This window comes from Dermochelys coriacea, chromosome 2 (assembly GCF_009764565.3).
Source record: "Dermochelys coriacea isolate rDerCor1 chromosome 2, rDerCor1.pri.v4, whole genome shotgun sequence".
NCBI lineage: Eukaryota > Metazoa > Chordata > Testudines > Dermochelyidae > Dermochelys > Dermochelys coriacea.
Genome location: NC_050069.1, coordinates 1063775 through 1185670, shown reverse-complemented (window position 1 = coordinate 1185670; position 121896 = coordinate 1063775). Strand labels below are relative to the sequence as shown.

Below are 121896 nucleotides of genomic sequence, written 5' to 3'. Positions count from 1 at the left end.
TTTTCATAAAGCATATGGAGTGCAACACAGGAGAGACATCTGGGTAGGATGGGTTTGCGTGAACCACGGGGAGGAGTAGATTTGAGAGATGGCTCAGTAGGGGAGGTTGGGGTGAGCCGTGGGGAGTTGATTGGAGAGACAGCTGGCAGGATGGGGTTTGGGTGAGCCGTGGGGAGTCGATTGGAGAGACGGCTGGTAGGATGGGGTTCGGGTGAGCCATGGGGAGTCAATTGGAGAGACAGCTGCTAGGACGGGGTTGAGGTGAGCCATGGGGAGTCGATTGGTGATACACCTGGTAGGACGGGGTTGGGGTGAGCTCTGGGGAGTTGATTGGAGAGACGGCTGGTAGGACGGGGTTGCAGTGAGCCACAGGGAGGAGTAGATTGGAGAGAGGGCTGGTAGGACATGGTTCGGGTGAACCGTGGGGAGTCGACTGGAGAGACGGCTGGTAGGACATGGTTCGGGTGAACCGTGGGGAGTCGACTGGAGAGACGGCTGGTAGGACGGGATTCGGGTGAGCTGCGGAGAGGAGTAGATTGGAGAGACGGCTGGTAGGACGGGATTCGGGTGAGCTGCGGAGAGGAGTAGATTGGAGAGACGGCTGGTAGGACAGGGTTTGGGTGAGCCGTGGGGAGTCAATTGGAAAGACGGCTGGTAGGACGGGGTTGAGGTGAGCTGCAGGGAAGAGTAGATTGGAGAGACAGCTGCTGGGATGGGGTTCGGGTGAGCTGCGGGGAAGAGTAGATTGGAATGACAGCTGCTAGGACGGGGTTCGGGTGAGCCGTGGGGAGTCGATTGGAGAGACGGCTGGTAGGACGGGGCTGAGGTGAGCCGTGGGGAGTCGATTGGAGAGACGGCTGGTAGGACGGGGCTGAGGTGAGCCATGGGGAGTCGATTGGAGAGACGGCTGGTAGGACGGGGCTGAGGTGAGCCGTGGGGAGTCGATTGGAGAGACGGCTGGTAGGACGGGGTTGAGGTGAGCCGTGGGGAGTCGATTGGAGAGACGGCTGGTTGGACGGGGTTCAGGTGAGCTGCAGGGAGGAGGAGATTGGAGAGATGGCTGGTAGGACAGGGTTGGGGTGAGCTCTGGGGAGCTGCGGGGAGGAGTAGATTGGAGAGACAGCTGCTAGGATGGGGTTTGGGTGAGCTGCGGGGAAGAGTAGGGTGGAGAGACATCTGCTAGTATGGGGTTCGGGTGAGCCATGGGGAGTGGATTGAGTGGGAGCCTGCAGAGAGGTGGGAGAAGAGCAGTGACCTGTGTAGCGTCTAGTAAGTGGGAGGCGTCGGGGGATCCTGCTCCCGGCCTGCAGCCCTGCTGAGTGATGTTGCAGCTGCAGGAATGAGTGGGGCAAGCGTGTGATTGTGCCCCAGCTCTGCGCTGGTCCCGTCTTAGGGCAGTTCTCTGTCCTCACTGGGCTTTGCAGTATCAGCCCAGTCTGTGTATGTCCCTGGCCTGCTCTCTTCTCCCCACCCAGCTGGCACGGCTCAGTCTGCAGTGCGTGCTGGCCTCTGGGTTTTCACCCCGTTCCAAGCCCTAAGGTGCAGACCTGGCTGGAGAAGAGCTGTAACCGTGTCCCTTTCCCGGCGGTATCTTTGCAGAAGCTTTTTGCTGTGGACGACACCAGTCTCTCTGGAAAGAGCCCGGAGACCCCAACGCCAGGCACAGAGGGGCTGGAGAGGTATGGATCCCTGATGGACAGACTGGGGAGAGGCAAACACAGGCCCCCAGCACTGCCAGGTGGCAGATGCGAGCCTTGTCTAGGTCCATGGGTTGGCACAGCAGAGGGCTGGGTTACTGTTCCTCCTTGCAGTGGCCTCTCTGCCAGGCTGCTTCATAAAAGGCAAATTTCATGGCGGGGAGGGGGGCATTCTGCCCTGCCCAGCACTCTCTGGGGTCACTTCGACCTGGGCCAAATGGCCGTGCAAGACTCCTGCCCTGGGTGACAGCGACCGGGGATATGCCTTGGGAGCACTTCCCACACCCGCCGCACAGCTCTAAACGGTGACACAAGGTGCAGGCAGGGAAGAGAGTGATGGGGGGCCCAGAGCCCTGGGACCTGCACCCAGGTTTACATTCCAGGTCAACACAGACCTGGAGCCATGGGCGTCAGGAATGAGGCTCCTGCGGTTGCCTTTGGAAGTGGCCCCTTCTGGCTGTGGAAGGGGTTAAATGACCATCTCACTGGCAGCTGCTCTAAGGCTGTGTTCTCAACCGGGGGTCCGCAGCCCCCTGGGGGTCCCTGAGCCCTTTCAGGGGCTGTGGAGCCCCATGGCTGAAACCTGGTTCCCCTGAGCTCCAGGGCTGCAGCCAGCAGCCCCCCAACCCCTGCCCCAGCCAGGAGCGGCACGGGGCTAAAGCTGGCAAACCTCTACCCCCAAGCCAGGAGCGGGGGGGGGGGAGCTGAAGCCAGGACCCCCAGCGCACCCCCTGCTGCAGCTGGGAGCCCCTCCCGCCCACACACAGCCCCTAACTACCCCCTCCCTGCACCCTGAGCTACCCCCTCCTTGTACTCTGAGCTACCCCCCCTGCCCGCACACTGCCCCTAGCTACCCCCTCCCTGCACCCTGAGCTACACCCCCGCCCACTCACAGCCCTTAGCTATCCTCTACTTGCACCCTGAGCTACACCCCTGCCCGCACACAGCCCCCAGCTACCCCTCCCTGCACTCTGAGCTACACCCCTGCCCACACACAGCCCCTAGCTACCCCCTGCCTGCACCCTGAGCTACCCCCTGCCTGCACCCTGAGCTACCCCCTGCCTGCACACAGCCCCTAGCTACGTCCTCCCTGCACTGTGAACTACACCCCTGCCCCCACACAACCCCTAGCTACCCCCTCATTGCCCCCTGAGCTACACCCCCACCCGCACACAGCCCCTAGCTACCCCCTCCCTACACCCTGAGTGGTTTTCACAGTTTTTGAACTGCATCCTCGCTTTGAGTTATATTTTTTGGTTGTGTCCCCCCACAGCCCAGTCCGGCTGGGTTGCCTCCTGAGTGAGTCAGGGAGTGGAGGTAGCGCTCCCTCCCTGGGCCCGCTGTGCGGAGCTGGCTTGAACCCCGCCAGCCTTTGCCTCCCCCCAAATAGAAGTAAAACTATGCCTATGTCCAAAGATCCCCCCAGGTCTGGAGCCCCATGCTCCTTTCCCCCCCACCCCCCGCCAGGCCCTGGCGTTTTTATAGCAAGTTGAAGGGGGTCCTCAGGAAGAAAAAGGTTGAGACCCCTGCCCCTCCCCCGCTCTAAGGTACGGCTATACTGCAAAAACCCAGGGCCACCAGTCTGAGCCTGAGTCCACAGGCTGGGGCTCGCAGCAGGGCGCTCAGAGTAGCCGTGCGGCTGTTCCTGCACAGGCCGGCGCGCTGGGCCTCCGAGCCCGAGCGCGGACCCTTACGGCCGGTTAGTGCTGTAGCAGGAGCCCTTTGAACCCGGCGCTGAGACGCCCTGGGTGGGGTTTAGGGCCGAGATGTTCCCTGCACGTCTGCCTCGTGCTGGGGTAACTGGGTAATTGTCCAGACACATGTTCCAGCTGCAAGTGACCCTGGGCAAGCCCCTGGACACGCACAGCTGAGTGTGCGTGAGCAGGTCCAGCAGTGCACAGCTGCCTGAGAGCCAGCACACACAGCGCTCGGCTGGGGCAGGGCACGTGGGCGCCGGAGCCAGCCCAGCTGGGGCTCTGGCAGGGCTGGGGTGCTGCAGTCTCATAGCCCACAGACCGCGGGGTGATCCCTGTCCGCTGGGAGGCTGGCTTTCCTGGGGGCTCCCGCAGGGCTGGGTGGCTAGGGAAGGCGGGATGCTGGGGTCTGGGCTCCTGTGGGCAGGTCTGTCTGTCTGCAGTCACACGCGGGGCAGAATGCAGAGCTCAGCTGAGGCCATGTGCCTGGGCCCCGGGGTGGGAGCTGGGGCCCCATGGGGCGAGCTGGGGCCCCTGGAAGTAGGGAGTGGGCAGCCAAGGCAAAGTGAGAGGACCTGCTGCAGTGGGTGCCTCTGAACATGTCTGGGCACTGGAGTCGCTGAGCCATGAGGCACCTGTTCAGCAGTGGCCATGGCAGTGCCAGCCTGTCCCCGGGGTGTGATCGATGGAGGGTCAGACTGCCCCTCGCGCCAGACTAAGGCAGTGTCAGCCTGCCCCCGGGATGTGATCGATGGAGGGTCAGACTGCCCCTCGCGCCAGACTAAGGCAGTGCCAGCCTGTCCCCGGGCGGGTGGCCAGGGTGAGGAGGCACCCTAGCTGGCCTGGTCCCAGCCCGTGTCTGGTTCCTGTGTGTTCACCTGTGCTTAATGCACCCCCCGCCCCATGACACTATCCCCCCTCCCACCACCAGCAGGGCACCCTGGGGGCCTGACATCCCCCAGTGATGCTGCCTCATCTCCCCCACCAGGAAGCAGCAGCATTCAGGGAGATTGGGGCAGGCAAGAACCCCAGGTGGGGGGGCTCTTGGAGACTCATGAGCTGAGCCCCCGGCCCTCATGATCTGAATCAGTTGGACAATCAGTTTTGTTACATTGGCAATATCATTCCACCCTAATCTGGGAGTTTGTGGCAGAGTGGGGCCAGTCCCTAGGGAGCCCCAGGGGGATGGAGTTGGGGGCCCTGGGAGTGGGGAGGGGCCGGCCCCAGGCAGCCCTGGGGGTTGTATTGAGCAGCATTAGGAAGACTGTTGCCAGCAGATCGAGGGAAGGGATCATTCCCCTCTACGCTGCACTGGTGAGGCCACACCTGGAGTACTGCGTCCAGTTTTGGGGCCCCCCCACTACAGAAAGGATGTGGATAAATTGGAGAGAATCCAGCGGAGGGCAACAAAAATGATTAGGGGCCTGAAACACATGATTTATGCGGAGAGGCTGAGGGAACTGGGATTGTTTAGTCTGCAGAAAAGAAGAATAAGGTGGGATTTGCTAGCTGCTTTCAACTACCTAAATGGGGGTTCCAAAGAGGATGGATCTAGACTGTTCTCAGTGGTGGCAGATGACAGAACGAGGAGCGATGGTCTCAAGTTGCAGTGGGGGAGGTCTAGGTTGGATATTGGGAAAAACTTTTTCGCCAGGAGGGTGGTGACGCACTGGAACGGGCTCCCTAGGGAGGTGGTAGAATCTCCTTTCTTAGAAGTTTTTAAGGTCAGGCTTGACAAAGCCCTGGCTGGGATGATTTAGTTGGGGTTGGTCCTGCTTTGAGCAGGGGGTGGGACTAGGTGACCTCCTGAGGTCCCTTCCAGCCCTGATACTCTATGATTCTATTGGGGTGGGGGCCCCAGGGGTTGGGGAGGGGCCAGTTCCTACCAAGCCCCAGGAGGATGGGGGTAGGGTGGGGGCCCCAGATTGCTCCCAGCCAGGGCACCCTGTGGCACTGCTCCCCATAGCTCTCCCTGTGCCCTGTCCTTGCGTGCAGGGACTGGAAGAGGAGCGAGTGGCAGGCTTGGAGGCTGGAAGTGCGGGAGCAGCTGCTCGCCCTGCGTCGCTGGCTGGATGCCATGGAGAAGAGGCTCCCGGCCTTGCCCGACGGAGAGCCCAGCCCAGAGGTGAGAGCCGGGGCGAGCTGGGGCCGGGTGCTGCAGCCCCCTGCCCGGAGCCCCTGGCAGCGAGCTGGGTGCCCTGCGCCTGGCTGGCTGGTGTGGGGAGGCCACAGGACTCCCACCGGATCTCCACCTGCCGGGCTCCCCTATGGCTGCCCAGCATCCAGCCGGTGCCTTGGCTCCCTGCCCCAGGGGCTCAGCCTGCCCGGCACTGTCCCCGGGCCCCGGGCCCCGGGCCCCAGCCCAGGTCCCTGCCCAGCACCACCTGCCTTCACACGTTGGGTTTGGGCTGGGTGCGTGGGCCCTACTCTACCTGCCCTAGGCAGCCCTGTGCAGGGGGCCCCTCGCACCAGGCGAGGCCCCGCCACACACACCTGGACCCATGTGTCTCTGCCCAGGACCCTCCCCTGGACCCATGTGTGTCTGCCCAGCCCCCCAGACCCATGTGACCCTGCCCAGCTGCCCTTCTGGACCCGTGTTTCCCTGTTCACCTCCCCCCACCCCAGACCCATGTGACCTTGCCAAGGTCCACCCCCCCAGACTGATGTGTCCCTGCCCAGCCTCCCCTCCGCTCCCCGCTGCCTGTGGGTCCCTGCTCAGGCTGTGCCCCAGTGTGCTCACAGCCCCCCAAGTGCCTGTGTCCGGCCCAGCCGTGCAGCTTCGTGGGCAGGAAGTTAACGTGTCCTGCACGGCGCTGGCCCCTCTGTCCCCGTCCTCTGGCCAGGCTGCAGCTCCGCTGTGTGCAGGGAGAGCAGCGGGGAGTGCCCAGCTGCCCAGAGCTGCCCTGGCCAGCCCCTCCCCGCCAGGCAGGGGGGTGAATGGAATCCCTCCCCAGCGCCTTTTGTTCCGCGCCTGGCCTCACACGGCTCCCGCTGCATCCATGACAGCACAAATTGAAAGGGCCATTCATCCCAGCCCCTGCACAGACAAAGCCCGCGGCAAAACCCACCCAACGCCCAGGATCCGAGGCCGCAGATCCCAGCCGCCTGCGCTCAGCTCGACTCTCCCCTGCCCTACGGGGGGATGGAGCCGCGGTATGCCCTGCCTCCCCCTGGGAATAACCCTGCAGGGGAAGGAGAGCAAAGGCCTGCCCCCCCCAGCAGGCAGGAGCGCCTCGCCTGGGTGGGAGCGCCCACCTGTACTGTGAGAGCCCCCTGGCACATGGGGGTCGAGGAGCACCCCGCGGCCTGCATGGCGTTCAGCCTGAGTGCCTGTGGGCCACGGGGAAGGAGCAAAGGGGTTGAGTGGGGGCTGGCAGGGTGAGAGAGGAATGGAGGCCGGGGCGGGGGGGGCAGTACGGCTGGCGTGGGCAGGGGGCGTTGAGTGGGTAAACCCAGGGGCTGGAGGAGGAGCAGCCACAGAGACTGGGAAGTGGGGGCCAGGCACAGAGGGGTCCTGCCTGCTGGCTCTGTCTGGCGCTCGGCTCTAAGCCCCTGGGAGGGTGCTCAGAGCAGGGCTGCAGCCGGGCTGCCGAGCTGCGGGAAGGGACAGAGCTGGTCAGAGAGAGCTCAGGGTCCCGCCTGCTGCCAGGGGTGCCTGAGAATATACTAATTTCCCCCCAATGCCTCCAGCAGCCGGGCAGACAAAAGCCCCCCGGTTTGGCCCTCGGCCCGCTTGTCTTTCAGGAGAAAGCCTGGTGGTGAGCCTTGAACGAGTCCCGTCCGTCTGCTCTGGGCTCCCTGGGAAGAGCCTGTCCGAAGGGCAGCCAGGCTCCCACGTGCCTGGGGCCAGGCACTCCTGGCCCCTCACTCCCTGTCATCCTGGCAGAGTCTGCTGTGGGGGCTCCCTCTTCGGCGGCTGGGTCAGCCAGCCCCTCCGCCCCCCTGCTCTCCTTCCACGCCGCGAGGCCCAACGCACCAGCCGCTCTTCTCCCCCCAGCAAGGGCACCAAGGCTGCATGGCTGCGCCCGTGGGGCGTGGGGGGCCAGCAAATCGGGGGGGGGGTTGCAGTGAGGTGTGGCGTGTGCTGCACAAAAGCCAGTGGGGTTGTGGGCTCCCACCCCAGAGCAGTGAGGATCCTGCTCCCTGTGCTGCCCCGCTCAGGGCACTGGTCCTGGCGCTGAGGGCAGCAGCTCCTGGATGACAGGTCTGGCCAGCGGCTGAGACTCAGGGGTTGCCTCCACCCAGGGCCACGCTTTGGCATCTCTGCAGGGGGAGGAGCAGCATCCGGCCCAGACTCCTGAGCCCCTGCCGGGGTCCGCGGCTCTCAGGAAGGCTTTGGCTGCAGAGCTCGGCCGCCTGCTCTAGGCCCCGGCCCGGCACAGAGCCGGGCCACACCAGAAAGTCCTTGGCATGCCAGCCCTGGGGGAGGGCGCTGTGCCCATCTGTGACTGGCAGACTTCCAGAGCCTGGGGGAGGGAGGGGGGCTGGGGGCAGCCAGGGACGAGGCAGGCGCCGATGGCTCCCCTGTAATCCTGTTAGCCAGCCAGGCCTGCAGCTGGGACATTCCCTCTGCAGGGAGCCAGAAGCCGCCCGGGGGGTGAGCCCCAGCCCCAGCAATTGAGGGGCTCCCTTCCCATGGTGCTGAGCAGGCCAAGGGCTCTGTGGGCGCCCAGCCAGAGGCCACGGCTCCTGTCATTGGAGCTGCTGGGCAGGACTCCCCAAGGGGAGCAGAAGGAAGCTGGACAGACCCTGTGCTCTAGTGAAGACCCCGTATCTGTTCCCGTTAGCACGGGCAGCCCCCTCTAGACTCTGTGCCACCGCGGCCCAGGGGACTGTGGGGAGAAAGGAGACACCCCATGCCTCCTCACTGTGACCTGGGTCCCAGCCAAGCCTCAGCCCCACAAGTGCCGCCAACCCCACCCCCCCATGAGTCTGGGCCCGGGGCTGGAGCTGGGGCGCTGGCACTGGTTGCACTGGGGGCAGGCCGGCCCCGGGGGTCCCTGCAGCAATCCTATGGGAAAGCTGCTGCTCCACCATGGGCTGTTAGTGGGAAGCCCTGCCCCCCTCCCCCTCCGAGGATGGCTGAGAGTCCCCGGAGGGTTTCCCCGGTAACAGGGCCAGTTGTGAATTAGTGAGCAAAGAGTTAACGGGAGCAGGCTTATTGTATTAGTGCGAGTGTGCAGAGGGGTCAGAGGGGGAGGGGAGGTGGCGAGGGGTGAGGGTGGGTCTTCCCTGCTGCAGAGAGAGGCCACCCTCTCCTCCGGCCCTCCCAGCACCTTGCAACCTGCCCCGGCACAGGGTGGGCGCTGAGGCCTGACCTGCTGGACTGGCGCCTGGCACCAGGGATTTCTGCAGGCCCAGCCCTGGGCAGAGGGAGGGTGGAGGCTCGGGAAAGTTGGTTTCCCAGCAGCCCGTCCTGGCCAGCACCTCTCCCCGCCCCGTCCCCCGGCGAGCCGGGTGGCTGCAGCGTGACAGCTCCAAGCCACCAGCAAGCGGGTGAAGCGAGGAGCAGAGCCGGCTGGCCTCAGGGGCCTGCTTGGCCCTTCTCAGCAGCCTGCGCCGAGCCTGGCTGAGAAGACCCCACTTGAGGACCGTGGCCGGCGTGGGACGCAGAAGCCAGCCAAGTGCCTTGGAAGTGGCACCAAAGGCCCCCCTGGCACCACCAGGTTTGCATGAGGCCAGTTCAGGCAGCCCAGACGATGTCGCTGCCTCTGTAACTTCAGCCAAAGTCTCTGCTGGCGTCGGTGCGCACGCTTCCACCCTGCACCGCGGGCCCGGCACTGCCAGCCTCACGGGCCGCAGGAGCCCTGGCGGGCGCCCGGACAGCCAGACGCTGCAGAGGGAGCCGCGACTGACTCCCAGGCCAGAGGCTGCCCATGCGTCTGTCACACCCTGGCGTGGGTCTGTCTGGATGAGCAGTTTTACTCTCTCCCTGTACCCGCCTTTGGCCCGCGGAGCTCAGGGCACGTTACCGAGGGGTAAGTGTCATTCTCCTCCCCCCCAGCTGGAGAACCTGTGGCCAGCGCAGGGAATGACTGACCCAAGCTGGGCGAGAGACACAGAACCCAGGCGTCCTGGGTCCCAAGCCACCTGCTCTAACCACTGAGACAGCACCTCCCTCCTCTGCCCCCGGACACAGCTCAGGTGCCTGGTGGCTCCTGCTGGGGCGGCAGGGTGTGGCTGGCTGAGTGTCCGGGGGTGGTGGGTGGGCAGCTCCTTTGGGAGGTGACTAGAGTCCGGTAGGTAGTTCCTGTGTGTGTGTGTCAGTGCACGTGTCAGTGTGGCAGTCGCAGGGTGCTGGTGGCTCCTGTATGACTCCCAGGGGGACATGCTTTCCATGGGGAGGGGTCTAGTGCAGGGTGCTGATGTACTCCACGGTGGTTGTTGGTTGCAGGGTTTGGGGGCTCCCGTGTGTGTGTGGGAGAGTAGGATATGTGGGCTCCCACTCGCAAGGATGTGTGTTGCAGGGGGTAGGGACTCCTCTGTGTGTGTCTGTGTGTGTGTGTGTTCCAGGGTGTAAGGGCTCGTGTGTGTGTGTGTCTGTGTTGCAGGGTATAGGGACTCGTGTGTGTGTTGCAGGGTGTAAGGACTCGTGTGTGTGGTGCAGGGTGTAGGGACTCGTGTGTGTGTGTCTGTGTTGCAGGGTGTAGGGAATCGTGTGTGTGTTGCAGGGTGTAAGGACTCGTGTGTGTGTGTTGCAGGGTGTAGGGACTCGTGTGTGTGTCTGTGTTGCAGGGTGTAAGGACTCGTGTGTGTGTGTGTGTCTGTGTTGCAGGGTGTAAGGACACGTGTGTGTGTGTGTTGCAGGGTGTAGGGACTCGTGTGTGTGTGTGCGTGTATGTGTGTGTGTTGCAGGGTGTAGGGACTTGTGTGTGTGTGTTACAGGGTGTAGGGACTCGTGTGTGTGTGTGTGTGTCTGTGTTGCAGGGTATAGGGACTCGTGTGTGTGTTGCAGGGTGTAGGGACTCGTGTGTGTGTGTGTGTGTCTGTGTTGCAGGGTGTAAGGACACATGTGTGTGTGTTGCAGGGTGTAGGGACTCGTGTGTGTGTGTGTGTCTGTGTTGCAGGGTGTAAGGACACGTGTGTGTGTGTTGCAGGGTGTAGGGACTCGTGTGTGTGTGTGTGTGTGTGTGTTGAAGGGTGTAGGGACTCGTGTGTGTGTGTTGCAGGGTGTACTGATTCCTGCCAGGGGGTAGGGACTCTGCCGGCATGTGTGTGTGTTGTGGCCCATGGGGTGGCTGCTGGGGAAGGTGGGGATGTTTCAAGCAGCAAGCTGGTGTCTGGTGGCAGGTGCTCCGTGGTGGGGATGGGGGTCCGGCGATCCGTCTCTGGGGGGCGTTGAGCCTTGGTGTCCGAGTGATGGATGCACGGTGCAGATGGCAAGGCTGGGGGGTTGCTCAGGGATGATGGGGCCGTGTCCGGGTGATGCTGGGATTTATGGGCTGTGGCTGGCTGAAAGCGGAATGGGGCCGGCTGTCTGACTCCTGTCTGCAGTGTGGGTGTTTCAATGACTGATGGTTCGCCAGCCCCACAGTCTGTAGCAGCTCGCCCCTTTCAGACCCCCCGGTGCTCCCTTTGTCAGGGCGCTGCAGACAGATGGCTCTTTTCTCCCGGCTCCAGCTTGGCCAGGAGTTAATCCAATGGTACAAAGCGATGCCGGTTGGAAGCAGCTGCCCGTCTGCCTGGTGCCCTGTGCTGCCTCCCTCATGCCCCTTCATCTACATTCCTGTTAGCCCTAAGCGCTGGCATCGCCCGCCACACAGGTTCCGGGAACGTCCTGCCAGCCCAGAGGTGGCCTGGGGCAGCAGCCTGGAGTCGGCAGCCCCGGAAGTCCCTCTGTGCCCTGTTGTCCCCTCTCCTTAAGCCCGTCTCCTCACCCTGCTCCCCGCTCCAGTCCCCATCCCGAGCCCAGCCCTGCTCTGCCCCGGGCCCCTTAGGGCTGCAGCCTCTCTCCTGGCTGGCGGCTGCAGGTGCCTTGTCCCTTCCTCTCACCCGGAGCTCAGCCCTTCGCAGCCCTGTGCTCAGATCCGGGCTCTGGGAGCTGCACTGCCCACAGGGCAGGAACTTGGGCAGCTGGTCAGGAAACGAAGAGACCTGCTGGAAGGGCTGAAATCCCCGGGTCGGGGGCTGGTGCCTGGGATGGCAGGATGGGCCTCAGCCCAGGGCCCTCTCGCACCAGGCAGCCTCAGTGCCATCCCTCGGGGGAGGCAGCGCATCTTGCGTGGGCAGCCGCAGGTGGCTCCTGGGCGGGTTCCCAGAGGGGGTGGGAATGGCCCACGCTCCCGGGGGGACCTGGGGCCTGCAGGTCCCCAGGGCCTGCTGACCTGTGTCCCGAGTGGCCTGCTGGTGTCTGTCCCACGCCAGTAATGTGGCTGCCCCTCGTTTGTTCTAGGCTGGCTCTGAGCAGCAGGGCTAACGGGCCGGCCCGCCGGCTCGGGCCACCCTCTGGCCATGGGGAACGTGCCAGGCAGACCCAGCTGCCTGGGAGACAAGAACCAGGCGCCGGAGGAGTTCCTGAAGGACGTGGGGCTTGGCCCCGAGCACCCGGCAGGGAGGAACAACTGTGACGCCAGAGCTGGGGCCCCCGAAAAGTCTCCCCTGAACCCGGTGGTGATCGAGAACGGCTGGAGCCTGAGCCCAGGCCCGCCTAAGAGCCAGGCGAGCAGCCCCCTGCCCAAGGTGCAGAACGGGAGCAGGGGCTGCAACCCCCTCAAAGCCCAGCTGGAAGCGGCTGGGGCAGCCTGGACCCCCCCAAGAGATGCCCCCCACAGGAACTCGGGCAGCAGCTGGGCCTGGAAGCCCGTCAGCACCAGGGAGGTGACCGAGGTGACCGAGGTGACGGAGACCATCGTGACGGAGATTGTGGAAGTGACCGAGTACCCGGGCGGGGAGCCCGTCGTCACCAGGACGGTGAAGGTGCTGACGGAGTGTGCCGGGGAGCGGACGGAGGTTAATAATCTGTGCCAGCCTCTCAGACCCCTCGGAGGCCAGCAGCCAGGCCAGGGATGCTGCATCGGCCCCCAGGCCACACACAGGGCTCTGCAGGGGGCTCGCTGCCCTGGAGCTGTTTGTTTGTGGGGTTCCCCCCGGCAGGCCAGGAGTCCTGGCCTTTATCCTCTGGGGCGGGGTGGGGAGCACACCAATGTGAGGGGAGCGCGCTGCAGGCTCTGGTGACACCCATGGCCCCACTGCCTGCACAGGGCCAGAGTCTTTGGCGGGTGGGGGCAGGTGTCCCGCGGTGTCCCAGCGATCTCCAGCGGCAGGACCATTTCAGAGCGTCTCTGACAGCCAGGCCTGGCTGGCTCTGGGCAGGTTCTGCTCTGATGGCTGGGCTGGGGTGCCAGGAGGGTGCGACTCAGGGGCACCAGGCCAGGCCGGGCTGCAGTGCTGGGCCGTCGGGCAGGTGCGTTAGGAGGGCCAGGCTGTGGTGCTGGGAGGTTCATTAGGGGACCATGCCCGGCCTGCTCTGGTGCTGGGCGGGTGCGTTAGGAGGGCCAGGTGCGCTCCGGTCCTGAGTGTCTTGAATAAGGGGGCCGGGCAGGCTCTGGTGTGGAGTGGGTGCGTTGGGGGCCTGGATAGAGACTGGTGCTTCCCCATACTGGTGGGGCACAATCTCAAGGGGCGGACATGTGGCGCCCCGTGAGCTCCCACCATGCTCCACCCCACTGCCACCGTCCTCTCCCCCCCAAGCCCTGCCCTCCCTCCGCCTCTGCCCGTCCCCCTCCACCTGCAGGGGGGCCTTGGGGGAGGAGGCCAGGCGGGGTCAGGGGTGCAGCATGGGTGCAGCTTTCAGGGGAGTGGGCCTCGGGGCGGGGCCGGGGGTCAGGCGTACCCAGGCTCCCCAATGGAGAAGTCACATGCTAAGGGTGACTAGGAGTGATGGGCCAGGCAGGTCCTGGTGCCAGGCAGGCGTGTTAGGGGCCTGGGCCGGGCAGGTGCTTTGGGGAGGCCGGGCTGGGGGGTTCCAGTGCTGGGCGGGTGCGTTAAGGGGGCCAGGCCAGTGCGTTGGGGGGCCGGGTTGGTGCGTTAGGGGGGCTGGGCCAGGCGGGTGCCTTGGGGGAGGCCGGGCTGGGTGATTTCCAGAGCCGGGTGGGTGCGTCGGGGGGCCTGGCTGGTGCGTTACTGGGGGCCGGGTTGGGCGGGTGCTTTGGGGGGGCCAGGCTGGCTTGGCCGGACGGGTGCATTAGGGGGCCTGGGCTTGGCGGATACTTTGGGGGTGCTGGGCTGGGTGGGTTCCCATTCTGGCCAGGTGCGTTACGGGATCCCAGGCCGGGCGGATGCTTTCTGGGGGCCAGGCTGGGTGGGTTGCAGTTCTGGGCTGGTGCGTTAAGGGGGCCAGGCCAGTGCGTTGGGGGGCCGGGCTGGTGCATTAGGGGGGCTTGGCTGGGCGGGTGCTTTGGGGGGGCCGGGCTGGGTGAGTTCCATAGCCGGGTGGGTGTGTTGAGGGGCCGGGCTGGTGCGTTAGGGGCCTGGGCCGGGCAGGTGCTTTGGGGAGGCTGGGCTGGGGGGTTCCAGAGCCAGGTGGGTGCGTTGGGGGGCCGGGTTGGTGCGTTAGGGGGGCTGGGCCAGGCGGGTGCCTTGGGGGAGGCCGGGCTGGGTGATTTCCAGAGCCGGGTGGGTGCGTCGGGGGGCCTGGCTGGTGCGTTACTGGGGGCCGGGCTGGGCGGGTGCTTTGGGGGGGCCAGGCTGGCTGGGCCGGACGGGTGCATTAGGGGGCCTGGGCTTGGCGGATACTTTGGGGGTGCTGGGCTGGGTGGGTTCCCATTCTGGCCAGGTGCGTTACGGGATCCCAGGCCGGGCGGATGCTTTCTGGGGGCCAGGCTGGGTGGGTTGCAGTTCTGGGCTGGTGCGTTAAGGGGGCCAGGCCAGTGCGTTGGGGGGCCGGGCTGGTGCATTAGGGGGGCTTGGCTGGGCGGGTGCTTTGGGGGGGCCGGGCTGGGTGAGTTCCATAGCCAGGTGGGTGTGTTGAGGGGCCGGGCTGGTGCGTTAGGGGCCTGGGCCGGGCAGGTGCTTTGGGGAGGCTGGGCTGGGGGGTTCCAGAGCCAGGTGGGTGCGTTGGGGGGCCGGGTTGGTGCGTTAGGGGGGCTGGGCCGGGCGGGTGCTTTGGGGGGGCCGGGCTAGGTGATTTCCAGAGCTGGGTGGGTGCGTCTGGGGGCCGGGCTGGTACATTAGGGGGGCTGGGCTGGGTGGGTGCTTTGGGGGGGGGACCAGGCTGACTGGGCCGGACAGGTGCATTAGGGGGCCCGGGCTGGGTGGATGCTTTGGGGGTGCTGGGCTGGGTGGGTTTCAGTGCTGGGCAGGTGCGTTACGGGATCCCAGGCTGGGTGGATGCTTTGTGGGGGCCGGGCTAGGTGGGTTGCAGTTCTGGGCGGATATGTTAAGGGGGCCAGGCCAGTGCGTTGGGGGGCCGGGCTGGGTGGGTTCCAGTGCCGGGAGGATGCTTTGGAGGACCGGGCTGGGGGGGTTCCAGTGTTGGGTGGGTGTGTTACAGGGGCCAGGCCAGTGCGTTGGGGAGCCGGGCTGGGTGGGTTCCAGTGCCGGGCGGATGTTTTGGAGGGGCCGGACTGGGGGGTTCCTTGTTCCTTTCACAGGAGACATCGTCACCCCCAGGGCTCGGGGGGTTACACGTATCCTGGCTCCGGCCCGTCTCAGGCCCAGCCCCTGAGCCCCCGAGCCCCCTGCACCGTAGCTGGGAACGGGCTTGTGGCACCCTGGTTTCGGTCCGAGTCTCATTGCTCCTGCATTTCACTGGGGTGGGCCAGCAAACTCCTCCTGCCTCGTGCCCATGCCGTGCAGTGGCCCCTGGCCAAATGGTCGAGAGCCTCCCCTGGGTGCAGCCTGTAGGGAGAGCTCCCAGGGACGTGGCACCCAGCTCCGGCTGGGCTGTGGAGCCTCCTCTGCGCGCTCAGGGTGCTCAGTTCTGGGCCGCGGCTGCGGCTGCCAGCGAGAAGCTGGAAGGGGGAGACAGCCTTGCGCCCCCGCTTTGCCCTTGAAGCCGACGGCTCTCTCAGCAGAGGCAACAGCGAGGTGCGGGAGGTCTCTGCCTCGCTCTCCCACCTGGCTGGGAGCGGAGGGTCTGAGTCCCTGGCGCCTGGTCCAGGGGGTGTAAAGCAGCTGTTTTGTGACTGACTCTCCACCAGCTCCAGAGCAAAGGGGCCCTGCCTACTGACTGGGACAACTCGCGGGAGCAGTGGGACGTGCTCAGCAGCAAGGTAACAGTTGCCCCAAGGATGGGCAATGATAAGGGGCTGGTCCAGGAGGGGGGCGAGGGGAGGGCTGGCTTCACATGGGCCTGGCACTGCGGTTACCGTGGGGCAGCAGGGTAGGATGCTGCTGAAAGTGGCGGGGTGCCCAGGATTGGGACTGGGCTGTTAACAGGGGCCGTTGGTGCTGCCCATGGGGTGCTAGGCGCCTCCTGTCATGATTGCAGACCCCTGGGGTGGCATGTCCATGATAACCAGCCGGCAGCCCATCTGCCCTGAGGCGTCGCAGGGAGCTCTGGCTGCTGCTTTGTCAACTGAGTCTTGCGCCCCTCTGATCTCGGGGGGGAAGGGGATCCCAGGTCCTCACGGGCGCATCTTCCTCTCCCTGCAGGGTGCCCTGCGGGCCATCGTGCTCCCGGAGGGCTCCCCGAGCATGGAGCAGGCCCAGGACACACTGGAGACGCTGCTGATCTGGGTGGCTGACATGGAGGACCTGGTTGGCAACCAGAAGCCTCCTTCTTCTGAAGTGAAGGTGGTGAAAGCCCAGCTGCAGGAGCAGAAGGTGAGTGAGCCCTTGGGGTCCCTCCCTCCCTCCCCGGGCTTTCCACCTTAGCCAGCACCATGGGCTGTAGGTGCCGGGGAAGGAGGGGCTCTGTGCTTGCGGTGTCCGGGGCGGAGCTGCCAGGACAAGGCATCCCTGCTGTGTGTGGCTGAGCACGGACACGCCTGCACCCAGGGTGCTGCCCGCTCCCTGGGGGGTGACGTCTCGCTAGGCAGGGCATGAAAAGGAGGCACAGCGTACAGCCCACGGCCCGTGCCGGGCAGCGCATCAGGAGCGAGCCCTGCTCTGGCCACGCTCTGGCTCCATGGCAGGCCTCGGCAGCTGCTCCTGCTGGGGCTAATGCCTGATGGATGCTGAACAGCCTCTCACCTCCAGGACATGCTGCTGCGCTTGCCTGGCCTCCTGCTCACTGCCCCTGCCTTGCCTGCAGTCTGGAGGGGGTCTGTCTGCCACCCCGCAGCCCCGGGGCTGGGGATAATTGACTGCTGCTTGCGGCTGGCCCTTCTGGGGTGGGGGGGTGCAGTGGGTTGGTCCCCTGGTTGCATGGTGCTGTGCAAGGTGCTCAGATCACTGCCCTGGAGCTGAGGGCCACGACGTGCCTAGACTGTGGGGGAGATTCCCTTGGGTTCGCCATGAGGACAGCGCTGCCATCACCTCGTGCTCTGATTCCCTAACAGCTCCTGAGACGGCTTCTGGAGGAGCGGAGACCCCGAGTGGAGTGTGTCTTGCAGGACAGACAGCTGCCTCGTGAGCATAATGCTAGGACAAATGAACAGGAGGCGAGCGGAGACCTCTCAGACCTGCAGGAGAAGTGGGGAAAACTGATCCAGAAGGCAAACGCCAGGTGAGTTAGCAGAGCTGCAATCTATGCAGCAAGGCTCTGTGGAGGCCAGAGGGGCTGCAATGGGTGAGGGGGGCACGCTGGGCCCAGGGGGTGCTGTAGGCTCTAGCCTCCCATGCTCACCACTTTCCTCCCTCCTGGTGCTGGGTTTGTGGTGCGGGTTCTGGACCTCATAGCAGTTCCCTTTGGGTCAGTCAGTCGCTGTTTGTGCTGGGACAGTGCCTGGTCAGACTCGGGGCCACGGTGCGAGGCACTGCCCATGCTGGGAGCTGTGGTCCCTCTCCCCACAGGCTGCCCCAAACCACTGGTGAGGGGGATCAGGGCAGAGGGCACAGCTAGGCACTGGCCACAGCCATGTCAATCCCCTGCCCAGTGCTGCCATGTGGATTCCTGTCACTACCTTGTCCTGGGAGCTGAGGGCGGGTGGTGTTACCCGCATACTCCAGGGCACCCACCCTTACCTAGTTCCTAGGGCTCAAAGCGTAACCTGTTTGATTTAGGCACCCCCACCCTTACCCAGTTCCCAGGGCTCAGGGCGTACTCTTTTGTGGGTTTGCAGGATCTTTTTATCAGCGAACGAGCCTTACACAGTAATATCCTTGTCCTCTATTTATTAACAATTGCCAGGCAAAATACACACACTAAGCATACAATGCTCTGCTCACCAATCCCAATCAGGCAGGCGGCCTTTCCCTGTTGGCCAGGCAAGGTCGGTCTCGTCTGGGTTCTGGCTGCTGCACGTCACAGTCGTGCAGAGGTTTCTTAGCAGCTCTGATTTCAGGCTGTGCCTTGGGGGTGAGTTCTTCTTTTCAGGTCTTTCCTTCTTCTTCTTTTCCCTTTTCCTTTCTCTTTCCTTCCCAGCTGGTCGTCTTCATAGAATCATAGAATACCAGGGTTGGAAGGGAGCTTAGGAGGTCATCTGGTCCAAACCCCTGCTCAAAGCAGGACCAATCCCCAACTAAATCATCCCAGCCAGGGCTTTGTCAAGCCAGGCCTTAAAAACCTCTAAGGATGGAGATTCCACCACCTCCCTCGGTAACGCATTCCAGTGTTTCACCACCCTGCTAGTGAAAAAGTTTTTCCTAATATCCAACCTAAACCTCCCCCACTGCAACTTGAGACCATTACTCCTTATTCTGTCATCTGCTACCACTGAGAACAGTCTAGATCCATCCTCTTTGGAACCCCCTTTTAGATAGTTGAAAACAGCTATCAAATCCCCCCTCTTCTCTTCCGTAGACTAAACAATCCCAGTTCCCTCAGCCTCTCCTCATAAGTCATGTGTTCTGGTCCCCTAATCATTTTTGTTGCCCTCCGCTGGACACTTTCCAATTTATCCACATCCTTCTTGTAGTGGGGGGCCCAAAACTGGACACAGTACTCCAGATGAGGCCTCACCAATGCCGAATAGAGGGGAATGATCACGTCCCTCGATCTGCTGGCAATGCCATTAGCATTCTTGGCAACAAGGGCACACTGTTGACTCATATCCAGCTTCTCGTCCACTGGAACCCCTAGGTCCTTTTCTGCAGAACTGCTGCCGAGCCATTCGGTCCCTAGTCTGTAGCAGTGCATGGGATTCTTCCGTCCTAAGTGCAAGACTCTGCACTTGTCCTTGTTGAACTTCATCGGATTTCTTTTGGCCCAATCCTCTAATTAGTCTAGGTCCCTCTGTATCCTATCCCTACCCTCCGGCGTATCTACCTCTCCTCCCAGTTTAGTATCATCTGCAAACTTGCTGAGGGTGCAATCCACACCATCCTCCAGATCATTAATGAAGATATTGAACAAAACCTGCCCCAGGACCTACCCTTGGGGCACTCCACTTGATACCGGCTGCCAACTGGACCTGGAGCCATTGATCACTACCCGTTGAGCCCGATGATCTAGCCAGCTTTCTATCCACCTTATCGTCCATTCATCCAGCCCATACTTCTTTAACTTGCTGGCAAGAATACTGTGGGAGACCATGTCAAAAGCTTTGCTAAAGTCAAGGAACAACACGTCCACTGTTTTCCCCTCATCCACAGAGCCAGTTATCTCATCATAGAAGGCAATTAGGTAAGTCAGGCATGACTTGTCCTTGGTGAATCCATGCTGACTGTTCCTGATCACTTTCCTCTCCTCTAAGTGCTTCAAAATTGATTCCTTGAGGACCTGCTCCATGATTTTTCCAGGGACTGAGGTGAGGCTGATTGGCCTGTAGTTCCCAGGATCCTCCTTCCTCCCTTTTTTAAAGATGGGCACTACATTAGCCTTTTTCCAGTTGTCTGGGACCTCCCCCGATCACCATGAGTTTTCAAAGATAATGGCCAATGGCTCTGCAATCACATCCGCCAACTCCTTTAGCACCCTGGGTTGCAGCGCATCCGGCCCCATGGACTTGTGCTCATCCAGCTTTTCTAAATAGTCGCGAACCACTTCTTTCTCCACAGAGGGCTGGTCACCTCCTCCCCACGCTTTCAGTGCGTCCAGTGCAGTAGTCTGGGAGCTGACCTTGAGCCTAAGTTTATATAGTGAAACTTGAGTCCCGCTTAGCTATACCTTAAGCAATGATTTTACTAAGATATTACAAAATAATTCTTTGACAAATCCTAACATATTGTGAAATCATTCTTTACCTGGTCATGCCCACACCTTAGTTGATTTACACCTTGTAAAATTAATTATGCAACAGACAGAAACAATCAACCAGACAGAGATCATACAGATAAACAATAGAGAGGTGGGGACCATCAAGGCAAAACAATATAGAAGTAGGGATTTCACACCCACAATTGTTGATAAGAATCAGACAGAAAGCATCCAAAGAAGTTTTTTAAAACATCTTAAGAGGTTCCTTGCTTATCTGGAGATGGTGGGGACTGTTAGGAGAGGCGCCTTCTGAACAGCCCAATATGACATTGTTTTGATACCATTTAGAAGGAATGTGGGGAGGTGACTTCCTGCTTCTTGGCTCATGGTTGCTGGTCTCCTAATATGGCTGCAGAAAAATACCTTATAGTCCCCTCCTTAACGATGCTTTTACCAAACCCGTCGTTACTACCACAGGAGTCCAATACTCTGACCTGCTGAGCTTGGCCTTGCCTCCTGGGTATAATTACCAAGGGCCTTATTTGACTTTGCAGGCCAGCTTCCTGCATTCTTCGAACTGTTCTCTTCATCCATCTAGCCAAAACTACTAAGCTCACTCATAAAGCCAGTTGGATTCCAGTGATCACCACAGTGGGATGAACCATGATATTTAGCACACCAGTTGCAGAAGGCGACCACCCTAATAGTGATGTCCTGCATCTGCAATAGTTTTCAGTACACGATTTCTGTATTATTGTGTTGGACTTCAATACGTGTTTGTTCTCCTGTCTATGCAATATCTTGTAAATGGGAATGTAACTTAGGATGGATCAACACTTGTCTTATCATGGTCATATTCATGCCTAAAGTTATAGACATTACGTTGTCATTAACTGTGGGTTAAACTTCAAGTAGTTTACAGTCCATACAGGTACACAGTATTCAAAATCCCAACTTTTAATCTTTATAATATTGGAAAAACATCTATTAACTAAATACGTCAAAAAATACAATTCATTGTAGTCTACTACTGCCATTGGACAATGACTCCTAACACAACACATCCCCTTCCTGCATATACAACAGCTGACTTTTGTTCAGTGACTATATCAAACATGCACCATTGGGTTCCTTTGTCTTTAACATGGAAACATTTATCTCATTTTTGTAAATTTTGATTCTCACACACATATTCCAAATTTTGATGAGCCACATACTGAAACATGTCAATGGTTTTCCAGTGTTGGTTTTATTTATATGTCCAGGAATGAGGATCAGTGGAATACATAACCGAATGTTTTGTTAGCTGGATTCCCACAGGTACCGCTGGATATATATCAATAGTTAGACTGGGGTATACCATTACTACATATGCTCCTAGAACTATTTGATCTTTATTTAGTGTAAAGTTTACCAATTTCCACCATATCATTAATTGTCTCGTCCCTTCTGTATCATTTTCCCACAACTATTTTTTTATTTCCAAAGGGAAATTCCCTCACATGCCTTCCCTGTTTGAATGACCAATTGCTGACTATTTCCTGGGCCAGTGTGCAGGCGAAAGCTAAGGACACATTTTCTTGTCTTGATTCCATAGTCCCTGCTAACAATAACAAATCCTTTCCCCCTTGCTGTTGCCACACTGGCAGCATTTTAGAAAATAATTGTTATCCCATTCCTAATTTGACAAGGATGCACTGATGGGTTTTCCCAATTCTTGTGTTTCAGCTGTAACATAACTTAGTTTGTTTGCCAATACCGCTAAGTTAGCAGCATCCAGTATCCCAACTCCTAATCCAGATGCACCCAAAACAGTTTCCAATACACCCTTTGGGGTCCTTTCCTTATGATTTTTCAATATACCATAATTTTAACCATGCTGCTCACCTCTTATGGAATGTTTGTACATATGGGGCACATAGAGGTATGACCTTGGACACATTTAACCTGGTAAGGTCAATGTCCCCTTCTGGCTGCCAAGCAAACCTTCAGAATGCCACATTTTGGGGTGAATATAGGGATCCTAAAAGGACTGATCCCTTCTTGTTTCCATGCAAGCTTAAAGCAGTCAATATTATATATTGTGGCTTTAGGTCCTGTACAATTTCCCAACATAGGGTTCGAGTATCCAGTCATTAAGGACAGATTGGGATGGGGCTTTTGGTGATAGCCCGCCGGCCGTTCTGGTATAGTAATGGGCAAACCCCTTTTCCCAACACAAGCAACAGCTGGTGTGATTGAATACTGATGGATCAATCCAACACTGGACATCATCCAGAAATCATTTCTCCATACATTTACTGCATGGATGTCGACAGGGTTCACTACTGGACAAACAACATGTAACATAAACCACACACATACACATAGTTGAAACAGCAGCTTCTTTATCATGGTGCCCAGGTCACTGGTGTTCTTCTGCTGGTTCCAGCCTTTCCTTGGAACTCCAAAAGACAAAATAAGCATTTTTCTGAGCCCCCTTGGTGGGGCTAATTAGAGGTTACTGCTTGAAATCCCCTTTCCATGGTTTAAGGAAACTGTGACAGGGCCTTGCCAGATGGCTGTAGGAGAGTAATAGAAGGCAGATATATTAGCCCCAGGCTAAGTAGGTTCCTTTTCCCTGGGTAAGGTAACAGGGAAAGTTCCAGAACAATCAGGAACCTTCTGGAGACAATTAAGACAGGCTGATTAGAACACCTGCAGCCAATCAAGAAGCTGCTAGAATCAATTAAGGCAGGCTAATCAGGGCACCTGGGTTTTAAAAAGGAGCTCACTTCAGTTTGTGGTGTGCGTGTGAGGAGCTGGGAGCAAGAGACATTAGGAGCTGAGAGTGAGAACGTGGACTGTTGGAGGACTGAGGTGTACAAGCATCATCAGACACCAGGAGGAAGGTCATGGGGTGAGGATAAAGAAAGTGTTGGGAGGAGGCCATGGAGAAGTAGCCCAGGGAGTTGTAGCTGTCGCACAGCTGTTCCCGGAGGCTCTCTAGACAGCTGCCTTCCACAGATCCCTGGGCTGGAACCTGGAGTAGAGGGCGGGCCCGGGTTCCCCCCAAACCTCCCAATTCCTGGTCAGACACAGGTGGAGTCGACCTGGACTGTGGGTTCAGAAAAACGGCCAAGCTGAGGGCTGCCGTGAAGCTCCAAGGCGAGCAAATCCGCCAATAAGCGCAAGACCCACCAAGGTAGAGCAGGAACTTTGTTGCAATACTTCACATGGGGAAATAGAGTCAATATGTGAAATGACCCTGCCACTCCCAGTCTCTATTCAAACCCAAGTTAATGGTATCTAGTTTGCATATTAATTCAAGCTCAGCAGTTTCTCCTTGGAGTCTGTTTTTGAAGATTTTCTGTTGCAAAATTGCCACCCTTAAGTCTTTTACTGAATGGCCAGAGAAGTTGAAGTGTTCTCCTACCAATTTTTGAATGTTATAATTCCTGATGTCAGATTTGTGTCCATTTATTCTTTTGCATAGAGACTGTCCGATTTGGCCAATGTACATGGCAGAGGGGCATTGCTGGCACATGATGGCATATATCAAATTGGTAGATGTGCAGGTGAACGAGCCCCTGATGGCGTAGCTAATGTGATTAGGTCCTATGATGGTGTCACTTGAATAAATATGTGGACAAAGTTGGCATCAGGCTTTGTTGCAAGGATAGGTTCCTGGGTTAGTGTTTTTGTTGTGTGGTGTGTGGTTGCTGGTGAGTATTTGCTAAAAGGGACTGGATCCACTGGTCATTTAGCACTTTGGGTAGCCAACCACCTGGAATATCTACATCTAGCCCCCACTGTTGGAGTGTTCTCATGTGCCTTCCCGTCATTGCTACAAAGGGAGTATAACCATGACTTGCTGGGACCGACCTTAAGGCCATTAGAATCCTAGGCAGTTTTTCATCCCAATCTTTTCCATTTTCTTTTACCATTTTTCTTAGAGTCTCCTTTAGAGTGCGGTGAGTTCGTTCCACTGGTCCTGAGCATTGGGGGTGTCCCACAATGTGGAACCTTTGCTTAATGCCAAGTATTTTACACAGTTCCTGCAGAGTTCCCCAATGAGGTGTGGGCCTTGGTCTGAATCGATTTCCTTGGGCAGCACTGGCTAAACACCACATTAAACGATTGCCGGGCTGCAGTCAAAGCTGGGTTAGTCTTTGCTGGAATGGCTTCTATCCATTTTGTAAAGGGATCTACACGTACCAAACAATACTTGGTATTTCGCAGGATGACTGGTAGGGGTCCAATCTCGTCTATCTGTAACCGGGCCCACAGACCTTCATCCTTTGGTGAGTAATGGGACCGTTTTGTACCTGAGGGTTTGCACATTGCAAACAATAATTACACTGCCGCTTTACATCTTCCCTTATGCTGGGACACCGCCCTGTATCTTTGACCCTTTCTAGAGTTTTGTTCAAGAATGCCCTTGCTCGTGCACATATTGAACCAGTTCAGTCCTGACTTAGGCACTAACCACCTTTTAGGCTGTTCCCCAAGATCCAAGTCATGCTCGGTGACCCACACTACGCCATCGGGGTCTTTGTATACTTACTATTTTCCTCGGATTGTTCCTTGCTTAAGGAATTGTTCAATTTCTTCATCCCCTTCTTTAGGGCTTTCAGCTCCAGCGTCTCTTGGCTTGTCACCTGTTTTCGTGCTCTGGTTACTAAACTGATTACCTCCTCTTCCTCACCTTGTGTTAACAGGGCCTCTTGTTTGGCTAAAACATCCGCCTTGTTATTCCAAAGTCCCTGGTTTCTGATGTGCTTTCACATGTCTTACGTAAGTGTCTCGCGTTGGACCCTTTATTACTACTTGCTCCCAGTATTGTTTATGAGCGACTGGCTTTCCATCTCCTGTACAGCACCCCTACCTGCCCAACTGGGTAGCTACACCACTACAGCTCTGCACACCCAGTCCGAATCGGTAAATATTTCCAGGGTGGCTTCCTGATCCTCCACCCGTAACACCTTTAGTACCGCCACCACTTCTGTAATGTGTGTGGCTTTACTGGTCCCTTTAGTTCCTGGTTGGTATTTACCTTTACAGCTCCACATCCTGTCTTAGCTCCTCCAGCACTAAAATAGCTCGATACAACCACGAACCAGATTTGTGCATTTTTCTCCTGAGCTTTCTGTAGGGTGAGTCCTGATTTCACTGGCCACTCTGGCAGGGGACACTCATGCTCCTGTCCTTGCACTGCAAGGCCAGATGATACAGGGGTTAGAACCTTTCCCTTTTCTAAAGTTATCCCTTGATATACAAGGGCCAGAGGCCATTGTGCCAACCTAGGATTAGATACCTGCCTTTCCTGATATTATGTATTTCAATGGGGAATGTATTGTCTGTACTATAACTTTGGATCCTCCAGTTATATACTCCCAATGCTGCAAGGCCCACACTAAGGCCCAGCACTCTTTCTCTTTCTCACAGGGGGTAACATTTTGCTCAGTGTAATTCAGTGTTTTGGACCCATAGGCCACAGTTTGTAATTTCCCGGTGCTTTGCTGCTGTAACAGCGCTGCTCCCAGCACCACGGCAGTACTGGGCACTTGCAGGATGAATGGTTCTCCCACCTCTGGATATGTGGGGCTGGGCCTGGGCCAAATCCTGTTTCAGGGTGAGTGATGCCTTTGCCTAATCAGACCCCCGCTCCCATTGCCGCCCTTTCTTTAGGAGAAAACCCAGTGGGCGACATTTCAGTAACATGTCTCGAGAGATTCAGGGTTCCCGAAAGGGCTCTTAAGGACGCCACATCAGTGGGGGCAGGAAGTTTTCCGATCAGTTCCCCCCGTTGTGTATCTGGGGTTCGTCCTTCCTTTCTCAGTATGACCCCTAAGTGTTTTACCTCTTGCTGTACCAGCTGGGCCTTGGCTCTGCTAGCCTGGAATCCGGTATCTTGGATGATCTGTAACATCCGCTCAGTGATCCTACCAACCTCCTCGTTGTGGTCCCCATGCACCCAGATAGCATCAACTTAGGAAATTACCCCTTTTGGGCTTCAGCTGTCAATTTTTCCCACATCTTAACCACATGAGAGGGACAAATTGTGGGTGCATTATGAAAACCCCAGGGGACCCTTGTGTGACGGGTTGGATCACAGAATCCCCCTTGGGAACTGCCAACTGACGTGCCAAGACTACTTCTACCCCTGCTTTCCCTGTCAGCTTGGGACTCCAGCACCCTGTCTTGTGGAGCCAGACACGGCAGTCTGCTCCAACACAGACCCAGGGTCTGAACCACGGGCCCCAAAGCTGCAGACTTAACTGAAAGCGACTTAAGAAGCATTCCTGTCTTTAACACTCAGATGCCCAACTCCCAACTGGGTACAAACCCCAAATAAATCCATTTTACCCTGTATAAAGCTTATACAGGGTAAACTCATAGGTTGTCCACCCTTTATAACACTGATAGAGAGATATGCACAGCTGTTCCCCCTCCCCCCCAGGTATTAATACATGCTCTGGGTTAATTAATAAGTAAAAAGTGATTTTATTAAATACAGAAAGTAGGATTCAAGTGGTTCCAGGTAGTGACAGACAGAACAAAGTGAATTACCAAGCAAAATAAAATAGAACATGCAAGTCTCTGTCTAAGAAAACTGAATACTGATAAAACCTCACCCTTACAGGGAATTCCAGTAAGCTTCCTTTTACAGACTAGTCTCCTTCTAGTCTGAGTCCAGCAATCACTCACACCCCCTGTGGTGGTTACTGTCCTTTGTTCCAGTTTCTTTCAGGTAGCCTTTTGGGTGGAGAGGCTCTCTCTTTAGCCAGCTGAAGACAGAATTGAGGGGTCTCTCACGGGCTTAAATAGACTCTTGTGGTTGGAGAGCCCCTCCACTCACCTATGCAAAGTCCAGCTCCAAGATGGAGTTTTGGAGTCACTTGGGCAAGTCACATGTCCATGTATGAATCAGTTTTTACAGGCAGCAGCCATTGCCCACATGGTATCTTGAATGTCTCCAGGAAGACTTCTTATGTGGATTGGGACCTTCCAACATCCATTGTTCATTAAATGTTTCTTGATTGGGCACTTAACTTGCACATTCCTTTCTCAAGAAGCTGACCAAATGCTTTACAAAGGCTACTTAAAAATCAAGCAAGTACACAGCCAATATTCATAACTTTGAATACAAAAATGATACATGCATACAAATAGGAGGAATAGATTCAGTAGATCATAACGTCTACAGAGATATGTTATATGGCATATGTAGCATAAAACATATTCCAGTTATGTCATATATACATTCATAAGCATATTTCCATAAAGCCTTATGGGGGGCACCCCGTAGGAAATTACCCCTTTTGAGCTTCAGTTGTCAATTTTTCCCACATCTTAACCACATGGGGGGGACAAATTGCAGGTGTGTTATGAAAACCCTGGGGGACCTTTGTGTTGTCCCCTGTAAGTGAACCCAAATTTGTACCAGGACTCAGGGCATGAGGGAGTGGCAGAGAAGGCATTTGCTGAATCTGTTACTGAGAACCACTATCTCCCTGCTGCTGCTGCAGTGATTACTTTTCGGTACTTGGCCACGACCAGAGCAGTGGCAGGGTTACTGCATTTAATGCTCTAAAACCCACTGACCTTCTTCAGGTCTTCCCCTCCCCTTTCAGTACAGGCCAATGGGGCAGCGTTAGTACTCGCCATGTGCCAATAACACCCTGTTCTAACAAACTTTCAGTGGTGGATATTATCCCGTCCGTTGCTTCCTGAGGATACTTGTTTTGACGCTGTGGAGGGGGGTCAGGCCCTTGGATTAAAACCTCAGCATCAGTTTTCCCACACTTCAATTTATTTTCAGCTCATACCCCAGGAAATTTGTCCATTCGTGGGTCCCCTTCTTCCGCTTTCCCTCCTTCCGGGGCCTTTACAGCCACACAGCTATGTACTGCATTAATGGAGGGGTGGATGTTTCTGCTGGCCCTTCACTATTTAGGAACCCGTAAACTAAATCCATGATGAGTCTCCCCTCATTAAGATAAGACATTCTCAATATTCCATCCTCCTTACCCCCATTCCCAGTTTGATTCTGCTTCTGAACACATATTACCCATAACTCCCAATACCCTATGTGGGTCAGGATTGGTCTCGTGATAAATGCTTTCATTGTCTCCCCTGTGTATACTAGTTGTGTTGAATTTTCTGTTTCCATAGTGTCCCCAGGAAGCCACTGCTCTCCAAGAACACCTATTGATGCACCGGTGTCAGTTAACATAGTGGGGCATGTTTGTTCCCCTAATCTCCCCATTATTGCCCCTACAATGGGATGCTCCCATTTGTCATACTGTAGTTGGGCCACTACCTTAGGTGGAGTCCAGGGAGGTGGGCACCCCTATTGGGGTGGTGCCAATGGTTCAGGGTCTGTTCTGGGAGTTCCCCGCCAGTCAGTTCCTCTTGCCTCTGTAACTGGGCAGCCCTCTGCAGTAACTCACTTGTGGGCTTCCCATCCCATTTCTCTTTTGGTTCCCCTGCCATCATGAGCTTCCTCCATGCCTCCCCTCTCAGTGTATCTTTTCTACCTTCAGCCAGACATCCTCTAGTCTGCATCTGATACCCACATCCAGATCCATTTCTTCTTCTTGCTCCTCTGCTGTCCCTGGCACCTCCCCGTCCTCTTCCTCTAATGTGCCATAGTGCATCTGGCCCATTTCCCCCAGCTCCCCTTGGAGATCTGGGGGCCTGTTTTTGTCACAAGTTATCACCTGTACAGGCTTCATTCTCCTGTCCTTATTTCCTTTTCCTGCTTGTCCCTGCGTGTCTCAAAAAACTACAGCTTCTTGAAAAATGTCCTGTTTTAACCTGGGGTATCTGTCCCCTAGCTGGATCTATGGGCCCTAAAATCACCTTCATTTTTTAGTTCAAATGGTCTAACAATTCATTCTTAAAAGTTAATACATTGAAATTGGGGGGGGTGGGGGGGAGTTCCCAAATACTATTGGCACAACCGGTAGCAAGAATGCTGCTCGCACCTAATCGCCCATCAGCACTGCGTATTACTGCCCAGTCAGAAGCATTAGTACAGGCCTGGGCTAGGACCTCTTAATCTGCCGGCCTCCACCCAGTTCGTGCCAACACCGTCGCCATTCAGTCCAGACACGCGTCCCTTTCTAGGGGTCCTCATAACTGAGCAGCCACCTGTGCCTGGTCTGGGGTAAAATCAGAAATCTCTGTACTATTTTGCCTTGTTTCCCTTTGTTGCTGTGGGTCATCTGGGACAGGTTCTGTTCTTGTTACCGCCCTCGTGGGAACTGGAGCCACAGGATTGAATTGTTGAGCCTTTAACTTCAAATCCTGCAATTCCCTTTGCACGGGGAGATAGGGCCCTTCAGGAAAGGCATCAGGGAGGGTCTGACCATCCAGGATCTCTCTGTTCGGGATCCATCCAACTATCCCCACTCCAAGTGTCATTCCAGGTGCCTGTATCCCCGGTGCCCACACTCACGCCTCCCCTTACGGCTGGTACTCTGCCCCTCTGGGCTCCCAGCATGGTTTCTGGTTTCTCTAGTCGCTGCCTGCAGACTGTGTGGTCACTGCCTGCCTGAGTCTGATCCTTATTTTCACCGTTCTGACAGCTGCCTGAGCACCCCCCAGCTTCATCTGCAATGTAGATTCCTCCCCGTTCAGGTTTTCTACTTCCAGTCTCAGTTGCTCACTCTCCTGTATTACAATGCTGACGCTGCACTGGTGCCCTTGGATGCCTTATACTGAGCCAGATTCGCCTTAACTGTGTCCAACTCCAATTTATAACCCTCCGATTGTCTTTTCTGGAGTGCTCCCAGGCTGGAGAGATTAGTGACAGCTTTCCACAATGCCCCACACTGCTGCTGCTTTGATAACCTTCTTCTTTGGCTTGGGTTACATGCACTCACAGAATGCTTCAAACCCCTTACATGCGGATTCCAGGGCATCCCTCCCCTGGAAGGAATCTTGACCCCCCCCGGGCATGGACCCTGCTGGCTACCCATTTAGCAAGGGGGGTGGGTTAGAATCATAGACTATCAGGGTTGGAAGGGACCTCAGGAGGTCATCTAGTCCAACCCCCTGCTCAAAGCAGGACCAATCCCCAACTAAATCATCCCTTAATTAATCCCTAGCCCTCCTGGTCTCTTTGCTTTGTTCCCTCCTGATGCTTCAGAGGGGTCATTCTGTCAAGCAGGGAGCGACCCTTTCTGACAAAATGGCACAGGGATTTGGCTGCTATAATCCACTGTTATTCACTGTGTGAGGCCCTATCAGTTCAGTCCAAACAACCTTAGCCAGCCTGCATTCTCTCCATCAAATGTGTTACCCGCACACCTTGGGGCACCCACCGTTACCCAGTTCCTCAGGCTCTGGGTGAAAGGCACCCACCCGTACCCAGTTCCCAGGGCTCAGGGCGTACACTTTTGCGGGTTTGCAGGATCTTTTTACCAGTGAAAGAGCCCTAATATCCTTGTCCTCTATTTATTAACACTCACCAAGCAAAATACACACGCTAAGCATACAATGCTCTGCTCACCAATCCTGATCTGGCAGGTGGCCTTTCCCAGTTGGCCAGGCAAGGTCGGTCTCGTCTGGGTTCTGGCTGCTGCACGTCAGAGTCGTGCAGAGGTTTCTTAGCAGCTCTGATTTCAGGCTGTGCCTTGGGGGTGAGTTCTTCTTTTCAGGTCTTTCCTTCTTCTTTTCCCTTTTCCTTTCTCTTTCCTTCCCAGCTGGTCTCCTTCTTGGACCTCAGTTTATATAGAAACTTGAGTCCTGCTTAGCTGTGCCTTAACCAGTGATTTTACTAAGATATTACAAAATAATTCTTTGACCAATCTTAATGCATTGCGAATACAGACTAACACGGCTGCTACTCTGAAACCCATCTTTATCTGGTGGTGGTGGGTGCTATTGGGACAGGAGCCTTCTGAACAGCCTGATAGGACATTGTTTTCATGTAATTTAGAAGGAATGGGGGGGATGTGACTTTCTGCTTCTTGGCTCCTGGCTGCAGAAGAAGGCCTCAGGCCTTGTGAGGGCGGAAGGGCTTTGTGGCCGGGTGGGGGAGGGAATTCTATGGGGAGAGGCTCATGGACATTTGGGGTGGGGGCACACAAACAGGCGGTGGAGTGGGGCAGGGAAGGGAGGAGCCCAAACTGTCAGTCTTCCTACGGCCCTATCAGCTTCACACAACCTGCCAGCCCGGGCAAGGGGGATGGACACGGGATGCACCTGCCTCAGGATCAGTGGCACAGGCCAGAGGGGACACCAGTGGAACAGCTTGCCTGGCAGTGGCTCAGCCACATGGACACAGCAGCCCACAAGGTTTCATACAGTTCAGTGTAACCTGCATTCTGCCCCACTGCATGGCACTGGGTGCACTGGCCCGGCCAGACCCTTCCCGGCGCTCTGAGGGCCTTATACCCCCCCACAGCCAGGGCACCCTGTGGTGCGGTGCAGTCTGGGGTGCAGGGCCTGTGGACTTGGGGGTGAAAGGGCCTTCGTGCTTTCTGGCTGAGCGTGCTGCTATTTGCATCAGGACACAAAGTGTGCCTGGGCGAGGCTCAGGCCATCCTAGACAGACCAGAGCCGCTGCAGCAGTGAGGCAAGTGGTGAGGGAGCTGCAGGGGGTCCAGAGCCTCTGACCTCCTTGCTAGGGGGTGGATCCCAGCTGCATCCTGCACGCTCTCCCCAACGGCCCCCTAATGCCTGATAGCCATTCCTGAGCGGTTCCCGGTCACCATGGTACAGAGGTAAACTGAGGCACAGAGTGAGGACGTGAGTTGCCCATGAGCATGCATGAGCAGGACTGGAACTGGAACTGGGGGGGGGGGGCTTGGCGCCAGGGCCCCTGCCATGACTCGAGCTCCCATGCTATAGGATGAAGGGACCAATCAGAGGAGCTTTTTGTCCCTTGCCTGCCCCAGCGCCCATGGCGCATATGGGTGGGTGTTGGCCATTACTCACTGTCCCAAGCCTCAGTAGAACACAGAGCCTGGGGCACTTTATTTATGGAGCTGCTCATGTCTCCTTCCTTGGCGTCTCCTGCAGTATCATGTGTCCTGGGGAACTCCCTGCCACTAGGTAGCAATGAGGCCAGGAGCAGGTTTTAGCAGAGGACCAGGTGCTTACCTGGAGGAAGAGCCCAACGGCTGTAACAGTGAGGGCTACAAACAGGGCGCTAGTCCTGCCTGCCCCTGGCAGGTACCAGCCCCTTGCTGTCTGGTTAGGAGGGACCATCCCAATGGGGTCTCGTCTCTCAGAGCCTGGCCTGGCTAGCTCCTGGCCTGCTCTGCCAGGCAATTCCTGGACTCCTGTGTCCACCAAGTCAGGGCTGCCTGGGGAAGAGCTCTGAGCTGGGCTGGGCCCCCCACCTGCTGCTCCCAGCGTGGGCCAGCTCTGCTGCAGAGACATGCAGGGTATCATGTTGCCCTCTGGGCTGCACTGCCTGGGCCAGGGTATGTCTGGGAACCAGAGGAGCATTGCTCATGCCTCTCTATGGGGCAGCGGCATAGGCCCTGGGGAGTTCGGGGGTGTCAGGCAGCACAGGGAGGGTGGGGCACAGTGTGGAAGGGGCAGGTGGCCCCTGGAGGCTGGTGGAGGAGAGGGGGTAGGGGAAGCAGGGGGTGCTTGAGGAGAGGGGCAGAAGGGTCACTGGGAAGTGGGGGAGAGGAGCCCATTGAGCAAAGCAAAGATGCTCTAACCTGTAGCCTCCTGGCACCAGGGGCTCCCCTGGGTGAAACACCAGTGGGGCAGTAGCTCTTTGGGGACCCTGGGGTCCTTCAGCCCCATTGCTGGGGGACACATGGCACCGCCCCCGCCTGGCTCTCCCCAGCCTCCTTTCCCCACAGACACAGCTGCTTGGAGCGGATCCTGCCGGCTGCTCAGCGCTTCCAGGAGTCTGTGGATTCCTTCCAGGAGTGGCTGAGCGCGACGGAGAGGGGCCTGGCCCAGCTCTGGCACGCCAATGGCTGCATGAGTCACCTGCAGGCTGCCCACCAGCAAAGCCAGGTGAGGGCGGGAGGGTGGGTGGGCCAGGCTGGCCTGGCTGGGACCTGTAGCCGGCCCTGCAGCATGGCCAAGGGGAGGGACCGGTACCAGGGCAGGGGCCCCTAGAGCATGGAGCAGCTCCGAACTCCAGAGCCCCCCAGCCGTCCCTGCGCACGAGGGGGAGGAGTTGGGGGGTGGGCACTGAGGGTAGGGGCAGTGGGCACATGGGGGGCGGTGCAGGGGCCAGGCTGTGGGGCTGGGCTGAGCAGGCCTGGTGAGTCTCACCTGTCGCTTTCCCTCAGGGGCTCTGCGAGGAGATTCGCTCCAGGCTGGGCGACCTGGAGCAAGCCCTGGAGCGGGGGCAGCAGGTGCTGGAGCTGGTGACCGGTAAGTGGCAGAGCAGCTGGCTGCTGAGAATTGGGAACTGCAGCCCTCAGGCCCAGACTGCCCAGTGGTGAATCCCTGCCCCCCATTCCCCGCCGGGGGGCGCTCGGATCCTACTGCCCCCCATTCCCCGCCGGGGGGCGCTCGGATCCTACTGCCCCCCATTCCCCACCGGGGGGCGCTCAGATCCTATTGCCCCCATGTACCAGCAGGGGTGCTCGGATCCCCCTTCCACACATTCCCCATCAGGGGGCGCTCGGATCCTACTGCCCCTCATTCCCCACCAGGGGGCACTCAGATCCTATTGCCCCCCCCATTCTCCAGCAGGGGGTGCTTGGAACCTACTGCCACCCATTCCCCACTGGGGGGCACTCGGATCCCCCTTCTCCACATACTGCCCTCATTCCCCACCAGCGGGGGCTCAGATCCTATTGCCCCCCCCATTCTCCAGCAGGGCAACTCAGATCCTACTGCCCCCCATGTATCAGCAGGGGTGCTCAGATCCCCCATCCCCACATTCCCCACCAGGGGGCGCTTGGATCCTACTGCCCCCTATTCTCCAGTGGGGGGGTGCTTGGATCCCACAGCCAACCCCCCATTCTCCAGCAGTGGTTGCTCGCATCCTCTCTCCCCACATTTCCCACCAGGGGGCGCTCAGATCCTATTGCCCCCCATGTACCAGCAGGGGTGCTCAGAACCCCCAACCAACCTCCCATTCCCCACCAGGGGGCGCTTGGATCCTACCGCCCCCCATTTCCCAGTGGGACGTGCTTGGATCCTCCAACCAAACTGCTGGGGGCTCCTGCCCAGGGGCTCACCCTCTCACCCTCTCTTCCCCGGCGCACTCTCTACAATCCATTTCTGCTTGGCAGTGTGCTGAAATTTGCTTTTCCCAAACTGCTCACCTCAGTTTCACTTCTCCACCACAGGCCAACCTGATCCCTTCCTTCCCTGTTTGCTCCACAATCTCGTCTGGATTGACTCACCCCCGGTGCCCCTTGTCCCATTCCTGTCCCACTGCTCACCCTGAACCTCTCCTCCCCACGTGCCGTTCTCAGCCTGTTCCTCCCTGAGTGTTCGCTCAAATCAGCCCCTTTGGGGCTCATTTAAATATCTAACAATTCTAGGTATTAACTTTCTAGGCTAGAGATCTGACAGCCACTCGGGGCATTTGTGTCTAGACAGACACAGGAGACCTCACCGTGACAAAGATTAATTGATCACAGGAAAAACTGAGCGTTGTCTAGGTGCAGGGGATCATGATCTGGACCAGTAATACACAGAGTGGGCACTTGGAAATGGGCAAGCTTCCAAAGTGTAAAACAATTCTAAGCAAAATTGAATCTCAGGAAGTATTTAAAGAAGCAGTAACAATTATTTCTGTATTAATTTAGGTGATTTAGTATCAAATGCAAGGAAAAGCTGCGAAGCTGACAGCCGCGAGGACAAATCAGCAGTTAGGAAAGGCAGATAATTGACAAGAGAAGCTAACGATATCAGTGAAAAGTCTTGGGCCATGTGTGTATCAGGAAGAATGAAATCCCAGCAATGGTCTAGGTCCTAGCCCAGGCAAGGAGGGCAATGCTGCAGGCATGATACAGAAGAGACAGACGTATTCGATAACTATTTCTGTTCCATTCAGAAAGATGCAGGGGGAGGTATTCGCATCTTACAGTGACCGGGGAATAGTGTCTCCCATCTGTAACTAGGATGGATGGTAAATAGTAACTACTTACCCTGTATAACTCTGCCCCAGGGGTATCATCAACTTGGCAGAGGTGCTCACTGACCCACTAATGCTGATTTCTAGTAAATCTTGAACTGGGGACTTCCCAGAGCGCTGGAGAAAGCTAAGGCAGTGCATGGATTTTGAAAGCAGAAGTGACCTGATTAGCCTGAACTTGAGCTGGGCAGGTCATGGCAAGGCTGGAACGATCCAGAGACTCAGAAGATGGATGCATAAGAAATATCAGTTCTCCGTGATTTCGACTGTGATTGACAGTAATAATAGATTCATAGATACTAAGAAGGGACCACTATGATCATCTAGTCCAACCTCCTGCACAATTCAGGCCACAGAATCTCAGCCACCCACTCCTACAAAAAACCTCACCTATGTCTGAGCTACTGAAGTCCTCAAATCGTGGTTTAAAGACTTCAAGGAGCCGAGAGTCCTCCAGCAAGTGACTTGTGCCCCATGCTACAGAGGAAGGCGAAAAACCTCCAGGGCCTCTTCCAATCTGCCCTGGAGGAAAATTCTTTCCTGACCCCAAATATGGCGATCAGCTAAACCCTGAGCATGTGGGCAAGACTCTAAGATACCTGCATCTGCTCTAGCCCCTTCATCAGGGCTCCGAGTGTTTCACAGAGCAGGTCGTTATCATAGAATATCAGGGTTGGAAGGGACCTTAGGAGGTCATCTAGTCCAACCCCCTGCTCAAAGCAGGACCAGTCCCCAACTAAATCATCCCAGCCAGGGCTTTGTCAAGCCTGACCTTAAAAACCTCAAAGGAAGAAGATTCCACCACCTCCCTAGGGAACCCATTCCAGTGCTTCACCACCCTCCTAGTGAAAAAGTTTTTCCTAGTATCCAACCTAAACCTCTCCCACTGCAACTTGAGACCATTACTCCTTGTTCTGTCATCTGCTACCACTGAGAACAGTCTAGATCCATCCTCTTTGAAACCCCCTTTCAGGTAGTTGAAAGCAGCTATCAAATCCCCCCTCATTCTTCTCTTCTGCAGACTAAACAATCCCAGTTCCCTCAGCCTCTCCGCATAAGTCATGTGTTCCAGTCTCTTATCATTTTTGTTGCCCTCCGCTGGACACTTTCCAATTTTTTCACATCCTTCTTGTGGTGTGGGGCCCAAAACTGGACACAGTACTCCAGATGAGGCCTCACCAATGTCGAATAGAGGGGAACGATCACGTCCCTCGATCTGCTGGCAATGCCCCTACTTATACAGCCCAAAATGCCATTGGCCTTCTTGGCAACAAGGGCACACTGTTGACTCATATCCAGCTTCTCGTCCACTGTAACCCCTAGGTCCTTTTCTGCAGAACTGCTGCCGAGACATTCGGTCCCTAGTCTGTAGCGGTGCATGGGATTCTTCCGTCCTAAGTGCAGGACTCTGCGCTTGTCCTTGTTGAACCTCATCAGATTTCTTTTGGCCCAATCCTCTCATTTGTCTAGGTCCCTCTGTATCCTATCCCTACCCTCCAGCGTATCTACCTCTCCTCCCAGTTTAGTGTCATCTGCAAACTTGCTGAGGGTGCAATCCACACCATCCTCCAGATCATTAATGAAGATATTGAACAAAATCGGCCCCAGGACCGACCCTTGGGGCACTCCACTTGATACCGGCTGCCAACTAGACCTGGAGCCATTGATCACTACTCATTGAGCCTGACAATCTAGCCAGCTTTCTATCCACCTTATCGTCCCATTCATCCAGCCCATACTTCTTTAACTTGCTGGCAAGAATACTGTGGGAGACCGTGTCAAAAGCTTTGCTAAAGTCAAGGAACAACACATTCACTGCTTTCCCCTCATCCACAGAGCCAGTTATCTCGTTGTAGAAGGCAATTAGATTAGTCAGGCCTGACTTGCCCTTGGTGAATCCATGCTGACTGTTCCTGATCACTTTCCTCTCCTCTAAGTGCTTCAGAATTGATTCCTTGTGGATCTGCTCCATGATTTTTTCCAGGGACTGAGGTGAGGCTGACTGGCCTGTAGTTTCCCCGGATCCTCCTCCTTCCCTTTTTTAAAGATGGGCACTACATTAGCCTTTTTCCAGTCGTCCGGGACCTCCCCCGATCGCCATGAGTTTTCAAAGATAATGGCCAATGGCTCCGCAATCACATCCGTCAACTCCTTTAGCACTCTCGGATGCAGCGCATCCAGCCCCATGGACTTGTGCTTATCCAGCTTTTCTAAATAGTCCCAAACCACTTCTTTCTCCGCAGAGGGCTGGTCACCTCCTCCCCATGCTGTGCTGCCCAGTGCAGTCGTCTGGGAGCTGACCTTGTTCGTGAAGACAGATGCTAAAAAAGCATTGAGTACTTTAGCTTTTTCCACATCCTCTGTCACCTAGCTTGCTTCCCTCATTCAATAAGGGGCCCACACTTTCCTTGACTTTCTTCTTGTTGCTAACATACCTGAAGAAACCCTTCTTGTTACTCTTAACATCTCTTGCTAGCTGCAACTCCAGGGGTGATTTGGCCTTCCTGATTTCACTCCTGCATGCCTGAGCAATATTTTTATACTCTTCCCTGGGCATTTGTCCAATCTTCCACTTCTTGTAAGCTTCTTTTTTGTGTTTAAGATCAGCAAGGATTTCACTGTTAAGCCAAGCTGGTCGCCTGCCATATTTACTATTCTTTCTACACATTGGGATGGTTTGTCCCTGTAACCTCAATAAGGATTCTTTAAAATACAGCCAGCTCTCCTGGACTCCTTTCCAGCTCATGTTATTCTCCTGCCCATCCGATCCCTGAGGTTTGTCAAAGTCTGCTTTTCTGAAGTCCAGGGTCTATATTCTGCTGCTCTCCTTTCTTCCCTGTGTCAGGATCCTGAACTCGACCATCTCATGATCACTGCCTCCCAGGTTCCCATCCACTTTTGCTTCCCCTACTAATTCTTCCCAGTTTGTGAGCAGCAAGTCAAGAAGAGCTCTGCCCCTAGTTGGTTTCTCCAGCACTTGCACCAGGAAATTGTCCCCTCCACTTTCCAAAAACTTCCTGGGTTGTCTGAGCACCGCTGTATTGCTCTCCCAGCAGGTATCAGGCTGATTGAAGTCTCCCATGAGAACCAGGGCCTGCAATCTAGAAACTTCTGTGAGTTGCCGGAAGAAAGCCTCGTCCACCTCATCCCCCTGGTCCGGTGGTCTACAGCAGACTCCCACCACGACATCACCCTTGTTGCTCACACTTTTAAACTCAATCCAGAGACTCTCCAGTTTTTCTGCAGTTTCATACCGGAGCTCTGAGCAGTCGTACTGCTCCCTTACATACAATGCAACTCCCCCACCTTTTCTGCCCTGCCTGTCCTTCCTGAACAGTTTATATCCATCCATGACAGTACTCCAGTCATGTGAGTTATCCCACCAAGTCTCTGTTATTCCAATCACATCATAATTCCTTCACTGTGCCAAGACTTCCAGTTCTCCCTGCTTGTTTCCCAGGCTTCTTGCATTTGTGTATAGGCATTTGAGATAACTTGCTGTTTGTCCTGCATTTTTACTATGAGGCAGGAGCCCTCCCCTTTCACGTTTTTCATAGATTCATAGATTCATAGATACTAAGGTCAGAAGGGACCATTCTGATCATCTAGTCCGACCTCCTGCACAGCGCAGGCCACAGAATCTCACCCACCCACTCCTATGAAAAACCTCACCCATGTCTGAGCTATTGAAGTCCTTAAATCATGGTTCAAAGACTTCAAGGAGCAGAGAAGCCTCCCTCAAGTCAACCATGCCCCATGCTACAGAGGAAGGCGAAAAACCTCCAGGGCCTCTCCAATCTGCCCTGGAGGAAAATTCCTTCCCGACCCCAAATACGGTGATCAGCTAAACCCTGAGCATATGGGCAAGATTCACCAGCCAGATACCCAGGAAAGAATTTTCTATAGTAACTCAGATCCCATCCATCTAATATCCCATCTCAGGGGATTTGGCCTATTTACCCTGAATATTTAAAGATCAATTACTTACCAAAATCCCATTATCCCATCATACCATCTCCTCCATAAACTTATCGAGTAGAATCTTAAAACCAGATAGATCTTTTGCCCCCACTGCTTCCCTTGGCAGGTTATTCCAAAACTTCACTCCTCTGATGGTTAAAAACCTTCGTCTGATTTCAAGTCTAAACTTCCTGGTGGCCAGTTTATACCCATTTGTTCTTGTGTCCACATTGGTGCTGAGCTTAAATAATTCCTCTCCCTCTCCTATATTTATCCCTCTGATATATTTATCGAGAGCAATCATATCTCCCCTCAGCCTTCTTTTAGTTAGGCTAAACAAGCCAAGCTCCTTAAGTCTCCTTTCATAAGACAAGTTTTCCATTCCTCGGATCATCCTAGTAGCCCTTCTCTGTACCTGCTCCAGTTTGAATTCATCCTTTTTAAACAAACGTTCTCCTGCTCGTGCTTCCTCCCGGTATCCCTCGTCCCCACTTACCTCAGGGCTTTGGTCTCCTTCCCCCCGGTGAACCAAGTTTAAAACCCTCCTCACTAGGTTAGCCAGCCTGCTTGTGAAGATGCTCTTCCCTCTCTTCGTTAGGTGGAGAGCACCTGCCTAGCACTCCTCCTTGGAACATCATCTCATGGTCAAAGAATCCAAAGCCTTCTCTCAGATACCACCTGCGTAGCCATTCGTTGACTTCCACGATTCGACGGTCTCTACCGAGGCCTTTTCCTTCCACGGGGAGGATGGACGAGAACACCATTTGCGCCTCAAACTCCTTTATCCTTCTTCCCAGAGCCATGTAGTCTGCAGTGGTCCACTCAAGGTCATTCTTATCATTACCCTCAAGGTACAGGTGAGCAAACTGAGGCACAGAGAGGGAAAGGGACTTGGCCAAGGTCACCCAGAAAGCCAGGGGCACAGCCAGGACAAGAACCCAGGTCTCCTTAGCCCCAGTGCAGTGCCTGGTTGATGTAATGTGCTGAACCTTCTGTAAGATGGGTGACTTAGTCATGCTGGACACATTAGCACTGTCCAAACACATTAGCACTGTACAACATGAATGTGGCACCAATCTATTAGAATTCTCTGAGAGGGTCAACAAGTATGTGGACAAGGGGGATCCAGTGGATATAGTGTACTTAGGTTTTCAGAAAGCCTTTGACAAGGTCCCTCACCAAAGGCTCTTAAGCAAAGTAAGATGTCATGGGATAAGAGAGAAGGCCCTCTCAGGGATCGGTAACTGGTTAAAAGATAGGAAACAAAGGGTGGGAATAAATGGTCAGTTTTCAGACTGGAGAGAGGTAAATAGTGGTGTCCCCCAGAGGTCTGTACTGGGACCAGTCCTATTCAACATATTCATAAATGATCTGGAAAAAGGGGTGAACAGTGAGGTGGCAAAATTTGCAGACGATATAAAATTACTCAGAATACTTAAGTCCAAAGCTTACTGCAAAGAGTTACAAAGGGATCTCGCAAAACTGGCAACAAAATGGCAGATGAAATTCAATGTTGATAAACACGAAGTAATGTACATTGGAAAACATAATCTCAACTATACGTATAAATTGATGGGGTCTAAATTAGATGTTACCACTCAAGAAAGAGATCTTGGAGTCATTGTGGATAGTTCTCTGAAAACATCCACTCAACGTGCAGCGGCCGTCAAAAAAGCAAACAGAATGTCGGGAATCATTAGGACCAAGGGATAGATAATAAGACAGAAAATATCATGTTGCCTCTATATAAATCCATGGTACTCCCACATCTTGAATACTGCATGCAGATCTGGTTGCCCCATCTCAAAAAAGATATATTGGAATTGGAAAAGGTTCAGAGAAGGGCAATAAAAATGATTCGGGTCTGGAACAGCTTCATATGAGGAAAGATTAATAAGACGGGGACTTTTCCCCTTGGAAAAGAGACAACTAAGAGGGGATATGATTGAGGTCTATAAAATCATGACTGGGGTGGAGAAAGTAAATAAGGAAGTGTTATTTACTCCTTCTCATAACACAAGAACCAGGGGTCACTCAATGAAATGAATAGGCAGCAGGATTAAAACAAACCAAAGGAAGTATTTTTTCACACAACACACAGTCAACCTGTGGAACTCCTTGCCAGGGGATGTTGTGAAGGCCCAAAGTATAGCTGGGTTCGAAAAAGAACTAGATAAGTTCTTGGAGGATAGGGCCATGAATGGCTAGTAGCCAAGATGGGCAGGGACACAGTCCACTGCTCTGGGTGTCCCTAAACCTCTGACTGCCAGAAGCTGGGACTGAACGATGGGATGGATCACTTGATAATTACCCGGTTCTGTTCATTCCCTCTGAAGCACCTGGCTTTGGCCACTGTCAGAAGTGGGCTAGATGGACCACTGCTCTGACCCAGTATGGCCGGTCTTATGTTCTTATGTCCCATATTAGTTGAATTACAAATTAGTTAATTGACAGAGTGCAAAAAATAATTGTACATGGGGAGATGTCATCCACTGGGGATGTTTCTAGTAGGGTCCCACCTGGACCTGTTCTCAGCCCAGGGTGGTTCAGTGTCTTTATCAGTCATCTGGAAGAAAATATAAACTCTTTGCTGGTGACATCTGCAGGTGGCACAGAAGTGGTCAGTAATGCTGGGGACAGGTCAGCTGGATGGCTTGGTGAGATGGGCTCGAGAACAATAGCTGTTTACTACCGCGGAGCAAAGGCTGGAGCTCAGGCTGGGGGCTGTACCGGGGATGCAGGTCACGCCCGGGGAGGAGACCACCGCTCTTTGAGCTAGCCGACAAAGGCAGAATGAGCTCTGAGGGCTGCAAGCTGAAGCGAGAGAAATGCAGCCTAGAACTAAGGGGCAGTGGTTAGCAGCGATGGGACGAGCCCGCCCAGAGCCCTGGTGGCTTCTCCATCACCTGGCGTGTGTGAACCCGGACTGATCTTTCAGAAGCTCTGCTCTAGCTCAGCCAGGAGTTGTGGGCACAGTGCAGGGACGATGGGGCTCTCCCGTGCGGCGGAGGGGATCAGATCAGATGGCCTTGTGCTCCTGCCTGACTTTCGAATCCCTCGGCAGGGGAGGAAGCCCAGCTGGCCCAGGAGAAGATGGAGTCCCTGAGGATGAGGTATCTGATCATGGGGCAGAGCAGCGGCGACATCCAGCACCGGCTGGCGCAGACCCTGGAAGCCTCATCTCATGTAGACTCTACCCAGGAGGACCTGGCTCTCTGGCTGGCTCGAATGGAGAAGGAGCTGGCCTCTGGGGACAGCCAGCCAGGGGACAGGCCGCACCGGGTCAGCGCCAGTGACAGAGAAAAGGTACTGAGGGCAAGGGTGAGGGCAAGGGTTCAGGATCACTCTCGGGGCTGAGACGCAACCCCCGTCCCTGATCTCGCCTCCCGCCTCCTGTGGGCACACGCGGGCCAGTGTCGCAACGTTCCAGCCGTGCGAATCGTCCCGCCAGGTTCCAAATGGTACCCATCCCGTCTCCCTGCGGGGGTACTTGTGAACGCTCCTCTCCCCCCCAGGCAGCACCTGGCGCAAGCTCCCCTCCCCCCCCGAGCACCTCGCGCATGCTCCACTCCCCCCTGAGCACCTGGCGCATGCTCCCCTCCCCCCTGCCAGGCAGCACCTGGCGCATGCTCCCCTCCCCCCCGAGCACCTCGCGCATCCTCCCCTCCCCGCCAAGCACCTCGCGCATGCTCCACTCCCCCCCCCCCCCGCAGCACCAGGCGCATGCTCCCCTCCCCCTCCCCCTCCCCCTCCCCCGCCCACAAACACAAACACGCCCGGCGTGTGACCGGAGCGTCTCTATCTCAGTTTGAGCAGGTCCTGGGGGCTGAACACGCCCACCTGGCCAGGCTCAGCCAGCGGCTGGAGAAGCTCAGGCAGGTCCGGCTGGACGCCCAGGCCATCTGCTCGCAGCGCTCCGCTCAGCAGGTAGGGACGCCAGCCCAGCCCCCAGCCCCCAGCCCCGTGCTGCCGTTCACACGGACGCCCAGGGCAGCACCAAAGGCATCAGGTGCTCCACCTGCCCCAGCCAGCGCCAGCAATTCAGGCGGCTGGATTCCCCCCCACGCTGCTGGAGGCCCCTGGACGCACGGACTGAGCCAGGCAGATGGCCACATGCACACTCACCGATTGAGCCACATACACGCGCCGACCGCGACACACGGCCCGCACCCATTCGCACGGACTGAGCCGCATACACGCGCCGACCGCGACACAGGCCCGCACCCATTCGCACGGACTGAGCCGCCTACACGCGCCGACCGCGACACACGGCCCGCACCCATTCGCACGGACTGAGCCGCATACACGCGCCGACCGCGACACACGGCCCGCACCCATTCGCACCGACTGAGCCGCATACACGCGCCGACCGCGACACAGGCCCGCACCCATTCGCACGGACTGAGCCGCATACACGCGCCGACCGCGACACACGGCCCGCACCCATTCGCACCGACTGAGCCGCATACACGCGCCGACCGCGACACAGGCCCGCACCCATTCGCACGGACTGAGCCGCATACACGCGCCGACCGCGACACACGGCCCGCACCCATTCGCACGGACTGAGCCGCATACACGCGCCGACCGCGACACACGGCCCGCACCGATTCGCACCGACTGAGCCGCATACACGCGCCGACCGCGACACACGGCCCGCACCCATTCGCACCGACTGAGCCGCATACACGCGCCGACCGCGACACAGGCCCGCACCCATTCGCACGGACTGAGCCGCCTACACGCGCCGACCGCGACACACGGCCCGCACCGATTCGCACCGACTGAGCCGCATACACGCGCCGACCGCGACACAGGCCCGCACCCATTCGCACGGACTGAGCCGCCTACACGCGCCGACCGCGACACACGGCCCGCACCGATTCGCACCGACTGAGCCGCATACACGCGCCGACCGCGACACAGGCCCGCACCCATTCGCACGGACTGAGCCGCCTACACGCGCCGACCGCGACACACGGCCTGCACCGATTCGCACCGACTGAGCCGCATACACGCGCCGACCGCGACACAGGCCCGCACCCATTCGCACGGACTGAGCCGCCTACACGCGCCGACCGCGACACAGGCCCGCACCCATTCGCACGGACTGAGCCGCATACACGCGCCGACCGCGACACACGGCCCACACCCATTCGCACGGACTGAGCCGCATACACGCGCCGACCGCGACACACGGCCCGCACCCATTCGCACGGACTGAGCCGCATACACGCGCCGACCGCGACACACGGCCCGCACCGATTCGCACCGACTGAGCCGCATACACGCGCCGACCGCGACACACGGCCCGCACCCATTCACACGGACTGAGCCGCATACACGCGCCGACCGCGACACACGGCCCGCACCGATTCGCACCGACTGAGCCGCATACACGCGCCGACCGCGACACACGGCCCGCACCCATTCGCACGGACTGAGCCGCATACACGCGCCAACCGCGACACAGGCCCGCACCCATTCGCACGGACTGAGCCGCGTAGACGCGCCGACTGCGACACACGGCCCGCACCGACTGAGCCGCATACACGCGCCGACCGCGACACACGGCCCACACCCATTCGCACGGACTGAGCCGCATACACGCGCCGACCGCGACACACGGCCCGCACCCATTTGCACGGACTGAGCCGCATACACGCGCCGACCGCGACACACGGCCCGCACCGATTCGCACCGACTGAGCCGCATACACGCGCCGACCGCGACACACGGCCCGCACCCATTCGCACCGACTGAGCCGCATACACGCGCCGACCGCGACACACGGCCCGCACCCATTCGCACGGACTGAGCCGCATACACGCGCCGACCGCGACACACGGCCCGCACCCATTCGCACCGACTGAGCCGCATACACGCGCCGACCGCGACACAGGCCCGCACCCATTCGCACGGACTGAGCCGCATACACGCGCCGACCGCGACACACGGCCCGCACCCATTCGCACGGACTGAGCCGCATACACGCGCCGACCGCGACACACGGCCCGCACCGATTCGCACCGACTGAGCCGCATACACGCGCCGACCGCGACACACGGCCCGCACCCATTCGCACCGGACTGAGCCGCATACACGCGCCGACCGCGACACAGGCCCGCACCCATTCGCACGGACTGAGCCGCCTACACGCGCCGACCGCGACACACGGCCCGCACCGATTCGCACCGACTGAGCCGCATACACGCGCCGACCGCGACACAGGCCCGCACCCATTCGCACGGACTGAGCCGCCTACACGCGCCGACCGCGACACACGGCCCGCACCGATTCGCACCGACTGAGCCGCATACACGCGCCGACCGCGACACAGGCCCGCACCCATTCGCACGGACTGAGCCGCCTACACGCGCCGACCGCGACACACGGCCCGCACCGATTCGCACCGACTGAGCCGCATACACGCGCCGACCGCGACACAGGCCCGCACCCATTCGCACGGACTGAGCCGCCTACACGCGCCGACCGCGACACAGGCCCGCACCCATTCGCACGGACTGAGCCGCATACACGCGCCGACCGCGACACACGGCCCACACCCATTCGCACGGACTGAGCCGCATACACGCGCCGACCGCGACACACGGCCCGCACCCATTCGCACGGACTGAGCCGCATACACGCGCCGACCGCGACACACGGCCCGCACCGATTCGCACCGACTGAGCCGCATACACGCGCCGACCGCGACACACGGCCCGCACCCATTCACACGGACTGAGCCGCATACACGCGCCGACCGCGACACACGGCCCGCACCGATTCGCACCGACTGAGCCGCATACACGCGCCGACCGCGACACACGGCCCGCACCCATTCGCACGGACTGAGCCGCATACACGCGCCAACCGCGACACAGGCCCGCACCCATTCGCACGGACTGAGCCGCGTAGACGCGCCGACTGCGACACACGGCCCGCACCGACTGAGCCGCATACACGCGCCGACCGCGACACACGGCCCACACCCATTCGCACGGACTGAGCCGCATACACGCGCCGACCGCGACACACGGCCCGCACCCATTTGCACGGACTGAGCCGCATACACGCGCCGACCGCGACACACGGCCCGCACCGATTCGCACCGACTGAGCCGCATACACGCGCCGACCGCGACACACGGCCCGCACCCATTCGCACGGACTGAGCCGCATACACGCGCCGACCGCGACACACGGCCCGCACCGATTCGCACCGACTGAGCCGCATACACGCGCCGACCGCGACACACGGCCCGCACCCATTCGCACGGACTGAGCCGCATACACGCGCCAACCGCGACACAGGCCCGCACCCATTCGCACGGACTGAGCCGCATACACGCGCCGACCGCGACACACAGCGCGCACCGATTCGCACCAACTGAGCCGCATACACGTGCCGACCGCGACGCATGGCCCGCACCGATTCGCACGGACTGAGCCGCATACACGCCCCGACCGCGACGCACGGCCCGCACCCATTTGCACGGACTGAGCCGCATACACGCGCCGACCGCGACACACGGCCCGCACCCATTCGCACGGACTGAGCCGCATACACGCGCCAACCGCGACACAGGCCCGCACCCATTCGCACGGACTGAGCCGCATACACGCGCCGACCGCGACACACAGCGCGCACCGATTCGCACCGACTGAGCCGCATACACGTGCCGACCGCGACGCACGGCCCGCACCGATTCGCACGGACTGAGCCGCATACACGCGCCGACCGCGACACACGGCCCGCACCCATTCGCACGGACTGAGCCGCATACACGCGCCGACCGCGACACACGGCCCGCACCCATTCGCACGGACTGAGCCGCATACACGCGCCGACCGCGACACACGGCGCGCACCGATTCGCACCGATTGAGCCGCATACACGCGCCGACCGCGACGCACGGCCCGCACCCATTCGCACGGACTGAGCCGCATACACGTGCCGACCGCGACGCACGGCCCGCACCGATTCGCACCGACTGAGCCGCATACACGCGCCGACCGCGACACACGGCCCGCACCCATTCGCACGGACTGAGCCGCATATACGCGCCGACCGCGACACACGGCCCGCACCCATTCGCACGGACTGAGCCGCATACACGTGCCGACCGCGACGCACGGCCCGCACCCATTCGCACGGACTGAGCCGCATACACGTGCCGACCGCGACGCACGGCCCGCACCCATTCGCACGGACTGAGCCGCATACACGCGCCGACCGCGACACACAGCGCGCACCGATTCGCACCGATTGAGCCACATACACGCGCCGACCGCGACACACGGCCCGCACCCATTCGCACGGACTGAGCCGCATACACGCCCCAACCGCGACGCACGGCCCGCACCCATTCGCACGGACTGAGCCGCATACACGCGCCGACCGCGACACACGGCCCGCACCCATTCGCACGGACTGAGCCGCATACACGCCCCGACCGCGACGCACGGCCCGCACCCATTCGCACGGACTGAGCCGCCTACACGCACCGACCGCGACGCACGGCCCGCACCCATTCGCACGGACTGAGCCGCATACACGCGCCGACCGCGACGCACGGCCCGCACCCATTCGCACGGACTGAGCCGCATACACGCGCCGACCGCGACACACAGCGCGCACCGATTTGCACCGACTGAGCCACATACACGTGCCGACCGCGACGCACGGCCCGCACCCATTCGCACGGACTGAGCCGCATACACGCCCCGACCGCGACGCACGGCCCGCACCGATTCGCACGGACTGAGCCGCCTACATGCGCCGACCGCGACACACGGCGCGCACCGATTCGCATGGACTGAGCCGCATACACGCCCCGACCGCGACGCATGGCCCGCACTGATTCACACGCACTGAGCCGCATACACGCCCCGACCGCGACGCACAGCCCGCACCGATTCACACGGACTTAGCCGCATACACGCGCCGACCGCGACACACAGTGCGCACCGATTCGCACGGACTGAGGCGCATACACGCACGGTCCGCGACACACGCCCCGCACCCATTCGCACGGACTGAGCCGCATACACGCCCCGACCGCGATGCACGGCCCGCACCCATTCGCACGGACTGAGCCCCATACACGCCCCGACCGCGACGCACGGCCCGCACCGATTCGCACGGACTGAGCCGCATACATGCGCCGTCCACGACGCACGGCCCGCACCCATTCGCACGGACTGAGCCGCATACACGCCCCGACCGCGACGCACGGCCCGCACCCATTCGCACGGACAGTGCCGCATACACGCCCCGACCGCGACGCACGGCCCGCACCCATTCGCACGGACTGAGCCGCATACACGCCCCGACCGCGACGCACGGCCCGCACCGATTCGCACGGACTGAGCCGCATACACGCACCGACCGCGACGCACAGCACGCACGGATTCGCACGGACTGAGCCATGCTAGCCTGCGCACACACACACGGACATGCCGACTGAGTGCAGGTGTCTCTCTCACAAGCAGTTCAGTGTGTTCAGGTCCGCAAGGCGCTCAGCCCGAGGAGCTCCTGAGCACTGCCTGTCGGATGGGGTAGGATCTGCTTTCCTCGCACGTGAACGGCTACAGAGAGCTGGGTTTGGCCTGCCTGTCCGCCAAGGGAACCCCCTGGGGCCTGGAGGGGAGGGGAAATGAGCGTGGTCCTAGCGGGTGAGTTGGCAGTGTATAGCGGGGGCTACAGTGTCGTTACCGAAGCTGTGTAGGGGCCTAGGGCGGGGCAGAGGCAGCAGGACCCTCACCTTCCTATGTTCCCCATGGGGGAGGGTGCAGCTGGGGTTCAGCGAGCGCTGGCTCCACCTCTCCCCTGCAGAGCCCATTTCTGCTACAGCCCGGGACCTCCCTTCTCCCATGGGCGAGGGCAGCAGCCGGGTTCATGCTAAGGCCTCTCTCTCTCTCTCTCTCTCTCAGCTCCTCTCGGCCGAGATTCTGCACCACCGTGGCCTGGTGGAGCGCCTGCTGGGGATCTCCGACCCGCTGCTCTGCGCCTCGCCCCTGCCCTCACACCAGCCCCCGCAGGTGAGAACCGGCACGGTTTCCGGCCTGGGGCCCGTGGATCTGTGCCCCCGGGCTGCCCTGCACTGCCAGGCCTGGGTGATGGGCAACCTGGGGCGTCCCCTCGGGTACCTGACACGCTGCGGTCCCCGAGCCAGCCAGCGGGTGACACTGCTGCTCCATGGGGAAAAGCCCCACAGCAGCTGGGCTGGGGCAGAGCCAGCGCCCGCAGGGAGAAGGCCATGTCTCCGGCCCTGTGCGCGCCCCCTGTGAGCTGTTTCTCTGCCTCAGCCGTCAGCGCAGTCCCTCCGGGAGCAGGCTGAGCGGCTCTTCCTGGAGAGTGCAGCGTGTGCAGTGCAGCTGGAGCGCGCCCAGGCCCTGCTCGCCCAGTTCGCCGAGGCCCACGACGAGCTCACGCCCTGGCTGGAGGAGACGCAGCTGGTGGCCGTACGGCTCTCCCCTGACGCCATCAGCTGGGAAGCTTTCAAGGAGCAGCAGGACCTGCTGCAGGTGAGCGGGGCTGGAGGGTGAGCGAGGCTGTGGGGGACGGAGCCCAGGAATCGGGAAGTGCCCTATGGAATGGGAGTAGGGTTCCCAGGTGTCTGGTTCTCAACCGGATCGCCCAGTCGAAAATGGACCCCAGTGCTGACCGGGCTGTTAAAAGTCCAGTCGGCGGGGCTGTGGGTCTAAGGCAGGCTGCCTGCCCGGCTCCGTGCAGCTCCCCAGAAGCGGTGACATGTCCCTCAGCTCCGAGGCAAGGCCGGGGGGGCTCCGTGCACTGGCCCTGCCCCAAGCACCAGCTCAGCAGCTTCCATTGGCCGGGAACCGCAGCCAATGGGAGCTGCCGGGGCGGTGCCTGTGGGCCGAGGCAGCATGCAAAGTGCAGAGCTGCCTGGCCCCACCTCCGCTTCGGAGCGGATGTGTTGCTGCTTCTGGGGAGCTGCCCGAGATAAGTACTGCCCAGAGCCTGAACCCCCTTCCGCGCTCCAACCCGCTCCCCAAGCCCAGAGTCCCCTCCCACACCCTGAACCCCTCATTTCAGAGGGAATGAGCAGGGGGCGGAGCCTCAGGGAAGGGGGCAGGGCAAGGGAGTTCGGTTTTGTGTGATCAGCAAGTTGGCAACCCTAAATGGATGAGGGGCAGGGCCCCGATCCTGCCAGGTGCCAAGCACCCAGTGCCTCCAGCAGCGTGCAGGGTCTGTCACCGGGGAGCTCAGGGGCACGGGCCCTCCTCCACGCTGCCCTGCCCTGCGCTGAGGGCCCAGGCGGTGCCATCCACTGGGTGGCCTGGACCCAGCAATCTGGGCTGCCAGTGACCGGGGAGCTTGGCAGCCCACAGGGAAATCAGGCCAGGCTGGGGCCAAGGGAGGCAGGGGGCAGAGATGGACAGGAGCATCACTGGGACATGGGGGAGCGGGGTGGGCAGAGGGCCCTGGGGGGGAGGGGGGCCAAACAAATAACGTCTGGGGAGGCACAGGGGGCAGCTGGAGAGAGCAGAGCTCCCCTCGCTCCCACACGTGCTCTGTGGGTTTCCCTGCCCCCTCACGCTGGGTATTCCCTTCCCTCATGCCCTCGCACCAGGTGTTCACCCCCCTCGCACCAGGTGTTTGGTCACCCCCCTCTGCCCTCATGCTGCGTGTTTACCCCTCTCCCTGCCTCGCGCTCCCTCCCCGCAGAGTCTCCGGGAGGCCCTTGCTGAGCACCGGCCCCTGGTGGGGAAGCTGCAGCGTGTCTCTGCCCAGCTGGCGGAGCTGAGCCCGGAGCAGGGAGCCCCGTTCCAGCAGCGGTGCCAGGCAGCAGGGCAGCAGTATGGCAGCATCCGGGAGCGCGTGCACCAGGCAGCCACGGTGCTGGAAGACGCCATCCCGCGCTACAGCCAGGTACACAGGGCAGCTCCGTGACAGAGCCCCCTGCCAGGGAGCTATGCCAGGAGCAGAGCCCCCGGCCCATCATGCCCCGGATTCCCGCCTCCGACGAGGCCCGTGGGCCCGGTGAGCCCATCATGTGGCCCTCACGTGCACGGGACTGGCCAGTGGGCACCTCGCCCAGCGTCTCCAGGGGCCCAGCCAGCCCGGTGTCCCCACCCCACACACTGGGGTGGTGAGCGATGGGCTGGCCAGAGCCGTTGCTCGGTGCCCAGGAAGGGCCCTGGCCTGCCAGGGGCAGGAGACCTAGGAGGGCCTCAAGGACCTGGGTGCTGCCCTGGGTGCTGCCCAGCCTGGGTGGGACCCTGCTCGGGGGAGCTGGTCTGGCCTGTGCTCCAGCAGCACCCCCATCCCCACCAGGCAGCTGGAGCTTTGGGGGCCCTTCCCCTGGGCCCCCAAGAAACCCCCGGTCGGCCCTGCTTTGTCTCCCACAGCTCACGGAGCGCATGGACGTTCTGCTGGAGAGCCTGGAGCGGCTCCAGGGGCGAGTGCAGAACCCCCCTGCAGTCCGGGGCGACGCAGCTCACCTGCGGGAGCAGATCTGCGAGAACAGCCTGGCACTGGGCGAGCTGGAGAAGCTGGGGGTGGCACTGGAGACCGTGCGTAGCCAGGGGGCCGAGCTGCTGGCCAGCATGCAGACGGCTCCCGCCAACGCTGCGGCGAAAGGTACCAGTGCCTGCAGCCCCGCGAGGCTCTGCCCGGGGCCGCCCCATGGGCAAAGGAGCCCAGCGCCAGCAGCTCCCGACCCCGAGAGACCCCAGGGCCGAGCCTACTGCCTGTGTGGTGGAGACAGATGGGGCCAGGCTCCCCTGGGCAGAGCAGAGCGCTGCTCCCACCCCACACACCAGCCCCTTTGCACAGGGATAGCTGCATGAGCCCGGAACTGGGGAGCCAGTTAGCAAGGCCCCGGGGTGGCGTGAGGGCTGGGTCTGGGGGGTGGCAGGTGACACTACTGGGCCCTGGGGATGGAGGAATTACTGGGGGGCACTCCTGGGATGGGGATCTGTAGTTCTGCAGGGTCCTTGGGGATGGCAGGCCAGTGCTCCAGGGGCCGGAGGGGTGGCAGACGGCACTGTTGGACCCTGGGGATGGGGGAATTGTTGGTGCCCCTGGGGCTGGGGTGGCACTGGAGGGGCGGCATTGCTGCGGGACCCTGGGGCTGGGGTGGCACTGGGGGGTGGCATTGCTGTGGGACCCTGGGGACGGGAGGTCAGTGCCCCTGAGTCTGGGGGTGGCACTGGAGGGCGGCATTGCTGCGGGACCCTGGGGACAGGAGGTCAGTGGCCCTGTGGGGGCTGGGGTTTGGACAGGGTTTTCTCCAGCCCCTCATGCCCATCTCCTGTCCTGCAGTGATCCAGAAGCGCACGGAGCAGCTGCTGAGCCAGTGGCGGTGCCTTCACAGGCAGGGCGAGGAGCGGGAGCGCTGGCTCCGGGGCCTGTTGGCGCTGGCCGAGCGGTTCTGGCAGGGGCTCGCTGAGCTGGCCGTCACCCTCACAGACACCCAGCAGCTGGTACTGGACTTGGAGGAAGCCTGCTCTGACCCCGAAGCCGTCCGGGCACAGCTCCACACCATGCAGGTACCAGCGAGCGCCCCAGGGCCAGGGGCTGTGAGAGGGTGGGGGATGCAGTGCCCTGTGGCACCCGTGGCTGGCAGGGCGCTCTTAGCACCTGGGGCAGCAGGCTGGAGCTGAGCGCGCCAGGCTCAGTCCCTGGGGCAGGGCTGCAGCGTGGGCCAGAGAGCGGTGCCTGGCGCCCCGGGCATGTGCCTGAGGCCGGGCACCCAGCCCCTGCCCCTGCCCCGCAGGCGCTGCGGGAGGAGATCGACGCGCTGCAGAACGACCTGGACACGCTTGGCACCCTGGGCGTGGAGCTGATGTCGTCCTGCGGCCACCCGGAGAAGCCAGACGTCACCAAGAGCCTGGACGATGTGAGGGGGTGTGACGGGGGCCTGGGGGCCCTGAAGGGTGGGGAGTGGGGAGCACCACCTGTCCCCTAAGAGGGCCCCTTGGAGCGCATGTGTGGGGCCATTGTGGGGTCAAATGGGCAGGGCTTCCCAGGGGTCTGTGGGGGAGAATGGATGGGGCTCTGTGTGGTAGACTTCCTGGGCCCCTCTGTGGCTTGGATCCCCATGGAACAGAGTGGGTGGGGGCTCCGTGGGGCGGTCGGTGGGGGCTCCATGGGGCAGTTAGGAGGGTCCCCATGGGGCGGTTGGGGGGGCTCCGGGAGGCAGTCGGGGGGTCCCCGTGGGGCAGTCGGGGGGCTCCCCATGGGGCAGGGCCAGGCTGATCTCGGTGCCGCTCCCCCCGCTGCAGCTCTACGCGTCCTGGAACAGCCTGAGCAGGGCGTGGACGGTGCGGCAGGAGCAGCTCCAGGCCTCGCTGCGCTACCAGGAGGCCATGCAGGTGTGTGGACAGACCCTGCCCTCGGCCCCCCACGGGCACCTCCTGCCCCCCAGCGCACAGCCGCACCCCCAGCCTGCCCCCCGACGCGCACAGCCCCGGCCCCACCCCCACCCGGCCCCCCAGCGCACAGCCGCACCCCCACCCCCACCCTGCCCCCCGACGCGCACAGCCCCGGCCCCACCCCCACCCGGCCCCCCAGCGCACAGCCGCACCCCCACCCTGCCCCCCGACGCGCACAGCCCCGGCCCCACCCCCACCCGGCCCCCCAGCGCACAGCCGCACCCCCACCCTGCCCCCCGACGCGCACAGCCCCGGACCCATCCCGCCTCCACCCCCACCCCCACCCTGCCCCCCAGCGCACAGCCGCACCCCCACCCTGCCCCCCGACGCGCACAGCCCCGGCCCCACCCCCACCCGGCCCCCCAGCGCACAGCCGCACCCCCACCCTGCCCCCCGACGCGCACTGCCCCGGCCCCACCCCGCACCCACCCCCACCCTGCCCCCCAGCGCACAGCCGCACCCCCACCCTGCCCCCCGACGCGCACAGCCCCGGCCCCACCCCCACCCTGCCCCCCAGCGCACAGCCGCACCCCCACCCTGCCCCCCGACGCGCACAGCCCCGGCCCCACCCCGACGCGCACTGACGCGCCCAACCCCGCCCTGTCCCCAGCGCATACCCCCAGACACGCATAGCCCCCACCCTGCCCCCACCCTGCCCCCAACGTGCACACCCCCAGCCCCACCCCGCCCCCACTACCACCCTGCCCCCCGACGTGCACAGCCCCGCACCCCACCCCGCCCCCCAGACACACACAGCCCCGGCCCCACCCCATCCCCACCCCCACCCTGCCCCCTGACACACACAGCCCCAGCTCCCACCCCCACCCTGCCCCCCGACGCGCACAGCCCCACACCCAGCCCCATCCCCACTCTGCCCCCTGACGTGCACAACCCCACCCCCACCCTGCCCCCTGACACACATAACTCCCACCCTGCCCCCACCCTACCCCCCAACGCACACCCCCAGCCCCACCCTGCCCCCCAGACATGCACAGCTCTGGCCCCACCTCCACCCTGCCCCCAGACACGCACAGCCCTGGGGAGCCGGGAGCCTGGCTGGCTGGGCCTGGGGGAGCTGGCTGGCATGGGGGCTGCGCCCCAGAGAGCCGGAGTCTGGCTGGCTGGACCGGGGGCAGCTGGCTGGCATGGGGGCTGTGCCCCGGGGAGCCGGTAGTCTCGCTGGCTGGGCTGGGGGGAGCTGGCTGGCATGGGGGCTGTGCCCCTGGGAGCCGGTAGTCTCGCTGACTGGGCTGGGGGGAGCTGGCTGGCATGGGGGCTGTGCTCCGGGGAGCCGGGAGTCTGGCTGGCTGGGGCCAGGTTATCACCCCTCCTGGACAGGCTCCCCCTCCCTGGAGCTGTGGAGCGAGCAGAGCCGGCTGTCTCGGGAGCTGCCCCGTTGGCCACGCAGACGCTGCCAGTCCCTGCTCCGTGCCCATGGCAAGGCCAGAACAGCGGCTCTGACCCGGCTCGCCCCAGCCGGGCGTGCAGCGCTCTTGCTCCCTGTTGGAGGAATTGCAGCTGGCGCTGTTCATGTGGTCGGGTAGCCCAGGGGCCAGCGAGTGCGTGCGTGGCTGTGGCCCCCAGTCACGGGGGGGTTCCCCTCCTTCACCCCCTTTCCCTGCCTCCTTCCCAGAGGCTCTGTGGGTGGCTGGCCGCGGCGGAGCTGCGCATGGCGGAGGAGTTCCTGGTTGGGGGGGACCTGGAGCTGTTGAGGCAGCAGCTGGCGGAGCTGAAGGTGAGAAATGCTCTGGGTCTTTGCCCTTCGCAGACACCGCTGGGGTGAGCCTGGATCTGCTGGCATGGCTGGCAACCATCTGCACTGCCCCTTACCTGTCACAGGGGATCCAGCACTGGCACCTGGGCGGGGCGGAGCCCTTGCCCAGTGAGGCCCTCCTGCTCCCCGGCACCCTAGAGACTGGTGGGGGGGGCTGCTCAGCCAGGTGGGGCAGGGTGTGGGGAGCTGCGCCGGGTGGTGTGCAGTGGGATTGCTCTCCCCAGGGGGAGGGGCCCAGGGTCCAGGCTGCACCTGGTGTCCTGGACAGATAGAAAGGAGGGCCCTGGGTCCCATGTAGGTCTGGGGAGTTTGGTACCATGCTGGTGCAGGGCTGGTTCCCCTGCCCCTGTGTGGGGCAGCTGCCTGGGTCTGGCCAGGCCCACGCACGCTCGGGGAGGTGGGGAAGGAGAACGCCTACACTGGGGGAGCAACGGGGTCCCACTGCAGAGCAGAGCTGGGTGGGTGCCAAGCCAGGGGGCCATGGGACTGCCCTCAAGCCTGCTGCTCCCATCCCACCAGGAGTTCAAGAGGGAGCTGTACCAGTGCAAGGTGGATGTGGAGAGTCTGCGGCACCATGGGGGGGCTGAGGACAGAGGCCCCCCAGCTTTGCTTAGTGACTTCCGGCAGCGCTGGGATCACCTGGAGGAAGAGATTGTCAGCCGCCAGGTAGGGCTTTCCAGGCTCCCCGAGTCACAAGTGTCACTCACCAGCCGCTGGACCCATGGTGGGGCCGGGGTCCGTGGGTGCTGGTCACCCAGCTGCTAGGCCCAGGGAGGTGGGGTCCGAGGGTGCTGGTCACCCAGCTCCAGGCCCAGGGAGGTGGGACCGGGGTCCGAGGGTGCTGGTCACCCAGCTGCCAGGCCCAGGGAGGTGGGGTCCGAGGGTGCTGGTCACCCAGCTGCCAGGCCCAGGGAGGTGGGGTCCGTGGGTGCTGGTCACCCAGCTGCCAGGCTCAAGAGGTGGGACCGGGGTCCGTGGGCGCTGGACATGTGATTTCAGGGCTCGGAGCACTCCAGGCACTGGGCTCCTGCTCTGCCTGGCACAAACAGGTTCTACTTGTTCAGTCATGGAGCTGACACCCCTAGATACTACTGCCCTAGCTGACTTGGGGGCTGGGGGCCACAGCTCCAGGGAGGCTGGGTCTGATGGGTCCATTGTTCCCTCCCGTTCCCAGCACCAGCTGGAAGCGGCGCTCCTGGGCTTGGGGCAGTTCCAGAACCAGCTGGAGGAGCTGGTGCAGTGGATTTCCCACACGGCAGAGCAGCTGCAGGGCCGGACCCCGGTGAGCCTGGATCTGCAGAGCTGTGAGATCGAGCTGGCCAAGCACAAGGTAAGGAGCAGCAGAGAACGGCTCTGTCTTCCGAGTTCACAGCTAATTGCTAATGGTTCTGAGATTGCTTCAGCTAGTTCCTTAAGAACCCCAGGGTGAATTTCAGCAGGCCGTGCTGACTTGAATACACCCAATGCTCCGGACAGCCCCTGGGAGGAACTCCCTTCGTGCGACAACCCGTCTCGAGGGTGCACTCTCTCTCGGGGTTAGGCCCTTTGGCCCTGACGCCTCTGGGACCGCACCTCTGAGCTTTCTGCACGTCTGTCTCTCTCCATGAGCCCCCTCAGGGAGTCCCCTCACTCTGGATCCCCAGGGCCTCCACCCGCAGAGGGAGCAATGCCCCCCCATCTCTAGCCTGCAGTGACTCTCAGCTAGGGTAAAACAGGGGGTTTATTGAACGTCTGAACCCAGCACAGGAAGTTCTCAGGGCTCTCATGCATAGAAAGCCCCAGCACTGTCCATCTGGTTTTGTCCCAGTTCAGATGAGCTCAGACCCCTCTTTGTCCCTGTCCAGCTGTGACCAGTCACCCAATATCACCTTCCCCAATTGCCCATCCTCCACCCTTTGTCTTCATTCCTGGGCAAACAGATTGCCTGGGCCCTCTCCCTTCCGTCCTTTCTCCTCCCATGGGCCAGAACCGGCTGGCTCCCAAGCCGGGCTGGGCCTCCAGGTCACTGGTTGCTAAGTTCCACCGAGTCCAGGTGTCACGGCGTGATGGGGAGTCAGGGCCCTGCACCCCCACTTCCTGCGATTCCCCGTGACTCTCAGCCAGCCAGTAGAACAGAAGGTTTATTAGAGACGACAGGAACACAGTCCAGACCAGAGCGTGCAGGCATAAACAGGACCCTTAGTCAGGCCCTTTTGGGGGGCAGGGAGATTAGACCCTAGCCTCAGGGCTCCCTCCTCTTCCCCAGCCAACTCCCCCAAAACTGGAAACCCCTCCAGCCGTCTTCCCCAGCCTCCCCCCCCAGCCTTTGTCCAGTTCCCCGGGCAGAAGGTGTCACCTGGCCCCAACCCCCTTCTTGGCTCAGGTTACAGGCTCAGGTATCGTCCCTCAAGGGAAGTCTCCCATCCCCAGTGAAAGTCCCCTGCCACATCCCCAGGTCAATCCTCCCCCCTCCCTGCTCCGTCACACCAGGCCCTTGTCCAGGGTCCCAGCTGCTGGGTGAGGTCACACCTGGCCCTCTGCAACCACAAACCCCTTTCCCACCTCCTCATTACACACACAGCACACAGAGGAAACTGAGGCACACACTGTACTCATGCAAAACATTAAGAAAATCCCCCCTTCGTCGCGGTGCCCAGAGCTGACGGGAGGCCTGTTGGCGGCCCCGGCACCCTGGGCGTGGTGCCAGAGATGGTTCCCCCTTGCCTGGGCTGGGGTGGCAGGAGCCTCTGTCCTTGGTGCTGAACCAGGAGCTGCAGGGGATCCCTCCTGCGCTTGCCCCTCCCCTGCTCAGTAGGACCCAAATTCACAGCCCATTTTGGTAATTTCATGGTCGCAGGATTTAAAAAATAGTAAATTTCATGATTTCAGCTATTTAAATCTGGGTGTTGTCATTGTTGGGGTCCTGACTCAAAAAGGAGTTGGGGAGCGAAGGGGACGGGGTGTCACAAGGTTATTTGCGGGGGGGTTGTGGTTCTGCCATCCTTCCTCCTGCAGCTGCCGTCAGAGCTGGGCAGTGGCAACGTGGCGGCTGCTGGCCGGAAGGCAGACCCACCGCCAGCAGCAGTGCAGAAGGGAGGGTGGCCTGACTTCGGTGCTGCTGCTGGCAGGGTGCTGCCTTCAGAGCTGGGTGCCCAGCCAGCAGCCACCACTCTCCGGCCGCCCAGCGCTGACGGCAGCACAGAAGTGAGGGTGGCGATACCCCAACCCCCCTCACCCACAATAAACTTGTGGACCCCCCTGCAACTCCCTTAAGGGTCAGGACCCCAGTGTGAGAAACGGTGGTCTCCCCCATGAAATCAGGATAGTACAGGGTAAAGCACCACAGCACCAGGTGTCACGGGGGGAGATCAGATTTCAGCCCAGGAATCTGGTAGGGCCCTACTGATCAGCATTGACAGGCCCAGAGACAGGGCAGCGCCCGCAGCGCTGGGGCCCACTGCAGCGGGGCAGACGTTAGTACCTGCTCCGGGGGCGGGTTTCAGTGGCAGTGCTAGTGTGGACTCAGGGGTGGGGGGTTAGAGGCAGAGAAGGAGCCTGGCCGCCCCTCCCCTGGGCAGAGGCACAGCTGGGAGGAGGGGGATGGCCCACGCCCGGACTACGCCTCCCCGCAGGTGCTGAGAAACGACGTCATGTCCCACGCCCGGACTGTCCAGTCTGTGAACGAGGCCGGCCAGGGGCTGCTGCTCTCCAGCCTTGGGGACAGCACGGACGCGCTGCAGTGCAGCCTCCAGCAGCTCAACCAGCGCTGGGACTTTGTGCGGAGTGAGACCGAGAGCCGGCAGCTGGAGCTAGAGAACAACCTCAGCCAGGTACGTGGAGCCCCCACCCCTGCAACGGCACTGGCCGGGACACGGGGCACTCACCAACCCACGGCTCCGCCACAGCCAAGACATGCCAGGGGACCTCCACGCGGCCGTGCCCGTGGGTCCTGCCAACAACGCCCCCCATGCCCTGGGCAGCTCCCGGGGCCAGCCTCTCTCCTGCCCATGCCCAGGGCAGCTCCCGTGGCCAGGCCCCCCACACTGTGTATTCACTTCACTGGGAAGCCACAGAATGTTTCTCGGGGGGGAGCTGGCTGCCTGTGCCAGGACCTCGTGGTACGCTGGGGTGTGGGGCTGCGGGGGGAGCCGGCTGGCCTGTGCTCTGCTGGTGGCTGCGGGTCTGGGTCCCACGCAGTTCCATGCCCTGTTGGCATCCGAGGCCCGGCTCGGCGGGGGGCACCCGCTCACTTAGTGCCCAGGCCTCCCACAGGTGCAGGACGTGACGCTGGAGATCATGGACCTGCTGCAGTGGCTGGAGCACGTGGAGCTGCGGCTCTTCTTCTCCAAGCCCGTCTGGGACCACCCCGAAACCACCAAGGAGAAACTGGCAGCGCACCTGGTGAGCACTTCCTGCCAGCCCCTGGACAGCCCCCTTTGCCACGTCTGCCCCAGCTCCCCCCTTTGCCACGTCTGCCCCAGCTCCCCCTGAGCCACGTCTTCCCCAGCTCCCCCAGGTAGGATGACCAGGTGTCCAGTTTTCAACCAGAACACCCAGCTGAAAAAGGATCCTGGCGGCTCCGGTCAGCACCGCCATTGACTGTCCGCTGACCTGCCCCAGCCCTGATCCCCCTCCTGCCCTCCGAACCCCTTGATCCCAGCTCTGAGCCCGCTCCTACACCCCAAATCTCTTATCCCCAGCCCCATATCACAGCCTGCACCCCCAGCTGGAGCCCTCACCCCCTCCCGCACCCCAGCCCCCTGAGCCAGTCCAGTGAAAATGAGGGAGGGAGGAGAGAGCAAGCAGGGATGTGGGGGTGTGGAGTGAGCGGGGGCGGGGCCTTGGAGAAGGGGCGGGGCAGAGGCGGGGCCTCGGGGGTGGGGAAGGGTGTTCGGTTTAGTGCGAGTAGAAAGTTGGCAACTCTCTCCCCCGGCCACATCTGCCCCAGCTCCCCCGCCCATGCCAGAGCAGTGGCCCTGGGGCTGAACCCACACACTGCGCCTTTCCTTGCCAAGCTGCCAGGCCTGTGGCCCCTGGGCATTGCCCTGGGCCCTTGGCTCCCTGCCTAGAGGAGAACGGTCCCTTGCACCCGCGCGGCGTGAGAGGCAGCCCCGGCCCAGCTCCGAGCCCCAGGAGAGCCAGGGCCAGCGTTGCCCCTCTGCCATGCCTCTGCAGGAGCTGGCCAAAGAGCTGGAGTCCAAGCAGCAGGCGTATAACCGCGTGAGGGACCGGCTGCAGCGCCTGCTGGCCTCCTGCAGCTTGCCCCGGGCCTGCAGCACCGAGCACAGCCTGCGCATCCTGGAGCAGAGATGGGAGAGCGTCCGCAGCCAGGTCCAGGAGAGGAAGGTGTGTGTGTGTGTGTGTGTGTCCCCATCCTGGGGCTGAGAGTGTGTGTGTGTGTGCCACGGGCTGGGAGTGTGTGTGTGTGTGTGTGTGCCACGGGCTGGGAGTGTGTCTGTCTGTCTGTCTCCCCCATCTGAAAGGGGAGCAGTTTAGGCTGTAGCGGGCAGAGCCAGTGGGTTCCCTGGCTGGAACGGGAGGGGTGTCCCCACAGCTGGAATGGGGGGCCGAGGTGTCCTCCTCACCTGGAAGGAGTGCGGTTTAGCCTGTAGCAGGCACAGCCAGTCGGTTCCCTGGCCAGCCCGGGGATCAGCTCGTCCCCAGCCCTGTGGGCGGTTGCCGGCTCTACCGGCTGGCCCGACGCATCTCTAACCATGGCTCCTCTCCCCCAGGAGCGGCTGGCGGAGGGGCTGACTCTCAGCACCGAGTTCCACAGCACGGCGCAGGAGCTGCTGCGGTGGCTTGGGCAGACGGAGGAGAGCCTGAGTGCCCCGGAGCCGCCCAGCTTCCTGCTGGAGACGGTCCTCAGGCAGGTCCAGGAGCACAAGGTGAGTGTGGCTGGCCCAGCAGCTTTCCCTGTGCCTGGCGCCTGGGCGCCGTGCTGGCAGGGCTGTGACCCAAAGCCCCAGACAGACCCCACCTGCTTCTGCTCAGGGCCCTGGCAGGCCTTGCTGCCGTGGAATCCCCGCCACGGGCGCCTGTCCCCTAAAGGGCCCCGCATCCTCACTGACCCGGGGGCTCACAAGGCCCAGCCCAGGTCGCAGGGCCCCCTGGAGCAGCCTGGCTGGTCTGGTGCGTGGCTGCAAGGACCTGATCTCACCCGGCGGTGCCCAGTGTGAGCTTCCACAGCCTGCAGCCAGGGCCAGACAGGAACAGGCCTGGCTCCAAGCATGGCCTCTTCTGTCCCAGAACATGGCCCGAGGGGCCCCGCCAGGCACTGCGTCCGTGCCAGGCTCTGCTGGGAACAGTGCTCTGGTGCAGTACCCCAGGGGCACGGGAGACCAGGGCACTGGGGCGGGCAGGGGGGCTCCCCGGGGAGATGCTGGCAGTACGGGGGTGGGTGCCTGACAAAGTGGCCGCAATACCACGTCCCCAGTGTCGATATGTGGCATTGCAAGAGCTGTGCCCTGGCCCTCCAGCCAAAACTGGTAACAGAGCCCAGCCCTTTATGGGGCTCAAAAGCCACAGAACACAGCAAGACAACTGACTCCTCAGCTCACCTGGAGCCTTCTCCTTTGCCAGCTCGTCCCGCTTCAGGCTGTCCCAGCCAGTCCCCAGGTCCTGGGCCCTGTCCCACCCTCCCTCTATCCAGGGCTCAGGCTGGCAGCAGGCCCTGATCAGCCTGGCTCCAGGCAGGCTCCCAGCTCTGGGCTCAGCCTCCCAGGTGCGAGGGAACCCAGCTCCCTTTCACCTGGGTCTCCATGCTGGCCCCTCCCGGAGCAGCCCTTGGAGACCCAGCCCCCAGCTTCAGCCTAACCCCCACCCCTCCGAGGTTAATTGGTCACTTTCGCCCTTTTGTCACCACACCCCATCGCAGCGTCTTCGCTCCCCGCAGCAGTGGGGGGGGATCCCCCTGCTCCCAGCACCACGGCCCTTTTGGTGCCTGGAGCCTGCTCAGAAAGCCCCCCGCCGAACCGGGCCGCTGCCCCTTGGCCGCAGGCGGCCTCCCCCAGGGCCTGCTGCGCCAGCCCCGGCTAGCTCTGGCTCGCTTGGCAGGCGCTGCTGAAGGAGGTGACCGCCCGTGGGGAGCAGCTGTCCAGCCTGGAGGCGGTGGCCTCTCGCCTGAAGGACGTGAGCAGGAAGCAGGACAGTGCTGTGATCCAGAATCTGGTGCTGACGGCCAAGGAGCGGGTGGCCAAGGTGCTGCAGCGCACTGGTGAGCGGGGTGCTGCGCTGGAGGACGCTCGCAAGCGTGCCAAGCAGGTACCATGCGGGGCGCCCCGAGGGTGTGGCGGGGAGTGGGTCCTGTCGCCAGGTGGGGCCGGTCTCCGGCTTTCCCGCTGACGCACCCTCTCGCTCGTTTTCAGTTCAGTGAGTCCCGGCAGCTGCTCCTGGACTGGATGGATGAGGTGGAGCCGACTCTCGAGATCCCCAGCGACGCTGCCATGAGCCAGGAGGAGATCAAGTGCCAGCTGGCTGAGCACAAGGTGCGGTACCATGGCTCCCGTCCCCCAGCTCCCTGGGACATGTGTTCTGGCCCAGGCTGTCACACCAGCACACGGCGGCTTGCAGATTCTCCGGACTCTGAGATGCCCCCAAGGGTGGTGCTCCCTAGGGCTCTCCTGGGGGTGCCCCGGGCTTTCCCTGTGCCGAGCACGAGGTCCCTATGCCCATCTCTCTGATCTCAGCAGAGCCAGGCTGCTGCGTCCCCGGGGCTGGGAGACAACAGAGGTGACTCCTGCCTCCCGATTGGGAGGAGCTAGGCCCAGGGGAGCTGTTGAGCCTTCGGCTGGATGCGGGGGTCAAGTGCCTGATCAGGAGCCTGCACTTTTGCCCTCTGCTGCCAAACTCCCGAGAACGCAGTGTGTCCACGGGCTCTGTGCGATGCCCTTTTGGGGTGCCAACCCCCAAAGGGGTCCCACTCTTCCTCCAGGGCAGGCCTCCAGGTCCCACCGCCTCCTTCCTGAGCCACTAGGCTCCAGCGCTCCTGCGTCATGCCGGGAGCTCTGCCCTGAGCCAGACCCTGGGAGAGACCTGCAGGGATGGGTGCACCAGTCAGTGTTTGCAGTGACACCCGGCCGCGGTTCCAAACAGTGCAGGGTTTATTAGTCAGCTGGGACACTGCCTGGGCCGGCCCTAGCTCAGCACAGAGAACTGAAGGCAAAAGCACCGTCCGTCTGCCGAGCCGGAGCAATCAGCCAGCCAAGCTGGAATGGCTCCATCTCTCTCTGACTCCTTGTCAATCCCTGGAGAGAGCAGCCGGCCTGCTCCGGAAGCCAGCCCCATATCCCCTGCCCATCGCATCCCCATCCTATGTTCTCCAGGCTGGGCCGCGTTCACACCCCAGCTCCTGGGTCTTTGGAGCTTGCCTTGTCTTGCTGCAGCCCTTGTTGACCTGGGCCAATTTGAACCAGTCCCTTAAGGCCCCAGAGCGTGGTGACTCCAGCTCAGGTCGCAGCGCTGGCCCAGAAACAGACTCCGGCGACAGATCCCCAGGCCAGAAGAAATCGCTGCACCCACCTCATCTGACCTCCTGCCTAACACAGGCCTCAGAGCCTCCCCAAAGAATTCCTGGGCGTTTGGACCCCCAGCTAGCCTGGATCTGACATTGTCAGTGATGGGGAATCCACCCCCAGCCTGGGGAAACTGGACCAAAGGTTAATTGCCCGTAAAAATCTACGCCTCATACCTCCCTCCTGGTACAATGCAAACTACAGAGGGAAACTGAGGCGCGTGTGGGATTCATACAAATATTACAGACAATTCCCTGCTCCCAGCCAGTACTTGCTGCAGCACACAGTGGCTGGCTCAGGCCAGAGCCGTATTTGTCAGGCAGCCTCAGGATGGCCTTAGGTTAGCACTGAGATACCCGGGTTCAGACATATTCCAGCCTGGCCAAGCCAGCGCTCCACCCGGAAAAGTTGCCCAGTTTTGGCCTCCTCCCCAGGTCCCTGTCAGTGCCAGGTGAGAGATCCTTGGTCTCCCCAAAGCCAGTTTGGATCCCTTCTTGCAGCCCCTGGCTGAGGTCACAGTTCCCGCCTGCCCTGGGAGGTGTCGGGGTTCAGCCCTCAGAGCTCCCGTTGCCTCCTGGATCCTCCACGGGGCTGGTTGGGCTCCGCTTTCTTCAATGGGGCATTGACCCAACACCTCCGGACTCCTGCTCTGCATGCCCCTGGGCATCGTCACCCTTTGGTACCACTGGGGAAATCCCTGGTCAGTCATGCCAGTCTTCTCAGCCATACCCCTACTGCAGACCCCCGCCCCCTTGGGTACGGGGGGTCCCCTGGACTAGGGGCCATCACCCCCCAACCACATGCCCTAGCCTCTCACCCATACCCCTACTGCAGAAAATTTCCACTTCTTCACATGTCGTGTCTAACATGCCCCGCGCCTCCGGGAGAAAGCCGATGGCCTGGGGCCCGTGTGCAAGGTCAGGGACTGCCTGGTGTGGGGGGGTGCCCGAATCTGCACTGACCAGCAGCTCCCCCTCTCTGTGTGACATGCTGGTAGCGTTTCACGCCATCCAGTTTCACGCCATCCCTTAGGTCGGGTGTGCTTGATGGCACTCGCAGCCTGCATGTGGGAAGGTTTATGCAGCCCGTGCCCTTTTGCCACCCCAATACCTCCTGGGGTTCAAACTGAGATCGGGTCTTCTCCCAGTGCTTCAGTCTGGAGGGCTGTGATTCGGGCTCTCTTGGTTAAAAGCCCCCAGCTTGACCTGGGCCACCCTCTGACCAGGTGTTTCTGTCCCCCGCCGCTTGGCATCGGCCCCTTTCATTGGATGCAGCTGCGTTGGGGCAGAGGGGTCAGTGTACACAGCAAAGTGCCACCCAGTAGATACGGCTGCAGCTTTCCAAGGGCCTGCCCCACCGCCAGGCATTTCTTCTCGATGGCCGCATAATTCTGCTCCCGGGGCAGCAGCTTGCTCCGGTACCCAAGGGGGTGTCTCCCCTGTAGCATCGGCTTGCATCAGCACCACGCCCAGCCCTGTGTCTGAGGCGTCGGTGACACTGAAAAGGCCTTGGCGAAGTCTGAGTTTACCAGATTTACCGGGCTCTGGATTAGAGCCTCCTTCAGTGCACAGAGAGCCCTCTGGCACTGCTCGGTCTGACCACCTCATCTGGCTTCCCCTTCTTACATAGCTCAGTGATGGGGGCAGCTGGGGAGTTAAAGTGGGGTACAAACCCCCGGTAGTACCCCGCCATCCCGATAAAGACCTGGACCTGTTTCTTGGTCTGGGGAATGGGCCAATCTCTGATCATCTCCACCTTGGCCGGCTCTGGGCTTGGGCAGCCACTCCACACCTTGTGGCCCAGGTACAACACCTCTGCCATTCCCACCTTACACCTTCCAGCTTTTACCATCAGTCCTGCCTCCTTGGGGCGACCCAGCCCCCTCTTCACCTGGGACACGTGTTCCTCCCAGGCCTGGCTAGAGACACAGATATCATCAATGGCCGCCAGGGCCAAGTTCTCCATCTCCCTCACTAGCTGATCCACCCGGCGCTGGGGTGTGGCCAACGCCCCCTCGAGGTCGAAAGGCAGGACCAGGAACTCAGAGAGCCCCAAAGGGGTGGTGAAGGCAGATTTCAACCTGGCATCTGGGTCCAAAGGCACCTGCCAGTTGCCCTTGGTGAGATCCATAGTAGAGAGGTAACGAGCCCCCCCAGCTTGTCTAGTATCTTACCGGCCTAGGCCTGGGGTAGGCATCGGACATGGTGATGGCATTAAGCTTCCGATAGTCCCCACAGAACCAGATCGACCCGTCTTCCTTGGGGACCCACCCCACGGGTGAGGCCCATGGGCTGTTGAACGATTGGATCACCTCTAAAGCCAGCATGTCCTTGATCTCTCTCTCCAGGCTCTTTTCCCAGTGACTCTGAACGGGGGACACCTGATGGGAGGATTGGTTCCCATCTCAGGGGAGAGATCCACCGGGGGTCTTCCTCCTTCTCCTTCCAATCCTCCCTTACCAGGTCCAGGGGTCCCCTCACTCTCCTCCCACACAGCAGCTCAAAGGGAAGAACCCGGTGGATTCCTGGGGCACGTCCCTGTACCACAGGTGGGGCAGGTGCTTGTCCCCGTTCTCCAGATGCTGATTCATAGAAGTTCTCAGCATCATCCCCAGGGTCCCATAGACTCTCTCCACCAGCCCGTGGGACGGAGGGTGACCTGCAGAGACCCAGGTGGGCCAGACTCCCCATTTCTCCCACTAGCCCCGGAGCCAGGCTGACAGGACATTGGACCCCTGGTCTGTAAGGACCTCGCTGGGGACTCCCTCTCTGCTGAAGATGGTCAGCAGCGCGTCTGCCCTGGTGTCTGCCTTGGTGGAGGACAGAGCCCCCGCCCCTGGATAGCAGGTGGCGAAATCCATCACCCCCAGGACATATTTCTTCCCCAACCGAGTTGCCTTGCTGAGGGGCTCCACTATGTCCATAGCCACCTTCTGGAAAGGTTCCTCTATGATAGGCCGGGGTCTCAAGGGAGCTTCACCCTTATCCCGGCCTTCCCCCCCCCCCCCCCGGCCGGGGTCGCAGGACCTGCCGGGCCGCTGGGCCGCGTCCCAGACTCCGGGCCGGTCACAGTTCTGCAGCAGCCGCTGCCTGGGGCCTGGATCCCCTGGTGTCCCAAGAGAGGGACATCGTGGGCCAGGTACAACAGCCGGCGGTGACACTTCTGGGGCACCCCCAGCTGCCTCCTGATCCCCCACAGTTCTACTTCCCCTGGGGGAGCCCCTTCCCGGTCCAGGAATCCCTTCTCCCACGGGGATCTGTCCCTGCAGCCTTCCCCACGGGGGTTTGCAGCCTGTGGCCAGCAAGTTCCCTCAGCTCCTCCAAGGAGGGATCCTCCTGCGGCTCGGTCTGGAATTCAGCTGCTGGGGCAGGGAGCGGGACCTGCTCCCTCTCGCGGGCTGGGCCTGGGGTCACAGCCCCGCTGAGCCCTGTCCCTGGTCGCTCCCTCCCTGTCGTGGGATCACTTCCCAGCAGCCCGTCTGAACCAGGCAAACTTGGTTGGCAGCTGTCCTGCCCTGCCTGTGGGGTCCCCCAAGTTGTCACGGAGTCCCCGGGCGATGCTCTGGACCTGCTCCCTGCGAAGCCAGGCAGGACTCTGGGGAGTCTCCTCTCTGGGAGCAGCCTGTCTGCAGGACACACAGCTCACCCGGCTCCCCCCTTCCTGGGTCTGACCTCGGAGCATCCAGCATCCTCTGCCCCTCCGTGCGCTTCCCACAGCCAGTCCGCCCAGGCGGGGTCCTGGGGAAGCCAGAGGGTCCTGCCCCCCAACTCCACAGTCAGACGGGACTCTCAGCCAGCCAGGAAAACAGAAGGTTTATTAGACGACAGGAACATGGTCTAAATCAGAGCTTGTAGGAGCAGAGAACAGGACCCCTCAGCTGGGTCCATTTTGGGGGGCAGTGAGCTAGACAACCCCGTCTGCACTTCACTCCATATCCCCAGCCAGCCCCAAACTGAAACTCTCTCCCGCCCCCCCCTCCTCTGGGCTTTGTCCCTTTCCCGGGCCAGGAGGGCACCTGATTCCTTTCTTCTCCAACCCTTTAGATCTCACCTTGCAGGGGGGAAGGGCCAGGCCATCAGGTGCCAGGAAACAGGGTGTCGGCCATTCTCTGTGTCCAGACCCCTGCCCACACCTGCCCTCTAGGGCTCTGCAACGATCATACACCCTTATCCCACCCCCTAGATACTTAAGAACTGCATAGGGGAAACTGAGGCACCCCCACACTATTCAGAGGAAACATTCAGAACAGTCCCACTTCGTCACAGGTCCCCCACTCAGCTGGGGTCTCAGCTCCCCCCTGGCTCAGCGCTGCCCTTGCTGTCCCAAAGGGGGATGGCAGTGAGCTTTCTGCTCTCCTTACAGCATCAGAGCCAGCATGAGCCCCCTCTCCCATGTGCGGGGGGGCAGGAAACATCTCTTTGTCCCACCCAGCCCCAGAGGTCTGGTTACAGGCAGGCAGGTATCCTGAGCCTAGCAGCTCCTCCCTACTGCCAGCCAGGTCAGCTGCATTTTCACTGACCATTTTCCTCTCCGCCGATTGGTTCCCTGTATTCAAATTCAAACCCTCGGCCATTACAGGAGCCAGGCCTGGATCCTGTCCCAAAGAGACAAAGTCACCCCCCAACAGGGTCCCACAGCTGGTATCCTGGAGAACCCCAACGACCAGCCACCCCCACCCCTCCTGTGTCTGCACAGGGATCTGGGCCATAGGCAGGGTGAGGGGCTTCATCCCTGGGACCCTCACACAGCCCACACAGCCCCTCAGCATCTGGTGGGGCTGCACCACCCGGGGCCTGACAACAGTTCTCTGTGTCCCAGGATCTCACCACCGCAGAATGTCTCCCCATTGACCATCACCTTTCGCTCCCACTTGGGGTCTGAGGGGCCTGAGCCCAGGAAACTCCACACAGACATATAGGTTGAGACCAGGAGTGGGAGCCTGTCCCCCTCCCCACCCATCTGGCTGACGGAGTCTATGGCCTTGGGAACCAGCAAGGGAGCTCGACACCGGGGCTTTTCCGCAGGGTTCTCCGGTTCAAATCACCAGCCTGCTCAAAGGCAGTGAGGTGGCATCCACATCCCCCCCCCCTTAACCAGGGGCAACAATTTAGTATGGAGGTTCCCTGCGAAACTGGCATCACAGGGTCTGTCCCCGCTCATCCTTGGGAAGTCCCCTCTGCCTCTCCGCTCCACCATCGCCAGCTCATGCTGCTGCTGCTTCTTCTGCAGCTTTCTTGGGCTCTCGCTGTCTCACAGTCCCCTCGCTCCTTCGCACTCTGCTCCAATCCCATCCATCTCCAATCCCCTGATGGGGACTCTGATTGTGAAGACCCCCTTTGGTCGGGGACAGGAGTCTTGGGGATGCCTGGCTACCGCTCCAGCTGCTCCCAGATCCTGCTGTAGCCCCATCTGGGTCAGGAATCTGCTCCTTAGAGCGGTCATCCTCCTCCAGCTGCACGATGAACTGTGCTTTGGTGAACTTTCCAATGCGCAACCCTCTCTTTTTGCACAGGGTTACAATGTCCTTCTTAAGGAGATGGTGACAGGCCCTCACTCCGCTGTCCCCAAGTTGCTGTGGACTCACAGGCCTGTTTGCTCTCAGCTCCCCACGGTTTCCAGGGAGAACCCCTATGTGCCAGCCCTTCTCGAGGTCACCACCTCGCTGCCAGGGCTGAGCCGCAGGCTCCTCCGCCCCTGAGACTGCTCACAGCAGTCCCCAGGGGGGTCCCCATTACTGCACAGTCCTTCTCGCTGGTCACACATGCCCAGGGTTAAGCATAGCTCCTTCGCCCCCCGAAACTGCTTCTCTCTGAGCCTTCAGCATGCCTGGTCCTCGTTAATTCCGCTTCATTTTACTGCTCCCCAGTCACTTACTGCAAGAAGCACCATTCACGGGGTGCAGTAAATTCCACCTTTGCCACCAACCGTTTCAGAGTCCCCGGGCGATGCTCTGGAGCTGCTCCCTACGAAGCCAGGCAGGACTCTGGGGAGTCTCCTCTCTGGGCGCAGCCTGTCCCCAGGACACACAGCTCCCCCGGCTCCCCCCTTCCTGGGTCTGACCTCGGAGCATTCGGCATCCTCTGCCCCTCCGTGCGCTTCCCACAGCGAGTCCGCCCAGGAGGGGTCCTGGGGAAGCCAGAGGGTCCTGCCCCCCAACTCCGCAGTCAGACGTGACTCTCAGCCAGCCAGTAAAACAGAAGGTTTATTAGACGACAGGAACATGGTCTAACACAGAGCTTGTAGGTGCAGAGAACAGGACCCCTCCGCTGGGTCCATTTTGGGGGGCAGGGAGGCCAGAGCCCCATCTGGGCCTCCCTCCATTTCCCCAGCCAGCTCCAAACTGAAACTCTCCAGCCCCTCCTCTGGCCTTTGTCTCCTTCTGGGGCCAGGAGGCCACCTGATCTCTCTGTTCTCCAACCCCTTCAGCTGTCACCTTTGCAGAGGAGGGGCCCAGGCCATCAGTTGCCAGGAGTCAGGGTGTCGGCCATTCTCTGTGCCAACACCATCCCACTGGCCCTCTCGGGCTCTGCAACAATCACACCCCCTGATCCCCCTACCTACATACTTAAGAACTGCATAGGGGAAACTGAGGCACCCCCACAATATTCAGAGAAAACATTAAAAACATTCCCACTTTGTCGCAGACCCCATCTCCCTGGGGCTGACCCACCCTCTCCTCCCCCCGCCTGACTCCTACCCATCCCTCCTGAGCTGATCTGCCTGCTCCCCAGCCCCATCTCCCCAGGGGCCAACTCACCAGGCCTAGTCGCTCGCCCCTGCCCCTTTCCCCCGGACTAACCTGCCCTCTCCGGCGCTGCAGGAGTTCCAGAAGCTGCTGCGGTCCAAGCGCCCCGTGTACGAGGCCACGCTGCACAGCGGGCGCTTGCTGCGGGAGAAGGCCCAGCTGGCCGAGGACGTGCAGCCGCTGGAGGAGCTGCTGGGGGAGCTGAAGGAGCGCTGGGACGACGTGGGTGGCCGGGCTGTAGAGAGGTGAGGCTGGCGTTCTTCCCTCGTCCTGCTGGCACTGGTCTTTGCTGGGCCAGGGCCCAGGGGTGCTGGGTCCCTGTGCAGGGCCTGAGACCCTGCCACCCCCCACCCCTGCTGGTGCTTGTGGTACCATCTTCTCCTGGCCCCCCACCGCCTCCTGCCCTTGGGATCTGTTGGATGAATGTCAAGGGTCGAAAGAGTTAGAGTTGTACAGTCTCCAGCGTGCAGCTTGAGGCAGGTGATGCAGAGGTTCGGGGTTCTGGTCTGCAGCGACCGGGGGCTCACGGCTCCTTGGCAGACACCCCAGAGGGGAAGTTCATTGAGCACAGGAACTGAAAACCAGCCTTTACATTTGTGCAGAAGAAACGGAATCAAACCCTGCAAGTCGCCCTCGAACTAGCAGGGCCACTTATCCCCACAGCAACCTCGCTGTGCTGCCACGGGGAGCTAATTTACGCCGTCCTGGTGCGCCCGTCTCCTGTGTCTCACGGCCAGCCAGACTGGCACAAGCTGCAGGCGAGGGAGGCTAGAAAGGGGAGAATCCGGCTTTTGTTGATGTCTGTGGAACACGGGATGGCTGGTCAGCCATGGGTGGCCCACAGAGCCTGGTGCTTGGACCCTGGTTCCCACCAGTCAGAACTGTCGTTTGGCTGGGTCTTTTCTGCCTAGCCAGGGTGGGCTGGAGGGCAGGTCATCGCATGGTGCCGAGGCAGTGCCGTGGCTTTCAGGGGCTGGTGAGCAGCTGAGAGGGGGAGATGGGATAGGAGGGGGTGGGTGGGGAGCAGAAAGTAACCTGAGAGGAAGGGAAAGAGCAGGAGCTCTGGTGTCTGTGGGGTGCTGGCAATTGGGTGTCCCCCAAAGGGCTGAGTGTGGACGTTCCTAGAACCAGAGCAAGGCCTGGGGCCTCCCCTGTGGATGCACACCTTTCCGGCTGCTCCGCCCGTCTGGGCTGGGCTCAGGGAGGGCGAGCGGGGCCGAGCTGGGTGCACGGGGGGACGGGAGGCAAGAGGGAGGGTACACGTGTCTCTTGTTATGAAGCACAGAAAGGGGAAAGGGAGCCGCACGGTTCAGCCCCTCGTACTTTGCCCACCAATGAGCCCTAACGCCCCCCTCCCCCTCCCAACTGACTTGGGGCCATTAAGTCCTGGCTCTGCGTCTGCTGTTGATAGCACCCTTGGATCACACCCGCGGGTCCTCTTTACATTTCACTTCACAATGGGGGACGTTTTATGGGCCCTGTTATCGCAACACACCCATCCTGCCCCCCTTGCACCATCAGTCCCCCTCTGCCCGGCAAAGTCTCCCATTCCCTGGGCCAGGCACCATCCCCTACCCCCTTCCCCACACCTGTCCCAACCCTTGGCCCTGCAGCCCCTCAGCGCCTGCCCCTCCTGTCCACACGGCTCTGGGCAGAGGCTTGGGGTGTGTGTACGGCCCTGTACCCCACCTCCCTGTGCAAGCTGCTAGTAAGCTGCCAGGTCAGATCCATGGGGCAGCGCTGCATCCTCCCCTCCGCCCCCCACTGCCAGGTCAGATCCACGGGGCAGCGCTGCATCCTCCCCTCCGCCCCCCACTGCCAGGTCAGATCCACGGGGCAGCGCTGCATCCTCCCCCCGCCCCCCACTGCCAGGTCAGATCCACGGGGCAGCGCTGCATCCTCCCCCCACCCCCGCCCTGCCAGGTCAGATCCACGGGGCAGCGCTGCATCCTCCCCCCACCCCCGCCCTGACAGGTCAGATCCACGGGGCAGCGCTGCATCCTCCCCCCCGCCCCCCACTGCCAGGTCAGATCCACGGGGCAGCGCTGCATCCTCCCCTCCGCCCCCCACTGCCAGGTCAGATCCACGGGGCAGCGCTGCATCCTCCCCCCGCCCCCCACTGCCAGGTCAGATCCACGGGGCAGCGCTGCATCCTTCCCCCACCCCCGCCCCCCACTGCCAGGTCAGATCCACAGGGCAGCACTGCATCCTCCCCCCGCCCCCACCCTGCCAGGTCAGATCCACGGGGCAGCGCTGCATCCTCCCCCCGCCCCTGCCCTGCCAGGTCAGATCCATGGGGCTGCACTGCATCCTCCCCCCGCCCCCACCCTGCCAGGTCAGATCCACGGGGCAGCGCTGCATCCTCCCCCCGCCCCTGCCCTGCCAGGTCAGATCCATGGGGCTGCACTGCATCCTCCCCCCGCCCCCACCCTGCCAGGTCAGATCCACGGGGCAGCGCTGCATCCTCCCCCCACCCCCCACTGCCAGGGTAGCACCACATTTCTTCCCCCTCTTCATGAACACAGTTACTGCACACACTAATACAGCCCTGCAAGCAATTGTCATAGCCTGTGGTTGAGACCCGTGCTTAATTTGTGCCAGTTCAGAGCCCCGGCCCCTCCAGGCCTGGCGGTTCAGAGCCTGGCACCTCCGGGCCTGGCGGTTCAGAGTCCCAGGCCCTCTGTGCCTGGCGGTTCAGAGCCCTGGCTCCTCTCTCCTTACAAATGAAGCCATGTCAGGGACTCAGCTATCCCGCCCAGGAGCAGTGCAAATCTTCAAGCTCAGGTGCAGTATTTATCGTCCATTCTTTAGTATCCAACACGCCGACAATCCCCCTCCTGGTCTTTCCGGCCCGTTTTAGAGCGTGGGTCCTGGCATTGGAATGGATTGCTGCGGAAAGGACAAGACTGTAACATCAGAAGCCAGAGCTCACATCTCCGGCTGGTTGGCTTGGAGGAACGAAGGAGGGAGTAGGGCCTGTGTACAGCACAGGGGTTCTCAAACTTCTTTAGGAAGCCCCCCAAACATGATATAAAATGTCTGTGGCCCACCTGTGCCACAACAACTGTTTTTCAGTAGATTAAAAGCCAGGGCCGGCGTTAGGGGGTAGCAAGCAGGGCAATTGCCCAGGACCCCATGTCATAGGGGGCCCCACGAAACTAAGTTTCTCGGGCTTCAGCTTCAGCCCCAGGCAGCAGGGCTCAGGCTTCAGCTTTCTGCCCTGGGCCCCAGTGAGTCTAACATCGGCCCTGCTCTCTGGTTTATTTTGGCGGACCCCCTGAAACCTGCTCATGGTCCCCCAAGGGGCCCCAGACCCCTGATTGAGAACCGCTGGCACAGCCTACGTTAGAACCTAAACTCCGGTGCCATGTGCTCTCGCTGCAGAATGTGCGCTCATCGAGGTAATCTGCCCTGGTTCCTGTTAAAGACCAGAGAGAGGAATACCGCCTTGGGAATGACTGATCACTTCTTCTTCCCTTACCTCTGTGACAAGGTGGAGGCCTTTCCACTTGGCGAGTCTGAGCATTGGTTGTGCTGGAGATGCTGCACCTTCTTTGGTTCCATTGACGCCTCTTTGTCCCTTGAGCCTGGACAAAGGGAGAGGCTGTCCGCAGGGTTGGGCAGACCCCGGGTTCTGAACTGTTGATGGCAGGCAGATGTGGTTGTGAGTACATTATATATTGCTGAGTGGTTCAGATTAGCCAAGTGTGCTGATTTTGAGAAATGCTGTTCAAGTGAAAAGTTGACCTGAAAAGTTGCAAGTACCTGGAATCATAGAATCATAGAATATCAGGGTTGGAAGGGACCCCAGAAGGTCATCTAGTCCAACCCCCTGCTCAAAGCAGGACCAAGTCCCAGTTAAATCATCCCAGCCAGGGCTTTGTCAAGCCTGACCTTAAAAACCTCTAAGGAAGGAGATTCTACCACCTCCCTAGGTAACGCATTCCAGTGTTTCACCACCCTCTTAGTGAAAAAGTTTTTCCTAATATCCAATCTAAACCTCCCCCATTGCAACTTGAGACCATTACTCCTCGTTCTGTCATCTGCTACCATTGAGAACAGTCTAGAGCCATCATCTTTGAAACCCCCTTTCAGGTAGTTGAAAGCAGCTATCAAATCCCCCCTCATTCTTCTCTTCTGCAGACTAAACAATCCCAGCTCCCTCAGCCTCTCCTCATAAGTCATGTGCTCTAGACCCCTAATCATTTTCGTTGCCCTTCGTTGTACTCTTTCCAATTTATCCACATCCTTCCTGTAGTGTGGGGCCCAAAACTGGACACAGTACTCCAGATGAGGCCTCACCAGTGTCGAATAGAGGGGAACGATCACGTCCCTCGATCTGCTCGCTATGCCCCTACTTATACATCCCAAAATGCCATTGGCCTTCTTGGCAACAAGGGCACACTGCTGACTCATATCCAGCTTCTCGTCCACTGTCACCCCTAGGTCCTTTTCCGCAGAACTGCTGCCGAGCCATTCGGTCCCTAGTCTGTAGCGGTGCATTGGATTCTTCCATCCTAAGTGCAGGACCCTGCACTTATCCTTATTGAACCTCATTAGATTTCTTTTGGCCCAATCCTCCAATTTGTCTAGGTCCTTCTGTATCCTATCCCTCCCCTCCAGCGTATCTACCACTCCTCCCAGTTTAGTATCATCCGCAAATTTGCTGAGAGTGCAATCCACACCATCCTCCAGATCATTTATGAAGATATTGAACAAAACGGGCCCCAGGACCGACCCCTGGGGCACTCCACTTGACACCGGCTGCCAACTAGACATGGAGCCATTGATCACTACCCGTTGAGCCCGACAATCTAGCCAGCTTTCTACCCACCTTATAGTGCATTCATCCAGCCCATACTTCCTTAACTTGCTGACAAGAATGCTGTGGGAGACCGTGTCAAAAGCTTTGCTAAAGTCAAGAAACAATACATCCACTGCTTTCCCTTCATCCACAGAACCAGTAATCTCATCATAAAAGGCGATTAGATTAGTCAGGCATGACCTTCCCTTGGTGAATCCATGCTGACTGTTCCTGATCACTTTCCTCTCCTCTAAGTGCTTCAGGATTGATTCTTTGAGGACCTGCTCCATGATTTTTCCAGGGACTGAGGTGAGGCTGACCGGCCTGTAGTTCCCAGGATCCTCCTTCTTCCCTTTTTTAAAGATGGGCACTACATTAGCCTTTTTCCAGTCATCCGGGACTTCCCCCGTTCGCCACGAGTTTTCAAAGATAATGGCCAAGGGCTCTGCAATCACAGCCGCCAATTCCCTCAGCACTCTCGGATGCAATTCGTCCGGCCCCATGGACTTGTGCACGTCCAGCTTTTCTAAATAGTCCCTAACCACCTCTATCTCAACAGAGGGCTGGCCATCTCTTCCCCATTTTGTGTTGCCCAGCACAGCAGTCTGGGAGCTGACCTTGTTAGTGAAAACAGAAGCAAAAAAAGCATTGAGTACATTAGCTTTTTCCACATCCTCTGTCACTAGCTTGCCTCCCTCATTCAGTAAGGGGCCCACACTTTCCTTGGCTTTCTTCTTGTTGCCAACATACCTGAAGAAACCCTTCTTGTTACTCTTGACATCTCTTGCTAGCTGCAGCTCCAGGTGCGATTTGGCCCTCCTGATATCTTTCCTACATGCCCGAGCAATATTTTTATACTCTTCCCTGGTCATATGTCCAACCTTCCACTTCTTGTAAGCTTCTTTTTTATGTTTAAGATCCGCTAGGATTTCACCATTAAGCCAAGCTGGTCGCCTGCCATATTTACTATTCTTTCGACTCATCGGGATGGTTTGTCCCTGTAACCTCAACAGGGATTCCTTGAAATACAGCCAGCACTCCTGGACTCCCTTCCCTTTCATGTTAGTCCCCCAGGGGATCCTGGCCATCTGTTCCCTGAGGGAGTCAAAGTCTGCTTTCCTGAAGTCCAGGGTCCGTATCCTGCTGCTTACCTTTCTTCCCTGCGTCAGGATCCTGAACTCAACCAACTCATGGTCACTGCCTCCCAGATTCCCATCCACTTTTGCTTCCCCCACTAATTCTACCCGGTTTGTGAGCAGCAGGTCAAGAAAAGCGCTCCCCCTAGTTGGCTCCCCTAGCACTTGCACCAGGAAATTGTCCCCTACGCTTTCCAAAAACTTCCTGGATTGTCTATGCACCGCTGTATTGCTCTCCCAGCAGATATCAGGAAAATTAAAGTCACCCATGAGAATCAGGGCATGCGATCTAGTAGCTTCCGTGAGTTGCCGGAAGAAAGCCTCATCCACCTCATCCCCCTGGTCCGGTGGTCTATAGCAGACTCCCACCATGACATCACTCTTGTTGCACACACTTCTAAACTTAATCCAGAGACACTCAGGTTTTTCCACAGTTTCGTACCGGAGCTCTGAGCAGTCATACTGCTCCCTTACATACAGTGCTACTCCCCCACCTTTTCTGCCCTGCCTGTCCTTCCTGAACAGTTTATAACCATCCATGACTGTACTCCAGTCATGTGAGTTATCCCACCAAGTCTCTGTTATTCCAATCACGTCATAATTCCTTGACATCACCAGGACCTCCAGTTCTCCCTGCTTGTTTCCAAGGCTTTGTGCATTTGTATATAAGCACAAAGGATGGAGGATGAAGGGGTGATCCTTAGCAGCCAGCATGGATTTACCAAGAACAAATCAGCTTGATTTCCTTCTTTGACAGGGTAACTGGTTTGGTGGATAGGGGGCATGCGCTGGACGTAATATACCTGGACTTCAGCCAGGCTCTTGACACAGTCCCATGTGACATTCTGATCAGTAAACTGGAGAAATGCGGGCTCGGCAGAACTATCATTAAGTGGACACAGAATTGGTTAAACAACCGCAAAGAAAGAGTAACTATTAATGGGATGATGTCAGATTGGAGGTAGGTCTCAAGTGGGGTTCCACAGGGATCTGTTCTGGGTCCAGTGTTGTTTAACATCTGTATCAATGACCTGGATGTAGGAATAGAGAGCTCACTGATCTAGTTTGCAGATGACGAAGGGAGAGGGATGGGTTGCCAACACTTTGGAGGATAGAGCTAAAATTCAAATGGATCTTGATAAATTTGAGAATGGGGTTACAGACAACACAATAAGAAAAGGAGGACTTGTGGCACCTTAGAGACTAACAACAAGTCCTCCTTTTCTTTTTGCGAATACAGACTAACATGGCTGCTACTCTGAAACCAGACAACACAATGACATTCAGCAAATACAAATGGAAGGTGCTTCATTTAGGGAGGAAAAACCAAATGCACAAACACAGACTGGGGGTGTGTGACAGGTTCGGTCACAGACCCTTGAGACTGTACCTGATGTGCTGGAATTACCTCTGAGCCCGTTTTCCCTGCCAGCTTGGGACTCCAGACCCCTGCTTTGTTGAGCCAGACACGCCAACCTGCTGCAACACAGACCTAGGTCTGGTCCACGCCTCCAAAGCTACAGACTTTAACCAAAAACTGCTCAGCAGGTCACCTTTCTCCAGCACCCAGACACCCAGATCCCAATGGGATCCAAAGGCCAAATAAATCCGTTTTACTCTGTATAAAGCTTATACAGGGTAAACTCATAAATTGTCCACCCTCTCGAACACTGATAGAGAGAGATGCACAGCTGTTTGCTCCCCTAGGTATTAATCACCTTGGGTTAATTAATAAACAAAAGTGATTTTATTAAGTATAAAAAGTAGGATTTAAGTGGTTTTAAGTAATAACAGACAGAACAAAGTAAAAAGAAAAGGAGTACTTGTGGCACCTTAGAGACTAACAAATTTATTAGAGCATAAGCTTTCGTGAGCTACAGCTCTGTAGCTCACGAAAGCTTATGCTCTAATAAATTTGTTAGTCTCTAAGGTGCCACAAGTACTCCTTTTCTTTTTGCGAATACAGACTAACACGGCTGCTACTCTGAAACCTGTCATTATGCAAGGCTCAGAACAAAGTAAGTTACCAAGTAAAATAAAACAAAACACGCAAGTCTAAGCCTAATACATTTAAGAAACTGAATATAGGTCAATCTCAGCCTCAGAGATGTTCCAGTAAGCTTCTTTCACAGACTAGACTCCTTCCTAGTCTGGGCCCAATCTTTTCCCCTAGTATAGTTCGTATTAGCTCTAGCTCAGGTGGTAACTAGGGGATTTCTCATGACTGGCAGCCTCCTTTGTTCTGTTCCATCCCCTTTTATGGCTTTGGCACAAGGTGGAAATCTTTTGTCTCTCTGAGTCCCCACCCTTTCTTCTAAATAGAAAAGCACCAGATTTAAGATGGATTCCAGTACCAGGTACATGGTCACATGTCCTGTGAGACCCCAAGCCTCCATTCTTTCCAGCCTGACTCACCTGAGCACAGGAAGGCTTACAAGTAAACAGAGCTATTTACAACCAATTGTCTTAGTCAATGGGAGCCATCAAGATCCTAAGCCACCATTAATGGCCCACACTTTGCATAATTACAATAGGACCTAAGAGTTATATTTCATATTTCTAGTTTCACATACAAGAATGATACATTTATACAAATAGGATGACCACACTCAGTAGGTTATAGGCTTTGTAATGATACCTTACAAGAGACCTTTTGCATGAAACATATTCCAGTTACATCATAGTCACACTCCAAGCATATTTTCAGAAAGCATATGGAGGGCAACGTCACACAGGGGATAACTGGCTTGGCAGCAGCACTGCTGAGAAGGATCTGGGAATTGTGGTGGATCACACCCTCAACATGAGTCAGCAATGTGATGCTGTTGCAAAAGAAGCAAATGCTATTTCAGGTTGAGTTAACAGGAGGTGACCGTGCCGCTCTACTCGTCGCTGGTCAGGCCTCGGCTGCAGTGCGGTGTCCAGTTTTGGTCACCACTGTCTAGAAAGGATGTAGAAACTGGAAAGGATCCAGAGGCGAGCGACAAGGATGATCAAAGGGGTGGAATGCAGCCATAGGAGCAAAGGCTGAAGGACCTGGACTATGTTTAGTTTGGAGAAGAGGAGATTAAGGGGGAGCATGATCGGGGTCTTCAGTTACTTGAAAGGCTGCCATAAAGATGGAGAAAAGTTGTTCTCTCTGGCCCCAGAGGGCAGGACAAGAGGCGATGGGGTCAAACTCCAGCACAGCAGGTTTAGATTAAATCTCAGGATCAACTTCCTAAGTGTAAGAACAGTCGGACAATGGGACAGAGCAGGGGCCTGGGGAGGTCGTGGAAGCTCCTTCATGGGAGGTTTCAAAAGGAGGCTGGAGCCGTGTGTCCATCTTGGTTGGTTTAGAAACAACAAATCCTGCGTCGTAGCGGGCGTTAGACTCGCTGACCCTTGCGGGCCCTTCTGACCCTGTGGGTCTATGTTTCCATGAACCTAGTGTGAACTTAGGTAGTGCTGCCTGGGCTCAGAGAAGCAGGGTTCGCCTGTGGGGCCAGCCCAGGAGCGGCTGTGACACTCAGCGCATTTGCCAAACTCGTTAGGTAGATTCCTTCTTTAACATCGAACTGGCACCTCGGCAAATTCATAAAAATGCCTCCCTTTGACTCTTACCTTTTCCCCTCCCCAGGTCATGCACACGCTGCGGGGGCAGGGCCCCCACTCCACACACACATACACTGCATGGGTGGGGCCCAAATTACACACACACACACACACACACACACACACACTGCGGCGGCAGGGCCCCCACTCTACACACACTCTCCTGGCTGGGGGAAGATCCTTCCCAAGGCAGCGTGACCATCTCCCTGCCCAAGGCCTGAACGTGGCATGGTCGCTGCCCGTCGCCCGTTCTCTTTCAGGCAGCACAAGCTGGAGGAGAGCCTGCTGTTCTCGGGCAAGTTCACAGATGCCCTGCAAGCCCTGCTGGACTGGCTGTACCGGGCCGAGCCGCAGCTGTGTGAGGAGGTGCCAGTTGGAGGGGATCGCGACCTAGTCAGCGACCTCATGGACAAGCACAAGGTCTGTATCCCTCTGGTGCCCTGATTCTGCCTCCCCCTGCCCCACACTCTTCAGGGTGCACAGTCCCCACCCGGGACGCGGGGATGATGCACGCTGGGGCGGGAATTGTGACCAAGTGGGAATGTTCCTAGTGTTTCCTCTGAATACAGTGTGGGTGCCTCAGTTTCCCCATGGCAGTTCTTAAGTATCTGGGGGGGATCGGGGGTGTGATTGTTGCAGAGCCTTAGAGGGCAGGTGTGATGGTGTCTGCACAGAGAATGGCCGACACCCTGACTCCTGGCAACTGATGGTCTGGGCCCCTCCTCTGCAAAGGTGCGTCTGAAGGTGTTGGAGAACAAAGGGATCAGGTGGCCTCCAGAAAGAGACAAAGGCCAGAGGAGGGACGGGAGAGTTTCAGTTGGAGCTGGCTGGGGAAATGGAGGGAGGCCCAGTTGGGGCTCTGGCCTCCCTGCCCCCCAAGATGGACCTGACTGAGGGGTTCTGTTCTCTGCACCTACAAGCTAAACCCTCTGTTTTCCTGGCTGGCTGAGAGTCACGTCTGACTGCGGAGTTGGGGGGCAGGACCCTCTGGCCCCCCCAGGACTCTGCCTGGGCGGACTGGCTGTGGGAAGCACACAGAGGGGCAGAGGATGCTGGATGCTCCGAGGTCAGACTCAGGAACCTGGATCCGTGGAAGCTTCTTGCCCTGGAGACAGTCTGCTCAGAGAGGAGACTTCCCCAGAGTCCTGCCTGGCTTCATAGGGAGCAGTTCCAGAGCATCGCCGAGCTCGCCCAGAAATGCCGACGCTCTCTCTCCCTGGCACCTTCCCGCCGTGACAGTCCCCTGCAGGCTCCCAGCTGGGCCCGGATGCCCCAGGCAAAGAGAGGGCCCAGCAAGAGCCCCGCTCAGCTCCATGCCTGGGGCCCCAGGCACCGGCAGAGCTGCGGGCCAAGGGCTCCCTGCAGCTGCTCTCACACTGACCTTGCACAATCCCAGCCTGACCCTCGCCCACACCTGCTCTCCCGCCGCAGGTTTTCCAGAAGGAGCTGGGCAAGCGAGCCAGCTGCATTAAGATGCTGAAGCGCTCGGTGAGGGACCTGACTCGGGGCAGCAGCAGTGTCGACTCCCAGTGGCTGCAGAAGCAAATGGAGGAGCTGAGCGGCCGCTGGGACCTGATCTGCAAACTCTCCGTCTCCAAGCAGGGCCGGCTGGAGGCTTCATTACAGCAGGTGAGAGGAGGGAGAGAGGGAGGGCAGGGGGCTGTAGCTGTGGGGCTGGGATCCCAGCCTAGCATGGAGGGCAGGGGGCCATGGCCAGGGGCCCAGACTAGCAGGGAGGGCAGGGGGCTGTGGCTGTGGGACTGGGACCCCAGACTAGGCAGGAAGGGCAGGGGGCTGTGGCTGTGGGGCTGGGATCCCAGCCTAGCAGGGAGGGCAGGGGGCTGTGGCTGTGGGACTGGGACCCCAGACTAGGCAGGGAGGGCCGAGGGCCCAGAGCAGGCAGGTGAAGGTTTGTTAGGCTGCGGGAGCTATCAGGCCCTGTCCAGGCAGGGACGCAGCACCACTTTCCTGCTCGGAGGGTTGGAGCCTGTGGCACTAGTGTGGACGTGCCGATTTCAGTCCAGGAGAGGCCATTGCGGGTTAGCTCATCCCTGTGTCCAGTTGGTTTGAGCTGAACCCCCAGGAGCTGTTCTTGGCCCGAAATCGCGGGGTCCACACAGGGATGGCGCCCATCTCAGCTTCCTGGGCTGCCGGGGTCACTGTGAAGCAGCTTCCCAGGGCGGCCAGGCCGGTCTGTGCGGCACCATCAGGGCTTCCCGGCGCTGTGGCGCGTCTATGGAGAGTGTCAGGCTGAGCCAGCCCCCCAGCCGGGACAGGGCCACCTGGCCACGTGGGGCGGAAGCGAGCCGGGCGAGAGGGGGCACCAGCCTCTGAGCCCAAGGCCGGTCCGGTCCCTGCCCACCCTCACTCTCTGTGCAGGCAGAGGAGTTCCACACCCTGGTGCGCTCGTTCCTGGCCCACCTGGCTGAGTCGGAGAAAACCCTCCGGCATGGCGTCTTCCCAGAGGAGGAGGCGGCCATGCGCGAGTGCCAGAGCCAGCTGCAAGTGAGTGCCCCCCACCCCAGCTGCTGGCCCGCCTCTCCTGGGTGCAGCAAGGCCTGGAGGAGGGCCCGGGGTGCCAGCTCCGCTGCCTCGCACTCTGGCCTGAGACGGGGGCACTTGGCCTCCGGCCCCCAGCGCCCAGTGTCGGCTCCTGCCCCCCGCCTTCACCCTGCCCCCTGCCTGCCCCAAGTCCGTTCCTGGCCATGCCCTGGGCCGGGCAGGGCGAGGCAGGAGCTCCCCTTGGCCCAGCCCTGGCCCCATCCTGCCGGCCGAAGTCAGCGGGGGCTTTGACCCCTTGTCTTGCCAGGCAGCCTCTGCACCCCCAGGCCTCAGGACCGGATCTCTGCAGCCACCACACTGGCACTGCCTCTCCATCCTGATAGAGGCCCCCAGCCTGGCCAGGCAGCCCCCCCAGCCCGGCCTGGCAGCCCCCCCGGCCTGGCAGCCCCCCCAGCCCGGCTGGCAGCTCTCGGGTGTGCTGCGGAGCTGAGCTGCCCTTGCATCGGGAGCAGGAGCTGATGGAGACGCTGCAGTGCCAGCAGCTGGAGCTGGAGTGCCTCACGTCGCTGGGAGAGGAGATCCTGTCCGCCTGCCACCCCGACTCCATCGTCACCATCAAGTCCTGGATCACCGTGGCCAAGAGCCGCTTCCAGGAGGTGGGTGTGAGCAGAGCCCGTCGGGCCGGGGCAGGCAGAGCCTCAGGGCGCCCGCCAGGACCCGGGGGGGCTGGGACCCATGGGCTCCTGCAGCCCATCACAGGGCCACGCTGGGCCTGGGCCAGCCGCCTGCATCACCCCTCCCCTGGCCTCAGCTTCCTGACCCAAACAGGGGCTTCCTCAGTGCCTGCCCTGCGTCCTCATGGGCCCCGGGGCAGGGCCTGGGGGCTTGGGAGCCGAGGGGATTCCCACATGCCCGGCGTGCCCAGGCTGTACCGGGGCACAGGCTCTGGCCGCAGGTGCTTGGGCTGCCCTCCTCCCACTGCCCAGCGCCAGACACCCCAGGACAGACCCCGCCTGCCCCCTCAGCAGCGCACAGCCCCTCCTGCGAGACCCTGCGCTCCCAGCCCCCGCCGGGGCCCCACTCCCCTCCCCCTTCCGAGGGTCCCAGGCCCGGCGGGGCATCTCCCGGCTGGCCAGGGCACCCAGCAGGGTCCGTCCGGGAGAACACCCATGGGCCGCTCCGGGTGAGCGACTGACAGGGGTCAGTCACCAGCTTCCTGCTGCGTCTCCCTTGGCGGGAGGGTGGGCAACCTGTGTGAGTGGTGACCCCCCCTCCCCACCTGAGCCTGCTACAACACTGGACATGAACCGGCCAAATCACCCCTGGACACAGCACAACATAGACAAGTGATGGAGACAGCGCCATAGCCTGCCACCCTGTGCCCACCCTGGGGCCCTGGTCTGTCTCTGCGGCACTCTGTGCCCACGGGGCTCCACTCCGTGTCCTCGCTGCCCTAGGCCCCCCGACCTGTGTCCTGGTGCCCCTCAGTCCGTGTCCTCCATGCCCTTTTCCCATGGGGCCCCTGGTCTCTGTCCTCAGTGCTCTGGGCCCATGGGCCCCCAATCGGTACCCTTGGTGCCCTGTGCCCACAGGGCCTGTTTCTGCCCTCATTGCTCCCCACGGTCTGTGGCCAGGGGGTGCCTCCCCCCAGTCTCTGCTCCATGTTGCCCCCGGTCACTGCCCATGTGTGCAGGTGCTGAGCTGGGTCCAGCAGCAGGGCGAGCGGCTTCAGGCCCAGACGGCCAGGCTGGCCGCAGAGCGGGAGGAGATGGGCCAGCTCGTCGACTGGATCGCGGCTGCCGAGGAGTCGCTGAGCCTGAGGGACCAGGAGACGCTGCCTGACGACGCCCAGCAGCTAGAGGAGCTCAGCTCCCAGCACGTGGTAATGGGGCCGGGCTGGTACCTGCCCCCCCTGCTACCCCCCCTCTGCCATTCCCCTCTGCGGCCCCCTCGGCGACCCCCTCTGCCCCCCTCCTCTGCCATTCCCCTCTGCTGCCCCCTGATACCAACTCTGCCCCCGCCCCTCCTCTGCCATTCCCCTCTGCGGCCCCCTCTGCCATTCCCCTCCTCTGCCCCCCTCCTCTGCCATTCCCCTCTGTGGCCCCCTCGGCGACCCCCTCTGCCATTCCCCTCTGCAACCCCCTCTGCGACCCCCTCTGCCATTCCCCTCTGCGACCCCCTCTGCCATTCCCCTCTGCCATTCCCCTCTGCGACCCCCTCTGCGACCCCCTCTGCCATTCCCCTCTGCGACCCCCTCTGCCATTCCCCTCTGCCATTCCCCTCTGCGACCCCCTCTGCAGCCCCCTCTGCAGCCCCCTCTGCCCCCTCCTCTGCCATTCCCCTCTGCGACCCCCTCTGCAGCCCCCTCTGCCCCCCTCCTCTGCCATTCCCCTCTGCGGCCCCCTCGGCGACCCCCTCTGCCATTCCCCTCTGCGGCCCCCTCTGCCATTCCCCTCTGCCCCCCTCCTCTTCCATTCCCCTCTGCGGCCCCCTCTGCGACCCCCTCTGCCGCCCCCTGACACCAACTCTGCCCCTCCCCCTCTACCCCCCTCCTCTGCCATTCCCCTCTGCCGCCCCCTCGGCGACCCCTCTGCCATTCCCCTCCTCTGCCCCCCTCCTCTGCCATTCCCCTCTGCGGCCCCCTCTGCCGCCCCCTGACACCAACTCTGCCCCCGCCCCTCTGCCCCCCTCCTCTGCCATTCCCCTCTGTGGCCCCCTCTGCAGCCCCCTCTGCCGCCCCCTGACACCAACTCTGGCCCCGCCCCTCTGCCATTCCCCTCTGCGGCCCCCTCTGCCCCCTCCTCTGCCATTCCCCTCTGCGGCCCCCCTGCCATTCCCCTGTTGCCCCCTGACACCTCCTCTGCCCTCACCCCCCCGTTATCCCCTCCTCTGCCATCCTCCTGCCATTCCCCTCTGCTGCCCCCTCTGTCACTCCCTGACCCCTCTTCTGCCCCCGCCCCCCTGCCGTCTCCTTCTCTGCCACTCCGGCCGCCCCTCTCCTCTGCCATCAACTGCCCAGCCAAGCATGTCACTGCTTCTTGCCCCTACTGGCCCAGGGTCTGACTCCCCCACCCCACCCCCATGGGGCAGTGACACACTTCACCCTCCCCCCCGCCCCACACTGCCATGGCCCCATGGGGTTCTGACCCTCCCCGCACCCCCAACTCCATGGGGAGTGATGTTCCTCGCCCTCACCACCACAATGCCCCATGTCAGCTCTTTGGGGCCAGGCCTGATCACTCTGTGGCCCATCCAGAGCATCCTGGAGGCGGGGGGGAGAGAGCCCTGCTCCAGCAACCAGCCTGGCCACAGGCAGCACTGCCCAGCTGGCCCATGGGATCTGCCCTGGCTTGTACTGGGGCCCTGCCCACCAGCCCCCAACGGTGGGGCGCATGCGTCATGGGGGCCCCGCTGGGAGGACCCCAGGCCCTGCTGCCGCTCACAGCCAACTCTCCTGCCCAGGAGTTCATGGAGGAGCTGAACCGCAAACAGCCGGAGGTGGAGAAGGTCACCAAGAGCTGCAAGCGCAAGCTGGCCCCGGAGCTGGGGCCGCCGGCCACCCGCAGACTGGCTGCAGGTAAGGGCGCCCGCTGCTGGCTCCCACGCCTGCTCCTGGATCCCCCCTTGCTGCCCCCTGGAGCTCCCTTCACTGCCCCCTCAATCTGCCTCCTCCCACTCCCCCCTGAAGCTTCACTGCCCCCCTCAATCTGTCTCCTCACACTTCCCCCCCTGGATTCCCCCTCACTTCCCCCTGGAGCCCCCTCACTGCCCCTCTGTAACAATGCTGTTTCTGGCAGGACCCACCTGAGAGTGCCAATTCAGGACAAATTGCTTCAAGCAGGGCAGTCACAGCCCCAGGCTGGGGTTTCTGTGCACACCCAGGCAAACCAAACCAGCCAGACAGAGAGGACTTTGGTTTTACCCCACTGGCTAACCACAAGTCACACAAGCAATTCCCTTAGACGCTCCAGTTTCCCAATATCACCACCAGTGCCACTCATTATGGGCACAAATGGTTATGAAAACCGATACCCCAGTAAAAGGAAAAAGGTTCTCTCGATCCCAAAGGACCAAGCCACAGACCCAGGTCAATATACAAATCCGATCTTACCCACTAATCACGCTGTTGCCAATCCTTTAGAATCTAAAATCTAAAGGTTTATTCAGAAAAGGAAAAGGATATAGAGGAGAGCTAGAATGGGTTAAATGGAATCAATGACATACAGTGATGGCAAAGTTCTTGGTTCAGGCTTGCAGCAGTGAGAGAATAAAGTGCAGGTTCAAATCAAGTCTCTGGAGAACATCCCCAGCTGGGATGGGTCATTCAGTCCTTGGTTCAAAGCTTCGGTGTAGCAAAGTCCCTCCAGAGGTCAGAAGCAGGATTGAAGACCAGAAGGAGGAGCTGCTGCAGCTTTTTATAGTCTCTTGCCATGTGGTCTGTCTTCCTTTGTCCCAAAGACAAGCTGCCCACCACATGGCCTGGAAAAACCTGAGAGTTCTGTCCATAGGCAGGTCCCTGCATACCTGGCTGAGTCTCAAGACATGTCTGCCTTCTCTCTCGGTGGGTCAGTTGTGTAGCTGATGGTCCTTAGTGGGGTGTCAACTTGTCTGGGGTGTCACCCAGAAGCATAGCACAAATTTGAACTGCAGAAAGCATAAAGCCAATATTCATAACTTCAGCTACAAAAATGATACACATATATAGACAACATAATCATAACCTTGTCTTAGAAACCTCATTTGACCCCCTTTATACAAAATTTGGTATTTTGTATACTACAGGATTTTGGTTGCAACAATGATCTATACCATCCCAGATTATGTCAATAACATCACACCCCCAATGCAAAATTGATGCAGGAAGGGATGACACAAACATCATAGACTGCATCCCAAGAGCTTCCCTCCTTGGTTCTGTCTCACTACAGCAAGTATTGGTGTATAACGGAAATGGTTTATCAAAGTCATGTTCAACCACATGATTGAATCTCTTTACAAACCCAAGGCAAAATTTGGTTAGAACAATAGTGGATTGGATCTGCTTTTGCAGCATGGTTCCTGTATGTCTCATGTGATCTTGCCAAGAGCTAAAGAACATAACTACTTTATCCATGCAAGCTCTGGAAAATGTTTGGAACCCAATTAACATCAACTTAATGTAGAGGGACTGAGAGACTTTTTCCATTGGACCATATGAACTGGAACCATAAACTCACTGAACATTAAATCCCACCAAATGAGGGTAGATCCATCCTCATCATCATATCCGCTCATTATACTCCACACCTGAACATAGTCATTATATGGACAACATACCCCCATATCTCAATGTCTGTACTTTGATCCGTTAAACTTTTACCTCCAATCAGGGATATTGCAGATTATGTATTTCTTACGCCATCCGCTCCTAAACCGAATTTCGCACCCCTTGATAATCTGTACCTTATTCCCTGATAACCAGAAACTTCTATGCTTAAACTCTGTACCGTTTTCTTTTTACTTCAACATTAGCTTAATAAAATTATTACTTTTGTTTATAGTACAGGAATCTTGGCATTTGGCCATGAAAGCAATATGATAGTGTGCCTCAGTTTCCCCTTTCATACAGCACATCAGGTTTGGAATGTCTTTTCCCCTGTGAAAAGTTCCAATACTGTTTACAGCCCTTAACTGCGAAACATCAGTATAACAAGACCTTTTAACACAAAGTGTGTTCACATATATTCCTTTTAACATGTTCAAGGGATTTTCCAAAAGATTAGGCACATTGTATATTTTTACAGTTTTTGGTAATAGCAACCTATTAGTTACCAAAATTACCATGAGCAGTAAAAACAAATTCATTGCAAGTGTCCATCTACAGTCATGTTTGTTATTCCACACCTTTGGCTCAATACCATTGGGGTTTTGGCCTTTTAGGGATAGCCTGTGGCTTCCCTTTTGGAAAATTAAGGTCTCTTTTTCCTCGTCCTGAAGGATCAAACCCTGATTTCTCTCGCTTAATAGAATTCAATGGCTGATTGGGTGTGCTCTCTGTGCTAACAGCTATTAGCAAGGTTTCAGAGTAGCAGCTGTGTTAGTCTGTATTCACAAAAAGAAAAGGAGTACTTGTGGCACCTTAGAGACTAACAAATTTATTTGAGCATAAGCTTTCATGAGCTACAGCTCACGTCATCGGATGCATTCAGTGGAAAATACAGTGGGGAGATTTATATACATAGAGAACAGGAAACAATGGGTGTTACCATACACACTTAAGGTGAGCTATTACCAGCAGGAGAGCGGGGGGGAGGGGAGAGACCTTTTGTGGTGATAATCAAGGTGGGCCATTTCCAGCAGTTGACAAGAACGTCTGAGGAACAGTGGGGGTGGAGGGTGGGAACTAAATATGGGGAAATAGTTTTACTTTGTGTAATGACTCATCCATTCCCAGTCTTTATTCAAGCCGAAGTTAATTGTATCCAGTTTGCAAATTAATTCCAATTCAGCAGTCTCTCGTTGGAGCCATCACCTTCAGCCCCCAACTAAAACCTCTCCAACGCATCATCAAGGATCTACAACCTATCCTGAAGGACGACCCATCACTCTCACAGATCTTGGGAGACAGGCCTGTCCTTGCTTACAGACAGCCCCCCAACCTGAAGCAAATATTCACCAGCAACCACACACCACAACCACTAACCCAGGAACCTATCCTTGCAATAAAGCCTGTTGCCAACTCCATCCATATATCTATTCAGGGGACACCATCATAGGGCCTAATCACATCAGCCACACTATCAGAGGCTCGTTCACCTGCACATCTACCAATGTGATATATGCCATCATGTGCCAGCAATGCCCCTTTGCCATGTACATTGGTCAAACTGGACAGTCTCTACATAAAAGAAGGAATGGACACAAATCAGACATCAAGAATTATAACATTCAAAAAACAGTCGGAGAACACTTCAATCTCTTTGGTCACTCGATTACAGACCCAAAAGTGGTAATTCTTCAACAAAAAAACTTCAAAAACAGACTCCAATGAGAGACTGCTGAATTGGAATTAATTTGCAAACTGGATACAATTAACCGGCTTGAATGGAGACTGGGAGTAGATGTGTCATTACACAAAGTAAAACTATTTCCCCATGTTTATTTCCCCCCCACCCACTGTTCCTCAGACGTTCTTGTCAACTGCTGGAAATGGCCCACCTTGATTTTCACTACAGAAGGTCTCCCCCCCGCCGCCCCCCCTGCTCTCCTGCTGGTAATAGCTCACCTTAAGTGATCACTCTGGTTACAGTGTGTATGGTAACACCCATTGTTTCATGTTCTCCTCGTATATAAATCTTCCCACTGTATTTTCCACTGCATGCATCCGATGAAGTGAGCTGTAGCTCACAAAAGTTTATGCTAAAATAAATTTGTTAGTCTCTAAGGTGCCACAAGTCCTCCTTTTCTTTTAGCTATTAGCAAGTCCTTCTTCTCCCTGCCAGACAAGTAATTTGCATTACCACAGACAGGAGCCAGTTCACCAGTTTTCAGATCCTTCACTGCTACCAGTTCCAAGGGTGGACTCTGTCTTAAAGAGAGACCCTCCATTTTCACTAACAAGCCAGACTCAAAGTTCTGTTGTCCTTCCCTTACCAACCTCTGCTTCCACATGGAATCAGATGTTAATTTCACTGAGAGAATATAAGTCATATCCAAAGCGTCTAGAGAGGAGAGTATACTTGCCATCCCCTGCATTCTGGAGAGATTAACTACACAGCTGTTCTGCTCAGCAGGCTCAGCTACCCAGTCTTCCCTCTGAACCTGAGACACAGACTGTTCACTCACAGAACTAGCATGGAGACATTCCTCCCTCAACAACCTTGTCTCCCCAACAAGCTGGCCAAACACAGCCACTTGGTTAGAGGACGGTTTAATTTTCTTAACAGCTTTCACTTCATCTGAGACCTTCTCAAAGCTATCCACACTGGATCCTTCAACAGGAAAGTCAGTGGATCCATTCACTACAGAAAATTTCTGGCTGTTAGGAACTGAAACTTTCTTGGTTAAATCACTTTCACACCCTTCAGTTGCAGTAAACTGCTTGCAAAGACTCCACGAGGATTCCTTTCCCTAGGGGCTTTTCTATGCAACAATTCACCCTTCACAGAAATTCTGCCCTTACCCTCTTCACCTAGGGCTTGCTCTAAAGGAACATTTCCCTGAGCAACCACAGACTCTTGCTGGGTCTCACATCGAGAATCACCTCTGGCCTGTCAAGCGGATTCCTACACAATCCCCCTTCAGGCAAACTTCTAGACTTCCTAGATAAAAGGTTAGAAGCCTTCTCCTTCCCTTTGCCACACACAAGTTCAGGAATCTTTTCCATCTTGCTACAAGTTTTCACCAGTTTCCATCACTAGGTAACACAATCAAATCACCTTTTTTGCTCTCCTTGTGCCCTGGCTAGGGTATCACCCTCATCAGACAGAGTTGCTACATCCCTTCCCAGCCACACACTAGCAACAGGCAAAATCCAAGCACCAGAATTGTCTGGTCTCTGGGATTTTGCTAGGACACTAACTGGATGCAACCTAGTGACAGGGCCATTCTCCCGAGCAGACATAAACTTAGGACCATTCCCTTCCTGGGCTTTAGCTGAATTCAGAACCAACTCTGAGACAACTGCACTATTCTCAACCATCACAGGCTGAAAGGCCCCTTCTGTCCACTCCACAGACAAAGAAGAGCCGGAGAAACTTTCTCCTTTCCCAGACACACAGCTCGGGATCCCATTCCCCTGGTCCCAGCACACAGGGCTGTTCACAGACAACTGCTTGGAGACCGGGGTAGCTCCCTCCACAGGCAAGTCAATACCCCTGACACACACAGGCACGTTTCCTTCCCTGTCCCAATTCTCCACCCAGCTAACAGGTAAGGTCCAGGGACACTCGTCTTCCACTCTCCTCGCCTTCCCACGCTGCTGACTAGACAAAGCCATCAGCTCACAAGGCTGCCTAGGCTCATCCAAACTTTCCTTACCAAGCACCTTGCCACTCCCCACAGATAAACTGCTGCTCTTCTCACTACCCTGAGCTACTTCCAGCAAATCACAGTTACCCTTTTCAGGTTCACTTTTATAAGTTGTACTAGCTAACAATCCATCACCCATCAAAATTCTACCCTTTCCTTCCTCAGTTAGGGCTTCAACCTGACCATCCACTTTAATCTGCTCCTGAGAAACATTGTCCTGACCAATGAGTTCTTTCTGTGCTTGATCTAATTCCAGATTCACTTCTGAGACATTAGACAGACAGTCAGAAACTTCATTCACAGACAAACAGCTACTTTCCAAAGATAAATTTTTGGAAAAACCCTCTATAGACACAACTTTGGGATTCATCTTCTCCTGTGCCTGGTTTGTGTTAACTTGACTGAACATAGCTTTAATATCATTTCCAATCATAAGATCCTTAGGGATTGGGTTCTTCACTCCCACAACCATGGTGCTCTCAAATCCCTTCCATTTAAGGTGGATTTTAGCCAAAGGCACCCTGGCAAAATACTCAGATAGGGCTACCGCAGTTACACTTTCATCTGGCCAATAATCTTCCTCCCTGACAAGACTTGCTTTAACGAGAGTAATATCTGCTGTGGTGTCCCTCCATGCAATACACCTCACTCTATTCACTTCTGCGCTGCTAATAAACTCTGCATTATTTTCCCCATATTTAGCTTTAATATGGGTTTTAAGGTCAAATTCTTCAGAGACCACAGAAACAGCATTTGCACACAGGGCACCAGCGCTGGGCTCTGTGTGGCTTGCCTGTGAGTTTATAATAACAGGATTAGCATTTGCCATGGCATTTGGGGTTGCTGGTTTTGGGCCGCCCTTCAGGGTTGGGCAATCTGGTCTCATGTGGCCCAGCACACCACAGTGATAGCATTCAACTTATTTATTCTTGTGGTGAGAGTTCCTACCCTCTGGGCCCCCATGAGCTCCTTTATAAGAGTCAGGGCCAGGTTTACTTTTAAATCCTTCCATCGGCTTGAACTTGGGAGAATGGTGATTAATTTCCCCCGGGGTTTATCCCCCTCCCGAGCCCTGTTTTGGGTATGGGCATCTGCAATCTCTGCAGCCTGTAGGACTGACTCAGGGTCCCTATCACACACAGCTGCTCTCACCTGGTCAGGCACGATGTCTAAGAACTGTTCCAAAGTTATTAACTCCAGCAGTTTTTCAAAACTCCCATGCGCCTTTGCTCCCACAACCCACTTTTTAACAAAACCCATCAGCTTATGATCACATTCTACAAAAGTACAATCATTGGACATTTTAAACTTTCTAAACTTAACCCTGTAAGACTCAAGAGTAACCTTGAACTGCCTCAACACAGAATCTTTAAACCGCTTATAATCCAAGGCTTCTAGTTCCCCCAATTCATTAAATACCTCTCTGGCTTTTCCAGTCAGTCTGGTCAGTAGGACAGGCATTCGCTGATCATCGGGGACCTGGTACAGATTGCAGAGGTGTTCAGGAGTAGACAAAAACTCCTCTATGTCCTCAGTATCGTTGTAAATGGGACACATCCTCTCCCAGTTCTTCTCGTGGTGGTGGGGAAGCAGAGTACCAGGTGGCGATGACTTTCTCTGTTCTTCCATGACTTGGAGCTGAAGTTTGGCCATCTCCTGTTCCATCTTGTGAGTCTCCTGTTGCCCCTGTTGAGCTTTCTCCTCAGCCGCCAGCAGCTCCAGACGCCCTTAGGAGCTTTTTCTTCTCTCTCAGCCGCCTCTTTCTCTCTCCCAGCAGCTTCTCTTTCGAACTCAATATTCTTTTGCTTTTCCAGCAATCGAAGATCTGCTAGATTCCGTTCATGCTCCAGTTGCAGTTTATTTGTTGCCTTTTGCACTCTAATTTTTTCTGCAGCTTCTGTAGTCTCAGGTAAGGACTGTGCTCCAGCCTCCTGATCACTGGCCATAAACAGATCTCTCAGTTCTTGATTTGTAGCTTTCTTTCTAAAGCTTATCCTCTTTTCTGAACACAGATCTTCCAGGGCTTTTTTGCCAAGCCCTCATATGCTCTTTGCTCACTCATTGCAACTGCTCTTTAACCAACCAAACTCTCAATACTAAAATTCAAATTTGGATAGCGTGGGATTCTGACCCAAAGTTTAATTGACCTGGATTCTGTGGATCCAAGCCCAGCTACGCCACTGTAATGATGCTGGTTCTGGCGGGACCCAACTGAGAGTGCCAATTCAGGACAAATTGCTTAGAGCAGGGCAGTTACAGCCCAAGGCTGGGGTTTCTATGCACAGCAAGGCAAACCAAACCAGCCAAACAGAGAAGACTTTGATTTTACCCCACTGGCTAACCACAAGTCACACAAGCAATTCCCTTAGACACTTCAGTTTCCCAGTATCACCACCAGTGCCACTCATTATGGGAACAATTGGTTATGAAAACCAATACCCCAGTAAAAGAAAAAAGGTTCTCCTGATCCCAAAGGACCACACCCCAGACCCAGGTCAATATACAAATCAGATCTTACCCACAAATCACACTGTTGCCAATCCTTTAGAATCTAAAATCTAAAGGTTTATTCATAAAAGGAAAAGATATAGATGAGAGCTAGAATGGGTTAAATGGAATCAATTACAAACAGTCATGGCAAAGTTCTTGGTTCAGGCTTCTAGCAGTGATAGAATAAACTGCAGGTTCAAATCAAGTCATTGGAGAACATCCCCAGCTGGGATGGGTCTTTCAGTCCTTGGTTCAATGCTTCCGTGTAGCCAAGTCCCTCGAGAGGTAAGAAGCAGGATTGAAGACAAGATGGAGGAGCTGCAGCAGCTTTTTATAGTCTCTTGCCATGTGGTCTTTCTTCCTTTGTCCCAAAGACAAGCTGTCCATCCCATGGCCTGGAAAACCCTCAGAGGTCTGTCCATAGGCAGGTCCCTGCAAACCTTTCTGAGTCCCTAGGGGTGTCTGCCTTCTCTCAATGGGTCATTTGTGTAGTGGATGGTCCTTAATGGGCCATCAAGCAGACTAAGCAGAGCTGACACCAACTTGTCTGGGGTGTCACCCAGAAGCATAGCACAAGTTTGAACTACAGACAGTATAGAGCCAATATTCATAACTTCAACTACAAAAATGATACACACACATAGACAGCAGAATCATAACCAGCAAACCATAACCTTGTCTTAGACACCTCATTTGACCCCTTTTATGTAAGATTTGGTGCCACTAAAGGACTTTGGTTGCAACAATGATCGATATGGTCCCAGATTATGTCAATAACGTCACACCCCCTCAATCTTCCTCCTCCCACTCCTCCCCTGGATCCCCCCTCACTGTCCCCTTGTGATGGGTTCTGTCACAGAGACCCCCTTGGGACTGTCCCCTGATGTGCTGAGATTACCTCTGAGCCCATTTTCCCTGCCAGCTTGGGACTCCAGACCCCTGTCTTGTTGAGCCAGACATGCCAGCCTGCTGCAACACAGACGTAGGTCTGGTCCACGCCCCCAGAGCTGCAGACTTAACTAAAAACTCCTCAGCAAGTTACCTGTCTCCCGCACCCAGACACCCAGCTCCCAGTGGGATCCAAAGGCCAAATAAATCCGTTTTACTCTGTATAAAGCTTATACAGGATAAACTCATAAATTGTCCGCCCTCTATAACACTGATAGAGAGATATGCACAGCTGTTTGCTCCCCCAGGTATTAATCACTTACTCTGGGTTAATTAATAAACAAAAGTGATTTTATTAAGTATAAAAAGTAGGATTTAAGTGGTTTTAAGTAATAACAGACAGAACAAAGTAAGTTACCAAGTAAAATAAAACAAACACGCAAGTCTAAGCTTAATACATTTAAGAATCTGCATACAGGTAAATCTCACCCTCAGCGATGTTCCAATAAGCTTCTTTCACAGACTAGACTCCTTCCTAGTCTGGGTCCATCCTTTCCCCTGGTACAGTTCTTGTTAGCTCCAGCAGGCATCTTGGTGGAAAGCAGGGGTGTTCTCATGACAGCAACCCGCTTTGTTCTGTTCCACCCCCCCTTTTATAGCTTTGGCACAAGATGGGAAACTTTTGTCTCTGGGTCCCCACCCCTCCTTCTAAATGGAAAAGTACCAGATTTAAGATTGATTCCAGTATCAGGTGACATGGTAAGACCTCATTCTTCATTACCCAGGTCAGGTACACAGGAAGGCTTGCAGGTAAATAAACCCATTCACAACCAATTGTTCTAGTCAATGGGAGCCATCAAGATCCTAAGCCACCATTAATGGCCCACACTTTGTGTAATTACAATAGGACCTCAGAGTAATACTTCATATTCCTAGTTTCAGATACGAGAATGATGCATACATAGAAATAGGATGACAACACTCAGTATATTAGAGGCTTTGTAATGATACCTTACAAGAGACCTTTTGCATGAAGCATATTCCAGTTACCTCTTATTCACACTCATAAGCATATTTCCATAAACATATGGAGTGCAATGTCACACCGCACCCCCTCGATCCGTCCCCCTACTTCCTGGATCCCCCCCTCACTACCCCCCTCAATCTGTCTCCTCCCACTGCCACTGGTATCCCCCTTACTTCCCCCTGGATCCCCCCTCACTGCCCCCGGATCCTCTGTCACCGCCCCCCTCAATCTGCCTCCTCCCACTTTCCCATGGATCTCCCCGCTCACTGCCCCCTGGAGCCCCCCTCACTGCCCCCTCCCCCGTGATCCCCCCTGCCCATGGGTACTGAGGCCCATCTCTCGGCTGGTTGCAGGGCGACGCAGTGCCGTGAAACCTCCCCGCGCCACTCCCCAGGTGCCGCTCGTCGACCTGGAGCCCCCAAGCTCCCCCATGGCGCAGCTCCTGCACCGCTGGCAGCAGCTCTGGCTCCTGGCCTTGGACCGGCAGTACCGGCTGCAGAGTGCCCTGCAGCGGCTGCGCGAGGTAGGGGAGTTGGGCTCCTGCCCTCATCTTATGGGGGGCAGTGCAGCCCGGGAGCCTTGCAGTGGTTGTGCAAGGTAGGGGAGTTGGGCTCCTGTCCTCGTCTCACAGGGGGTGGCGCAGCCCGGGGGCCCTGCAGCAGGGTCTGTGGCTCAGGTCACAGGCACAGGCCTGGGTCAGAGCAGGGTGTGCTGGGGGCCAGAGCATGCCAGGACCCAGCCCACTGGACAGTGAGGTGTGCCCCTCTGGCCTGGTAACTCGGCACAGGCCAGACACCCCTGGCGCAGTCAGGACAGAGCAGCCCAGGCACATAGGCTGGCGTGGCCCTTGGGGCACCCGCTGGGTGTGTTTGATGTGGCAATGTCGCCCAGGCCCCCATGCGCTGGCTGAGCTGAGGGCTGCCTCCAAGGCCCACAGGGAAGCTCTGTCCCCTTATCCACAGCAGAGGTGGCAGGTGGGGTCCATGGGAGCGGCAGGCTGGGGTGGGTGCAGGCTGGCTGATGGGATGGAAGCCAGGCCTGGCTGCAGTGTGCACCACAGCACCACACTTTGCTTTGGGCAACTAGAACCCCAGCTATGGCCCGTGCCCAGCCAAGCCGCCCTGGGAGCACAGATGCTCCGTTCCACCCCCGATGGCCCGTGCCTGGCCAAGCCGCCTTGGGGGCACAGATGCTCCATTCCCACTCCCGCTCATCGCCCGTGATCGGCCGAGCTGACCCCGTGGTTCATTCCTGGCATCCCTGTCTCTGAGGTGGAGGAGTTTGCACACTTTGACTTTGGCGTCTGGAGGAAGCGGTACATGCAGTGGATCAGCCACAGGAAATCCCGCATCCTGGATGTTTTCCGAGGCATCGACCGGGACCAGGACGGGCGGATCAGCCAGCAGGAGTTTGTCCAGAGCGTCCTCTCCTCCAGTGAGCAGGGGCCCAGGCCCTGGAGGTGGGGGGGTGGGGTCCCTCCGGGGGATCTGGGGAGCCTGGGTCTGGCTGACCTGGTTGATGCAAGCTGCATGCTCCCCACATCACCTGGTTTCCATGGTGACTAGAAGGTGTCATTGGGAAGAGATGTTTTTGTAGGGCTGTGAGGGCTGATACTGGCGGGGGTGGGTGGGGGAGGGTCAGGACCCCGACACTGGGGAATTTCTCCCTCCGGGAAGGACTGGGGCCAGGGAGACCCAGACCAGAGCCGGGGAGCCGCCTGGCTCGCAGGGGAACCACTGCAGGGGCACCGAAGGGTTCTCTGACAGCGCGCTTCCCCCGACCCAGAATTCCCCACTAACATCCTGGAGATGAGTGCTGTGGCCAGTATCTTTGATATGAACAGTGATGGCTTCATTGATTACTACGAGTTCGTCAGTGCTCTGCACCCCAGCCGGGACCCGCTGCGGAGGGTCGCTGACGCTGACCAGATCCAGGACGAGGTATGGCAGGGTGCGGAGCTGGGCAGCTCAGGCACTGGGAGGGCACCAGGAGCTGCAGGAGAGGATCATTGGCAGCTACTGTGGGGGCAATAGGCAATGAGTGGGAGTCTGAGGGGACCACTGGCATCGTCTGGGCTGGCCTCCTGTGTCATGCAGGCCAGAGATGCTCCCAGATAACTCCTAGAGCAGAGCTTGTAGACAAACACCCAACCCAGATTTAAACACTCCACCACCACCCTGGTATATTGTCCCACTGCTTCATTGCCCTCCCTGTGAGAAATATCACCTCATTTCCTGCCTGCATTCATCTGGCTTCAGCTTCCAGCCCTGGTGCGAAGGCTCAGAGAGGCGCAGTTCCAGGAGGTGGAGGGTCTTAACCTCCAAGAGAGAATGGACCCCCAAGAAGGGCTGTCTCACTGAAGGGGGTTCCCCCCAGGGACCACACGGGGTCAAGAGTGGGCATGACCGGGGAGTCCGTGACACCCGTTATCAAATCTCCGTTCCTTGTGTAGGCGCTCACCAATCGTGCTCCATTCGCCCCAGACCTGCTCGTTGTGAGCAAATAGACAGGCCATCCAGGCCAGGCAAACCCCACTGGAAACATTTGGTTTTCCATATAGTTCCTAAAGCCTCCGCTTCTCCCTGGTTAGAGTGCAGCTGTGGGGACGGGACGGGGCTGCAATGCTGGTGTCTGCAGGCCAGGCATTGGTCACCAGGTGGGTTTTCCCCACTACACTGTCTCCGCTTCCCTCTGCCAGCGATTAGCAGGGTTTATGCCTGGCACCTGGCCTCCAACAGGCTGGGCAGAATGCTGTTGAAAGGCTGAGAAGGGGAAGCTGGAGAGCTGGGGTCTGTCTGGGTGAGGAGACAGCTCCTGTGCTCCAGTATCTGTCCCCGAGACAGTCCAGACAGGCTGGCGAGGAGTTAGCAGCAGGACCAGGGGACTGGGGACCTGTGCAGGGATGGAGGATGATCTGGGTCTGGCTTTAACTGGCAGGTTGCGCTTTCTGCAGCACAAGGCCTTGGGAACTGCGTCAAGGGGAGAACAACACAGAACAATGGAGAGAGGGAGGGAGACAGCCACAGACACGGCCACGCCCAAGCAGCCCTGTGCACTTCTTAGGCAAAGCTCCCATTGGCTTCAGTAGCTGCTGACCCTGAGAAAGGAGCTCAGGTTCTGACCCATACCGAGAAGGGGACAAAGAAAGCAAAGGGCTGGTGGTTATGGGTGATTGCTGGAGGACATGTTCCTTGCCTTATTGGAGCTCATTGTTTGATAATGTAGGAATTGCCAGACTGGATCAGACCCTCCGTGTCCATTGAGGGGGGATATGCTAGAGGTCTATAAAATCATAACTCGGGTGGAGAAAGTGAAGAAGGAAGTGTGATTTACCCCTTCATGTTACACAAGAACCAGGGGTCACCCAATGACATTAACAGGCAGCAGGTTTAGCACAAACAAAAGGAATTATTTCTTCACACAAAGCACAGTCACCCTGTGGAACTCCTTGCCAGAGGATGTTGTGAAGGCCATGACAATAACAGGGTTCAAAAAATAATTAGATGAGTTCCTGGAGGACAGGTCCATCAATGGCTATTAACCAAGATGCTCAGGGATTTAACCCCATGCTCTGGGTGTCCCTAAACCTCTGAATGACAGAAGCTGGGCCTGGATGACAGGGTATGGGTCACTCAAAATTACCCTGCTCTGTTCATTCCCTCTGAAGCACTTGGTTCCAGATACTGTTGGATGACAAGTTACTGGGCTAGATAGACCCAACATGGCCGTTCCTATTTTTGATTGAACTTTTTGAGTCTTTCAATATAAGGCAGGTTTTCCAATCCTTTTAATCATTCTTGTGGGTTTTTTCTGAACCGTCCCCAATTTATCAACATCCTTGAATTGTGGATGCTAGAACAGTACCGTATGGTGCTCCAGCAGTGGTCACACCAGTGCCAAATACAAAGATACAAGAACCTGTCTGCTCCTACTCGAGAGACTCCCGTTTCTGCATCCAAGGATCCCATTAGCCCTTTGGCCACCGCATCACACTGAGGCTCATGTTCAGCGGATTATCCACCACAGCCCTCAAATTTTTTTCAGAGTCCCTGCTTCCCAGGGTAGAGTTCCCCCTCCTGTGTTCTTTGTGCCTGGATATATACATTTGCATTTAGCCCTCTGGTTTGCTTGCACCCAGTTGACCAGGTGATCCAGGTCACTCTGAATCAGAATTTCAATCTGAATTTACCACGCCCCCAATTCTTGTGTCATTTGCAGAGGTGATCAGGCTTCTGGGTTTCTGATGATGATCACTTTGATGATTTTATGTTTTCTTCTGGTTATTGATAAAGGTGTTAAAGAGCATAGGACCAATCACCAGTCCCTGGGGGACCCCCTGGAAACCCACCCGCTCAGTGACAACATCCCGTGTACAGTGACAGTTCGAGACCAAGCAGTTAGCCAGTTTTCAGTCCATGGTCATTTTATGTCATTCTAGTTTAAAAATCAGTGCCATGCGGCACCAAGTCAAACGCCTTCAGAAGTCTCAATCTCTCTGTCAACACTATCATCTTTATCAGCCAAGCTCGGAATCTCATCAAAAAAAGACATCATTAGTTTGACAGGATCTAGTTTCTATAAAGCCACATCGATTGGCATTAATTACATTACCCGCCTTTACTTCATTATTAATTGAGTCCCATGTCAACCACTCTATTATCTTGCCTGGGATCGAAGTCAGCCTGACAGGTCTGTAATTACCTGGGATGTCTCCCCATCTTCTTGAACTCGCCCAGGGCTTCAGGAAGGGAACTCCAGTGACATCTCAGCCAGCAGAGCCTGTGCACTGGGGTCACGTGCGGGGCCTGCGGACTTAGTCACGGGGCAGGGCAGAGCGAGCTGACCCTCCTCCCAGGGCATTGGCAGGGTGTAGGGGGGCCACGATCTGGGTCTTTTTGTTGGGCAAGTTTAGATGCCATCACTGCATCCTTTAAAAGGCTGGAGTTCGTGGAGAGAGATTAGGCCGAGCCCTGTCTGGGACACGTACCTGGGCTGGGGAGTGTCTTACATTGTTTAACGATATTGGGAGGTGAAACCTAGCGGTGGAATCAGGCTGGCGTCTTTACCAGTGATCTGTAAGAACAGACAGACTCGCTGATGTGTGTCGTTCAGGGATATTTAGAAAGCAAGAGCGAACGATTGTCCCAGGAAATACCTTGTCCCACTGGGATGAGCTGGAGGCGCGGTAACGTGACCCTTTTCCTGGGCTACCAGTACTGGCTTCACACTGTGCGACCCGAGCCGTTGAATCTTTCTCAGTGACTTCCCTCACCTCAGATAGCGAGGGGCAGCTGCTGCCCTGCATCTTCGCCACCGGTGTTAGCCATCATGTCCACTGCTCATGCTGGACTGTCCACCTTGCATAATGCCCAGGGTGACATTTCAGACAAGCCTTCCTTGTTGATGGCGTAGCTCCAATCAGCGATCCCCTACTTTGGATGTTACACTCCCCCCACCATGATGCGGTACAGGTTGGACTCGGGGGGAGTCGGCTAAGATTGGCCTCCATGTTTCGTGGTCAAAGACAAAGGTGCAAAATCTAGGACCAGGTCCACCCGTGACTCCAGTCTCTGCATAACAAAACTGTTGAAACAGTCTCCAGCTTTTGCTATTTGGGTTCTATACTCACCAGTTCCTCCAACTCTCACATGGAGGTTCTCCATTGGATTGGGATCGCAGTGTTGTTTACAACAAATATGGAATTAGCATCATCCCAGCACAACAATCAAGTTCAGGATCTATTTGAGTTATATCCTCTCTGTACCGTTGTCTGGCTGCCAAATGAGGACGCTGTGCTGCTCAGACTGGGCAAAGCTGGAGGCTTTCCACACAACATGCCAGCATTGTATTTTGGGCATAAAGTGGGATGACTTCACTTGTAATGCAGATGTTTATGGTCGCTCTGGTCTACAGACTCCCGGCGTCTTATGCTTTCTGACATGTCATGAGAATGCCACAAGACATTCCAGCAAAATCATTCTCCGGGTGGCTTGTAACATCCAGGATAAAATTCCACCACCTGAGGGCTGCAGGTGACGCAGAGGCAGACCCCCTATTACCTGGGTTCATCAAGTCTGTTTCGTTTTTGACTCTTGGGCCATCAAGCCCTTGTGGCTGTGCAGGAATGGACCAAATGGTGAATGATCACTCCAGCCAACCGCTTGGCTAAGCGCTGAAGAAGACAGATATTGGCGGAGGGCGAATAAAGCTGGGAACTGGTCACAGGGTGAGCTGGATTGCCTGGGACGGGAGCTCATTTGAACAGGGCATGTTTGGACACAGTGAAATGCAAGGTCAGACATCTAGCAACAAAACCATAGGTGGCACCGCATGGGGGCTAGATTCCAATGCAGTGACCCTGCAAAGGACTGAGGGCTTGTGGCACAGCTCCTGGTGCAGCCCTGGGGCCCAGCCGGGTGATATGATCCCAGGATGTGTGTGCAGGGGAATAGAGAAGGGGAGCAGGAAGGTGACTTGACCTCTGTGTGCAGCACTGCCGAGCCCTTACTGGGATTCTGTGTCCTGCCGTGGGCTCCGCATTGGAAACAGGAGGCTGTAACGCTGGAGAGCCACAGACAGAACTCCAGGGCTGCCAGCGAGAGCCTCAAAGCGCTCTCTCAGTTGGGTTTAGAGACCAGCGTGGAAGTGCCGTGCTTGCAGCCTGCAAGGACTGACGGGGAGAGGAGAGTGCTGACAGCAGCTGGCTCTTTACCAGAAAAAGGCCCAAGAAAGAGGCACCAGCTGGAAGCTGAATCTGGACCAATTCAGCCTGGCAATGCGGGGCAGGTTTTTAACAGGGGGGTGGTTAGCCATGGAACAATTTGCCAAGTGTCGGGGTGGGCTCTCCCGCTCTGGAGGCCTCCGGTCCAGCCTGGCTGGAACATGCTTTAGCCAAGCACAAGCCGCGGGGCTCAGCACAGGGGTCGCTGGCCTGCGCTACATAGGAGCTCAGACGAGATACTCTAACAGCCTCCCTTGCCTGGAGCTATGAATTGTGCCTCCCTCAGAGCCTGGGAGGAGGAAATAATCAGAAATGGGGGGATAGGGGGGCTGCAGGTGCCCTTTGCCGTAGCCACTCCCTGTGATATCACCATCCCAGCCCACCCTGACACAGTACTGCAGGAGGGTGCCAGCCACAGGCGTCCTGCTCCATCTGGCTGATGGGTTGAATCGGGGCTGGCAGGCAGGCTGGAGCTGTTCCTGCCCTGTCACCCTGGCATCTGTGAGGGCCACACCAGGGCTGGGCAGCTTGCAGACTGGTGCAAGGCCCAGGGCTCACAGCAGGTGGGGCAGATGCTGGGGGCGGGAGGGGTCTCTCTAGGCTGTCAGCCTGCGCATGGAGTCCCAGCCTTTGGAAGCTGCGCTGGGCAGTCACAGGCCTCACGCTGCCCAGGACCTTGTGCTGTCTTCCAGGTAAACCGGCAGGTGGCCCAGTGCAACTGTGCCAAGCGCTTCCAGGTGGAGCAAATCAGTGCCAATCGGTACCGGGTAAGTGCCACCCCCTACCCTCGGTGAGATGGGACTGCTGCAGCCTGGCGTGTCCCTGCCTGCTTGGACACCTGGGTCCACAAGCAGGGACACTGCGCTTATCCTGAGTCTCCCTCAGCCCTGACCTCTCTCTGCCGGGGAGCTGGGAGAGGTTCCCCGCTTGGCCAGAGCTGAGACTTGGGGCTGAGTCCTCTCTGCCCTTTGGGCCCCAGTCAGCAGCCTGGTGAGGTGTACAGAGAAGCCACAGCTCCCCCAGGTCAGTACGGAGATGCTGCAGCTCCCCCCACTGCATCAGTACAGAGGGGCCACAGCTCCCCCCATATAACTTTGCTGGTTCTGGCAGGACGCAACTGAGAGTGCCAATTCAGGACAAATTGCTTAAAACAGGGCAGTTACAGCCGAAGGCTGGGGTTTCTGTGCACACCAAGGCGAACCAAACCAGCCAGACAGAGAGGACTTTGGTTTTACCCCACTGGCTAACCACAAGTCAGACAAGCAATTCCCTCAGACGCTCTAGTTTCCCAGTATCACCACCAGTGCCACTCGTTATGGGGACGAATGGTTATGAAAACCAATACCCCAGTAAAAGAAAAAAGGTTCTCTCAATCCCAAAGGTCCAACCCCCAGACCCAGGTCAATATACAAATCAGATCTTACCCACAAATCATGCTGTTGCCAATCCTTTAGAATCTAAAATCTAAAGGTTTATTCATAAAAGGAAAAGGATATAGAGGAGAGCTAGAATGGGTTAAATGGAATCAATGACATACAGTGACGGCAAAGTTTTTGGTTCAGGCTTGCAGCAGTGAGAGAATAAAGTGCAGGTTCAAATCAAGTCTCTGGAGAACATCCCCAGCTGGGATGGGTCATTCAGTCCTTGGTTCAGAGCTTCGGTGTAGCAAAGTCCCTCCAGAGGTATGAAGCAGGATTGAAGACCAGATGGAGGAGCTGCAGCAGCTTTTTATAGTCTCTTGCCATGTGGTCTGTCTTCCTTTGTCCCAAAGACAAGCTGTCCACCACATGGCCTGGAAACACCTCAGAGGTCTGTCCATAGGCAGGTCCCTCATACCTGGCTGAGTCCCGAGACGTGTCTGCCTTCTCTCAATGGGTCAGTTGTGTAGCTGATGGTCCTTAATGAGCTATCAAACAGGCTAGGCAGAACTGACACCAACTTGTCTGGGATGTCACCCAGAAGCATAGCATAAGTTTGAAATACAGACAGAATAGAGCCAATATTCATAACTTCAACTATAAAAATGATACACATATACAGACAGCATAATCATAACCAGCAAACCATAACCTTGTCTTAGACACCTTATTTGACCCCCTTTATACAAGATTTGATGCCCCTACAGGACCTTGGTTGCAACAATGTTCTATACGGTCCCAGTTCAGTCAATAACGTCACACCCCATCAATACAGAGGGGCCACAGTTCCCCCAGGTCAGTACATAGGGGCCTCCCTCCTTCTCCCATCAGTACAGCGAGGCTGTGGCTCCCCCCGCCCCAGTCAGTTTGGAGAGGCTGTGCCCCACCCCCCACACCAGCACAACCAGGCCGTGGCTCCCCATCATTGGGGGAACCAGCTCCTGCTGTGAAGCCTCATTTCAGCATCTGTAACTGGCTGGAGAAGGCTTTTGGCCTGGCAGCAGCCAGAGACTGGGTCTGTGCCAGCACCAGGGCCTGGGGGTTTGGAGAGGGACCATGATAATTTGTCTCCTCACAGGTGTCCCAACCTGTGTAGGTGCTGGATCACCCTAGACGTGCCCAGCACAGCCCCTGCAGACAACTGCCCCGGCAGCGGCCCGTGCCATGGCTGGCTGGCTGCCTCTGGAGCACAAGGGGCTGTAGGTCCTACGATGGGTGACCAGGGACGGTCCCACTGTTCGGGGCTTTGTCTCATATAGGTGCCCATTACCCCACCCCCAACCCGAATGGTCACCCTGCTGCCTGGTCACCCTGCTACTCCCCTCGGGCCAGGCCTTGGCGCCAGGCTGGGAAGGGGCTCGGGCGAGACGCAGCAAGCCCTGCCTCGGGCCGCGTCCTTGCTGCAGAGGTGCCTCACGCTGCCCCTGCTTTGCCTCTGCAGTTCGGGGAGTCGCAGCAGCTGCGCATGGTGCGGATCCTGCGCAGCACCTTGATGGTGCGAGTGGGGGGAGGCTGGATCGCGCTGGATGAGTTCCTGGTGAAGAACGACCCTTGCAGAGGTAGGCAGGGCAGGCAGAACCTGGGCTCCCTGCAGCACGTGGGGCAGAGCCAGAGGCCTTGGGGGCCTGGGGGCTCAGCTAGGGGAATACCCCTTCGCCCTGTGCCTGGGGGTGAGGTTGCCAGCCAGCTGGTGGCCTGGAAACGGCTCAGGCTCTGCCCTCCCCGGGGCCTGTGGGTCTAGGGCCGGGCTGCCTTCAGGGGGCTGCAAAAGGCCCTGTGGCCTCCCGGGCGCATAGAGAGCCCTGCTCAGCTCCCTGGCTGCCTATTGCCTCTGCATTTCTCACTGCAGTCCGGGCCTGTCCACAGGGCTCAGGACGTGATGGGAGACCCCCTGCCATGGGCCCCCTGCACCCCTCTCACAGCAGTGCCTGGGTGGGCCCTGCACAGCCTGGCTTGCTCAGCTGCCATTGCCCCACAAGGAAGCAGACCCTCTCTGCAGCCCCCAGGTCCCTCGCCAGCCCACCAGCTCCATTACACACGCCCTAAACGCTTGAGTCCCTGGCCTCACTGCTAACCCGCAGGTCACCCTGCCCAGTAGTGAGAGGAGGGGACCCAGGCTAGGGGGGCAGGGCCCTCTGGGGAGCCCTGGCCCATGCAGTACTGCTCTCGGGTGCCCCAGCTGGGTGGCTGGGCTGGAGCCCCCAGGAAGCAGCAGGGGAAGGGGAAGTGGCTGGGACTAGCAGGGTTTCACCCCCGATCCTGTGGGGCTCCAGGGTGGGGGCTTCACTGACTGCCTGAGCAGGGCAGGGGTAGCTGGGCCCGAGCTCCCACATACCCCGCGAGGTGAGACTGAGCTGCCCCCAGAATGGCCAGAGCTGGGGAACCTGGAGCTAGGGCAAGTGTGGGGCTCGGTCCCTGGGCTCGGCCTGTGCCAGCCAGCAGGGGGTGCCGCAGGCCGAGGGGTGGGAGGGCTGAGTCCCGGCAAAATAGCAGCCCTGGAAGTCGAGTGTCCCAAAGCTGGGAGCGTCCCCGTGCAGACAGATTTTCCTCCCGCCACCCGGAGCCACGGCTGCCGCAGCAGCAAGAAACGCGGCGGGCTTCGTGCAAGCTCATTTTGTGCTCGGGGCCTCAGAACGAGAGCCGACTGCCGCTCCGCAAGGTTACTTGGCATGTCTGTGGCCAAATTATGAATCAAACCCAGGAGCCCCGGCCCCCGGCCTTAACCCCCGCGCCTCCCAGAGCCGGGCGGAGAACCTCGGAGCCCCACCCGTAACCCCCGCGCCTCCCAGAGCCAGACGGAGAACCCTGGAGCCCCAGCCGTAACCCCCACACCTCCCAGAGCCGGGCGGAGAACCCCAGAGCCCCGGCCCCCACCCGTAACCCCGGCGCCTCCCAGAGCCGGGCAGAGAACCCCGGAGCCCCAGCCGTAACCCCCACGCATCCCAGAGCCGGGGAGAGAACCCAGGAGCCCCGGCCCCTGGCCATAACCCCCGCGCCTCCCAGAGCTGGGCAGAGAACCCAGGAGCCCCGGCCGTAACCCCCACGCCTCCCAGAGCCAGGCTGAGAACCCCGCTTTACCCACTCGACCTTGCTAGAATTGACGTCTCATAGAATCTGCAGCCCAAACCGCACCCAGCTGGTCCCCTGGGCATAATAAGCAGGGCAGCAGTTCATCCCAGCTGTGGCTGCCCCACTGGCAAACCCAGCCAGGGCCCAGGGCCAGCTGTTAGCCCTGATGACTCCCTCGCAGGCACCTCTGCCCGCTTCCCTGGCACGCTGCCATTTGGCCAGGCCCTTTGCAGCCCACGCCTGGCGCTCAGCATGGCCTGCTGACGGGCAGCCGCTGCCCGTGCCCGCACCTCTCGCTCACTGTGTCTGTCTCCCCTGAGCAGTGAAGGGACGGACCAACCTGAAGATCAATGAGAAATACCTGTCCCCAGACACCTTAGGGGCCGCAGCCACCTGTGCCGGAAGCCAGTCAGCCCCCCCCTCCAAAGTGCTGTCCCCCAGCCGCTCCAACTCCAGCCTCAGCCTCTACAGCAGTGCCTCAGCCCCCAGCAGCCCCCTGGCCAGGAAGGTAAGAACCGCCGGGCCCAGGGAGCCCAGGGCGTGACGGGAGGGGGACCCATGGCAGCGTGTGCCCCCGGCAGGGCAGGGCCCCACAGGGACTCCTTCCCCAGGTGGGAGGGTGGGGGCCCTGGAGCCTGGGATTAGAGGAATGGGCCAAAAGAAATCTGATGAGGTTCAACAAGGACAAGTGCAGAGTCCTGCACTTAGGACGGAAGAATCCCATGAACCGCTACAGACTAGGGACCGAGTGGCTCGGCAGCAGTTCTGCAGAAAAGGACCTAGGGGTTACAGTGGATGAGAAGCTGGATATGAGTCAACAGTTTGCCCTTCTTGCCAAGAAGGCCAATGGCATTTTGGGCTGTATAAGTAGGGGCATTGGCAGCAGATCGAGGGACGTGATCGTTCCCCTCTATTCGACATTGGTGAGGCCTCATCTGGAGTACTGTGTCCAGTTTTGGGCCCCACACTACAAGAAGGATGTGGAAAAATTTGAAAGCGTCCAGTGGAGGGCAACAAAAATGATTAGGGGGCTGGAGCACGTGACTTATGCGGAGAGGCTGAGGGAACTGGGCTTGTTAAGTCTGCCGAAGAGAAGAATGAGGGGGGATTTGCTAGCTGCTTTCAACTACCTGAAAGGGGGTTCCAAAGAGGATGGATCTAGACTGTTCTCAGTGGTAGCAGATGACAGAACAAGGAGTGATGGTCTCAAGTTGCAGTGGGGGAGGTTTAGGTTGGATATTAGGAAAAACTTTTTCTCTAGGAGGGTGGTGAAGCACTGGAATGCGTTACCCAGGGAGGTGGTGGAATCTCCTTCCTTAGAAGTTTTTAAAGTCAGGCTTGACAAAGCCCTGGCTGGGATGAGTTAGGTGGCGATTAGGTCCTGCTTTGAGCAGGGAGTTGGACTAGATGATCTCCAGAGGACTCTTTCAACTCTGATCTTCTATGATTCTGTGATCACATAAGGGCTGGATTCCTCAGCCCCGGCTCTGTCTGGCCACAGCCCTGCAGTGAGCTCCTTCCCAGCCGTGTCCTCGAGTAATCGCCTCTCCTCTGCCCCAGGCTGTCCTGCGCCGGACACGCTCCGGAGACCGATGCCCCCGTTCCCGCAGCTCCCTCCTGGCTGACGGGGCTGAGCTGAGCTTCTCTGCACCCCAGACCAGCACAGAGGCAGCGCCCCCAGGTGAGATCCCACAAGCAGACTCCGGCAGCCTGGGCAGGGGCACCGGGAGGGCCCGGGAGGGCTCCCATCCCCAGCCCCTGGGCCTGTCCCTGTTGCCAAAGCTGCTCTTGGACCAGGCCCTCTCTCTGCTTTGCTTCCAGAGCCCCCCGAAGGCTCCCCCACATGAGAGCACAGCCCGTCGGAGCAGCCCCCCTGCACCAGGGACAGGCAGCCACCCTCCCCGGCACAGCCGAGCCCCACTCAGGATTTTCTGCCCTTCCCAATGGCTGCACCAACAGAGCCGTTTCCACGCCGGGGATGTGGCTCCAAGGCTGGAGAGGACGGAAGACCCTGGCCCAACCCTTCAGCAGAGAGCTGTGTATGTGTGTGATTGTGTGTGCATACCTCATGGTGTGTGCGTACCTCACAGGGTCTGAGTACGTGTACTTTGAGGGTCAGGTTGTACCTGTGTATGTACCTCAGGGGGAATGTACCTCGGGCGGGGGGGGGGTGCTTGTGTGTGTACCTTGCAGGGTGTGTTTTTGCTTGTGTACCTCGGGAGAGTGTGTGTGTGCATGTGTGTTTACCTTCGTGTATACCTCATGGGGTGTGGGTGTGTGTATCTGTATGTGTACCTCAGGGTGTGTGTGTATACCTCTGGGGGTTGTACCTCGGGGTGTGTGTTTGTGTACCTCAGGTGGGTGTACCTTGGAGGTGTGCGCACGTGTGGGTGTGTGTACATCAGGGTGTGGGTGTGTACCTCGGGGGGAGTTGTGTACCTTGGGGAGTGTGCGTGTGCACACATGCTCTGCTGAGGGCTCTGCCCGTCCCTGGCTCACAGGGCAGGAAGCAGAGGGACCCGCAGGCAGGGCTCTGCTGTGTCCATCTGTCATGCCGCTGGCCTGGCCCAGGACATATGCAAACACCCCCGTGAAACACACCAGACTGCGCCCCCTCCAGGCACTCGCCAACTCCCCCGGTGCAGCGTGGAGACGGCTCAGGGTGACAGCAGAGACACCCCCAGCCCCTACACCTGGAGACAGAGCCTGGGATCTCACCCGGTCCTGAAGACTCTGCCCCCAGCATCCCTGGGGCTGTAAAACCATGTGCAAGGACCAGCCCGTCACCGTGGGCATCTTCTGCTCCGGTGCTTCATTGTTAAACCTGCCACTGCAGTAGCTGGGAGCCCCCCAGCCAGCGCTCCTGCCCTGCTCCCTCCCCCAGCATCCCCTGCTGGGAGCCCCCCACCCAGCATTCCTGCCCTGACCCCCCACACGCATGCTGGGAGCCCCCACCCAGCGTTTCTGCCCTACCCCCCCAGCGCCCCCTGCTGCGAGACCCCCCAGCCAGTGTTCCTGCCCTGCCGCCCCCAGCGCCCCCTGCTGGGAGACCCCCCACCCAGCGTTTCTGCCCTACCCCCCCAGCGCCCCCTGCTGCGAGACCCCCCAGCCAGTGTTCCTGCCGCACTCCCCTCAACTCCCCCTGCTGGGAGGCTGGGCTCTGCGTTCCCACTGTCACTGAAGCTGCTGTCTGACCCCCACCTGCCCCATGTGGGGTTGGCAGTAACAGGTCCAGCTCTGCAGCCTGCGCCCTGGTCAGACGCTAACCCTGAGCCCGTTGCAGGGCTGGTGCAGGCAGAACCTGGAGTCCCAGCCCAGCTGCGTGGCCCATTTCTGGTGCTAACCCCTCTCTGGCCCCCTTAGGTGTGAGCAGCAGAGCCCCCTGCCCCGCCTCCCCCCCCTCCCCCGCCGCTGAGTGAGGGCGACCAGCCACCCTCCAATCCTGCTGCTGCACCCGCCCTGGCCCCTGCCTGCAGCACTGACCCCTGGCAGCAGGGCCCCGACCCCCGCCATGCCTGGAGCCTGCTCTCCGTCGCCCACTGACCTGCCAGCATTAGCGCTGAATGTAACCACGGCCACAGCCAGGGACAATAAAGAGTCGATTTTTCTATCGGCCCCCGGCGCCGCCCGGCACGTTTGTCCAGCTGCTCCCACTCGCTCTCCACCTGGGGCCCGCCAGACGTGGGACCAGGCCCGGCTGCAGGCAGCAGAGGCCGGGTCATGGTGGCCATTAGGGGCACATGCCCCTGGAACAGCTCAGGGTCCAGGCCAGCTCTGCTCCAGGCCCCTGTGGGGAAGCTGGGAGGGCAGAGGCTGCGCTTAGCTCAGGGCTCCAAGCACAACCCGAGCTCACAACCGGCCTGCACCTCGTGCTGTTCCCCAGCCCGCGGGGCATGACGGCCTCGGAGATGGCTCTGGCCTTGGGCACCGCACTCCACGGAGCCCTGGGCTCGGCACGGAGCGTGCAGTGCTGGGCCCTGGCCCCTGCCCGCAGCCCGTGGCTTGGCGAGAGCTGCATGAGCAGCAGTGCCTGTGCCCTGGCCAGCGCACCACACTCACCCGTGCTACTGCCCACCAGAGCTGGCACGGCTGCTGCCCCTGGGGCAGGCACTGACACACCCCGGGGTGGGCGGCGGGCGGGTGCAGACGTGTTCAGCGGCTCTTATTCATCCTGTTGCCAATGCAAACATCGCCACGGTTCCTGCGAAAGGGACGTTGCTGCCTCAGCCCAGCTGGCACCTGCGCCTCAGGCCCTGTGGCAGCCCGGCTCTCACACCAGAGCTGACAGCTCCCTGCCCAGAGCAGGAATCAGCTGGCGGCCACCGGCGCGGCATGTAGCCCCGGCATCCTGACTCCCGCGCCAGTCGATGCCCCGGCCCTGCACAGGGCAGCACAGAGCAGTGACAAGGGGCCCAGGACTCGACGGGTCCTGTGGGCAGCCCGGCCTGGAGGCAACGTAGCCTGCAACCAAGCCCACCCCAGCGTCAGGGCAGCCTGCAGCCAAGGCTCCAAAGAGCCTTCCGGGGTCAGCAAAAGTTCTGCTCCCAGTGAAACCTCATGCAGATGATTGAATTACCCAATTGGCACGTAGCCGCTAACTTCACCTGATGGGCAGCACACCCTGCGGGGCACCTGGGGGCAGGGGGCTGCTAGGAGAGCAGGTTGACACTGGGGCTTCTGTGGGTGTGGTGCAGCAGGGAGGGAGGTGGGCAGGATCAGGCCCCTCGGTTGCCCTGGGCAGGTGCCAGGAGGTGGGACAGCAAGCCCACGGCGGCTGCCTTCCCGCCACTCCCCGCTGCGCCGGGGGCCTGCAGGCCCAGCTCTCGGGGCCAGGGCCCCAGCTCCCCCCGGGGCTGTGCTGCTTTCAGGCAGGGCTGGAGCCAGCGGCTGGGCCTGCCACTCATGCGGGTGCAGAGCCATCCCTGTCCGGGGGGGTGGGGTGAGCCCTGCCATCAGACTGCCCGGCGGCTGCTGCAGAGGCCCCCAAGAGACCCAGGCGCCCGGCCAGATCCCAGCCACACCGCCCCCCGCACGGGGAACAGGGGGCTCTGGCAGTGGCCTGTTCTCTAGGCACAGCTCCATTGCGCCCCAGGCAGTGCGGGATAGTGAGCGGGAGCTCGCCACGCAGGCGGTGCCTGAGGAGCAGCATCCCGCCTTGTGTGAACGGTGCTTTGGGATCATCACAATGGCAGGTATGTCACAGACCCCAGTCACTGAGCCCGCCTTGCACCGCTCCCTGCTGGGCAGTGAAGAGCGACCCCAGCCCCGCCCGGGAGCTGCCCACCCCCCCCCCGGCTGTGCCCCGAGCAGGGGCTGCCCAGACCTGCCCTGGCCCCTCTCCGGAGCAGGTGCCCTGAGCACCAGGCCCAGCATGGGGGTGAGCTGTCAGAGCACCCTGCAATGGGCAGGACTTTGCCCTGCCAACCCCCGGCTGCCCATTCACCCAGCGTGGTCAGGTCCCCCCCGGAGAGCCGCCCTCGCCACTTGCCTAAATCACCTGGTGCCAGCTGCCAACGCTGCCGCTCCCCGCTCAGTCCAGCGCCAGGCCCAGACTGCAGCACCTGCTGTTAATCTCTTTCCTGCCCTCTGTATTCTCTGTGCCACCCCTGCCCGCTTCTCTCTGCCAGCCCCTGCCCCTTCCCTGTGCCAGCCCCGTCCCCTTTGTGCCAGCCCCTGCCCCCTTCCCTCTGCCATCCCTTCCCCCTTCCCTGTGCCAGGCCCTGCATCCTTCCCTGTGCCAGCCCCTGCCCCCTTCCCTGTGCCAGCCCCTGCCCCTTCCCTCTGCCACCCCTTCCCTGTGCCAGCCCCTGCCCCCTTCCCTCTGCCACCCCTTCCCCCTTCCCTGTGCCAGGCCCTGCATCCTTCCCTGTGCCAGCCCCTGCCCCCTTCCCTGTGCCAGCCCCTGCCCCCTTCCCTCTGCCACCCCTTCCCTGTGCCCCCCCCTGCCCCCTTCCCTGTGCCAGCCCCTGCCCCCTTCCCTCTGCCACCCCTTCCCCCTTCCCTGTGCCAGGCCCTGCATCCTTCCCTGTGCCAGCCCCTGCCCCCTTCCCTGTGCCAGCCCCTGCCCCTTCCCTCTGCCACCCCTTCCCCCTTCCCTGTGCCAGCCCCTGCCCCCTTCCCTGTGCCAGCCTCTGCCCCTTCCCTCTGCCACCCCTTCCCCCTTCCCTGTGCCAGGCCCTGCATCCTTCCCTGTGCCAGCCCCTGCCCCCTTCCCTGTGCCAGCCCCTGCCCCTTCCCTCTGCCACCCCTTCCCTGTGCCAGCCCCTGCCCCCTTCCCTCTGCACACCCTTCCCCCTTCCCTGTGCCAGGCCCTGCTCCTCCCTGTGCCAGCCCCTGCCCCTTCCCTGTGCCAGCCCTGCCCCTTCCCTCTGCCACCCCTTCCCTGTGCCAGCCCTGCCCCCTTCCCTCTGCCACCCCTGCCCCTTCCCTCTGCCACCCCTTCCCCCTTCCCTGTGCCAGGCCCTGCATCCTTCCCTGTGCCAGCCCCTGCCCCCTTCCCTGTGCCAGCCCCTGCCCCTTCCCTCTGCCACCCCTTCCCTGTGCCAGCCCCTGCCCCCTTCCCTGTGCCAGCCTCTGCCCCTTCCCTCTGCCACCCCTTCCCCCTTCCCTGTGCCAGCCCCTGCCCCCTTCCCTGTGCCAGCCCCTGCCCCCTTCCCTCTGCCACCCCTTCCCCCTTCCCTGTGCCAGGCCCTGCATCCTTCCCTGTGCCAGCCCCTGCCCCCTTCCCTGTGCCAGCCCCTGCCCCTCCCTCTGCCACCCCTTCCCCCTTCCCTGTGCCAGCCCCTGCCCCCTTCCCTGTGCCAGCCTCTGCCCCTTCCCTCTGCCACCCCTTCCCTGTGCCAGCCCCTGCCCCCTTCCCTGTGCCAGCCCCTGCCCCTTCCCTCTGCCACCCCTTCCCCCTTCCCTGTGCCAGCCTCTGCCCCTTCCCTCTGCCACCCCTTCCCCCTTCCCTGTGCCAGCCCCTGCCCCTTCCCTCTGCCACCCCTTCCCTGTGCCAGCCCCTTCCCCCTTCCCTGTGCCAGCCCCTGCCCCCTTCCCTGTGCCAGCCCCTGCCCCCTTCCCTCTGCCACCCCTTCCCCCTTCCCTGTGCCAGCCCCTGCCCCCTTCCCTGTGCCAGCCCCTGTCCCCTTTGTGCCAGCCTCTGCCCCTTCCCTCTGCCACCCCTTCCCCCTTCCCTGTGCCAGGCCCTGCCCCTTCCCTGTGCCACACCGGCTGTGTGTGAGGGTTGGGGGACTGGTAGGACAGAGGGCTGGGGTAAGAGGGGCTGTGTGTGAGGGTTGTGGGGCACTGGTAGGGCTCCTGGGGAAGCCAGAGGGTCCCGCACCCCAACTCTGCAGTCAGACGTGACTCTCAGCCAGCCAGTAAAACAGAAGGTTTATTAGATGACAGGAACATGGTCTAAAACAGAGCTTGTAGGTGCAGAGAACAGGACCCCTCAGCTGGGATTGGGGGGGGGCAGTGAGCCAGACAACCACGTCTGCACTTCACTCCATGTCCCCAGCCAGCCCCAAACTGAAACTCTCCCCAGCCCCTTCCCCCCCTCCTCTGGGCTTTGTCCCTTTCCCGGGCCAAGAGGGCACCTGATTCCTTTGTTCTCCAACCCTTTAGCTCTCACCTTGCAGGGGGGAAGGGCCCAGGCCATCAGCTGCCAGGAAACAGGGTGTCGGCCATTCTCTGTGTCCAGACCCCTGCACACACCTGCCCTCTAGGGCTCTGCAGCGATCATACACCCTTATCCCACCCCCTAGATACTTAAGAACTGCATAGGGGAAACTGAGGCACCCCCACAATATTCAGAGGAAACATTAAGAACAGTCCCGCTTCGTCACATCTCTCCCCCTACAAGACCGAACTGAGCGGGGTCACTTTAGCCAGTGACCTGGGGAAGTTCGAAGCCACCAACGTTCCCATGGATGCCCCAGCATCTCTCCCATTCCTTGGTGGGAGTTACACCAGGCCCTTCCAGTTTCACGCCCTCCGTTAGGTCAGGGGTGGTCAATAGCACTTGCATGTCGCATGTGGGAAGGTTTATGTGGCCGCTGCCCTTTTGAGATCCCAAAACCCCCGGGGGTCAAACTGGGATTGAGTCTTCTCCCAGCGCTCCAGTCTGGAGGGCTGCAATTCGGGCTCTCTTGGTTAAGAGCCCCCATCTTGACCTGGGCCACACACTGTTCACTTACAAAACTAGCATGGAGACATCCCTTTCTCAACAACCTTGTCTCCCCAACAAGCTGGCCAAACACAGCCACTTGGTTAGAGGACGGTTTAATTTTCTTAACAGCTTTCACTCCATCTGAGACCTTCTCAAAGCCATCCACACTGGATCCTTCAACAGGAAAGTCAGTGGATCCATTCACAACAGAAAAGTTCTGGCTGTTAGGAACCGAAACTTTCTTGATTAAATCACTTTCACACCCTTCAGTGGCAGTAAACTGCTTGCAAAGACTCCATGAGGATTCCTTTCCCCAGGGGCTTTTCTATGCAACAATTCACCCTTCACAGAAATTCTGCCCTTACCCTCTTCACCTAGGGCTTGCTCTAGAGGAACATTTCCCTGAGCAACCACAGACTCTTTCTGGGTCTCACTTACATCCAGAATCACCTCTGGCCCATCAGGCAGATTCCTACACAATCCCCTTTCAGGCAAACTCACAGACTTCCTAGATAAAAGGTTAGAAGCCTTCTCCTTCCCTTTGCCACACACAAGTTCAGGAATCTTTTCCTTCTTGCTACAGGTTTCCACACCCTCAGTAGGTAACACGATCAAATCACCTTTCTGCTCTCCCTGTGCCCTGGCTAGGATCTCACCCTGATTAGACAGAGTTGCTTCACCCTTTCCTAGCCACACACTAGCAATGGGCAAAATACAAGCACCAGAATTGTCTGGTCTCTGGGATTTTACATAGACACTAACTGGATGCGAGCTAGTGACAGGGCCATTCTCCCGAGCAGACACAAACTTAGGGCCATTCCCTTCCTGGGCTTTAGCTGAATCCAGAACCAACTCTGAGATAACTTCGCTACCCTCAACCATCACAGGCTGAAAGGCCCCTTCTGTCTGCTCCACAGACAAAGAAGAGCCGGAGACACTTTCTCCTTTCCCAGACACACAGCTCGGGATCATTCCCCTGGTCCCAGCACAAGGGCTGTTCACAGACAACTGCTTGGAGACCGGGGTAGCTCCCTCCACAGGCAAGTCAATACCCCGACAGACACAGGCACGTTTCCTTCCCTGTCCCAATTTTCCACCCAGCTAACAGGTAAGGTACCGGGACACTCGTCTTCCACTCTCCTGGCCTTCCCACCCTGCTGACTAGACAAAGCCATCAGCTCACAAGGCTGCCTAGGCTCATCCAAACTTTCCTTATCAAGCACCTTGCCACTCCCCACAGATCCCTGGCCCTGCCTGTGTCTCCCCCTCCCAACCTCCTCAGCTGGGGTCTCAGCTCCCACTGTGCTCAGCGCTGCCCTTGCTGTCCCCGTGGGGGTAGGCAGCGAGCTCGTTGCTTTCCTCACTGCATCAGAGCCAGCATGAGCCCCCTCTCCGGTGTGCAAGGGGGCAGGGAGCATCTCTCTGTCCCACCCAGCCCCAGGGCTCTGGTTACAGGCAGGCAGGTATCCTGAGCCTAGCAGCTCCTCCCTGCTGCCAGCCAGGTCAGCTGCATTTTCACTGACCATTTACCTCTCCACCGATTGATTCCCTGTATTCAAATTCAAACCCTCGGCCGTTACAGGAGCAGGGCCTGGATCCTGTCCCAAAGAGACAAAGTCACCCCCCAACAGGGTCCCACAGCTGGTATCCTGGAGAACCCCAACAACCAGCCAGCCCCACCCCTCCTGGGTCTGCACAGGGATCTGGGCCATAGGTAGGACGAGGGGCTTCATCCCTGGGACCCTCACACAGCCCCTCAGCATCTGGTGGGGCTGCACCACCCAGGGCTTGACAATAGTTCTCTGTGTCCCAGGGTCTCGCCACCCCAGAATGTCTCCCCATTAATCATCACCTTCTGCTCCCACTGGGGCTCCAATGGGCCTGACCCCGGGAAACTCCACATAGACATATAACTTGGGGTGAGGAGTGGGAGCCTGTCCACTTCCCCACCCATCTGGCTGATGGAGTCTATGGCCTTGGGACCCAGCAAGAGAGCTAGACAGCGGGGCTTCTCTGCAGGGTCCCCCTGGTTCAAATCACCTGCCTGCTCAAAGGCGGTGAGGGGGCATCCACATTCCCCGCCCTTAACCAGGGGCAGCAATTTAGTCTCGAGGTTCTCTGCGGAACTGGCACCCCGGGGTCTATCCCCACTCACCCCTGGGAGGTCCCCTCTGCCTCTCCGCTCCACCATCGCCAGTTCATGCTGCTGCTGCTCCTGCAGCTCCTTCTCGGGCTCTCGCTGTCTCTCACAGTCCTCTTGCTCTCTCGGACTCAGCTCCAATCCCGTCCGTCTCCGATCCCCCAATGGGGAACCCAGTCATGAAGACCCCCGTCTGGTTGGGGACAGGAGTGTGACGAAGCGGGAGTGTTCCTAATGTTTCCTCTGAATAGTGTAGGGTGCCTCAGTTTCCCCTAGGCAGTTCTTAAGTATCTAGGGGGTGGGATAAGGGTGTATGATTGTTGCAGAGCCCTAGAGGGCAGATGTAGGCAGGGGTCTGGACACAGAGAATGGCCGACACCCTGTTTCCTGGCAGCTGATGGCCTGGGCCCTTCCCCGCTGCAAGGTGAGAGCTAAAGGGTTGGAGAAGAAAGGAATCAGGTGCCCTCTTGGCCCGGGAAAGGGACAAAGCCCAGAGGAGGGGGGGAGGGGGCTGGGGAGAGTTTCAGTTTGGGGCTGGCTGGGGACATGGAGTGAAGTGCAGACGTGGTTGTCTGGCTCACTGCCCCCCCCAATCCCAGCTGAGGGGTCCTGTTCTCTGCACCTCCAAGCTCTGTGTTAGACCATGTTCCTGTCGTCTAATAAACCTTCTGTGTTACTGGCTGGCTGAGAGTCACGTCTGACTGCGGAGTTGGGGTGCGGGACCCTCTGGCTTCCCCAGGAGCCCTACCAGTGCCCCACAACCCTCACACACAGCCCCTCAACCAGTGCCCCACAACCCTCACACACAGCTGTTCCCAAGTTGTTGTGGACTCACAGGCCTGTGTGCTCTCAGCTCCCCACACTTTCCAGGGAGAACCCCTAATGTGCCAGCCCTTCTCGAGGTCACCACCTCTTTGCCAGGGTCGAGCTGCAGACTCCTCCACCCCAGGACTGCTCGCTGCAATCCCCAGGGGAACCTTGTTATTGCAAAAATCCTTCTCTCTCGAAGGGCCAAGCTGCAGGCTCCTCCACCCTGAGACTGCTCCCCGCAGTCCCCAGAGGGACCCCATTACTGCACAGTCCTTCTCGCTGGTCACACACTCCCAGGAGTTAACCACCCCCTGATACCGCTCCTCTCTGAGCCTTCAGCACGCCTGGTCCTCGTCAATCCCCCTTCATTTTACTGCTCTCCAGTCACTTACTGCAGGAAGCGCCATCCACGGGGTGCAGTACATCCCACCACTGCCACCAGTTGTCACGGAGTCCCCGGGCGATGTCTGGAACTGCTCCCCACAAAGCCAGTCAGGACTCTGGGGGAGTCTCCTCTCTGGGAGCAGACTGTCTTCAGGACACACAGCTCACACAACTTCCACCTTCCTGGGTCTGACCTCGGAGCATTCAGCATCCTCTGCCCCTCCGTGTGCTTCCCAAAGTGAGTCCGCCCCGGCGGGGTCTTGGGGAAGCCAGAGGGTCCTGCCCCCCAACTCCACAGTCAGACGTGACTCTCAGACAGCCAGTAAAACAGAAGGTTTATTAGATGACAGGAACATGGTCTAACACAGAGCTTGTAGGTATAGAGAACAGGACCCCTCAGCTGGGTCCATTTTGGGGGGCAGTGAGCCAGACAACCACGTCTGCACTTCACTCCATGTCCCCAGCCAGTTCCAAACTGAAGCTGCCTTCAGCCCCCCCTCCTCTGGGCTTTGTCCCTTTCCCTGGCCAGGAGGCCACCTGATCCCTTTGTTCTCCAACACCTTCGCTGGCACCTTTGCAGAGCAGGGGCTCAGGCCATCAGTTGCCAGGAGACAGGGTGTCGGCCATTCTCTGTGCAGACACCATCACACTGGCCCTCTCGGGCTCTGCAACAATCACACCCCCCCTTATCCCCCAACCTGGATACTTAAGAAATGCCTAGGGAAAACCGAGGCACCCACACAGTATTTAGAGAAAAAAGAAAAGGAGTACTTGTGGCACCTTAGAGACTAACAAATTTATTAGAGCATAAGCTTTCGTGAGCTACAGCTCACTTCATCGGATGCATTTCATCGCTGTAGCTCACGAAAGCTTATGCTCTAATAAATTTGTTAGTCTCTAAGGTGCCACAAGTACTCCTTTTCTTTTTGCAAATACAGACTAACACGGCTGCTACTCTGAAACCAGTAGTTAGAGAAAACATTAAGAACATTCCCACTTCATCACACTGGGGATGCCAGTTGCAGACAGTTTTGTAGAGTTGATTTGCAGAACTTCCAAGGCTCCTTCACATTTATGTCCTTGAGTTGCAGGGAGGGAGGTTGTGATGGCCTGGCTGGAGTTGGAGGTGAGGGACCTGCCCTTGCTGGAAGCTGGTGAAAACCAGTCTGCATGGGTGTATTGGGTGTGTCTAGCCAGCTGTCTGCGCTGTGCTGGAATGGAGCGGAAAAGCAGCTCACAGGCATGTAAGAGGGAGCATTCACTGGTCTCTGGGCGGCTGCCCCTGCTGCCCCTCCCAGGGTCCTCACTGGGAGAGGTATCACCCCACTTACATCCCCTGACCCCCAGAGCCCCAGCCCCTCCAGCCTGAGGCAGGCCTGGCCAGGGTTCCCACTTTCAAAATGCAAAAGAAATCCCCCGCCTAAGGCAAAGTGGCTGTGGGGGTAGTGCAGCCCAAAACCAAGGCAATGCCCCCCCCCCCCCGCAACAGTCACTTACAGTAAAGTGATAACACAGAGCGCTCAGTGTGAGAGCACTGCCCGTCGCCTCACTCACATGTGACTCAAACCTCGCACAAACTCGCGCCTGACTCAAACCTCGCACACCTTCCCGGTCACCTGGTTTGATCTGGTATCGCTTTAATGGCGGCAGTGGGAATGTAGCAGCACTGTTAGCCGGACACGGGAACTTGCTGCCCCAGTGTCCTGGGAGAAAAACACAAACTGTTCAGACCCACGTGGAAAAACCCAGCTGATTACAGTATTTTTCTGGCAACTGGCAAATCCATTAAAAAACCAGCTGGGCCGGTGAAATCCCAGCCAGGTGGGACCCCCAGGCCTGTCCCGTTAGCACCCAATGCCCAGCAAAGGGGCTGTGAGGCACACACTACCCCCACAGCCAGGCCCCCCCCCAGATCTCCCCGCCTATTACCAGCAAGGCTGGGCGGCTGTGCATTCCCAGGGGATAAGGTGTCGCTCCTTGGAGCAGTGGGGCCCCGGCAGGGCAGGAGTCCAGGCTGCTCACTCGCTGCAGTGCCATGTGTGAGCCCTGGTTCAGCTCAACCCCAGTGGTGCTAATGCCCCACGGCCCGGGAGCCACCCTGTGCACTACGGCCCGCCTGTACCACGCCCCCACGCCAGCCTTACATAGCATGCGGGGACTGGTCGCCGACTCCTGCTTCAGCACCATTGGGCAGCCCAGGAACACCCAGCTTCAAGGCACTTTGCCTGTCCTCCCCCTGACCCCCGGGCCCTCAGGATTAGCTGGGGCCCTTGCCAGAGCCTGGGACGCATTCGGGCTGAGTGTTCGGGCAGGCGAGTGTCAGGCGGCTCCGTACAGCTGCTGAACAGTGTGTTTATGTGCATGTGGCCCCGTCCCCGCCTGCCCTTCTCCCCAGCCCAGAGGCAGGCCCGGCTCACAGACGCTGGCAAGAAGAGGGCTGATGTTGCAAAAACACACGTACCTAAAAGGTCCTGGACACTAGAAATGTAAACATGTGCCAGGATGGTACCAGAACACTCCAATACTTGCACATTCCACACAGATAACAAGGAACAGGCCGACCCCTCCTAAAGACAGGGTCAGAAGGACAATATGATGGATGGATGGTTTGTTCGAACCAACATGTACAAGGTGAGAGGCGGCACCTTGTTACATAGAGGGGCTGCACCTCAGTATGTCAGGAGTGATGTGTAGCGTGTTTGTACCTGTGTATAAGATGCATCCCTAGGCCGGTGTCTCTGTCCGGCCAAGGGGGCAGTGGAGTGTCCTGCCACTGACTGAGCCGGTCCATTCTCAGGGAGCACATATGTACTAGCGGAACTGCAGACATCTGATCCAGGGAGCTAGAGACTGTGTTTCATTTGACAATAAACCTGGCTGGGTGCCTTCGTACCTCGGGGTCTGCTGTGCCAGCTATCTGCTCAGAGCCGGGGCAGCACGCAGGGAGAACACACGCACGCAGCTGACTGGTTTCAGAGTAGCAGCCGTGTTAGTCTGTATTCGCAAAAAGAAAAGGAGTACCCGTGGCACCTTAGAGACTAACAAATTTATTAGAGCATAAGCTTTCGTGAGCTACAGCTCACTTCATCGGATGCATTTGGTGGAAAAAGCAGAGGAGAGATTTATATACACACACACACAGAGAACATGAAACAATGGGTTTATCATACACACTGTAAGGAGAGTGATCACTTAAGATAAGCCATCACCAGCAGCAGGGTGGGGGAAGGAGGAAAACCTTTCATGGTGACAAGCAAGGGAGGCTAATTCCAGCAGTTAACAAGAATATCAGAGGAACAGTGGGGGGGGGGGTGCGGGGTGGGAGGGAGAAATAACATGGGGAAATAGTTTTACTTTGTGTAATGACTCATCCATTCCCAGTCTCTATTCAAGCCTAAGTTAATTGTATCCAGTTTGCAAATTAATTCCAATTCAGCAGTCTCTCGTTGGAGTCTGTTTTTGAAGCTTTTTTGTTGAAGTATAGCCACTCTTAGGTCTGTGATCGAGTGACCAGCTGACTGTTATCAACATTGGACAGAGCAGAGCACCACACCAGTGACATCTGACAACACCCACAAGGGGAACAAAGATTTGACATTGGGCCGTTCAGTCTAGCAGAGGAAGGTCTAACAGGATCCAATGGCTGGCACTTGAATCACACAATCGTAGAACATTAGGGTTGGAAGAGACCTCAGGAGGTCATCTAGTCAGACCCCCTGCTCAAAGCAGGACCAACCTCAA

The 121896-nt window shown here is 58.4% G+C and overlaps 1 protein-coding gene across 1 annotated transcript; it reads left to right on the top strand.

Annotated features, from left to right (window-relative positions):
- The first annotated feature begins 8808 nt into the window (after positions 1-8808).
- Positions 8809-110281, top strand: LOC119851605 (dystonin-like). The gene is made up of 40 exons (XM_038391713.2): positions 8809-9369; positions 11784-12340; positions 15532-15603; positions 15986-16156; positions 16834-17000; positions 32387-32546; positions 32828-32912; positions 41657-41898; positions 42400-42519; positions 48531-48638; positions 48906-49124; positions 50290-50493; positions 50973-51204; positions 51889-52115; positions 52343-52465; positions 52851-52940; positions 54634-54735; positions 55294-55440; positions 55949-56104; positions 58386-58583; positions 59026-59154; positions 59929-60099; positions 60486-60641; positions 61810-62016; positions 62121-62240; positions 70087-70256; positions 79806-79965; positions 80977-81174; positions 81925-82050; positions 82560-82703; positions 83741-83929; positions 85510-85624; positions 95815-95984; positions 96733-96895; positions 97247-97401; positions 102875-102949; positions 105042-105159; positions 106993-107177; positions 108230-108350; positions 108491-110281. Exons 2-40 carry the CDS (start codon positions 11843-11845, stop codon positions 108514-108516), a joined length of 6219 nt encoding a protein of 2072 aa, XP_038247641.1. The 5' UTR covers positions 8809-9369; positions 11784-11842; the 3' UTR covers positions 108517-110281.
- The last annotated feature ends 11615 nt before the right edge of the window (positions 110282-121896 follow it).

Bases quoted from the DNA above. Each gene is read 5' to 3' on its own strand.
- LOC119851605 (XM_038391713.2), top strand. From the start codon at position 11,843: ATGGGGAACGTGCCAGGCAGACCCAGCTGCCTGGGAGACAAGAACCAG. The intron at 42,520-48,530 runs GTAGGGACGCCA...TCTCTCTCTCAG, and splicing joins CGCAGCGCTCCGCTCAGCAG to CTCCTCTCGGCCGAGATTCT. The intron at 48,639-48,905 runs GTGAGAACCGGC...TCTCTGCCTCAG, and splicing joins CCTCACACCAGCCCCCGCAG to CCGTCAGCGCAGTCCCTCCG.